Here is a 144,179-nt window from a genome sequence, read left to right as displayed (position 1 = left end):
ACTAAGGTTAAATTAAGAACTTATTAAAAATCAGTTTTTCTTGACTCTGAACCTTAACTGTGAAAAAAAGTATAAAAATTGGGATATGCTTTCCAGGGTGGTTTTAATAGAGGTCGGAGCGCGCCGTCTTCAGAGGCCTGACTTGGACAGGATGGACAGGACCGTCAAGAGTGAGGGGACTGATGGAGAAGGTCCTATCGGCGATTTCTACGGGCCACCCAGCGGCCAACTCACGAATACGTGTCTCTTTATATCCCCTCCCGCTCGTTCCCCACCATCCCCCTTGCCTCCTTGCCCCTCCACTCGACAGAGGGGGAGGTGCGCGCGCAGCTCCAATAGCTACCCCCTCCTCCTCCCGCCCCCCCTCTCCCGAGATGCCCCAATAGCCAGCCGGCGATTCAGTAACGCGCGGGTAACCGTCGGCTACTGAAGAGATTTCGGTCCATCCCGACGTTCCCTCCTCTCGCTAGCTGTTATCCTTCTTCTACGGCGGACTTCCTTCCCACCGTTCACCTCTCCTCCTGCTTTCCCCCTCCCCCTCCTCGCTGAACCCCCACCCACCTCCCAGATGTGACCCTGCAAGGACAAGAGGCCTCGAGGTGTGTTTTTGTGCTGGACCAAGGCGCACTACCTTGTGGCACGCGAGTCTTGCATTTTCTCCCCAGCAAGGATATTCCCCAGTGCTTGCTTTTAGAGTGTGGGTACCGCAAGGGTCATGACTGGGCCCGGCAATTTTCCTCCGCGCCACGGGTCGCCCTACCTTCACGACTGATTGTCCCGACGGGCGAGGAAAGACAGCGGGACGCCCGGTGACCTCAGCGGACGGTCGCCGAAGGGTCCCTCTTGGTGTGCTCAGGTGTTTCATGTCTGTATTCTTGGTGTTGTGTGCGTCGTGTTGTGGAAACCTTTTTCGTGAGTTCATCAAATGGGCACGTCAGTTATCTTTTGATCCCCAAAGGGACTAGACTGCGGCCCTTTGAATGTGATACCCGCGCTTTTTCTGGAGAAATACTCAGTTGTGTGTGCCAAACATATCTGTCGCCTTTAGGGAGTTTTGTTGTGGTTCGTGACTTGGATTTCAGATTGCGTTTTTCGTGGACCTGCCGGGAGCGAGTGGATAAAATAGCTCCAATAGCTCCCCCATTCGACCCCGGCGACGCGCTTATTTCGCTCGCCGGTGCAAGGGCCGTCCACGTGAGGCCTCATCGCCCTCCCGAGCGGCGCTGCCGCCCGTGACTCGTGCTTCCGTGACGACCTCCAACCCCACTAGTCCCCTGCCCCTATTGCGTGTCGCACTCTTGACCCAGCAGTATATACGCGTGTATGGTGTTTTTGTGAACGTGTGCGTGTCACTTGATCTATGTTGTCTCTGTATCTATCTGCTGTTTGAAGTCCTGATGTTCTAGTTGCGACCTTCGTGTCTCCCCCAGCTAGTGATCTTCCAGCATGGCGCCACCCGTGCAGAGGCGCCACCCCCGGCCTTGGCGCCCCCCCGCCTGCACCACGGACTTCGCTCTGCCGCTCCTCATGCTGCTGCTTTTTCTGCACGCTGGATGTGGCCAAGGTAAGAGCACTTCTCTTAGCGCACGATCTCCCCGTAAAAGCATTTGACAATGGTGAATGGCAGGGGATGTCAACCGATGACCACGGTGAAGGAATGTGTTATGAAAATATACGAAATGATAGCTTAGTGTTTTGATTAGGTCCTCTCAAAAATCTCTTGTTTTCCACCGCTACTTTCTACCGAACATGGTTCTCTCCTTGCGAACTCAAAGTTGTTTACCTGGGGGTATATCTCCGAAAATACGCTAAGCTAATCGTAAGTGAGATAATTATATTTTCATAGCACATTCCTTTGCCTATAACCTCGGTAAAGGATTACGTTGTGACAATAGAAGGTACGACAAAGGAGGGTTTTGATTATATCTTCTTCAAAATCTATGACGCCCAGCCACTACATGTACGTGATTATCTGCGTGCGGCCTCAAAGGTGTTCAGCTGTGGATATTTCTTGGAACACCCGCGAAGCTAATCGTAGGTGCTACCACATTGGCCCGTGCACATATATGTCAGGGGTCAACTTCGACCAAGTTTGCATCTTTCATTCCGCAAACTTATATATTAATCCAAGATATACATGCATCGCACACTGAGGGCTGGCAGGAAAATCTACGAGCACATCAACTTGGCAGTAGAGGTGTGAACGAAATTTGGGAATATCGAATGACAAATACACCAAGTAACTAATCTGTTAAACGAAGCACTAGTTGTCAAGTCCTGGTATTCTCTTGTGGTATTTTGTTGTTTTTGGGAAGAATGAGTTGTCATACCTCTCCGTTCTCGAATATATTTCCTGACTTTGTGTTCATTCTAAAATTTTCTATAGTGCAAAGCGTCTACGAAAAGCATTTGGCTTCGTATTCTAATATATCTCCCCACAAATCATTTTTGATATCATTTATATGAACAAATCGACCTTCAAACAGTGGTGACCGTTCTAACTTATCCACTCGACTAGTAACGCTAATCGAGTGAAAAAGTTAAACGTATCTTTTCTATAGGCACTCTATTTCCCTATCATTGGGATTAAGCTTAAGCCATGATGATCCCATATGCTTGCAGGCTTGTTCCTTATTATGCATGGGGTAAAAATGTCCTCGCCTATCCCTTATTCAAAGTGAATTTCAAAGTTAATTGTTTATTATCGCACTTGAAAATATTTTGGGATTATGAAGTGGTATCTTCTATGTCTCGCTAGAAGACCTCTTTTTCTCAATCCAAACCTAGCGCGGAGACTTCGAACCTCTAACGGTTCCCAAGTAAATGCTGCAGGTGCACTTTTTTCGGTACAAATATTTTCCGGTTACAAGGGCGGAAAATGTTCATAATTTCTTAATTTAATTGTAATAGTTGGTGCAATGTTAATTGTATTGTAATTGTAATATGGTTACACTGCTATATTGCAGAAATCGTTAAAATTCCCGCAATTTGCGCAGCAAGTTGGCTAGCTTATATTGCTTGGAATCACACTTAGGTATAACATATTGTCCATTTGAAAATCTATCAAAATACTTGCTAAATATCTGTTTCCTCCTCTGTTCGCCAGAAGCAGTTTTTAGAGATTAGATCTATTTTTCATTTTATTCCCTTTAGTCCAATGATTAAATCTTTCCGCTCCGGATCCCAACTGATTGCCGCGTATTCGAGTCGCGGCCGATGCGGAGTTTCACCTCCCGATCGCTATATCCTCTTTCATCCTCATCACACCGTGCAAGCTTCCTCTTCAGTATTTAGCTGAGCGCGTACTTTTACCCAGCATGGATTGCGCTACATCGTTACACCGTTTTAGTGTGCATCACGATTATGAATGCATATGCAGATGTGGTAGTGATGGCTCCCACCAAGCACGTAAAATCCGGATCTTCGTGTATCTAACAAGTTTTGGGATGCTGTAACGTTTAACTTCTATTCATCTCGATTTTAACATAAAGGTAACGTCGTTATGATGGCGATATAGTTTACCTTCCTGAGTGATCTTCAAGAAAGGTCAGTAACGTAGGGAGCGTTTGGATAAGGATGTATAGTGTCTAAAGATCCGGTTTTTTTTCTGCTAAATTGCATTGTATAGTGTTAGCAGTGTGGTGTACTGATAGTTTGGCTACATATTGCTCCAGTCCGTGGTTTGCGTATGTAACAGTTACGATTTATATTCAAGAATTTACTTTCATTTGTCCATTGTTCTGAATTTGCACGAGGAGCACTTAATTTTCTATATGCAATATGATTTTGCATTGAAATATTATGCATTTCGATATTAACCAAGGTTTCAAATGATTATAAAGCTAGTTAATTTTCCATTGCATTGTCGCGTATGGTTTTTTTAGCATATGTTTTATTAAGATGAACTCCGAAAAAATCAGGAAGCCGTCGCACCAATTATAGGGATCTCCTGAATACAGTGCTCAAAAGTTTTGCGCCTTGATTTTTTGTAATCGTCATCTATAGTACCTTCAGAAAGACGATTGACGTTATGCGGTGGGTTTTCACGCATTCGACGTAGCGCCAATGTTTCTGAAGATGTTTTCCAAGTTGTGTGCCTTATGATAGTCCTGTGAAGAGAAATAACCAACGGCATTATACAGGAATATTGACTGCTCCGTCCATTATCGTCATCAACTTACAGTTGTCCGCAAAACCCTTGGTCTGGAAAGAGGGTTTCGAATCTGCGACCATAAGGGTGAAATATTATCATAATTTAACTGATAACTTTAGGTTAACGTACTTGTAACTTTTACACCACGGTAAAATAAAAGAATAAATCTTTATTAGGTTCACTTGTTCATTTAAATAAGCACGACCCGGGTTTCATCATGTAGTTACATCTTAAGGTTTCATAACATAGTCATGTCATCTGACGATGTGACTGTATTATGAAACTAGGGTTGTGCCTATTAGAATAGACAAATGAACCTGACAAAATTTTTATTCGTTTATTTTCTATATTATCATAACAACCGCGTCGGGTCTGGATTGGGAATTATGGAAATAGCCTCAAGTTTTCCTCAAAACGGTAATCATCGTTTTGCACTTATTATTTTTTAACCATTCAATCACTCCACACGCGCTTATATATATATCCCCAATTACATGATCAGCGTCCACTCTGCTGTAGTACTTAAGTGGATTTCTCGAAACATCTTTGTCGTTCTATAGTATTGTTTCATCATGACACATGATTACGCCGCCTCTATTGCCGACTTGAAAAGCTGGGCCTGTATTTTTTAACCGAAAAATACTCCACACAGACGAATATATATCCCCTATTTCGTTTACAACGGTGATTTTACAATAGTAATTAGGGTCTGTCAAAATATTTTTGACTTCTAATGTAGTTCCATCATGAAACTTTGTTTCTTAGATTGATACTAAGGCAGGGGTCTTCAACCTTTTATAAAACAAGGGCCAAAAATTGATTTTGCACCGTCCAGGTGGGGCACAGTTCTCCACGTCACTTAACCACCACATCAAGAAAATAAAAAAAAACGTATGATTTCAAAGTGCAATAATCTTCATAGCTTAAAATTCTCAATCAATTAATGTGATTTTTGACATTGTTTATTATTGAGTGTGTCGATATTTATTTCGTGATAAAATATTTTCTTTAACCGAAAAAGACTATTCGGGCTTCTAGCCGGGTGGTCTCCCTCCATTCTGCCAGAATGGAGGGAGACCACCCGGCTGCAAGCCCGAATAGCCTTTTTCGAATATATTCACCGGGAAAGCATCAGATTTTATTTTCTTTAACCTCTAGGAGCCACAAGAAATTAGCCGGTGGGCTGCGGATTGAAGACCCTTGTACTAAGGTTTAAACTAGAGTCATAAGAGTGATGTCCATCCTGCCTAATGCAAGTAAACGGTCGATGAGTCGGAAAAAAAGGACCGGGAAGCTGGGAGAAAAATGGTCATAAGAGAGAGTGGGTTTCCCATCTGCGGGCAAGTTGGACGTGGCGATTGCGGTGGTCGTTCGTTAGCTGCTGCTGCTGGGGCCGATTTGCGGTTCGGCGATTGCTATGCTGCGGCAAAGGACGCTCTTCGCAATCCGATAGCCCAGAGCCTCGCCTCCCCATGGAGGCCCATCTGCGATTACGTCGATGACTCGAACTCTTCTTGTTCTTATTGTTCGCAGCAACAACAGTGACCGTGCATTTTTCATCGACCGTTTACTTGCAGTACCTAGGCTGGACGCCGCAACGTGACAGCCGTTTAAACCTTATTGTAACTGTAGGAAATAAGTTCCATAATGAAACAATGTAATAAGACGTGAAAGATGTTTTGAGATACCCTGATCACTTCGAGTAATTACCTTGATTATTACTAGGTTGAAAGCCAGATTACGACCGCTGTTCAAACCTCAGTAACATTGTAAGAAATGGTTTTCACGATGCAACAATATAAGAACGTCAATGACTTGAACCCATCTTGTTCTTACTGTTCGCGCCAACAATAGTGACCGTTCATTCATTGACTGTGTACTTGCAGTAACTAGGCTTAATGCTACAATGTGACCGCTTTTTGAACCTTAATATGAACCTGTTTGAATAAGAAATAAGAGTCACGATGAAACAATATTATAAGACGTCATAGACATTTTTCCCCATTTAATATTCATTTATTCATTCCCATGCCTCCAAAAAAGGTATTTTTTGCCTTTTAAATCGGGTTTTTCAAGGTGACAAAAATTTTGACGTACACGAAAAACACGCCCTGGATTGGAACTACCTACCCAGGCAGGACTCGAACCTACGACCCCTTCTTTGGCAGGCGAGGACTTTATCCCGCCGCCCCCTAGGCCGGCACTATTGTAGATTAGACGGTGTCAACGAAATTAGGGATAAATATTCGTGCGTGCGAATTACTTGGTTGGTTAAAAAATACCGAATTAGCTATACAAGCTAGCACTTGTAGTGACGGGGTTATAACATTCCGCTCTTTTAAGGTCACAGATTCGAATCTCTCCTGCCAGAACATTCGTTTTTGTGAAAAAAGGGCGAAACGGAATGAAATGACCTAAGTTCGCGCAATATATTCGTTGCTTTATTACTAATCAGGGGGTAACCCTGGGATGTTAAACTTCGAAAAAAGTTTTAAAAACATTTGCACTATATCCACTTGGTAATTGACCACCACACGTGGCCTATTTCCTTTTTGGACGTTATCTTAGCCGGAGTGTGCTATAGCCACATTTGCAACATTTCAAAACCAATGGCATTGTATGTTTAGACATTTTCCGGCTTTTTTATCATAAATAGAGAAATGTATTTTATTCACATTGTATTTGCAAAAATTCTTTTAGGAGCTAGAAATTTTAATCTTGTCTTCGGATTCCTCTCAGCACTATTGGCGTTGATTATCACCTCTGACCCTACGACAGCAGCAATTAAGGTAGGGTCCGAGAAAATATTCAAATTTGCCATCATCCAGGGGTTGGAGGTGGGCACGGAGATTCTTTTTCGGAAGGTCATAGGACAATTCATCTAAATTTTGAAATAATTCTTCTCTCAATGGCACGTAGAAACTGTAGCGGTGAGCCAATCTCACCTCAACCAGTCAGATAGCAGAAGTACAAAGAAAGATGAGTTGCGCATATTCTGTTGTAGTCTGTAGTGTTGTTTGCGTAAAAATGAAACTTAAAAACCAAATAGTTTACGGAATATTTTGATATAAACAAGAGGACACATTATTAATAATTTTTTAAATCAAAATTTTTTATTATTTTTTTACAATTTTGAATTTTGTGATTTTTTCTTTTAACAATCGAATATTTTTTTTCTATTTCTCTCTACTTTTTTTTATAAGCTCACTTTGACTTAGTGAGGGCTGAAACCCTAGAACCGGCATCAACTGCTGCTTTTGTTTCCTCCGGTTTATCCCGCGTAAATCTTTCTTTATTCCTTAATTACTGGGCATAGTGCCTCCTGTCTCAGAGGTCATGACCCCAGTGACCTCACTCACCCAACTCTCTTATGCCCCGGCCTGGCTGATCTCGAAGGCGTATCCTAATGTAAGAAATTCGTGTGCGTTTATTCTGTGTCGCAGAAAATTTCTCTACTGATATAATGCAATTAAGTAATAAATTCCATGTATATTAAAATTGCTAATCATAGAATCTAAAACTAAAAATAATTCCAATCTGTCCGTTTAGCTAATTTCATTTCATTCGGGAAAATCTCATATCTGGGCCACATTGTGAGCGGTGGTGTCATGTCATGGTGTCTGGTTAAGAAAATACACAGTAGCCAAATAAGACTTTTATCAACTTGGTGCCTCAATATCTCTAAAATATACATTCGTAACCATAGCAAACATTTATTTTAAAAATGTAGACATAACTTGTAATAAAAAAACACAGTAATATTTGTCTTGTAAAAAAAAGTGAAGGAAAGTGCGTTCCGGCACTGCTGATTTAGTCTGACATCACTGATTGTGAGAGGGTAAAAGTATGATATCCTCAGTCTGATCTTTGAAGGGAGTGTTGAAGGAAAGCAGAGAAAGATTGGACAGCAATTATAGATACTGGGGACCTAATTCAACGAGCAAGAGAGCGATGCCGGAGCAACCAGCGCAGTGAATAGTGTGCGGTATCAAGAAGAAAATTCCATGACTTTTTAAATGTCACGCGAAGTGTTGATATAAAAATTCGTAAATTTATATTTTCGAATACAAAGTGTTTCTGAAAAAAATCAGATATTTTTGTTACTTTTCAGCTTATGCGTGAATAGTAAGACAGTAAAACTTGCTTATAACGATCTCGGATATAATGAAATTCCTCCTATAACGAGTTGAGTTCACGGTTCTCTGGACTTTCCTATGATCGCATTATGTTAATTTCCCCGCCTTGAGTGAGTACGGATGGTACGAAATCCCCTCTCTTACGGACTATTCTTTGGTCTCTTGGGGAATTATTTCCTCTTTTTTATTAAGAATTTAATGCCATCGTCACAACTTAACCGTCCTTTACCTTATCATCAGGTGTTCTCACGTGTGACCATCAACACATTATTCTACGATACTTCCTTCCTGTATAATCCTTCCCTTTACAGCCGTTTGGGGGGGGGGGGAAGGTGGGACGATGGTTAATTGATACGAATCTGTTGCTTAAATGAAGACGAAATACGGAATATTAGCCGACATTTCTGTGATGCATGTGGCAAAATCCTTTACCTCTATATTTATGTATAAGATGATGTATGTTTGTTTGTCCGCTATGCATTTCGATACGGCTGCTCTGAATGTGACCGAAGGTAGGACATTGGTGTATCTTATACTAGCAAACACCGTAGTGCTACTTTTGGTTGTTTCCGACGCGTCCTTTGCTTTGTGTTATCGTTGACGTTTGCTACGGCATGTCATACCTTTCTGCTGCCGAACATCCTGCTAGGTAGGCACACCTATTGACACGATCAAAGAGCAAACATAAAGATCCTTCTTAGTGACCATGAATGCCAAGTTTCCCAATTATCTAGATACCAATCTTCCCGAGCAACGCGGATTTATAGATATAACGAAATCCCGTATATAACGAATAAAAATAAGGAAATACGTTTATAACAAATTTAACATGGTCCCCTGAAATTCATTATGAGCGAGTTTGTTATATTCAATATATTCTTCAGTATGTTATTATCTATAATAATGTAACCTGTCGTGAGAATGTATAATGCTCGGGGGGTAAAATCCCTCTCCGCAATCCCTAACTTCCGAGGCGTATCCCGGCCAACTGGCAGCCCGCTGTCCGACACCCTAGCTCCCTTTTCGCCCCTGCACGCGGCATTTCGTCAGGGCCGGGCGCCGCGCCCTTCCCTTGCCGCGCCGCCTCCCTCGCCGCTCCCGCCAACAGGCTGCATCCGCCTCGCGTGCGCTGGCATCCGACGAGGTCCGAAACGAAGGGAATGCTTCTTTAATGGAAATGGGCTCGTTCGCCAAATTCTTTTTATTTTTCGATTGTGACAGAGTTTGAGAAATGGTGAGACCAGTATTTTCCCATCATTTGAGCCGCCACGTACCTTTTGACCTTTTCGCGGTGAAAAATCGACTGCCCAAACAGTTTATTTCATGGATGAGTTGATGACGTCATTGACTTCTGCTGAGCTTGTCTCCGAATCTCATCTATACGCGTGCTCTTGACACGATCCTCATGTGATTCATTATTGTTAAGACTATTGTGAGCGATTCCTTTCCTCTGTGAAAGGTTACTCCTGATCCAGTAAGTGAACCAAAATTATGATTGCGTCACCAACTGGGGAATGTGGGCGGAAAATTTTCGTTTTCTTCTTTAAACTTACAAGAGAACACCTGAATGGGTGAGTTATATTTATCGCTATGACTTTTGCAGATGAGTTGATGACATCACTGATTTATCCCGAGCTCGTCTCCAATTCTCAGCCACTCCTCTGACTTTTACATGAACTTTGTGTGATTCGCTACTGTTAATTTTCTCGTGAGCGATTCTTCCCCTTAGTGAAAGCTTCTTCTTGCTCCTGTAGATTAACCAAAATTTTGATTACGTCACCAACTTTTGAAATGTGGGTGGGAAATTTCTCATTTTCTTGTTACATTCTTGTTTCGTTTACTTACTAGAGAATGGCTGAATGCGTGAGGTAGATTTTTCGTCGTAACACATCGTTCCCTTCCATCCACGGACTTAACGAAATATTTCGAATGGAAGTGAGCGATACCATTGCTATCTGCATACTACCCCGAAAGCCGCCTCAATAGGCTTGTAGGGAGGTGTTAGAACACCAGCCGTCAGTAAAAATAGAGGAAAAATTAATGAAATGCACTTACTGATTTCCATCTAGCATTCATTCTGCAATTCACAGAACTTATAAAGCATATACGACAGGTTCAGTACCCAGGCCTACATTATCAATTTAACTACAGAAAAACCCTTTAAGGTATACGGAGTTGTCAAGTCTTAATAGAAGAGAACGATATGAAGTGGAGTGTGGCAGGCAATAGCTGAAATTTGCGCTTTTTAAAATTCAACTATTTCCTCATAATATTCTGCAAGCCACCTCTCGTCTGTTTGTCATATAATGGAACAAAATCAAATGTCCAGCTTTTGGAAGCGCATTGCTCTCGACATCAGGGGAATTACAGCAAAGCCTTTGTTTTGTAAAGAGTTGTCAAGTTTTAAAATACAGGTATGGGTTTGAAGTAGAGGGTGCAGGCAAAGTTTGAAAATTGCTTTTTTTATATTTCACCTATAACTATATAATATCACACTTCGCAAGCCACCTTTACGCTGTTTGTCATAGAGAGAAATCTCCGCTGTAGGGCTACATAAAATGTATAGCTGACTAGCTAATGGAAGGGCACAATGGAACCATCAAAGGTTTTAAGTATTCGTTCGTAGTTGGAAAATTGCCTTGGGAAATTCGACAAACTATTGTGTTATTTCCATAACCTTAGAGGAAACTTTCGTCTGCGTCGGACATTTTTATGCCCGTAAATTTATTCGTGGCCATATTGACCCGATGTATTGATCACGCGCGCAAATAATCGTATTAATTTTTATGCCATCACCGATTCGTTGATTTATCCCTAATGGTATTTATTCAATTTTTTTTTCAATTTTTTTTCTTCAGAAAACGTGTACGCTGTGTAGGGTGTTAATGTCACCATCTGTTGAGATTAGCGGTAATTGAACCTTGAATAATGCGATGTTCGGTGTCACTTCCCCGCGTATAATGCTTTTCCGATCAGGCGAATCAATCTCAAATTCAAATCCCGTGCCTTCCCTCGTTTATTATTGTTGCGGAACACATTATTATGCTTGGAAAAAAGCTTAAAAAAAGCAGAATATAAACGATCTGTATCTGATGTTCCTCAGAACTTGTTGCGGGACGGAAATACATAATTCATCAAAGTTTACTTAAATACGTTAAGCCGTATTCAGCGTGACTCCGTGCAAGTATCTTATATTCATGACGTCATTTGGTACCTGTCCCCAAAATTTGGTCGTAAAGTAAAAGTATTTATACGTTAAACCGTTTAGGCGTGAATTGTGCAAGTATATTGTATTCATGGAGTAATTTTGTACTTATCCCAAAAATTTTGTCGAAGGGTACTAGTACTTTTACTTCGACTCGTATTCGGCGTGACTCCGTGCAAGTATAATATATTCATGAAGTCATTTTGTACTCGTCTCCAAAATTTTGTACATAAGTACTGGGATCCATGAATGTAATTATTAATGTATGTTCGCCCAATGCCTAGTCTTGATAACGTGTTGATTCAACAGTTCGGGCTGTATAGATTCTACAGCTCGAGTATTTTCTGTTCCCTCACCTCAATCCGTAATTTAGTCATAAAACCGCCGCTTGTGGGTCTTTTGAGTTTATTTTTGTTTGTTAATTACAAGTCAATGTTCCTTTTGTTGAATTCTTCTCTGTACGTCGTTTATTTATCGTATCTAACGTATTCCCTTTTCACCTCGCATATTGAGACGGCGTCAATTGACTATCTACCGTGATCGTGACGATTTTGCTCTGCCCTGTGAGGATTGTTCCCTATCATTTTCATATGCTTGCAGTAACTATTGCATTGAGGTTAACAATTATTTTCTCACTTCAAACTTTCAAATAAATATCTTTATTGAAGTTATTTATGTGTGCAGACTTCGGGATGTATTTCCAAAAAGCCTTAAGGTGCATTGGAATCGGGGGCGGATCCAGGATTTCTTTCTCAGGGGTGGGGGGCACAAGGATATCTCGTAATACAAAACGAGCGCAATGATAATGGGATCATATTAAAAATCTCGCATATTTTTGAGGGTCTGGGGGAGGGCACGTGCCCCGTGCCCCCCCTGGATCCGCCTATGATTGGAATCACATTTACTTCTTTGATAGATGGGCAGAATGAGATGCAGTTGCAATGCGTGATTGTTTGTTCAAGATCTTTTAGTTCTAGATCTTCCTTTCAAATTATAACGTAATCGTGGCATTCGATTTTCACTAATAATGTCACTATCACAAGCGAGGAATATTGGTATGCTATGGATTCGATTTATTTCGTATTCTTCAAGTTCTAGACCATTTTTCCAGTTATATCATGTTCATGGCATTCAAATTAACATATCATCGTTACTATCACTCGTGAGTAATATTTTCTTCTTTGCCTAGCATTTTGTTCTCGAAATAGTTGCATGTGTCCTACGCGAAATTTTCATCATTTTGCATCGAGAGTCAGTGTTTTTCTTTTTCGGTACTATGATTATTATAGTATTGGAAAAGAAAAAGGCGGACATATTTTCCGAATGCTTGTTTGAATCGTTCTTGCTTTCATCTCAGGGTTATATTTCCCTGGATTGTTCTTGTGAGAAAGTATCGTATGTACACTTAAAAATGTATTCACTCCAAATAAATCTAGAAAATGTAACTAGCAATGCTAGAAGACGTGACTAGAAAATTTAAATAACTATGACAATGCAATATAAAATAATCAGACATTTAAATTTTGTTTCGTTGCTCTCTAATTCTGTCTAGATATTAATATTGCGTGCCAATATTCTCTGTTCTATAAGGCTCTTCTGTTCTGATTACTATTAAGTCTACTCAGCACCCAAACTTAACTGTCCGAAAGATGGAAAGCATATTCTTTTACTTTTTAGTGGATTTTGTGCTATTTTTAGAAAGAGTTTCCTTGCCATATTTCGTATTTTATTTTTATATTCCTTTTACTTTTCATCTCCGCAAACTTCTCCGCCAGGAATTTGTCCTTTCCTCAGCAGATCTGCAGTCGCCCCAAGCCGTGTCTGTCCCGTCGTACCTTCTTCCTTGCCTATATGTGCATCGCCCCCGTTCGGACCGACCGCTTCGCTAATGGAGCTTTTGGGAGAAGGGGGATGCAGTTCACTCCCCCTGGGGCCTTGGCGCTCGCTTGAATTCGACGGAAACCAGCGGGGGAGACGGGGGTAAGAGGGGGTTGCTACGTGTGTGACCCCCCCCCACCCCCGTTCACCCCCTGCTAACTGTCTGCTTGCATTATCTCCGTCCGGTCGGAAACTATTCACGCCCTCCCCCTTCTCTGTACGTTTCTCTCTGTGTTTCCCCGCTGCCAATGCCTTTATTACGCTTTAATGATATTGGCGCAATAAATGTTGTGCGGGCGATATTCCAGATAAGCCTTTAAGCGTTCGCAAGCCGCCACGGCAGTGTGCAGTTTGGGTGTTTTCGGGGAAACAGGCCTTCAGGGTGCAGCGGCGGGCAAGTTTTCCGTGGGAAGGGATATTGCGGGGGAGACCCTTCAGTTTTCTTCTTTGTTTAAGAAAAAAACAATAGTTTGGTCATCCGTTGGTCTGTAAAAATCTTCACATGTGAACTCGATACTTTAAAAAAACACTAAATAAAAATAAAATTTCTAAATAAACTTTCCTATAACGAACCAAAAAATAATACGAGTAAATTTTTTTTCAATCAATTTTTCATTGAACTTTGACGTATGCAAATTTGTTGTTATGACACTGTATGATTCTCGTTCCTTTGAATGATCGCAGCGCCGCCATCGAATTTGGTGGCCGTAATTTAAAAATAATGTCCAAATTTAATTTTAAATTCTGAATAACAATCGAAATAATGTTAAAATAATGACGAAAGTGTTAGAAAATTGCATTGTTATCTGTTCCATAGTTATCCTGAAAATTGCAGCATGGAATCTAATTGGAAAGTTGATTAAAACTGAGTTGCTAGATTTGAGCTGGAAAAGGTGAAAAATAACTAAGCAAGTTTACGAAAACATTATAATCATATGATGGGAAAATAAAACCATATTTTAGGAAATGGGGACGTTGGTGTCTGTATAGCCGCTCGAAGGATGTGTAGTTTTGTTCGTGTCCATTCGATGGATTGCGTTGGCAGAGATAGCTAACTTAGAAGGAACTGGGAAGATATTTTGAGTATATACTGAGCAGTAAAGGAAGAAATATTTAAAAAATAATTTTTAGAGATTCATTCGTTAGCGTGTCCACGGTGTCGGTGAAAAAATTTGAAATATTCGCCCTTAAATTCCAAATAACTATGTTAGCAAAACCAATACGCTTTACCTTGCCTTTGTTTATTTATTTATCTTAGAATAGACGTAAAAACATTAACTGTAAGAACTGTAACTTTTATGAACGAGTACTCAAAATTTGAGCAAATCGAATGTTATATTTTCAGCTCACTTTTAAAATTTTATGATCGCCTAATCCTATCATTATCACTGGTTTTCAAGGAATTTTTTTTCTGAAAAATAACAAGCGTAAAAGATGATCGATTGAAATAATTAGAAATTTCCATTATTCAGCCATCCAATGAAGGAATCCTAGTCCCCTATTTTAAGTGAAAGTACTTTTTAAAAGCCAAATATGTTACCACGTTATCGAAACCAATACTAGGAATTGACCGTTTTGAAGGGGTTTGGCCTATTTGAGTTCGAATTCTAGCTTGGGTAGGTAATATAACGCTTATTTAAAAAATTCATATATGAGCCAAGTTTCGTGATGATCGGTGGGGCGCAGTCATATTCTATTGATCTCGAATGTACAAATATGCATTTTTTTATCTATACACTGTATATATGTAGTAAAGCATGCTTAGTACTCCATCTCTGACATTCAAATAATGCAGGTCTGTACTTCACTCTTTCTTTAGGTAGTACCTGAAGTTCACCGATGTCCTTTTTGTATTTCCCATATTAATATGTCCTTAGTACTTGTATCTAGGTCTTTCTCGGAGGACTTTCCTTCAATTTTCCCCATCTAGATTTTTCAAATTTCCAAAATTGTTATGCCTTTCGGTATCACTTATGCACCGGTTCCATCTCTGGCGTAAGTAGCCCCACAATGCGCTTTCCGTTCCTTTCTTCAGTACTCCTTATCCTTTCTCACCTTTTCCGTCCAATTTGATCCTTGACGTTCGACGCCAGCACAAAGTCTGAAAAGCGTCATGTCTTTTCTGGTCAGCTTTTCCGATATTTCAAGTCTCTGATCTGTAGAATGCCTTTTATGTAATCTATATGGATGTGTGGTGATTTGTGTGGAATGCACCCTAAGTTCCCTAGTTTAAAACGCCCTTGCTTATCGCGCTGTCAACCTTTTGCCATAATATGCATGAATACAAAGTTTCAAGCATAACGTGCACTTGTTTGTAGCGCACTGGAAACCCGTAGAACCTTCGTTACTGAGCATACCCTCGGAACAATTGCAATTACCTTTTTTCTATTAGGCTGAAGAAAAAACAAATTAATTAGGCGAGGGAATACTTAAAGATTTCTCTTTTTGATAGATCTCATTATGCATAATGCGCATTATATTAATATGTTTTTACAATTTGAAATTGTAAAAAAACATCAATTACGCGTTTGTTATCCTTGATAACTTAGAATTGAATATATATTAATTATGCCCTGGGCATTACCCTTGGAGCAAAACACAATTTACAAAAATTTGCTCACAAAAAAACTCCTTAGTTTCATGGAGATTAAAACGGAAAAAGCTGTTGATACAAAAATAGATAAGCAGTATTACATAAAAATAATTGCAGGATGACAAAGGAACAAGGATTAAAATTTTCAACATTGGTAATGTGTAGGCTGTAAATCCTTTAGCACAGTACTTAAATTTAATTTTGCTTGGCATTGGGTGGAGCCTTCCATAATTCATTTTTGAATGCATGAATTGGGCCCTATTGTTGTAATTTAGGGTATGTATTTATGAATATCGATGGCTAAGTTCTTACAACAAATACCTCAAAATTTGGCATGTCTGAGTTAATACTACTAATACTGCTAATGCACAGTAAAAATTAAGCAAAAAACAACTCTTTGGTTGCAAATGTATATTTTTTCAGTTTTATGTATTTTTGGTTTTTAATTTCAATTAAAATTATGTACAATTAAAAAAAATAAATCGTTCTTTTGCTCTCCTGAAAAGTTGCTATTTTTGAGATACGTGTTGTTAGAACTTAGCCATCGATATGGTTTTACTTTCTGTTTCCTTGAAAAAAATATTGGACTAATTGCTGTAGCACCTACTTTTCTAACCGTGTCCACGTCTTAGCATTGGGCTCCATCTACCCTCCTCTCCCTTTTGATGGCCTCTGACCTCGGCCGAGTGATTTCCTCATCGTGCCCGACCGATCGTGTGAATGTCATCCTCCACGTTCTGTGTTTACGCATGTGTATCGTTGCGCTCACACCCCCGTCATGCACTCCAGGGCCTCGGTTTTGAGATTTGCGACGTTCCCGCTCCGCCGGCTGCGGTCGGCCGGTGGCCGTAGGTACCACGCACGCACCCGGCCTCTCCTGCCGCTTTCGACGCATCGATTGCCGCACCCGGGGAGCAGACGGGACTAAGGTAGCGTTTCGGAGCAAGATCACGCACGCTTGCGAATCCTGTGGCCGGCGCGAAACAGCTTTACCGAAGTCTCTTGCTCTTCGCGGTTTGCTTGAAGCGTAGCCTGGAAACTAACGAAAATACTTTTTCAAAATGGACGCAGGAGGCGAGATGGGAAGGAAATGTCATTTTCATGGATCCTCTTATGGCACGCAATCCACTTGAGTCGGAAATGAAAGCAAAATGCAATTAAAAATGTGTATTTATGATAGATTGCGTTGAAAGAATGGCAACTTAGTGTTTTCACTGAAAACAAACTCTACCATCAATGAGCAGTACGGTCCTGCTTCGACTCCCGGAAAAATTGAGTGTTTTTCTCCACGTAATTCAATGTTGATGTAGTGAACTCCTTTCTTCTTCATAAACAATGATAGAAGAACTTTTTATTAACTATAGTCACCAGAAGGATATTTTCGTAAGGTATGAAAATAATTTTTTCCTTGAGTTCGGTTTCATTTATGATTTTTTTTTGAGAGCAAAGAAATAAGTACGGGGTCCACTAGCCCCTTGTGTACACTTTCTACCTGCCTGTTGGTATACGCTGGCGTCCGTCCGCTACTACTTTTCATTTTGGTTCTCCTTATGATTCATTTGTCGTCAACCAATCATGGTTACTCCTTACAACGTTCGCTTCTCGAACATAGCATATTTATATCTGAAAACTCTGTATTTAAGGGACTCTGTGCTTTTATTTTTTTATGAGTAATCTTGTTTAACTCAATGTTTGCATTCTATTCTAAAATATAAGTTGACTCAAAAGTTAAAATTCGCCATAGAAAAATCATTTGGCTTTGTCGGGGATCTAACTTGAATTTCCTGATTACTGATTCGGTATGCTACCAGATATCTCACCAAGACATCTTCCAAGGCAGAAATGGAGGACAAGAAGACCATAAAGAACCTATTCGTGATCCTAGGTTTTATCCTGGAAATCATCTACCCGCCAGCATCCTAGGACTTGAGCTAGGTCAAGTCTAGTTTTATTCAAGCATTTGTTATTTTAATGGCATTTTTTTCTGGGCGGACATCATCCTTACTATACATAACAGGGCGCTATGAGCCGCGCCTTCGTTCCCCAACATTTGAGCAGGGGACTAATTCACTAACATTCTCTCCTTCACGCCCTTCGAAACTGCCGATGACTGTAAATTTGACTGAAGGGCTTTGGAAACTCGGAAACTTTTGAGATTATGGAGATGAAGATGAAGTGGGACTGGACCTTCTTGCATTTACTTTAAAATATTTTGAGTGAGTAATTTGGTCGGTTATTATACATAATTCATTTTTAACTTTTTATTTCTGAATATTTATATCAGCGGTTAGCATATTTCTAGCATTTACTTATTTAGTTTCCAAGAAATTAGGTGCTATAAGATCTGCAAGAGCATTTTTATTTGAAAAGCGCGATAAATTTTGAAAACTGTTAGTGTGGGCACCTGAAATTTTGATCAGTTGCAATTCACTTTGAGTATGTTTTTTGAACGTTGATAAACAAAACACCGCTCTCAGATATATGCATTTTAATCATACCTGTCATTGTTGTTGTATCTCGGAAAGAGTTATGATATATAGTACATGGGTATCCAAGCATTGGCCCGCGGGCAGCATCCGGCCCTACACATTATTTCATTCGGCCCACCAAACAAATACCTGTGTGTTTACTTACAACTGGCTCATCTAAACTGCAATCTCATTTTAATGAAACTTTGAAGTCAAAACGACAGTGTCATTCGTCACGTTAATTTGGATGCGTAAAACTAAAAGCAGAAATCTATTTAATTTACCCTAATTTTTTCCAGTATATCATTTTTTAATTTTACCATGTTAATACTCTAATTATTGAGGAAATTAAATTACTGGCACTGATTTGTTTTTTTTTCATTTCTTCGGCCCGCATAAATGTGGCAAATGTATAATTTGGCCATTTCATTGAAAAGTTTGTAGATCTTTTATCTGGTAGGAAGGAGTATTGGCATTCGCCTTGCTACTAGACTATAGTGCATTGCCTCTGTGCGTCCACTGGTCATCGTTCATCCCTTCTCCTTGCTCCGGTCTGCGAGAATGGCGTCATCTGTTGGGTTCGCCTGCAATTACGTCCTTCCTCCCCACTCCATGAATTATTCCGGTGCTCTGGTTGCTTGATGGCGGCTATATTTTCACGGCATACTTAATGGTTTTGCGTGGCCGTCACTCTGCTTCAGACCAGCAATAAGGTGTGAATTCCTTGTGCTGTGAAACATTGAAACGAAACTGATGGCAAAGCCTTTCACTCAAAGAATTAACCGCGGATTAGCCAGCAGCGTGCCTTTACGTAATCTCGCACAAATTCGAGTGCGAAAGTTATTGAGGGGAGAATCATTTGCCTAGTCCAGGATTCGAATACGTTTTTCCAGAATGCGTAGACTGCGGAATGGAAATAGATACCTGCGAGCTCTAAAAGTGGTTGAACACCTGCCGCTATTATGGGGGGTCTGGGTTCGAATCCTGGTAAAGGTAATCCTGGTAATTTTTCCCCTGTGTAATTATCGCTGTTATAAATCTTTATTTTACCTTTGGCTAATTGCGGAGGTGATCTCGACGCTTGACTGATTCGCAAATTTTAAAATTAAAACATGACCCAGGCTTCTTCAACTAGGTGGCCACCGGAAGAACAACTGGAAAACCATTGAAAGCTAGGGAAAGTAAGGGATTGACGTTGTCTCTAGTACGTCATAGAATGTTAGGGAAATGACGGAAACGACTGGAAAAATAATATTTGCAGTGAAAAATCGTGGTGGTTTTCGTTTTCCTTGGATTTCAGATTTAATTAAATACCAACACTCTTCGCGATCAGCATTTAGCGTATGCTTCTGTGGTGGAAAAAAATGAATACTGAAGATTAGTAACACAGCAGTAGTTGCCCCGGATAGTTCAACGAGTTCTTATATTTACTCTGAGTTCGGTAATTGCCGAGGCATTTCCGAGTATCTTCTCGTAAACGCTTATTATCTCCGCTCAAATATGTATCAAGCATGGCCCAAACGCGTGCTGAAGCAATCTTGAATTCTAAGATCCCACTTGACTTAAAGGCTATAATGAAAATGACGTACGAGGTTAGATTTTCCGTTGTATCAGTTGCAGGAATAATTCTCAGGTTCTCCACGGGGTAATTGGATGAATGTAATTGATTTAATTGATATAATTGGCTGTATATTATCAATTGGTTGTAAGAACTTGCTTTCCGTCATCTCAAAAATGTCTTAGAGAATATCACTAAGTTTTGGATAACATCATATGGAGACGTTTCAAAAGACAATGTGGAATCATATAGGCCAACTAAGTAGGGTGGAGGGCAACCTCTGGTAGAAGATCCCAAAAATGTACAAAATTCCTGTGAGTGAGGGAAATTTTTTAAAGGAAAACTTCATAATCCCTTTTGAATGTAGCATAAGAAGGACCCAAATGGAAGAACCCCAAAAAATAGGAAGGCCCCCTGCATATTATCTCAGAGACTGGTTTTTCGACTGACTTATCAATCATCCACAGGGAGTAAAGTTTCCAACCCTTTTTCTTGAGGAAGAAACTAAGCTTATCCCGGTGAATAGCATGGATGAAATCTTCTCGGGTTTCCAACCGGGTCAGGGTCTACATTGAGTTGGCCGACCTTTCGTTGGGAGACTTTCTCAACACCCTGAGGATGTTTTACCCTTTTTCTTGAGTTGGTGACGTCATTAGACACCAAGTTTATTTTTTCGATCTGAAACTACATTTTTACTGAGGGAAGGAATCGTTCATTACGAGGTGGAGAACCCGAGAATCCTTTCTGCATAATGAAAATGACTATCATCAGCCGAAAACATGGTTGGTCAATCAATAATGCAAGGGGAACAATGCAATTTTTAATTTCCATTTGTGTCAAAGTAATGGACTTTCACTAAGTGAACCGGGAAGTTTTTATTTTTATTCATTCATGAATTTTTACCACCGTGAATTTCGCTGAAAATATTCGGAGCACGTGTTCAAAATATGGTTGACAAATATACCTTGATATTAACCTTTTCCATTAATTATGGGAATTGGTAGCGAGTGATAATGTCATCAAACAGAAAATCCATGTGCCTATTATAGTTGGGGAGGATAATTATCTCAGTGAGCGGTTTTCCAGTTGACTGAACAGTCAAGAATTAAGTGTTAAGCCGGCGAGGTTTAGTGAGTCCTAGATTTCCGTGGGTTCTGAGAACATAAGATTGCTTCCGTAGGCTTTGCTAGGTTCATGCCTGAGCGCAGATGATAAGCGTTGATGAAAACTCTCAAAATAGTACCGCAATTCCCAAAACACACGGACGTCTTAGAATTCACTTGGAAGCAAATGTAACGAGTGTTTTGGAGTGGAAGGGTTCGCCCGAAGGAGGAAATATACTTGCCATAAAGCTTAGGCACTGAGGTCGTTCAATTTGACTTTAAATCCCAATTGTTTGATTGCATTTGGTTGATTGACGGGAAAGATAAATTACTACAAAAAAACTTCCTCTCACGGCCATTTTCTCATGAGTTGAAAAAGTGAAAAAAAAACAAAATTTCCATTAATTATGGGATTTTGTTTCTAGGGTAAATATTCTGAGAAAAAAGCAATTCCGTATGCCGATTATAGTTGGAGTTCCAGATTATCTCAGACACCGATTTTTCGATTGGCTTATCAATTACCTACGGGGATGAAAGTTGACGACCCTTTTACTTGAGTTGATGACGTAGTTAGAGATCAGGTTCATTTAATCCATCAGGAAAAATATTTTACTGTGGGAAGGAATCGTTTGGGAGTGGGTAAAAAGCAGTGAACCAACTGGCGGCCCATTCACAAATCCGAGGACTAACCTAGACGCGTTGAAACGGTAGGCATGAGTCTCTGATGTCATCAAATTATTTGCGACGGGGTAAAAACCTTCGTTGTTTTGACGTGAATAGCTCCAGAGCATCGGATCGAAAAACAAAAACTCGGCATAAGATTTTATTCTTTCCCGCCGTACGTAAATGGTGAAATTTACTCGGGTTGTCACCGGGTGATTAGATTTTAGGCCAACGTTTCGATATATAGATACATCTGCCATCGGTATTGCCCTGAGGACGATGAAAGAGATATCTATCAAAACATCGGCCTATAAGAAATTCACCCGGTGGAAAACCCGAGAAGAATGTACCATAAAAATACGGGTCTTTTCATTGTTTAAACTCTATCACAATCAACAATTTAGAAAAAATGCTGAACGGCCCCATCGCGGTACAATTGCAGGATTCTTCCGAAGGCTTTCGGTCCCAGCTTGAAACGTGGTTATGCGGTTTCGGCTGGGATTGGATGTAGATCGTGTTTTTTACTCGGCTGGTTTCTCGGAATGAGCATTCCTAGTCTCGTACATTGATGTCGGATGGTTCGCTCCGTGCGTGGTGGGTCAAATGCGGCCGGGCCCTCGGGCGCCAGTTAACCTCTTTCCCTTCCATCGATCCTTGGAGCGACGCTGCTGTCCCGCTGGCCGGCCCTGGTGAACGCTCTCCCGGCCGCTTCCAGGGTCTCTCCCGTGGTCGAGCGTCCTTGCGCTCGCCACGACGAGCGGAACTCACGCTCAGCCGATGCTATCAGCACGGGCGTTGCTTGATGGGAAGGTTTTTATCATCAAACGGCGAAAATATAACTGTGAATAATAATTTAATAGAAGTGCTTCTTTTCTTAAAATAATAAACACTGTCAATGGAAAAGAATAAAATATTTAGATATTGAAGCGATCTTCAGGTATACTAAAAGGAGGATATACATTTAGGTTACCTAATAGCAATAATAATAACTAACCATGCATTGTAGAAAAGGCAATAAGTACCATATAAATTAGAATATTTTTTTTGAAATCGTGTTAATAAATTATGTAGCTGTTGTAACAATCTTCAAGTAGCCAAAATGGTGGATCTACATTTAGCTTACCAACTACCAATATGGATAACTAACCATAAATTGTAGGATAGGAAAATATGTACGATTAAATGAGAATATTTTTTTATGAAAACGTACTCAATCAAGATGTAACTACACAAAAAGGTATGGTGTGTTTGTGGTTTTGAGATGCAAGTTATTCGGTCTCGGTGGCGGTGGGGTAGAGCCTTTGACTGGCACACAAGAGGTCGCGTGTGAGAGTCCCGCCTACGTAGGTTGCCCCTATCCAGGCCATGTATGTTTGTGAACGTGTGATTTTTAAGTCTATAACTCCGATGGAAAAGGCCAATGGTGCTGTTTTCGGTGTCGCAGAATTAAATAAAATATATTAATATTTGGCAGGTATTACATTTTAGTTATCCCAAGATGAATTATGAAGATGATAAAAATACTTAATTGGTTAGCTTTAGCCATAAAAATATCACTTATGCTATTGGAGACCAAAATTTCTGGTGATACGGGGTTGCATTTTTTAACTTACCTCAAATTATTTAGATATCTTGTATGCTATTAGGTTTTTACCGTGGTTATGCCTAATAAGGTTATTAGATAAATCTAACCGGCGGATTCTCAATAGAAATGGTGGACTATTTGCCGTACATAAGGCGTACACAACTTTAGCTAATTTTGTCCCCAGGTTATCAATTAAGCATTTCATAGTGATTCATACTCAGATTCTAATATAAGTTGCACGAAGACTACGAAACTAATGGAGTGTAAGCGATTGCACCACGTTAATATCTTACCTTTGCAACTGGGCATCGTAGGATCCGAGTTGGAATCTCAACTCATTTCCGTGTTTTGCAGGCTAGCCATTTGCTTTGACTGAGACGGATAAGCGCTCAGATTATCACGGTGCCGCGTTTATTTAACGAATGCTTTCTTTCAGAGGAGGAAGGGAAAGAATAAAGTGTGTGTCCCATCCCTTGAATCGTGAATGGCGTTGATTTTATGCTTTGTGACATTCCTAATGTTCTTAATGCCAGTTAGAATAAGTTTGCGTCATCACAACTCATTGAATTCATTCAGTATTGGCTAGGCTTTGTAGAGTTCTACGTGGACTGAACCTCAAGCTTTTCAGTTTCATACATCCTCTTTTAATTCTATTTTGTCTTTTCGGTTGTTACCGGTAATCTTCAATGCTCTATCGCCATTCTCAATAGATTTAATTTGTGTGTCCCGTTCTCTTATTTTATCAACGGCTCAAGGATTTGAAATGTGTTCTTCTTCGACCGAGTTAGTGATGAGGAGGTAGTACTAAGGAGAGTAGGAGAGAGGAGATAGCTCATGAAACGCTCAGTAAGAAGACGGAGCAATCTCATTGGCCATTTCATGAAGCATGATGGCCTGATGACGACCATCGTCGAGGGACAAGTAGATGGCAAGAACGGAAAAGGCAGACCTCGATCAAAATTTATGGAGCAGGTAAAGAAGGATGTTAAAGAGAAGAAATACCTAAGTGTGAAAAGATTAGTTGTAAGAAGAATTGAGTTGAGAGATTCTACAAACCAATCTTAAGGCCGCTATGCACGGTGAATTACCATGCTGAGTGATTATGCTTAGTGATCATGCAGAATGATTATTTGAATGAAATCATTCGCACTGCGACCATTCACAGGATCTTGCGAACAGAAATAGAACATGCTCTTATTTTTATAGAATGCTTATGTGCATGACGGCTCATTTGCGAATTTTTCCGTAATACACAGCGAATGATTTCCGTGGCATAGTCATTCTGCTGAATCATCCGCATGATCATTCACCGTGTATAGCGTCCCTTAAGATCATTAACCAGTCATTATGATGATGAAACCCATGGAGGAAGGCTTATTTCCTGAGCTACCTCGCTCTTTGTGTATTTTTGATACGCGGGTTGCTCGATGGTCGCACCCGGGATTGGAAGGGGGAACCCTTCGGTCATTTGAAATACACTCTAACCACTAGGCTAACACGCTCCTCCTTCAAAACGTTAATGTTTCATTAGGTTAGAAAAAATTGCCGTGTTGAATAGGGCTATATTGATTGGAGCCATATTTTCCATTTCGTTTCAACTAGTGTTGTCCAGTTCTCCAAAGCATGTAAAACTGCTCTTCTATGAAAAGAAGCATCATTAACTGAAACAATGTAAGCGCCGCAAAAGCCATCGTGCCGTTTGGATTTTGGAAAGGAATTTGTTTTTTGGAGTCTTCCTGTTGCGAAGGAATAACTTCTCGTATTGATCGAATCTTTGCTTTCCTTTTCTTGCGTGACTTTTCCCCTTATATTAACGGAAACACTTTGTCTAGATTAATTACATCTACCGACGAATTTTAACTTTATGTTCATTAGATATTAGGTTCAGTTACTATTTTTTTTAATTCATGAAGCATGCAAATCCAAATCTGAAGTTGGTTAACCTTCATCATATCAATCTGCTTATCCAAATCATAATTTTTGATGTGACACTTTCACACACAGGAGGTTAATGCACTGAATAAAATATTGTAGACTGGATTGTGATTGTTATTCATTCATACATTGAGCATTGTAAGTAATACTTTAAATTCAAGATGCCACGCTGAGTTTATTTTACTTGAAAAATAAAATGATTTTTTAAATGCATTTGAAAATTTTGTTAATCATAAAATATTTTAGTGAAAACACTTTTAGCGCTCCTTTTGCTCATGCAGGGCAATTTTATTGTGTGTTAGAATTCTTCAGGGTTTTTCCACCGTGCCAGTTATGCATTGCCGAAGTTCGATGCTCGACTTGTGGATCGTCATCTGCCCTAATGACGGTGCGTGAGTTTAGCATTGAAACGTCGGCTATGGAAAATCTGAACCGGCAGAGAATTTCGTAAGAATTTCTGCCGATAGTTCTCAGGGAAATCCTAGAATCCTACTTTAATTCTATTGTAAAAAGCTTCGATCTTGGAGCGCGTTGATTTCATCCTTTTTGACATTTCCAATGTTCTCGTTGCCAATTAGAGTAATTGTGCGTTATCTTACCTCAGTGTTTTAATCCGAGCAATAGTTGGGGTCTGTGGACGGGCATTTCAATCTGGACTGAACGACAGTCTTTTAGTTTCATGCATCCTATTTTAATTCTATTTTGCCTTTCCGGTTGTCACCAGTTATCTGCAATACTTTATCATCTTCCTCAATAGATTTAATCTGTGTGTCCTTAATCCATTTTCTTGCATAAATTGTCGACATCTGAGAGTCGATTACCCTATGTCCGTTATTGTGAGAGAATGTACTCATGATTTATGTTGCTCATCGCATTCTGATTTGAGGGTGCAAATATGTTAGTGACTTGGGTGCGGGGGAAGCGCGAGAGCCGCTCCCCGGGTGCCGCATCCTCCGACCGCCACCTCGACTCCCGCGCGCAGCGCCAACACTCGCTTGAGTTCCTCACTCACATTCCCTACGTTTCATTCATTCATCAGAACTATCATTAGAAAGCTGGAAGACTGGCTGGAGGCAGCCACAGGCTATGATGTCTCATGATTCGGCATATTTACCTTATCCCGTCTTTTTCTTAGGATTTTCCTCGGAGAACTCTTTCTTCTATCTCTTTTGAATAACTCAACATTACTCAATCTATTTTCCCAGCAGTTTACATTTCCAAATTAATTTGTGTCTTTCGTGTTTATTGTTTTACGTAGTTAAACTCCTGTACCATGTGTGGCCTCAACTCTCTTATCAGAAAATCTTTTCTTATTGTCCTTTTTCTTTTCAGTAACTCAGCATTACTCGCTCGATTCTCTTAGCACTTAACCTTTTCAGATTAACGTGTATTTCTTATATTTTGCGTAATTCATTTCCTGTTTCATGGGCCGATGTACCCATTCAGTAAGAAATACACGCATCGCCCTATCTACGTCACCAATATTAGAACATAGAGGAAATTTGAAATGGGGATAGTTGGGAAGGCAAGGATAAGGGAGTGACCATAGAATGGAAGGGATACCAATAGGATTACAATTTTTTCAATACAGGTGTCAGTATAGTCGAAAGTACGATTCGATTTTTATAGCAAACACGCAAATAGGCATAACTTGATAAGTGTATACGTTGGACCAATGAAATTTGGTGAATGGGTACATCGACCCACTATTGGTTTATGCAATGCGTATTTCTTATATTTTGCGTAATTCATTTCCTGTTTCATGTAACTCATTTCATACCTTCGTTTGTTGAACTATTTTATCAGCAAATCTTCTCATACGTAATTATTCTGATTAACATGGTTCATCACCTTCGCTATACATCCCATCCATGGCCTTCCTCTGCCAACCTCATATTCCATTTATTGGTCACTAATTGCCTTTCTTTATCCTTCAAAGGTTATCTGATCTCATGCTGCATGATCTGTCGGATTTATTTTCCCCGCCGCATTTCTTCATGATTGCAATTCAGCTATTTATATTCTTATACTCTTCTTAAAACTTGTGAATTACTGATCCACTTAATCTACAACCTTAATCTTTAGTATTGCACTTCGATATTCTCCCATTTCTATCGAAAGTAAAGAAAAAATATATTCGTTTAAGAATGCTCTTAAATCAACTCTCCGATCCAAAAAAATCTTTTCATAATTGTTTCATCACCTGTTCTATTCATCTCATTTCAAGCCTTTATTCAAAGTTCATCATTTAAACGTTCCTCTTCTATCAGTCTTCATTATGTGCTCGATTTAAGATATCTAATCTCTTTCTTCAGGTTTTCGTCAAAGTTCGCTTACCACTCGGTCGATATATTTCATCTTTTTCATTCTTCTGTAGTACCACATTTTGAATGATTTACCACAGTGCTGCAGTACCACATATGGAGCCTGAATTCTTTGCCGCTTTTATGGTCCAAACTCCACTGCAGGAATAAATAGGTACCCCTCTGGCATATGTTCTGGTGTTTTGTTTGTCTTACTCCGACGCTTGTTTACACATCCGGAAGGTGATCATTATTTTTTAAACATCTTTCCTTGAGACAATTTCATGTATTTATATCTCATCTCCGTCATTAATTGCATATTATTGAGGGAACCATATCAAAGGAATGTTTTATTTTTTTTACTTCCATTTGCTTTTCTTGATTTGATTTTGCGGAATAAAGTAATAGATGCATTGAATTCAGAACAAATGCCAGCTGCTAAATGAAGAAAAAATGCCAAATATCCATTCGCAATAGATTTTATGGAGTGTAAGCGTCTCTATTATTTATTAAATTTGCAAAATTAGTGCCTTGTAGTCTTTTCATGCATTTTTCAAGTTGAATAATAACAGACATCCATGCCTAGGGTGACGAATACTCATCCGGGTGGTATTCGAGCTAGCGACCTCAGAATTTTCAAGCGAGGAGGTTGACCCGCCGCTACCGAGGTCGTCAATCAGTATTTATAGCACTCGAAGGAGATAAAATCGAGGTATACCCGTGGAAAAGTCGTCGCGAGTGCTTTTAATAGTGAAAATAGTTTCACTAGCGTTTCATGTGACATCTTTCAATCGTACTGAATATGCTTTAGGCAATACTGATGAAACCGTTACATAGCCACCTAGACCTAGTTTAAAAACAATACTTCCAGCCATATTTGACCCCGCTTTAGCGTTTTGCAATCATATATAGGATACTGCTATTTTCAAAGGTTAGCCAGTTTCATAAGGCTATTCATCTTCATATATCATAATTTTATTTGAAATTTTTGATAGTAACATCCAGCATTGGGTGGTTTCGCAAAATAATTCTGACGTATGTAGGTAATTTTAGTAGGTAAAATATCTAATTTAAATGATTAAATTTTGCAATATCCTCTGAGACTTTCAACTGAATATATCGCGTTTAAACACTATTGCGTCATCACCAGATACATACACTGGTTTCATTTTATTTCGAGGCGTAAACACACCACTGAGGCCATAAAATTACATTCCATTATCGGTCTTCGAACTAGTTTCTTTAGTTGATCCGGTGCTTGGTGCTCTAACAACTTACGCTATCAAGACTTCCGTGCATTGGGGGTGACAATTCATTAGTCCAAGGTTAATAATACTGTACCGAGTTTACCTTAGGAGTATTATTCCTTGAACGGTATTCGAACCCGGTGCCCGGTGATAGGTGCTCCAACCACTCGCTACCAAAGTTTTCGTGCCTTTGTGGGTGACCACGTAAAAGTGGGCCTTTTGCTAGTCTTTCGTTAGTAACAGTGTTCCACAGTTACTTTGAATTATATAGTGTTGCAATTTCCAATAATTATTTTTGCTTATAAGGCTAATTCTACACAAGCATTGTGTTCAAATAAAGTATGATAAGTTAAATTGATCCTGTCGCTAAAGAACGCCCACGTTACGTGAGCGGTGGAAATAACAGAATACCTAATAAATCAAGATTTCCTTCCCGTGGGGCCCCTGTTCTGTCTTCCCCGCGTCAGCAAATACAGAGATAATTAGATGCTTATCCGTTACTGTCGCCCTCGGGGCATTTTCCGTCGAGAATAATTGAAACCTCTCCGGAATTTAGATTGGAGAGCTCAGGGCGAGAGGAAGAAGGAGAAGATGAAGAAGACTCATCCGTCGCCCATGTCTCTCGCCTATGTTACCCCTGGCACGGCGCTCCCACCCCTTACGGAGGTGCGCAGTGCCCCTAATTGCCTACGGGGGCCCTGATAACTCCTGGTCGCCGGTTCGCATCCCTTCTCATGGGTGAAGTCCCCAGGTGACCTCGATGATCAATCAAGATGTCTACCACTCTGGGCTGCTTCTTTTATAAAATGTATGCATACTCGTTTCCGTATTTTATTTTTTTACTAGCAGTCCACCCGGTGATGCTCGGGAAGGATAGTGCTCAGAGAAGTGGGAAACTTGGGACTTGGAATTCATGGTCACATGGCAGAATTTTTGTTTTATCCCTTTGAGCGTGTCTAGAGGTGTGCCTAACTGGCAGGATGTAAACCGCGGAAGTTGTATGTCGTGACGTCACAAATGGTACTGGAAAAACGACACAAATAATGCGATGGACGCAGCCAAAAGTAGCATTTAAGAGTTTGGGAGCATTATATGCACCTACTTATTAACTTTGGTTGCAATCTGTGTAGCCATATTGAAACGAATAGCGGACAAACAAACAGACATCCCCTTTTATTTATATAGGTTATAAAGTTTTTATAAACTCACTATTTTGATAAAATCTACTCGAGTAAGGCTGTTTAAGACCAACATTTCGACGAGAATTTCCCTTATCGTCATCAGGGATAAGACTTGCTTTATTAGGCAGTCAGTCTTAGCCCTGATGACGATGAGCAAGTTTCTCACCAAAACGTTGGCCTTAATCATTAGGCCCGTTTCACATGGAAGCGGACGGTCCGCGCTACGCGAGCGGATAAGTTTCCATTGACGTTAATGGAAGCTAACACGTGATTGCGGACCGTCCGCACGTTGAGAAGCCATCCGCGTGGCCCCCCCGCCCCGCGGATCATCCGCGCGCGTGCGGGCCACCGAGACAGGTTTGTGCTTATGCATGAAAGCGGACGGCTGATGCGGACGAAGCAGGTTTGTCAGTGGAAATAGGGCGAGCTTGGTGATAACAACGCGAATGCGTCTTTTCACCATGTACATATAGTGAAAGGGAGTGGGCATGCGAAAATAATTGAAAAACTTATATTCATCAGCACGAATCTCTATAAATTTGGTCTCGAAAGCTGCTATTAATTTTCTTTCTGCCGCAATAGGGTGCCCAGTTGGCCTCCTATTACGAGCACTTTTCTTCCGTTTTTTTTCTAGCCTGGTATACAACAATGGCTTGACTTACACTTTGCAGGATGACGTTCCTCTACCTTTTGCAAGCTGCACGAACTGATATTACGCCGAACGCGGACGGATTTCGTCCGCTCGTACGTGAACTGCGGCGACCGCTATACGCGCCCCGCGCGGACCGACCGCGTCCATGTAAAACGGGCCTTGAGTGCCGGAGAGAGCAATCGCACTCCTCCTATCTCTTGCGGACAGTGCCAGGAGCACTACGCTCCTCCTGCAATGCCACTCTTAGATGCTGATAGTTCACTAATAGTTCAATAGTCAATATTCATTTCATTTTAATATTAACTATTTTCTTTAAAGTATAAAAATGAACTCATAATACCAAAAATTCGTCAAACAATACATTAAGAAGATGAAAGCGTGTATAAAAAAGATTTCCTAAAGTTTTTGAATATATACCTTCAATAGTTTTTTAGACCAATTTTTTAAAGGAACGAGAATGACAGAGAGACATAACATATATGTTTACATCAAAGTTCATTGAAATATTGATTGAACTAAATTTTACTAGAACAAGAATACGAAGATGGAGCTAAAACAAAAGAAGGAGACAGGTAAGGTAGGAAATTTGTATTGTAAACCTTAAAAACATTGTTTTTTTTTTAAACATTTAGTTTTATTTTGTATTACTTTTATTTCATCTACTCAAATTATCTCCAAAACCAACACCATATGGGCCTTTTACATTGGGGTTTTTCAATGAGTTAACAACTAAAGTATGCAAATATCCATAAGCCTGAATATAGTCAACATACCCGGACTCAAATCCGCGGCATCCTCGTGGAAGATCATTCAGGATTTCCACCGGGTCAGGTTCTATTACAGCCGACGTTTCGATGAACGAGAGGTACTCATTATCAGGGCACGATGGTCGACACGTTCATGGAAAAGCAGGCCGTGATGGAGAACCTGACCCGAAGCATATACCAAATTAACTTCCACGATACAATATTACGGGAAAGCCTTGATCGTTCTGCGACCACGAGTTTGGAAGGCGAGGTATAAATCCATAAGGCATTGAGACCAGCTCTTTGTTTTTGGTTACCTCAAGATGGAAGTGAAAAAAATCCAACGACTCTTATCATTAAATTTTAATGCTTTGTTGCAAGTTTTAGTGCAACAGAGCGTGAGATTAGCTACTTACCTTAGAATCTCATTGTCAAGGAAAAAATATACCTCTAAGCAAGTGCAGATATTAACTTAAGCCGTCGGGATTGTCTCGCTAGCGATGGAAAAATGTCGGTCAAAATCAATTTTTCGAGTAGTCGATTTTTAATCGAAATAAGGAGCTCAAATTATCAACAGAATTTGAAACTTGAACCAAAAGATTGATCAATCGAAAAATTCGACTGTTCTGTTTTTGAATAAAGTCTGCTTTTGCAAAAAAATGTTTATTTTTCATTCGAGAAACACTTGTGTAGTCGAAAAAAAAATCTCGAAAAATGTATCCAGAATACATGATTGAATTATTAGCAGTAAAAATTGACAAATGCACAAATATTAAAGTATTGGGATCACCGCTTGGGACCATTCGGGTTTACTAAAATTTTTAAGAAAGATAAACTCATTTCTCGGGCCTTACACTGGGTAAGGTACACTTATCTCTTTCTGACGTTTCAGAGTTAAACTCGCCTATAGTCCTCAAGTATACAGGAACCCGATTTCGGATATGAGTTAGATTCCTGAATCCCTAAAGAAGATGGGTTGGTTGCACATTGAAGCGTTGAAATGGGATATGGAAGACCTTACCCGGTGTGAAACCCGTGAAATCTTCACCGCCATTATTCGCCGCGAAAAAAACACATTTCTGAAGATTTTGTCCTGATATCAACGTTGAACGGTTTGAAGGTCCGATACATGCCGGTAGACTCTCCAAAATTTCAAAAAAAGTTATTTAATTTTCTTCTATTGATTTATTGTCTGGGTGAATCATGTTTCGACGCAATGCTGTCATCGTCCTGTTCCAAATTAAATAAAAAAATTCTCCGCTGCCGTTGAGGGACTCGGGGGTTGTTGATGCAAGGGAATAGATTGTCAGAGGAGTTGTCGAGGTTGGCGTGAAAATCCAGCAAAAACTCGTCAGAGTAGGTGCAATATTGGACGTGTTGTGATCATCGCGTTAAATGCCGCCGGGAAGACAGCATGCCATTGAATGAATAGCAAAATAATAATTACTGCTCTTTACTATTCCACGGTGTAAAGAAGAATTTTACAGGGCCCTTCAATGAAACAGGCTGATGTGTTTTTGTTTCGGTTACGAATATATGTATTCGAAATTTTGAGAGAACAAAATTGATAAATGCGTTGCAACGTATCAAAGCGATTTAACACAAGTAAAATATCACTTGACACACTGTATTTTAATCTTTCCTTAATATACATTCACTTCAAGATGGCTTTTGCTCTAACAATCACTTATTTATATCTCATCACCATAGCCACCACCACTATCAAATCAGCAAAAGGAAATCAAAATAAATACAAACATGCTCACAGGCAAATAAAACAAACAACAAATGAACTCAAGAAAAGAGATTTCAGTCATAAATACACATACATCAGCTGTTTGACTATTATGTCTTTTGTTAAAGAATGCCGGAACGGAATTCCGGCACGTTCCGGCACCATGACACAACTGCATCTCGGCTACCAAATCAGTCTGTAATGTGAAGCCTGAAGTGGTAATGAACGCTCCTCTACAATAGCTTCATAAGAATTTCATTCAGCGTAGCAATCGCTACAAACCTTTCCTCCACTACTTCAACTCCATCTTATGACCTCCCGCAATCATTTTTTTCAATGGCAGGACCTGTACATAAAATCTGTATCGAGAATCGAAAATTACGGGAGTTTTAAGGAGTTGAAGATTTTAATAGGCTGGACATGCGGTTAACATGAGTGGGGATGATTTCCAAACCTGACTATGGATACCACAATAGCAGGAATGCGATCAGTGGGGAGACCTCGAAAGAGATGGATAGATGGAGTAATAGAGATAGATGGAGATGGACTTCCAACAACTAGAGATCTGGCCGAACTAGCGGAACATTCCATCCCCATTCAAAACAAAAGAAGACACATGCTGACTGACACAAGTGTTCTGATCCATGACAACGCCCGTCATCTCAGCGCTGTTGCAGCTTTGTGCAACTTCAATGGGACATTTTCGATTACCCGCCGTGCATTGTCGGCATAGTGCCGTGTGACTTCCATCTTTACGCTGAAATGAAGATTTGGCTAACATTGAAGCATTGTCAAACGGACGATGAGCTTCAGAGCTAAGGAAAAATTCGTAGGAAGTCATTGGCGGCAACAACCTACGAAGAAGGTATAGTAAAGCTTGTCCATAGGCACGACCAATTCCTCAATCGTCGAGGCGGTAATGTCGAAAGAATACCACAAGTGTGCTCAAAACTTAGCGATGAAATAATTTTTAATCAATCACTTGGTCTTCTGTTAATGACCCATCGGAGGTTAAAACAAATGTGCCTCGTGAATTTTTGGGAAAAACTCCATCAATTCTGTTGCGTACGTCGCCAGAAAGAACGCAAGTCAGCGACCCGTCCCGCGCCGCCATTTTGTCTGCAGGCGTTGTTCATGCCACGACGCCGCGCTCGGCCGAATTTTGCAAACGTAGTTGCGGACGGAATGCTGTCTTGTAGTCTGGGGAGGAGGGAGTTCTATTCAGCATGGCTCCGAAATACTCAAGGCACGAAAATGACGGTCGGACCTCGAAAGTTTCAACCATATAACTCGCAGTGGAAGTACTTGTTCATACTTCAATGAATCTTTTGAAAAGAGTTACGGTGAATTCATCGTGGTTTAGGCGTAACATGCGTATATTATGCTGTTACTCTAAGTTAAGTCCTCATCGAATTCATCCCTTTAACATTCTTCCGTAGCACCTCATTTTGAGTGCAGTATTGTCAATTTTTTTCGAGTTTTAAAAAAATCATGAATGTACACACATCGAAGCTGGGTTAAAAGCATTGTTCAGAACCAAGATGGAGATCTTCGTTTTTATGCTGAGTTTTTTATTCGGGTTATTGTTGTGTACTCTGTAAATTCTTTTTGGGCAAAGCATGGGTATCTTTTCGGTGTTTTTGCAGAATGGTCTGAGTAAAAATATATTTCCTCTATCCCGTATTTCGGTTTGAACGACTCGCGTATTCCTAAAAACTTTCAATCTGCTGATTGAACTGGTGGTTATCGACCTTTTTTAATATAGATAGCAAATCATAATTAGCTGAGAAAATATTCCAACTCCCGTTAAAAATTTTGTTACTTACATTAAACGGAAGCAGTATAGTTGGGTGATGTGTGAACCTGTATTAGCGCCCAAGTTTTACACATCGTAAATATCCATTTTGGAAGCTCCCCTTACGATAGCACTATGTGCTCAAGCCCTCGTCTTCGAGGAAGTGAAGTAATGGGGAAAGTAACTAAGGAGAGCGCTATTTCAATGTTGTTAATAACGTGCGTTGCTGAAAACGTCGTCGGCACGGTTAGCGTCCCTTAATTTATTCAGGAATGCATGCAAATTCCTCTTTCCTACTGCTAGCTTAGATCGGGCCACCGATGTGATTTTTTAAAATAAATAATAAAACAGGCAACATCAACACAAATTGAATGTGGTTGCACTTTTAATACGCCCACTGCATTTTCTCACTAATTTGTAAATCGTAGCTCTTTACTCAGAATAATGTGTGCGATATACCATTAAGTATATTTTTCTGACGTCACGTTATATTCGGTTTCTCGAATAATTTTTAAACAAGGCAATAATATAGTATGATATATTTTGTATACTTCATCTCTGCGGTGTTTGCGAATTCGAAATTTAAATTACCCATCCATATATGCGTGCCACGGACATAATGTATCTTTGCCGTAGTTTTAAACATGGCCACTTGGTGACCATCAATAAGATTAGAATGTACAGGATTCGCTGTTTCCGAGTCTATGGCGTGGTCAAAGTTTCGCCATCTTATTTTGATAATTTTTGGACTTAGTATCCGACTGGTATTTTGAGGTGGCTAAGTTTTGTTGTGAAAATGCACTGCAATAAGTGAAAAAATGCTACCATAGTCATTAATATATCGCTGGTGATTGTCAACACATTGTCATTTGCCGGCCTCGGTGGCGGCGGGTTAAAGTCCTCGCCTGCGAAATCAAAGGTCGCGGGTTCGAGTCCCGCCTGGGTAAGATACCCTTATCCAGGGCATGGATGTTTGTGTACGTTTGATTGTTTCATGTTATCAACCCCGAGGTAAAGGCCGAACAGTGCTGTTTTCGGTGGTGTGTGAAATAAATAAACAAATCAGTTTTTTCCCATCATTCGCGATATTTCTGTCAATGTATAGACTCTGTGTCCTGTTAGCTACTTCACTGGTGGGGATATCTTTGAAAATATACTTTTTACCTTTAATTGTTGGATTGCCATTACCTATAATAATAAAATGCCAATATGAGTTCAGGGAAATGACTGGTTTACACTCGTAAAATTTATTTTCTGCTCAGCTGGTTGTAGAACGTAACCGTGGGTGAGATATAGCTTCGCGAAGCCTACGAAGCGGTGGAGAACCCGAAAATCTTTTATACACCTAATACGCCGGTAAAATCTTAGTACTAACATCGCATGATACACAGGTTTGGGTAGCACCATGAGCGCATATGAATCGGCACAGTGCATAAAATTTACCCCTCACCAAGTATGCTTCAACCCATTCCGATCTTGCTAATAACGTGCGTTGCGTGAAGACGTCGTCGGAGCCGGTGGCGTTCCTTCATTTAGACGGCAATGTATGCAAATTCCTCTTTCCTTCTACTACTACTAACTAAGGTTGAGCCACCGATGTGAATTTTTTTAAATAAATAAATAAGGCAGGCCACATCTACACAAATTCAAAGTGGTGGCTTAAAAAAAATAATAACGTGAAATCAGCGACAAATGCGAGGAAACGTCGTCGGTAATTGGATTGACGTAATATCGCCGCGCGTCTGGAACGGGGAAAGGAACTCTTTTGATTAATTTTAATGAAGCTGAAATGAACTTTCCTTGAAGGTGTTGCTTGCGTGTTGGCGAAAGAGAGGGTTGACGGGAATATGGAAGGAGACTTTTGATTACAACCTCGGCCTGAAGGCCGGGACTAGCTGTGCGCCTAGGTGGCACGACAGTTCGGTGCCTACTCATAGATAATTGCATAGCTATAGTTTTATATTTATTAACTCTTTACCCATTATAATCCAATGGTGCTTCATAGTAACATCAAAGTGAATTACATTTTCGGCTCTATTGCAGAAAGATGTAAACTATGTGTTATTTTGAGCAGTTATAGTAGATATAGTTATGTATTGTATCGTAGATATATTTATATAATATAAAGTAGATATATTTATATATTATAAAGTAGATATATTTATATATTATATAATAGATATAGTTATATATTATATAGTAGATATATTTATATATTATAAAGTAGATATATTTTTATATTATATAATAGATATAGTTTAATATTAATTACTCTTAACCCATTATAACCCACTGACGCTTCAAAGTAACATCAAAACTGGGGAATTGGGTTGGTGTGGTGGCGAGGGTGTTGGCTTTCAACCCCGTGGGCTCGAGGTGATACGGAGGACGTCAAAAACACGACGTCTTCCATGTTGGCAATCTCTGCATGGGGTACCCAAAATTCTAAACGACAAATTCAACTGAAAACTAGTGATTCTCGCTATTGTACTAGCCTGCGTCATTCCTGAGACATAGGTAGGTCTCTTGGGTGCATCATATGTTGACGCAGAACTCCAACTCGATAGTTATTTTTCGTGGCATTATTTTGGAGCGGTGACAACATACAAATAAAAACAAAATTAGTATAGGGTGTTGATTTTTTAAGTATAAGTTAGGCGAAACTGCCAAGTTGACAACTACATAAAAGTATGATCTTAGGTTTTCCCAGCGTACTATCAGTTGCAGAAACGTTTCTCGGGTTTTCCACCGGTTGGTTTCGTCCATGTCTCCTGAAACTTCGGTATATATATAGTTTCGTCCATGTCTCCCGAAGTTTCAGGAGACATGGACGAAATCGGAAGATCTCCTGAGGATGATCAGCAAGTCGCTGATCGAAACGTCGGGAGACACGGACGAAATAAACCGGTGGAAAACCCGAGAAACCTTTCTGCTACATAAAAGTATTTTTACAAATGCTTTCTTAGAATAAAACATCAGCCGAAAAATTGTCCTAGAAATATCTTTTAAGAGCTTAATAAAAATTTAAATGTTCATTGCACAAGGTACGAATATGACATTTTTGGTTGTAGACATGTAAGGAGTTTTATTCCAATCAGGTAGGTAATTTTCAGGGCCTTTGCAAGATAATTGAGATTATCGTATATGTGCATTGGTGCGATGATTCGGGGTAATTATTCCTTTTATGTATGTCGTGTTTATCGTGATTGGCTGAGTATGTTAATTTCTCGAGAAAGATCAAAGGTAGGAAAGGTCTCTTTACGGTGCTTCGTTTACCACTTTTTTCCCGGAATGAATTTTAATAAAGTTCCCACCCTACAGAATATAACCTCTACCGAAGTTGAAAACCAAGTGTTGTATTCAATCAAAGTATTTGCCAAAAATAATCAAATTTCAGTTGAAATCGCCGAGTTAGGCGGTTAGGAGTCGTGGTTATTGATTTTAAAATATATACGCCTGTGAAAGCCGTTTGCCTTCCTTTGCCGGATTCAGTCCTTTGAAAGTAGCTACTCAAGATTTTTTTCCATCAGGAAAGCTACTTATGTTTCGTTCCTTTATTTTATTTGTTCTGGAAACGACCCTTTTCAGGCACTATAAACAGTGTACTCAGTGGAACTTATGCAGGTCGTTTGCCTTTCTTTGCCGGATTCATTCCTTCGAGAGTAATCACTCAAGATTTTTTTTTCATCTGGATAGCTACTAATGTTTCGTTCCATTATTTTATTTCTACTGGAAATGACCCTTTTCAGGCACTATTTACAGTATACTCTGTGGAATAAATGTCAGATAAACGATTTTAATTTTTCCTGGTGAATAGGTACTTCTGACGAACATTTCTCGGGTTCTCAGCCAGGTTAATGCTTTTATATAAGCCGACGTTTCGGGAGACCAAAGGTAGTGAAAGATGTCTTCATTCTATCTTTTCATCTGCAGTGGAAATGAAGAAAAACCCTGGCATACTTAATAAATGTTTATTTACTACTATGGAATCGAAATTCTTTGTGAGAATGTAATCTCTGCCTTTTTCGCTTGGACAACTTTTTGATCATCAGCTTTATTCTGCAAAAAAAATGTAGTCCTTTCTGAATTGGTTATAATTATATGCACATGATACAATTGACTTATTTTCAGCTTCTTCTCTCCAAGATTATTTGATAATTATGCATATTGAACTGTAGATCACCTTTGGTGAGATCCTATGTCTTCAATTTTAATTTCCATCTGGCTTTTATGACGAAGTAGAAAATTGGAGGACATTCACTCCTGAACCTCAGCAGCAGGTCCAAGTAATTACACTTATGTCAAGAAGAGAAACTGTTAGTGAGGCCAACCATTGCATGAGCTGTGTTCTAGCGTATATTTCCATCGTATGTTTCTCAGAACTCCTCCGTTCCACGGAACATATATCTTAGCTTCATGAGCCAGAAGTTAATTCCATTGATGAACTTAAGCAGTTCTCTGCGTTGTATCGATAACCACCGCAGTTGTATTTTATTACGACCATCTCTTCGGTATCGTGTGACGCGTCAGACAATGCAACATGAATGTTCGTGATATTAGTTTTGATTTTCATTATTTAATTCATGCTGCATTACGACTGATATTGTGGAATAAACAAGCTTTCCCATTAATATTTCGGGATTAACGATGTGTTCACATTGGGAAAAGCCTGGGCAGCCCCTCCCGCGATAAAGAATAATGAAAATAAATGAGATTTAGTTTGTAGCGAATTAATATCGCACAGTTGCATCAAACGACGTGCTATTATGGATTGAATTAGTGCCTACCTTTAGGATCGTATATATATGGCTTCGCATTTGCGAGGATGTTTGATGAATTTGTATTATTTTTATTTATTTAGTGCCGCGGTGCGTTCGAATGTTTTTGCAGGATTTGTTTTGATGGATATCGTGTGTATATGTATGTATGTCTGTGTGTGTTTTTCCTGCCGTTCATTTGATATCCATCGGACGTTGTGAGGTATTTCATTTCCTCCCTCTAGGCATAACCTCCCCTACCCTTTCCTCTCATACCGTTAATAATAATATTTAATGATAATAAATCGACCTTATTGGGCGAAATTGGGATTAGAAAGTCCCATCGTCCTACTAACCCCTCGTCATACATTAAATTTTTGCAGTTTAATACATTATCAAGTTGCTCTTGATGTTGCACGCAGTCAGTAGCGGATCCAGGATAGGGACAAGGGTTTAACTATGGGTTAAACTCCCAGAAGTATTGCGGGTACGAACAAAAATTACCATTCTATCTAGTGTAAATTGGATGTCCAAGGGGGGACTATAGCCCCCTTAGCACCCCCCATAGATCCGCCACTGCATGCAATCAACTATGGCAAAAGAGATATAGAGGTACGCTTTTAAATGAGCAAACAAAATAATAAGTTTGCAAAGTTCCCATTTACCAAGTGTAAAAAGATGTGAAAAAACGTGGGAAAAAGCTATTTACATTGACTTTCGTCCTTATTGGAATAAAAACCTCACGGTAGGAAAACGCCCACACAAGTCTGGGGGAGTGGAAAACCTGCGAAAGCCTACTGGTGTGAGAAAGAGATAATGCAAAAATGTATGCATACAAATACAAGTAATTACAAGAAAATGTCACACACTACCTGCAAAGAAAAATGAAAATTAGATGATGCGGGAGGGGATAAGTGTCGAATCATTCCTACCGTTCCCATAATGTTACATGTCTCGTTGTTGTTCTCGGAGAAGTGTTACGTGTAGTCCCCTTTTGAAGGAGGAGAGTGATGATGATTTACGTAGCGGTAAGTTAATGTTGTTTCACTCACGGCATGCAGTCGTAATGAATGATTTATTGAATCTAAATCTTACAATTGGGCGTCCATGTAGTAATGTACGCTTCTATGTAATGAAAAAACCTCATATCTATGAGTCACCGCGAGTGATACATGTTCATAGGTATAGACTGTGAAAGACGTCTCCATGTCATCTTGACTTCTAATGCGGAAACGGAGCAAAATCCGGTCATTCTATATGCTGCGTGTATCTCATACGCTGAAGTTGATTTATAGATTATATTGATTCATCAGCTTCATTCAGCAAGATTAAATGAAGTAGCCCTTTCTATGTGGGTAATAATTGTATAAAAATGGTAAAAATTTACTTATTCTCATCTATGTTGTATTTTGCACGTAACATTACATTAGTTTTCAATCAGTTGGCTTTCGCAGGTTTTTCACGCCTCCTTATTGTGTGGGCATTTTCCTGCAGTGGTTTTCTTCGCTGAAGGATACTGTTTCCTTATCCTCATGTTTTTCCTACCAACAGAAATCTTTTTTTACGTAAAATATCCGCATAGAATACCTGTTTATCTTGTTTGACGTTTCACTAATTGTGTGCATTGTATATTTTGTGTTTTAAAAGTTTTCTTACCGTTTTAAATATGTTTAAATTGACGCTAATGAGGTGTTAGGTGAAAAAGGGGACGTATTAGTCTCAACCTAGCCCGAATAAAGATATTTATTATTGTTATTAACTTCATATAGTTAAACTCATAAAATATTGTAGTCTTTATTTACTTTATGTTTATGTCAGGACACGTTTTATTTTTTGATCACATTTATAATTATTTTGTAAGCATTTCCTATAAAATGAAAAATTAATTATCATTATTATTATATTATTATCATATTTCTTTTAATTTTCTTCAGTTTTACCTGTTGTTTTAGTGTAAAGAGCATGGGTTCTCAACAAGGTAACTCTTTACTGTTTTATTGCGTTGATAAAATTTCTCGTGATATGACAGGTTGAAATTATTACAGCCTTTTCCATTTTATTTATGTATTTGGATGAAGGTTGAGTATTTTGAAACTCTTTTGTAAATGTTTTGGGATGATACGTTTTATTTTTTTATCACAGTTATGATGTAACCATTATATAATACAAAAAATAAATTATTATTATTATTTATCTCTAAGTTTTTTGATGCGTAAAAAAATTGATGAGTAGGCGATTGGACATAAATATATAAAAAATGTAAAGGTAAATTCACCAAATATGAAAGATAGAAAAGTTTTAATAACTATCATCATTAAAACATTTAATTTATGTGTGAGGTGTTTATTCCCCTCCCCTTAGACATTTCTTCCCCTATCTTTCCCTCCCTCCCTGCAGTGTCGCCGTCTTCTTCTTCTTCTCCCTGTTGGCCGCTAATCCCTGTTTCGTCCAGGGCACGCGTTTTTTGCCCTCCCAATCTGATAGCCCAGTGCTTAAAATATGCGGCCCGCCCGGGGCAGATTGCCCTCTCCAAAAACCGCCGCCCCCAACACCACCTCATCCTTGGGGGCAAAAAACGGAATGAACCCGATCCTCTGCATCCCCCTCCAAACACCCCCACAAAAATCCCCTTCAACCCCTCTGGCCGGGTCGAGCACATACGTACATATATATCGCTGCCCCAAGGGCACCTGGCATTGAGGTCAGGCGGAGGACGTCAAAAACACGAGGTCTTCCATGTTGGCAATCCCTTCACGGGGTTCCCGAAATTCTAAACGACAAATTCAACTGCAAAACAGGTGATTCTCGGTATTGTACTTTTCAGCGTTATTTCTGAGACCAAAGGTATTACAGATGCACTTGACGCACCGCTCCTGGTTGATAATCATTTTTTTAAGTTGTCGTTCTAAGATTTAAGATTTTAATCTTTGAAAAAAAATTAATGTTGGAATTTTCATTTACCGGTGTTAAAAAATTGTCAATTCTATATTTGGTAGATCGTATGATCGTATTAAATAGTATGATCGTTGTTAAAATTTATCTTAATTTCATATTTGGTTAGTTTACCTTTCCATTTTTTATTTAGCTTTTATTTTTTTAAGTATATAATACACAGGCAAATGTTGAACAGGGTTTACTCTCCTGACGCTGAAAATTTCAAGATAGTAGCATGAATTTTTTCTCTTAAGATGGTGCATCACACCACCTTAACACATATGTATAGCTGCCCCAAGGGCGCCTGGCATTGAGGTCTAGCGGAGGACGTCAAAAACACGAGGTTTACCATTATGGCAATCCCTGAACGGGGTCCCCGAAATTCTAAACGACAAATTTAACTTCAAAACAGGTGATTCTCGGAATTGTCCTTGTCTGTGTTATTTCTGAGAACAAAAGTATCACAGATGTATCTTACGTTGACGCACCACTATCGCTCGATAATAATATTTTTACGTGTTGTTCTAAGATTTAATCTTTTTATCTTAGAAATTTAAAAAAAATGTTGAAATTTCCATCGATCGTTGTTAAAATTTATCTTAATTTCATATTTGGTTAGTTTGTCTTTCCATTTTTTACTTAGGTGTTATTTTTTTAAGTATATAATATACAGCCAAATTTTGAACAGGGTTTACTCTCCTGACGCTGAAAATTTCAAGATAGTAGTATAAATTTTCCTGTTAAGATGGTGCATCACTTCAGCTCGTTTACATACGCACACATACATATTGCTGCCTCGAGGTCACCTGGCATTGAGGTCAAACGGAAGACGTCATAAACAAGAGGTCTCCATGGTGGCAATCCCTGCTCGGGGTCCCTGAAATCCTAGCAGCTGAGTCTTCTAAACGATGCGACTGCATAGTGGAGGCCCATTTACATCCTATAGCAGGCTGATTTCTGTTGCCACTTCCGTTGCATTTTAACCCGTCAACCCCTACGGGTGCCATATTGCACCGTAGTGCAGCGCTGAACCTAAACTTCCGCAATGTATATAATATGTGCTTCTTATCGTAAGTTTCGTTTCGCGTACTTAATGGAAGGTTTCCTCTCTAATTCAGTCAATGTGAATAGTGTTGTTCACCTCATCGGATTGTCCTATCTTCTACACAGCAAAATGTCTTTTTCTGGACCCATGAGTTATGGGTACTCGACGTAGAGAAGTGCTTTTGGTGTCTGTAGTTATGAGTTAAATCATTATATCGTAATTTTTTCGTAATCTTTTAAGTACAAACTTATATTTATTTAAAAAAAGTAGCAGTATAGGGCGATTGAAAGTTGAGATATGTGAAGATCAGTGGCGCAGCGAGGGGGGGGGGTTTAGGGGGATAAACACCCCCCACCCCCAGAGCTCAGAAAAAGTTTAATTTTAATCCATTTTACTTAATTGGATTGATATTACTGATAGAATAGTGTAAGGATTAATAAAATATCCTTCAGAAAGCCTTAAAACTCACCAATTTCAACCATTTATCTTAAAATTTCGCCATTTATTAATCTCGCACCTACCACTCTTCCTGGTGGGTATTCCATACCCCCATGCACCCCGGTATTAGTTTCACCTAACCCCCCCCCCCCCCCACCAGCCTTAGTTCCTAGCTGCGCCCCTGGTGAAGATAAGATGCTTACCTTCACGCTGCGTGTTTCCTGTTTAAATTCACCCGGTAGTTCTATTTCGATTACGGTTGCGATTTTTAGCTCTATATGTCATTATTTCTCAAACATCTCGACGCGATAATGAGTGCAATGCGATCCACTTTTTTCCAATAGTTTGCATTGCAGTACTTGTAATTGCGGGAAGTAGCATTGAACTTTCATGAATTTGAAAGATCACATCATCATGATCCGATCACGCATCATCATCCGTCAGCGACGCGAGTGGTCACTTTTGTAAACCTATTTAAATTCGTGGTGAGTGATAACACATTCATAAGCCGACTTGAGCATCCTATTTTGTAATATTCTTGCTTCTGGAGTATATATTCAACAGCAAAACAGGTGATTCTCGAAATGGCACTAGTCTGCGTCATCTTTGAGACCAGAGGTCTATCAAGTGCACCTTAAGACAACGCTTCACTCACACTCTATAGGTATTTTTTGTGGCGTAATACTTTCAGATAAGGTTTTAATCTTTGAATATTTTATTTCATTTTTTCAAATTTAATCTTGAAATTTTCCGAAGACTGCCGTTGACATTTGCTTGTACCTCTTATTTGGCAATTTTTCCTACTAATATGATTCTCAGATAAAATTTTCGGGAGAAATATTGGCTAGGATATTCTCTGATAGCCGTGAAAATGCCAAGATAGTAGCTTAAAGTTCAAGTTGAAATTTCAAATTTTGTTCGAGAAATCCGTCTCAACAAAATACCGGTCGAGAGGGAGGTATAGGTCCTTTAAGATGGCGCAACACTCCAGCTGGAGCACATTCGTACGAACACATGCATATCGCTGCCCCGAGGAGACTTGGCGTAGAGGTCAAGCGGAGGACGCCAAAAACACGAATCCTTTACGTTGGCGATTCCTGCTCGGAGTCCCCAAACTCTGTCATCTCCATCAGGTCATAATATCAAGATGTGTCCTGTAAAGTTGTTTCGTCTTCATATTAAGGTTTTCATGAGGCTTCTCTTCTCTCCTACTCTTGTTCGGACTTCCTCATTACTTACACTGACGATCCATTTGATCTTCACCATTCTTCTGTAGCACCACATTTCGAAGGCATCTACTCTTGATTTTTCAGCTGCCATTGTCCATGCCTTACTTCCGTTCAGAAGCATACTCCAAATATAAGTTCTGATAAAAGTTTTTCTTACTTCCAAGTTTAAATTTCCCGCTGTAATTATATTTTTCTTTCTGTGGAATGCTCTCTTCAATTGGGATATTCTGCTGATAATTTCTTTCTTGCTTCTCTCGTCCCTAGTGATACTGCTTTCCAAGCAACAGAGTTCATTCACCTTTGCCAGTTTTTGTTTCACTATTTTAATGCTAGTCTTGAATTCTTCTATTTTGCTGCATAATAATATCTCGGTTTTCATTATGTCAATTTTCAGTTGATATTTACCCATTATTAATTTTGTTCTGTCCACATATTATACTTTATTCTTGCTTATTGTAAGTTATTGTATCACATATATGTTTCACAGTGATAATGTTTCAAAAAAATTATATATACTTCTTGGCGGTGAATTCTTCTCGGGTTTCCATCCGGGTGAGCTCCATCTCCATCGCTGCCGACGTTTCGATAGAATCCTTTTCTATCGTCATCAGGGCCTTTTCATCGGCTCTGATGACGATAGAAAAGGATTCTATCGAAACGTCGGCAGCGATGGAGATGGAGCTCACCCGGATGGAAACCCGAGAAGAATTCACCGCCATCATACGCCGGGAAAAAGTGAAATCTTACATATATAAACTTCTTTTTGTTTCTGGTCTGCCGTTAAATTAATTTATTAAGATGGTAGCTCCCATGCTGGTTTTTTAACCATTGGAGCTACCTAAAGCTCCGTTTGTGTTGTCCTGTTATAAAAAAGTGTATATTCAAGCTTGGAGTATTAAATTAAATTCAATTCAATTACCTGACCCATATTAATCAGAATACTTTTCAAATCCTTCTCCATTTCTGCTATGACGGCTATGTCATCGGTAAATCTTAGCATGCTAACTATTCTCAATGAATATTCACTCCCGAGGACTAGTTTTTGATTTCATCAATGGCATTCTCGATGTAAAAGTTGAAAATTACGGGTGGCAAAGAGCAGCCTTGTGTCACTCCTTTCCTAATTCTTGCATCTTCACATCTGCCTAATGAAAACACCTATTGTGGATGGGCCTAAGTAAAGCGTGTTTCAAAATAAACAGTGGGATTTTAACGCGTTCTAATATTTATTACACTACACTTAGAGCTATAAATAAATAATGCATCAAATGAAAGAGCAACTTAAACAGTTTTACATATAAACGTAAAAATACTCAATGCGTGCTCCATTTATTACACAGCACACTTAATGATTATGTGCGAGTTCTTTCCAAACGTTGATTTGTGTCCCTCGAAAATTGTTGCAATAGCTGTTTAATCTTGTTTCTTAATGCATAAAAATCAGCTGGTAGTGTTGGAAAGGTTCTTATTATCGCCTCTGATCACAAAGAAATTTAATACATAACGCATGCCGCACAGTAACTACAGAATCCGTCTTTACAAACAGTGAAACAAGTATAGTTTTCTGTTCACAAGTCGCCATATTTGCTATTAGCGCTATCTAATGGAAGGGAACGAAAACATTTAGTTCACATGCGCATTTATCGTTGTTAGTAAGGTATAATAAGGGTTATAAAGCGTTAAAACCTCGATATTCATTTTTAAAACACCCGGTATAACGATCTGTACGTATCGCCGCCCTGTGGACATTTTTGAAAACGGAATAAAAAGCGACCGAAGTGCCAATGTAAACCAAGCTCTTACAGAATGGAATGGAGCTTCCTTTACGCAGTTCTTTTGATGCATATATCTTTACTCTTTGCTCTGATGCGTGTATTTATTTGAGGACATTGTTCATTGGAATACTTGAGCGGAAAGTGGAGGATCAAACGCAGCTCGGAGGACGATGCGGACGGTCGACCATTGTCGTCCAGGGACTCATATTCACGAGTGTTTTTGTGTGGCCATAGGTGCATTGGATGGATGAGTGTGGATTTAGTACGTCCCATTGAACTTCGGAAGTATGTATTTACGTATTCAAGTGCGAGTTGAATCCGTGTTCATCCATCAGAAAGAAGAAGTCTTTGGCGCGAGGGTGGATAGAATTTTCGGTCATGGGGGAGTGCGAGACAATTTAACATCGGGGGGGGTTGCCCTCCCTTCTAGCTTGACGGCTTACCCACCCCCTAGAAACTGACGGCTAAACCTCCCCGAAAAAAAAACCAGATGACTCACGTCTTCACACCCCCAAATTATATCATGCCTACTTCACTCGGGTGCTATAGAAAGGGGGATGCCAATCATAGTATGTTTTCCACCACGCGCCTGTTTTTGAGGGATGTGCTCTGATGGCAGTGTGACACATAGGACGACTTCGCGGTTGGTTTCTTGGATTTTATCTAATACGGTGCCGAGGTTTGTGCTAGCAGTTACTTTAATCATGTAGGTTTGCTCTTTGGAACGATGTATTCGTTTACATCTGCATGTTACCTTGCGTGCGAATCTAGGTGTATGGCAGTGGGTGAATATTTCTCTCATACATGCACTCAACTACATGTAGGAGTATTGTAATATTATTACACGAGTAACGGGGTCTCTATTCTGACTCGAAATCGGTATTCATTAAGGTAATTCCTTAGATGAGTGGGTAAGGGAAATTGTAACAGAAATTAGTCTTCCTCATTCAGCCATTTCCTCATTAATTGAAAATGAAAAAAATGAAAAATTTACAGCCCACATTTCATGAGTTAGTGTCGTCATTACACTTCAGGTTCATTAAATCGTTCAGATAGATCCAATCTTTGCCGAAAAGCAGAAAACTTGATTTCTTTGCTGCTGCCATTTTTCATGTCTCACTACCATGCTCCAAATATAAGACCTAAGAAATTTCTTCTTGATTTCAACGCTTGTTTTCAGTTGTAAGAAGATTCCTCTTTTCAAGGAATATCCTCTTTGCCATCCAGTTATCTCTAACTGGACTCACAAGGGGAGACCACGAAAGTTGCACCGCCTTTTTCAATGCCGTATTTTTTATGGCCTTCGGAATGGTGAACACATCCCTGAACTAGTAGTGGTTCCGTTGAATGGGCCTTAGTTTGGCTGTAATTAATTAATTTTCATGCGGTACTTTTCACAAGCCGAGTATAGTTTCATGATATCGCACCTCCCAGCAGGGGGTGGTGGTTAGCGTTTACGGCTACCACCCAGGGGAACAGGGTTCAAAGCTCCGTAATGGCTTTATATTTTCTTGTCTCCATCGTGATCATACGGCGTCATATCTGTGAACAGCCCTGCCTAACCCTCGAACTCATGTGTGAATGATGGTGGGTGTAAGTACCAAAGCCTTTCATCTAAAACAGAGTAGCTGCTGCTTCAAATTTGGCTGTGACTTTCTATTTATTCGGATGTAGCCCAATTTTTACCAATAATGTTTATTTTTATTAGGGAAATAATTCCTGAAAATATTGACTGTGAATATAACTTATTTTATCTTTCCAAAGGGATTGTGAGTTTCCGCTTGTGCCGGGTTTCCCAATTAGCGGCGGAGAGTAATAAACTGTAATGAAGAACGCGAAATTGCTTGCTGACACTCTGTTGAATAATGTCATTATATAAAGAAAGAGAAGTAATTTGAGAACGCATGGCGTAGCCCAAATTAAACCTGCCTACAGGTCGAAACTTTGTGCGAGAGATAACGTAGTGAGGATTTTTAAAATGTATTAATCACATTACGGATTGGCGGTCTATCTTCTCGAGAAATTTGATCAGGTAAAAGATTTCAAAGAGTATAAACCACTGTAAGACTCCTCCGGGAACCATACACCAATTCCGTGTGGCAGATATATAGCGAACCTTTTTTTATCACTTTATTAAGGCAATAATAAATTACCTTTCCCAGTGTAATTCCCTTTTCGTCGCAAACCCTTTGAATTCCCTCCCCGGCTCTTTAAGGCCCTCTCAATGGGCCCGAATGTTTGCATATTATCAGCCATTCCTTAATTGTATTATACTCCAGTAGCAGCTCGGCCTTTATCCCTTCTCCCGCGCGCTCGCGAGCGCAGCGCGATTGAAATCGACTCTGCCTTTGCACGCTATATCCCCTCCACCTTCTCTTACCCCACACTCCTACACTTAGACCCCTGAACACCCCCCCCCCTGCCGCCCCTACGTCACGTCACGCTCTCTGTCGTTCGTGCGTTCGTTCTCCCTTGGAGAGAGTTGAGTGCTGGAGTGCCAAGGAGCAGTGGCGTAGCCAGGAGGGAGGGTCCGGGGGGTCCGGACCCCCCCCCCCCCCGAAATATAAAAATACAATTATTGTCCTTCATTAAAGAAAACAAAATATTGAAAAATCAGGAATTTACTAAATGTTTCTTTAAAAAAATAAGTTTTCTCGATTATGAAAAGTGTTAAAATTAGTTTACAACCCATTACTTAGTGCCCGGTTTTTCAAAAACCCCCCTGGTTTAGGGACCCGCCCGAACGAAATTCCTGGCTACGCCACTGCCAAGGAGGTTTTAGTATCTGGAGTCGCTGTTTCAGAGTTTTTAGCTATGGGACTACATAGCAATGGCAATAAAAATTAGACTAAAGTCAAAACAAGTAAAATTTCCATTGTTTCGTTCCCGGGAGCGAAATGCAGATACGAAACGGTATGGAGTTAAACCTGGGGAGCTAAACTCAGGCTCGAAACAGAATCGAAGTCAAAACTTCTTCTGGTCGAAATTAAACTGAAACTCTGGGACGAAACGAAACGCAGATATTATTTCGCAGCGGAGGGACCACGTGCTTACCCTTCGAATGATTTAGTTTAGACCCACACACAGAGTACGAAATATGGTTGAATGAAGTAGAGGCTCGGCCACCGCCATTAGATGCATGGGACACTCGTATTTTTACCACTAACAGATTAACGGTGAACGAAAGCTGGCCATTCCATTTTTAAGCTCAATATTTTAACCTCTTCACACGTATGTCGAGAAAGTCTTCATATGTATGGAGAGCGCTGTTAAACCAATCTTAGGATTGTTGAACTATGATGAAAATAGTTATAATCCAGTTATGATCTGTATTTCGAGCGAAATTTTATCACATCATTCACTATGTTATTACCATAGCAGTAGCAATATGGTAACTAACCACAGCAAAGCACTATGGTAATTAACCATAGCAATAGCAATATTATAACTAACAACAGCAGTAGTACTGCGGTAACTAACCATGGCATTTGCACTATGGTATTTAACTATAGAAGTAGCACCATGGTAACTAACCATAGAAATAGAACCATTGCAATTAAAATTAGCAATAGATATATGGTAACTAACCTCATATGATGGTAATTTACCATAGTAATAATACTATAATCACTAAACTCAGCAATAACACTATGGAAACTAACCATACCAATAGCACAATGGTAACTAACCATAGCATTAGCACTATAATAACTAAACTCAGCCATAGCACGATCACAATGAAAACAGCAATATCACTATGTAATTAAAAGTAGCAATAGAACAATGGTAGCTAACCGCAGCAATAGCACTATGGTAGCTAACCATAGCAAAAGCCCTGCGGTAACTAGCTTTTAGAGCTGTCCATTTCCCCAATCTCGGAATCCCATTAGAAAAATGTAGGCCCTTTTTGATCTGACAGAGAAAACTCCGCCGAGTGTTTTCGGTAGCCGAGAGGAAAGTGTGTTACACATCACGCTAACGAAACAAGTCGTGTGTTTGCGATCGACCTGCGGACGCTGAATCGATGAAACGAAAGGCGGCGTGTGCTGGAAATTGTGACGGCGAACAATGTTCGTGGCTGTCGCGAGGACGATTTTCGAATTTGCTGCTGACATGAAAAGTCCTATAATTTGGTTTAAGCTAATGCTGCGGTATTTCGGAGCGGTCGCGGGGGAATATCATTCAGCTAACTGGGGATATTTGTTTGCGGCCCTTCAAAATCTTGTAGAATATGGTTTTAGATGGATTATGGTTGTTTTATTGCCTTGTTAAATATTTGGCTGAATTTAGTAAGCCGGTTCAGTGAATTTGTTTTACGCTTTTCTTAACTTCAATCACAGTTTTTCTGTCCGTCTGTTCGGTCAAAAATTTTCAATATATTTTCTGACCACTTTTCGTTTAGCTGGAGTGATAAAATTTTCTGGTTAGCAGAGAATTGGATGACAATGCAAAGTTATTAGATTTTCATCATCATCATCGGGACAGTATTTATAATGAGTTTTTGTAACGAAAATTGAATACCTCAATAGTAATAAAGATGGTGAATGACATTTTATGCTTCTAAAATTGCTGATATGAAAGAAGTGCAAACATTTTTGTTAGCTTATTACTAATAATGCAGCAGAAATCAATGTATTCATCTCGTTTTTCGCGATAATTTCCTTCAGTCTAAGTCATCCTTTGGTGAATTATGTTAATGTGACTGTTGCATTTGACTTAATAATGCTATTGATTCAATTATTACCTCATGGTAGGAAAATGATATTTCTCCCTTTTAATGGATGGATGTTAATTAAACCGGAAGAAGAAATTAAACTACTCTCTGGAATGAGGTAGTAGTGGATGTGACCGTGTTGCTTGTCAAAAGGCAATATAAGGAATATGACCTATCACTTTTAATTATGGTTGAGCATAGTCGACTGATCAATAAATAAGCTCTGGGAAGTTATTACTTACTAGCATTTAGTTTTTAGGGTAGTAAAATATTCACTGGATTTTGTTTGTGTCTGTAATACGTAGATGCACTTTAATTTTGTCGACAGATCGGTGTCAAGTTTGGAATTCAGGCCTAAGGTTATGGTCTAAGCATGAGAATTGGAATTAATGGAGATTTTAAATACATCATGATGTAAGTGGTAATTACGTCTATTTCTCTCCAATAGAAGTTGTGTTTCTTGTATAACTTGAAGAAAATAATTCATGATTTATGTCGACAAATGAAAAAGTAAATCATCATTTAGCAACGGCTTTTGTAAAACTTCTGTTGTGTAGCTGCCAGAGAAATATTTTTGATGGCTGTTTGTCACGGGTCCGAGTCGTCAGCTTAAACCGTATTCAAGAATTCCCAAATCTAGTCTGGAGTGCTGATTGCGCAAAATACTGAATTGTTAAACAATTTGACTATTCTTTGCATTGATACCTGAATGAGAAAACTCTTTAAGTCTTTCTAGTATAGCATCCTCAAGACGAAGGTCTTAAACATTTTCGACTCTTGTTTGTCAAAGATGTTTTCCGTAATTGGGATGCTGGAATTGATTGATCCTTAGTCTCTGATGTAAATTTGGAGGTGTGTGCGACCTTGTGCGACGTCATTACTGGTGCGATAAGAGGCTTTTGAAATCACTGGAACTCAATCCTTTCCCAATGCTATGGTTATTTTTAGTTCTTTCATCCTCCTCAAAATGAATGAAATTGGCCTTTAATGAGCGGGTTAGTGTTCGGTTAAACTGAAAGATGTTGGAAATCGTAGTTAATCTAGTGATAAGTGTCGAGTTTTCCAATATTTGAATTTCATAGCAGGCGAATTCATTTTGTGGAGCATATGCATGCTAAAAATAAAATCATGATAATGATTAGAATAAGTCGAAACTAGTTACCGAGCAATTGAACCAGTTTGGAAATTACAGAGTGCCTTTCATTATTACTTTCCGATATTTCATTCCATTTTCTACGTGATCTCAATTGATTCATTGAAATTTATGCAGCTCACAGTCAGAATATTTGGAGATAATCTTAGTTTCTAGGAATTGATTATTGGTAAAGTCAACACATTTCGTTGGGTTTGAGGTTGTGGGATTAAGTTTCATTTAATGGTGCGTGTAATATAGGTAAATAGCGTTTGAAAGTGCTCTCATTGACAAATGATATTTTTATGCCAATAGACTATATTCAACTTACTCATATTCTGGAAAAGTAAGGTCTCACCGCGTCCCTTCTTGCATCTAATTCTTTCTTAAGCTGTAAATCAGAAATGCCTACATTTTATTCTAAAAATGGATATTGTCAAAGGATATGAGGTCTCAACAAACATCATCAATATTTTGGTACCTATATCAAAAGATTAATTTTTATAAAGCACTGCAGGAACAAGTGACTTTGTACGCAGTCACGCGCACGGGTGCAAAGTTAAATTGTTCGGTACAACCCATCCCGAAGTTCACTCTGAGAAAATGGCTTGGTGGTGTAATTGGCTAGCACACCTGACCGGCAATCGGGAGATTCGGGTTCCAATCCCGGCTAAGTCAAATATTTTTTCATGGCGAACTTCATCCTTTGGTGTATTTAATTTTTATAAGCTGATAGTGGTACCATATTTCAAGTCACAATTAGATAGTCACAATAACCCATATTATGAGCTCTCAGCAGAGGATCTATACTTTAGTTTTAGAAAGAAACTTCCGGTAAGTAGGGCCATATGAAATGCACAATTAGGCTTAAATGATGAGTTTTAGATTCTTTCGGTAAATGCATATTTTTTTATTTTTCTTTTGTTTGCTAGAAATGATTCTCTACCGGAGAAATAGCTCGGCGCTACACTTGGAGAAGGTTTGGTTTCAAAGTACTATAATTAACAGCTAAAGAAATCTTTGATTAAGGGGATTACCCAATCGCTGTCATAAAGCTTTAATTTTAGGTGAGGAACACTCCTGCTCGACTGGGGATGGGAACTCTCGGTTTGGCCTAAAAAGTAAGTGCCACTCAAGACTTAATCACATCTGTGTGACCGGCAACAGAACGTGTCTGATCTAAAAAGTAGACGTGCGAAGGATTTAAGGGATTTTTGCAATGCTTTTGTACTAGATTTGATCATCTATGTGGGAATAAGCTGGTTGTGACTCTTTGAGAAAGTAGCACTTTGAAAGATACAGTAATTACAACTATGAAAGGTAAAAGAAATATTTGATTTAGGAGATTTCCCCACCACTTTGGTAAAGCTTTAGGTTTAGGTTTTAAGCAATCCCGCTTGACTGAGAATTGGAAGTCTCGGTTAAGATAAGTGCCACTCAAAACTTCGGCACAAGTGTGCGACTGGCAACAGAACGTGTCTGCTCTGGAAACTAGACGTGTGAAGGATTGAAGGGATCATTTAGGAAATAGGAGCCGAAGCTATTAGGGCCCGCGGCAATCGGTTTCAGCGGGTGATTAATCGAATATCGGTGAGTGCGGGAGACAGAGCCGTAAATTATTTCTGAAGTCTCTGCTGTCACCACGGACAGGAATGTCGCCGCCGAAATGGCGGGACTCCTGTTGCGCGGGGCAACTGGTGTCGGATGGGTCATTGTGTCGTCGTCGTCGTCAAATGGGACTCACTTATTGCTGAATGGGACCAATAGAACGCACGTTGCGTGACAAGTGGACTGGTGCCATTTGACGGGTGCCGGTCTCGAGTGTCTAGTGCACTCGGACGGAGTGAGTGAGTGAATCGTGAATATCAATCAACGGGGCGGGGCCGGTTGTGAATTTGCGTGAAGGTGGGCACGCATAAGAGAGCTCGTGGCGTTGGAAACGGGCAGTTGGTTCAAGGGTCCCGTACTGCCGATCAGAAATCGAAGTTCACTTCCGTAAATGGATGCGTTGACGAATGTTCGGTGTGCTGATTCATCTCAGGTGCTCGCTGTTTGAGATCTGCCGATATGAATGCTGGATATTCATTGAAAGGGGTCAGTGGCATATATATAGGTACTTATTTTGAGGGACCTCTTACCATATGCGTCCCCTGAGGGGACTACCATGTAAGCGCTGCTTTGGCCCCAATTCGTTGCGTAACTTAGGCAATGAGAGGCATTCGCAATATCAAGACCCTACTGGAGTTCAACCCAAAATCGGTAAGGCGATTTTGGTCCCGTATGGTTTTTACTTATCTCTCGTACTTACGCTGCTCATCAGCATCTTAAGACGATGAATCGGTAACTTTCGCTATGGAACTTTAAATGAGCAAAAATTAAGTTTCTTAGTCTATCCTACGTTTTATACGACCTCTATAGGGCCCTTAAGTCCTATCTACTAGTTTTCTCCGTCACTCTGATAGTTAAGTAATAATTTATTTATTAAAAGTACATCAAATCAATGATTTGAACATGTATGTAACATTTAATTAAATTTATATGTAGAGCGGCATGTGTAAATAATGTGGCGTCTTCAAACCCTCAATATTTCATTTATTTAACATAATGGTCCTGCTAAGCCGTTCTTGGCCTGTCAGCAGATGCCTTTTATAATTTATTACTAAAGTTAATACTTATATATAGCAATATTATTCATGTAAATAGCAGCCCTTCCTTGTCCTTCTCTTAGCTTCCCTCAAATGTTCCATATTTTTTAAATCGCCATACATCTTATGGAATGAGTAGCTAGGGAACTAAAAACTTAATTTCCGTTAGCTTTGGAATGTGTAATATATTGTAACTTCTCATTTATTAACCTTCCCAAGTTCAGTCATAAAAATTTGTTTATTTAATATTGTCATTATTTTTATCATTTTTAATTTTTATTGTTAAACGGTAGGCGATTGCTGGGAGAAACTAAATTTGGTAGCATGCGGAATATGTAAAATATCAAAAAATGTAAGTATCCCTCATGCCATTTATGCACTTGTTAAAAATTTTGACATTCATAGATAAGTCATGGTCTAGATAAATGAAGAGCGATAAAAGTTTAAGAAGTCAGACGTAGATGTATTTCCTCCGGCTCGGTTGTTGAATTTCACTCTGATATGTTCCGGCAGGAAATTCAAGTCAATATTTTCGTGGGTTTGGCCTTGGCGAATCACTATTGATGTTTCGAACATATTTCGCCGTTCCCTCTGTCAGTTAAATGTCACTTTTTCGAACGGGAACACGTCGACAGCTGCACGATTCGCGATGTGGAAATAGCACGCTTGCGTATTTGCATGCTTTCTGAGTCTGTGGGAATTAATTTTCTTCGTCTCGCCTTGAGACCTGCGGTTGGCACCTTTCTCGCGAACACACACGCCCTCCACTTTCCACGGTGGCAACGTGGCGGGAAGTTTGTCCGGATGTTTAAGTAAAAGAGGCGGGATAGTGGATATTATCACCCCATTCAGAGGGTGACGAATTCGATGACGTGCAGGCTCTTCCTGCAGCTCGCGGCGCCACCTATGGAGAAACATTTCGTAACTTCGCCGTGGACTTACTGCTCGCATATACCACCCAATGATTTTATCGATGGATTTTTCTGAATTATTGGAAATTTTATTTTCTTATCCTCCAAAATTGTTGGTACATTAATGGCTAATGCCGGGTTTCGCTATATAGTGGGCCCTGCTCGCCGCTATAGCGGCGTGGGTTTTCCCTGTCCCTCCCTTCCTTCCCTATCCCTATCCCAGAGGCGTCGTCGGGCTCCTATCGCGGGGGCGCCTCTTTCCTTGTTCCTTCCCATCCAAACTCCTCCCCGGGAGCGCGGGCGTATAAGTCTCTGACTTGGTTCTCGGCCCCGGTGCGTTGTAACCCTGAAAAGACCCCCCCTTGGTTTCTCATTGGTGCTCGCATATGCCGCGAATTTTCAACAGAATGAGGTGGTTCACAGTAACCAAAGTAGCTTTGCAGCACCTCAAACTTGGTTGGAAGCCCGAGAGGGATCTCACCTGTTGTGAGAATATTCACCCTTTCCCATGAATTAACCGATCGGAAATTTTACGGTGCACCACATCAAACTTGGTTGAAAACTTGAGAAGGATCTCTCCTGCTGTGAGAATATTCTTGGAATTTTCGGTCATAAACCGACTGTTCGCTTGTTGTGAGGATACTCGGGTTGTCATCCAAGAGATGTGGTTCACAGCTGCTAGAGTAGTCTTGCATCACGACAACAGTGGTTAGAGGAAGAAATTGTGTTGCTCGTGACAAGAAAACTATTGAAGATTTCGTGCTTTTCCGGCGAATAGACTTAGTGAAGTGTTCTCGGGATCGCCACCGGGTCAGGAGCTGTAACTGGCAGTTATGCATCCGAGAACTCTTCACTGAGAAAACTATCCTTTGCGTGTCTCATTCAATTTTTAACGCTATTTTGTATCCAATTTTTTTCACTAACTCGTCTAAACATTCTTATTAATTACCGCTGTTAGCTTTTTTTCACTCTTTGGCTGACATATTAGTTTACGTCAATGGCGGCGGTATCTCGCCAGCCACTGTAAAGGACCATGATATTTTCGGTTAAGATAAATTAAATAAATTGAAAAAAAAAAGAGAAATCCGGTGGAGACGTTTCCTGAGTTTCTTATAATATGGCGCTCAAACAAGGTAATGTAAACTCCCCGTCTGTAAATCCGTCGGTTTTCGATACAGACTTCACCATTAATTCCCCTTTCGAATTCTCCACCATCGTATTATAATCCACCTTCCAGTCCATGTACGAACTGCGTGTCGCGTGCTAGTGACCATTTTCTCTTTCCGGTTCGGGCTGCGACTACAGCCCTTGACATCGTAAGCTGGTGGTGGAGTTGTTAGGGACCACGTTACTGCACTCGTAATACGTGCATTCACTTGATGTTTCGTGGGCGCGAAGTTACGTGGAATTGGGGCTTAAAATGTTCCCTGGTGAGATTATGCTCTATCTTTTTCTTTCACGACCCCAAGGTCGGAGCCAACCAAAATGTCCTCGTTTAGTCATCCAGTCAACAGACTTCTAATGTGTTGCTTTTTTGTAATTAGCCTTCAATGCACCGATCAAGGGTGCTACATAAGAGAGTCTCCTTTTCATTTCATTATCGCCATCGTTAGTCAAGAGTCCTGAGATATTTTTTACGCAACACTCCATTCCTTTTTCCTATCCGCTAGTCTTTTCATAGCGATGTATTTCGTATTATTACATCCTAAGTAATATGCCCTATGTGACTCATACGGGACCGTACCTTGCCCTACTTCCCATCCACTTGTCCTTCAATGACTGTTTTTATCAGACCACCATGCCTCACAATATGGCCAACTAAGTTGTCCCATCTCTTCTTAAGGTTTTTAGAAGTCTTCTCTTTTCTCCCACTCTTCTTAGCACTTCCTAATTATTAACTCGGTCAATCTGTTTTATCTACTCATTTTTAGGTATCACCACATTTCGAATCCTTCCACTCTTGACTTCTCAACACCTGTCAACGTCCTTGCCTCGCTCCTATAGAAAATCATGTTCCATATGTAGCATCTGATAAATTGTTTCCTCACTTTCGTGCCTGTATTTTCAGCTTTTAGTAGGTTCTGCCATTAGTAGAGAGCCGTCTTAGCCTGCTTTTTATTTCTTGCTCCGTCCTTCGTTGGTAATTCGGCTTCTTCTAATTTTAATCTGATTTCGTCGTCATCATTCTTCGGTTCATCCCATGTGAGGTTGAATTCTGTTGCCTCTTCGGTCGCTTTTTAATGGATTTTCAAAAATGTCCGCAGGGCGACGATGAGTGCAATGCGATCCATTTTTTCCAATATTTTGCGGTATATTATATAAATTGCGAGGAGTGACATGGAAAAATTATGACTTTTATATTTCTCATCTTCAGGAATGTAAATTTTGGTTGACAGCCGTAATTATAGCTTATTTCTCCGTGAAATTGCTTTGCCAGGGAGTAACGCGAGTGACGAGTTTTGTAATCCCATCTAAATGCGCGGTGGGTGACAACACTTTGGAGGTTCCTCTATTGTAGTATTCGTGGCGACAATTCTACAATGGAGGATATTACACTCAGCTTCTAGATGCGTTGCCACTGACTGCGCATAAATGGGTTACAAAATTCGCTACTCACGTCGCTGACGGGCATAACGATCCGAATTTCAATTTTGGAGAAATAAGCCATAATTAGTTGATTGAAGCTTTCGCGGCTCATGACGATTAAAAGTAAGTCACATACGGGTGTATTCCTCGTGTCGTACTGGAGATTGCCCCGACGTTTCGCGACCGACTGCTGGTCACTTTTTCAAGGGAATAATCTTGGGATTGGTTTTTGCTGCCTTTTTATATATTTCAGGTGGGAGGGGTGGGCGGGGGGTGTGAGGAGTTAGGACTGGAGGGGGAAGATAACGAAATGCTGCGGATGAATGGGTTCCAAGTATTGCTGATTCTTAATCCGGTATCTCTATTGTAGTTGTTGAAGCCACCGGACATGCGATCGACTTCGAGAAATCAAGAGTCATCGCGAGGATAAAACATTTTAAAACCCGACTTATCCGCGAGGCCATAGAAATAAAGAAAAATAAGAACAACTACATTAGAGATACCGGATTAAGAATCAGCAATACTTGGAACCCAGTCATCCGCAGCATTTCGTTATCTTCCCCCTCCAGTCCTAACTCCTCACACCCCCCGCCCACCCCTCCCACCTGAAATATATAAAAAGGCAGCAAAAACCAATCCCAAGATTATTCCCTTGAAAAAGTGACCAGCAGTCGGTCGCGAAACGTCGGGGCAATCTCCAGGACGACACGCGGCATACGCGGCAGTATGTGAGTTATTTTTAAAAGCCATAATTAGGGCTGTTAGATGAAATCTATATTCGTGATGGTATACCATCATTATAATTAGTTAACAATCCTAAGATTGGTTCGGTCCAGCTCTCCATTCCTCTCTTCTATCCGCTCGCTTTCTCATAACGAATTATTTCTTCTCTTTCATATCCTTTATTACCTGTCCAATATAACTCAATCGTGGCCGACCCTGCCCTTTTCCCCTTCCACCTGTCCTTCTACGGTTGTTTTCATCAGGCCATCATGTCTCATTATGTGTACAAGTTGTAAGATGATGTGTATCAAATATATAATTTTCATTCCAACTCCTCTGTATTTGAAACAATATGTAGTAAGTATTGGATAAAATGTGGAGGGTTCTCTCCTCAGCGCCGTGTTGCATACATTTTCGAAAACCGATTAAAATGCACTCAAAGTGGCAACGAAAATCAGGCTTCAACGGAACGGACTGGTATCTCCCTCTGTAGTCCCCTTGCCTTCCCATCATTTTTGAAGTCAGAGAAAATGTTCATTCCGAAAATCAAAAATACTATTGCAAATTTCAGTATACAGGGTGGAGAAAAATCGTGTCACGAAAGTTTAACCTTGGATAGCATATGCCAGTAGGAACCAAAATAACTATTGAATGAACAATTTTTAAACCACAGAAACTTTTAGCCAAATGCACTGATTGGCCGCAAGCTTGCTCCGTTGCCGGATGCTCTGGACAAAGGCAAGGCAAATGTAGACATTGTAAGGAAACTGATGATTTTTAATTCTTTCGCTAAATTTTTTTCCATATCGTAATAACCTAGTTTAATATTTGTTTTTATCTTGGCATTGACATTTTGTTTCTGCTTGTACACCTTTTTTTTGAGGTTATTGTAATTATTCTTCGAGCATTCACTGAACCTTTTTTTGCAGATTGTCGGAGCTAAGGACGACTTCTTCCATAAGGTTAGGGATTCAGTTTCCAAGGTATAATTCCTGGGATCGCATTGATAGACCTAAACGAAATGTTGTAGATAGTCGTCGAAGTGTTGAAAAAAAACTCTACATACTTGGCTAGGAATGGCTAGATTGCGTAAAAGTGGTATTTCAGATGATATTTTCACTGGATTTCGTGATAAAAATATTGAGGCACATTTTTCTCCGCTTTTATTAATTTGATTCGTATTGATGTGATGATCAGATTTCAGTTTGCTTGTTCGGAGGTGATGACGTCTCGGCGAAATAAACACTCTCGCGTGTTTGTGAAAACGCCACCTCGTTACAACAGAGCTCCCATTCGGACATTATAATAATTACTCTTTGCAATGGTCATTTAGATAAATTTATTGGCCGCGATTTAGGTTTTGTTAACAGTTAATCATTATCATCAGGTGTGCAACATAAACTTGGCCGTGAGCAATATCGTTAACGAATCTGCCCCAAATGATTTTTTTATGATACTGACAGCTTCCTTAACGTGGAGCCTCAGGTGGTTACAGCAAGGCATGGCCATATTTTGCGGAACATAATGGTGACGTTTATGAATTTTTAATTTAATTTAAAATGAAGGAGCTTAGTCAAATCCTGTTGATATAAATTTTATGTAGTTTGAGGTTAAAAGGCAAGCTTCTCAAGTAGTATGTATACCGATCCGAATTTTTCTTTTCAAATACATTTCCGGGTTTAGGTGTCTGTTATCTGGTAATATATTTTTTTCTTAAAAAACATGGACATTTACAAGGTGCAGTACAGCTTCAAAACTGTGCGAAGCGGTCCCATTATTTCTGAAAAACTTTACTGCGGAAATATTTCATTCTATGATTTTCAAAGTGAACATATTTAGGTCCGTAGCCAATATTGATTATTTCCCAATAACTGATTATAGTCGATTATGTTGATGTTCATGATAAATAATACTACGTATGTTATTTATTAGAAAAAATCTATACAAAGAGTCTCTTAAGTTTTATCTCCTGCCACGGACCGGAATCCGTGGTCCCGTTTTCAGTCTCTACACAAAACGTTAAGTTTCTGGGAAATAATTTTTGAACTCCAGTTTTTTAACGGATTAAAAAAATTTCTGTCGATGGATGTTTTAACTACATTCAGTCATTTTTCTGAAGGTATGTAAGCTTTAAAACTGGAGATGTTTTAATTTTTGAAATGGAAGTTCCTTGGCCAATATTTGATTATAGTCGATGTTGACATTGATTTATCCATCGTGTGAAGTATTTATAAATGATCTTTTGCAACTGTTCTTTTGAATTAAATAAGTAAGACCCCCTCCTTCAGCATTGTTCATCGCGGCTTTCCTAGAAAGCGTTACCTATATTCCAAGACACCCTCGGCTTCGTAATATTTCTACGTATACTTTTCCGTGGGCCTATTGCTCGGCACGCGAACGAATTCATGGAAATAATAATAAAAAATTCTGGGCCATAAACGACTAGGTGGACGTTTTTTTCGATAACGCTCGTGACATGTCGTGCAAGCTTTTTAGACACCTCTTCCTCGAACATCGTATAATCAGTCATAATTTAATGGTTGCAGTGTAGCATTATTGACTCTTAATTATCTGTGGAGCAGGTTAATTCTTTCATGTTTCCCATTCGTCACCGCGTTGTTGGTATTCATCAATCTATCTATGTATACATAATATATAAGAGGATGTCTGTTTGTCTGTGCGCTATGCATTTCCATACGGCTGCACGGATTGCTAGTAAATTTAGTTGCTAGGTGCATCTTATGCTCCCAAACTCTGTAGTGATACTTTCATTGAGTCCATCGCGTCCTTTGCATCTTTTTTAGTTATGTTTCCGTTAACATATGTTAGGCATACCTCTTGAAACGCTCAATTGGAAAATATATCTCAAAGAATTCTGAACTTAACTAAAATCCTCTTAGTTCAAAATATTTTACTAGGATATGGGTTCACCTTGGGAGTAACTCTGGGTTAGTAAGGGCTACTCGCGGCTGAGCTTTAAGCCACCGAGTGCGTCTACAGGGTTGCGGGTGGTGGGTCAACCTCTAGATATAAAGGTTAGCTGCGATATAAGCGAGTTTACTTGTCGAATAAGCAGTCGCGGAAAAAAAGCGGCGGCATTCCGAAGTGGTATGGGTCTATCCCTGGGTAAGATAGGCCATCTAAATGACACATTAAACCTGGGAAGAAGCCGTGACTTGGCGGTGGGAGGCCGCCAACAATTATGCCTCACATCACCCGGGGGAGAGGGCAGCAGCTCTTCTTCATATGAGTGAAGGTGGAGACCATGGTGGTCAGCACAGCGACACTCATTTCACTTCAGACGTTGTAGATTTTACTTTAACGGCTACAGTACTGCAATAAGGAAGGCAAGGGGAAACCACCACATTATTATCCCGAGGAGTCGCAGTTACTCCAACTTATACGTCGCTATTAAAAGGTTAGCGGATAGGAGAGAGAAATGGAGAACTTCGTCAAACCAACCTTAGTATCGTTGACTAATGATGGTGATGATGCTTTTACATTTGTTCAGTTGTCTAAAAATCCTGCCATGTGGCCATTAATTTCAAGTTCTGAGTTGACCACCTCTCTGGGTACTATCCTTCCCGAGTAATGCCGCGGGGTCTGCTAGTTGAGATACCTATATACTTTCTCTGGAGAGCTACCCTAAAGGTGAGATCACTATTCATGGTGAAACAAAAAAACAATTACTGTTCCACAAACTTTTTTTTATTATTTGCTGTCAACTAGTTTCGACGTCTATACCGTAATTATCAAAACAAACAGCTGTGCTTAGTTTGTGAAAAAAGTTTTTGGAACAGTGCTTGGTTTTTGTTTCACCATGACAATTTCATCGTTCCACCAAGTAACGCCCAAATCAGTTGATTTCATTCAGTGGCATCATTATTTTTTCAATGATTTCAGGAATTACGAAGGGCCCGTCCCCGCTTAATGCCCCTTTGATTGTGCTTTCCTTCTCGGACCTCGGAGTTCCTTAAACGCCTCCCGCCGAAATTGGTGCGTTTCCCGCCCACGCCTTCCCTCGTCCCAACCGCCACTTGCTATGCGCGCGCGAAACCGTTCGTCCACCCGTCACTCAAGCCACACTGTCCCTATATCTCTGTGTGTTTGTGTTTGCGCGTGGGGTTTGAAGGAAAAAGAAAGAAAAAGGGTTTGGCGCTTGGGACTGCTTGATTAAGAGGGCCCACATTCATCTCAGCTGCCCCGATATCCCCCCCCCCCCCCCCGACCAATTCCCCTACCCCGTTTCGTCATTCCCCCACTTCCTCCCTCTCCCCTGAGGACAGGAAAGGGCACGCGGTGGTGTGTGTGAATACTTTTGCATGCATTACAGCGCCCCCCCTGGCGTTAGGAGAAGACGACGAACGCCGCTGCCCTATGGGTCGAGGACGAGTTAGTGTATCGTTCTGCCTGTTCCGCTTCGCCCCGCCATAAATTGCGCAATTCCGACCCCGGGCGCTTGCGCAGACTCGCCAGCCCCAAAAGTGCGTGAACACACGCGCGGGAAAGAGAGAGAGAGGGCAGCACATTCGCTCGTGTGCCGCCTCCCGTCCTTCGTTTGTTTTTCCCGTCTGTGTGTGCGTGTGATTTATTATTTTTCCGGCCCCGTGCGTGAGTTTGCGTGTTTGTGCCTCTTCGGGACTACACGCAGGCTGCAAGTGTTTCGGATGCTCTCGTTAGAATGTGGGACACTCTTGTCATGAAAATTGAGCATATTGGACAAAAGTGTCGGACGAGGAGTAATTTATTTCTAAATATGAAAGGTAAATCATTAAAATTCGACGTTAATGGCCAGAATATTTCTCCATGCTCATATAAATGCCAAAAAAAGTGATCATAAATAATTAAATCATCTTAAAGCACGATCAATATTGGTCGTTCTTTGGCATGTTTCTGGTTCACCGGAAAATGTAAATACTATTATGAAAGTCATTCGGTGAACTCAAATATATATCCACATGCTCAGTTATTAAATTCGATGGTTGATTAGGATAGGTGTGGTTTAAGCTCACCCCAAACTAAGCTATAGGGGATTGAATTACAAACTTGTAGGATAAAATTCCTTTTTTAAAAATGGCGTCAGCGCCACCTGGGTGTATGAGTAGATTTGATCAGAGGCGTCCAAATGCTTCACTCGAGATAAGAACCTGTGACCCTTCGCGCGGCAGTCCAACACACAACTCTTTTGGCCACCCGCTCCTACACGATATTGAGGGTTTCAAAATTTTACATAGTCTAAATTCATGTCAAAATTGTCAATTTCAAATTAAAATATTGTTTCCAATATATTTCATATGTGTGGACATTTCGGACGTCTAAATTCCCAGGTATTTACTTTCGGGATACAAATTTGAATATGCATTTACATAGTGTATGTATTTTTTTAGTTTTTCCTTCCTTTTATTTACATTTATTGAGCCTTATTATTATTATTTTTTAGATCCCTACTACTTAATTTTCCTGTGGTGTAATATTGCACTAGGTTGAGATTGCTTGAACAATTGAGAATGGATATCTTTAAGAGCAACACGGAGAACATAATATTAGAGCCACACTATATTTCCAGGTCCGACAGAAGTGATAAATTAACAGAGATGTTTTGCCGAACGGATAGATATGGGAAATCGTTTTTCCCCCGAACCATAAGGAACTTTAATAAATGTAATTCCCAAATTCGTAGAGCACTTCATTTTTTATGCATAGACGGCTGGTGTCCTAACACCCCCTGCCACTCGCCTTTTAGGCGGTTAGCGGGGTATTATATAGATGTGGATGTAGATTATTGTAAAATATCTCATGGGACAAGGAGGCCCACGATAATGAACGATTTGAATCAGATTTCTTTATAATGAGGTCATTTATCATACCCTCGGACGCTTTGAGGTATAAGCTCGAATTGTTTGCCATACCCGGTTTTATGGTAGGTATATTTGGAAGTGGTGACCGACAGCTTAGGCCATCCATGGTATAGCGAAGGGAAGAGAAGAAGTTGTGGATAGAAACCGGGCGTAGGAATTAGTATTAAGAGGATCCATTCCTATCTTCTACCAGATTCCTCTTCAAGTGCAGTACACGGTACGTCGGATGGGACGTTAAGCGTGGTACCCATGGCGCTTTTCGTTTACCCCTTCCCCCTCAATTTATTTAATGAATATCGTGCTCCTACCCCCTATTTATTTTGTCTGCGGTTATATTTAAACGGTTTAGTAGGAAATGAAATGATATTTTGTAGTTTGCATTCAACTTAGAACAGTGAAATAAAAAGTAATTATTATTTAATATTGTAAAGTTTCACATCGAGAACAAAGCTATCACTACTTTTATGAAATGATTTTATTACTTTTAAGCGCTATATTGCACAAAATATGGGGTTGTTTAATATACATTATGGATGTTTTAACATTTTTAAACTTTCAAAATATTAATATTTCTCTCCTACAATTATAAAAATCTGATGACGATGTACACTCGTGCTGTAAAATAGTTAATGGTTTAATCAGTCATCAGAAGTTCACGGCGATCTTGACTCGTTATTGCGCGATTTAGCATTGGAAATTCACGACGAGGTAGACTCGTCATTTCAACGCAAGGGGTTAAGAGCGTGCTAATGCCGATGCCAGGTCTCTCCTCCACCAAAACTCGCGTACCCAGAATAATTAAATTATACATGGATTTACTCAATGGAGAGCGAAAATAAACTCCTACGAAAAATGCAGCCTACATATTCCGTGTGTTGTCAAGTTTCAATCCTTGTTTACGTGTTATTTTTTTGTTATATGTGTATCAAACAACTTTATTGTTATTACTTGATATTTTCATGAATTTTGTGCTTTGATGAGCCAATTATTGTAAATTGTGTTTTTGCTCCAAGGGTTTACCCAGAGCATGAATAAATATCCATTCTATTCTACCCTTCCCTCATGGCGCAAATGACCTTAGCTGTCGGTCCCCTACTCCAAATGCCATGCAGCACCTATTTTATCATCTTGAAATTGTCAGGACCATTACCTATTCCTCGATGAAGAAAGTACTACTTCAGTATTGCCTTTGAATAATTAAAACGAACAAGCTTTGTATTAATCCACCAATTTATTTTCGTGGTACGACTAGTCTCGACGGAGCGGCGTCATCCTCAGGTACAAAGGTTACAAGCAATAAAATATCCTTATATATCATGTGATATCCGTGGGGGAGGAAGAAGGTAGGTGGAAGGGGTGGCTGGGAAATCTCAAGTATGTGATGTGGCGTTGTGGGCGTGAGAGTTGGTTAATACAGTTTTTTCGTTTTAATTATTGAAATGAACGTCCACAAAGTTGAGCCCAGGGCTATAAAGAATATTGCCTCAGAAGTTATTTATTGATATTTGGGGTACAGACAAAATAGGCATGTGTAAATAAAAGTCTAGCGTCTATATCCATGTAATTTCGAAATAGCAATTCAAGTTTTTAGAAGAGTCAAACGTCACGTAAAGTGACATAACACGACCGGTCAAGAGGCAGTGCTTCGTCCTATTAAGGACCTAGTGTGTGGATAGCCTCTTTCATTTTCATTGAAAAACAAAACAGCCACGCATCCGCTACCTTTGGAATACGAAAACTGTTGTGCACCACCCACGCAACTTCCATGAGATTGGACGAGTTTTCTCGACCACCGGAATTTCATAATTTTCCTCCTACCCCTCTCTCTGTGTTTGCTCTCGGAACTTACACACGATATGGATTACGAAAGCAGCAACTATTCACGCCCGTACCTTTTTATTACGATAGAAAGGCAACACATTAATGCGAGGGACAGAGAGGCGATGTGGGACTGGTGCTCTTCCAACCCTACACACAGCTGAGCACCGCTTTTAACGATTTTCGCGTTTCATTTTTTTTTCCTCCTCCTCGCGCTGAATACATTTAACTAGCCACACAGCGCGACACTCTCCCGAAAACCGTTTCCATCCGAACACACACAAGCACACGCATTCACAGGGTGTGTGACTCGCCCTGTTTCAGGAGTTGCCCGCTCGCGACGCATTTATGAATAACTTTTCGAGCGAATTTGTTCGTTTTCGCAGAAATGCGTCGGTAGGACGACACGCTGGGAATGAGAGAGGGGGAGGAATAGGGTCCTCAGAGTCCTCTTCGTGCCTTTCACTCAACGCGAGCACATCTGCCGTGACGACGCGAGAAAAGGGCGAGGAAGGGAACAAATAGGACGGAAAGGAAAGGAAAGTTGCGACTCGAACAAATGTGAGGGTTCTCGGTATGGCCACCGGAGAGGGTGCGTGCGCGTGAGAACTCTTTTCAATACGCACGAATATTGCAACCAAGGGCAGTGGATAGAAGATGCCCAATTCCATCCCATTGTAGGCTGATTTCTGTTGCCACTTCGGTCGCATTTTAATCGACTTTCAAAAATGTCCTTAGCGCGGCGATGAACTGTGCAACACGATCCACTTTTTTCCAATATTATGAATGGTAATGTTTGTAATTCCGAGTGATAGCATCGAAAAATAATGATTTTGACAGATCACATCGTCATGAATATAAATTTCGGTTGACCCCTCAATTATACCTTATTTCCCCGTGAAACTCGGATCAATTTGTCCGTCAGCGACGCGAGTGGCGACTTTTGTAAATCCATTTAAATGCGCGGTGAGCGACAACATATTTAGAGGCCGAATTGAGGATCCTCTTTTGTAATATTCGTGATAGCAGCATAGATGATTCTGCAGTTGGTCAGTAAATATACTGTCACCCTCCGCACATTTGAATGAGAGAATAATTATCATCACTGGTCAACAACCCTAAGAAACAGAATTGTGGTGAAATCTTCTCTGGTTTTCCACCGGTTGAATTTCTTGTTGGCCGACGTTTCGAAAGCTACCTCTGGCATCGTCCTCAGAGCATGGAAATCCATAAGTGCTGCCTTATATAGCATCCTTTTTCTCGCCAAAACAGGGTGTGACTTTTAAATGTTACCGAACTTAGAGAAAGGTCTTTCAAACGGCACGGATGGCTTTGCTGTAGGCCGGTACTGATGATGCTAACATCAAACACAATGCTCAATATCGAAGTTGGAAAATCGAATTTGGGGCGAAACTTGATGATGATGGTTCGCTCTTCGAGCGAAAAAGAAATTTCAAGACACCGAATTCATTTAAGTGATATTCCATACTGTGATTACTCGTTTTCTTATAGATAGTTATGTACATTATTCCATTTTAAATGTATATATTTCCTTCTGAGTAGGACATGGTACATTTAGTATGATTGTAAAGCCTCCCATGAAATGTCAACGTAGTGTACCGATCTGAAATATTGAAAAAATCATCTAAGAATAATATTTTTTCAGATATTGAGATTTAAGTAAATTAATATCTAAGGATGAAATTAATGATTACATCATATGTGTACTTTTAAAATGGAGTCCTATTCCTGAGTCCATTCCTGCGAGATTTGTGAGCAGAGACTTGAAACCATCTGCCCTCATGAGTAATATGGACCGAGGATTTAATGAAAGTAGGCTAATGGATACTATTAATTCCCACTACTACCACCTTTCATGCGTTGCGATTGCATTTTCAGCAATAGACGATTCAATCACCATATTTAGAGGATGCGTCACTCTCGCATAACTTGTTCTATTTCAAAATTATTTCGTGGCTTATGTAATGCCATAAACTTAAATATAATTGGAGATGTACCCTTGACAATGACACAGTAAGTATCGAAACCGGTTTGGAGAGACTTTTAGTGACAAATTACTTTGTACGAGGCGAGTTTTATTTTTTAAATTAAATACTGCTTTGAAATTAAAAAAGAAGCAGTTATACTTTTGTAAGAATTTTATTTTTACGTATTAGCCCACATTTTAAAATACTTTTCCACATAATTTCCGTTGATATTTAGGTACTTGTCGTGTTGAACAACAAGCTTTTGTGTACCGTCGTCATAGAAAATTTCGGCCAAAGTTGAAAGCCGCTTCAAATTTGTTTTTTTTTACGCTTTCATCATCGTCATGGCGCAGACTTCCTAGGTGTTTCTTCAGATGAAAATAATACGCAGTAGCCACTTGGCGTTAGGTCGGGACTATATGGTTGATGGTCAAATTGTCCCCAACTAAAAGAATCAATGAGTTCTTGAGTGCGATAGGCTGCATGGGGACAGACATTGTTATGGTATTATGTATTTTGGAGGAGCATAAAGCCTTCTCTGATATTAAGAATTTATCACAGAATAACCGTTTGATGTAATAATTTTAATTTGATGCTGTCACATTGGGCAGTGTTACTAGTTTTTTTTTAAACCACTTAAGTTAGTAAACTTCAACGTGTGACCTCTTGGTAGCTCGGAGAATGTTGAAGCGGTATTCCAGTTCCCGCTAGGTGTTTTGTAACGTGTTCTGGCGGAAACTAAAATACCACTTCGACATTCTCCGAGATACCAAGGAGGCACACGTTAAAGTTTACTAACGTAAGTGGTCTTTAAAAAACTAGTAAAATTCGCCTAAGTAATAGCATCAAATTTAAATTACTATGTCAAACGGTTATTATTATGGTATTCTACCGATTAAGATAAGTTTCCATGGAGTAGGAAAGAAGTGATCTGGGAGTCTCCCTTTCCTTCCAGCACTGCCTTCTTCATTTCACTGTAAGGCCAACTTCCTCTCAATCTATCTGAAAATCCTATTCATTTCCTTCCCCTCCCTTGTTTCCCTAACATTCTAGCCTCTAACACCATTTTCAACATCCACTCCTCGCTAAGTACTCCTTCCATCCACACCTTCTGTCTACTCCGTATCTCATCTAAAAGCTGCCCCTCCTCGCCAACCATATCCAGCACTTCGTCTTTCCTTTTCCTCTCCATCCTTTTCACCTTCTCCATTCATCTCCATACGCACATCTCGAATGTCTCCTATCTTCTCTCGTCTTCTTTCCTTAGTGTCCACGTTTCCGCACCGTAGAGGACTACACTCCTGATCAAAATCTTTACCATCTTTTCTTTGACAAACGGTTATTCTGTAATAAATTTATATTGCCAGCGCGAGACTTTGTGCTCACCATGTATTGTGATTGCGGTGTATTCTGTCGTTACAAATGTCGTTCGCGGATAAAATGAACATTTTCCCCATACATTATCGTTGTATTGCTTTAATGTTGTGTCCGATCCAAGTGCCGGCGTGTGAGAGTGGATCCACGATTGATCGCCAGGTGGCGCACAAGCAAGGGGGGGCGGCAGGGAAGCGAAGTGCCCTGAAACCGGAGAGTGGAGTGGAAGGGGTGAATATTGGTCCAGCACCCTCCCCCCCTCTGCAGCCCCTTTAAAACTGCACCTTCCCACCCCTCCCTCCGAAACAGGCAGCCACGAATAGGATTAGGGCTCTGATCGCATTACAGGCCACACATAAACACTTAATCCGCGGCCAGTTATTTATCTGCCTTGTCTGGGTACCATTGACCCCCCACCCTTCCGCTGTGTACTTTTCGCGTTTGGAGTCGGAAAGGATTGAGGGTGTGCTGGGCGGAAATGACGTCATGCCACGGCCCCACAGGGGGCGCTGGCCTCTCTCTCTCGCGAACCGAGCGCCAATGAGGGCTCGCGCACTGAACCGAGGAGTACACCCCCGGAAATCTCTAGTGTTTTTTTTGTAGGACGCAGCTGTGAGCCGAAGAGGCCGTCAGGTGGTCCGTCATTTGCTATCCCCGAGGCGTAGATTCAGAGGGGGGATACTTCAATGTTTGGTGAAGGGGTTGGGCCAGGAGTCTGTCCGCGTCCCTTGCCTGTTTACACGCTTTTAACGCCTTTCTCTTACGGTTACACCCTGTTCCAAATATTATTGTACAGGTTGGGGCGACGTAACTTCCTTTTTTAAAATGGGCGCCATTCAGTCAGTTGATGTCGTAGCGGAGGGCCTGAGGTCTCGTTCGAGAGGCGTGAGTATGAAGTTTTGTTTTTTCGCCATTATGCGTCGTTAATTCGGCTCACTCTTTAAGAGGGGAGATGGCTGTTTTGAAGGAACACTTCCGTGAGCGCTTCATCTCAACTAGGGGCGATTTTGAGTGCCCGGCCCTCTTTCCCGATTTGGCCCCTTGAGATTTTTTCAATGTATTTCTTTGATATCTCATGTTTATGTGCAGGGATCCCGACTTACAGAAATATTGGGGGGACCCAAACCGGGGATCTTGCCCCGGGAAATTTTATAATTAGTGAGTTTTAAGTTTTTTAAGCATTTAAGAAGAATCATATGATCAACATTAGAACCCTGATAACTCAAATCTCAATATCTGGACACTCCGGGGAAAATCGACAAGCCTGACAACTTTTTTCCTCACTCCATGGGGCCTGAGGGGGCTCGGGCCCCCTCGGGCCCCATGGAGTCGGCGCCACTGTTTATATGCACAGTCCAAAGACCCTGAAAGCTTTGAATACCCTCCTATATTCACGATGAATTTGCCAGCATACCCCCTGATATGCTGGTAACAGACACGACAAACGCCAGAAATGGTTTACTCATCGTCTGGCGAATGGGGGACGTCACCTACTTGGCTTGGTCTTAAAAAATGTTTGAAACAGGACTACAGATAAATGCCTACATTATAAAAAACAAGTATAAAGTTTCTGATTGATTCAATGGGATTTAATAAGTTTTGAAAAAAGGAAATTATGTTGCCGGACCCTGTACTTACAATCCTCCTTACGATCGTTTGCGGAAGCCATCGTAGTGTACATAGATATCTGGACGGTGGTGTAGCCACGGGGTGTTTTCCGTGTTATAAATCCCCCTTGAGCCTTTAATAGAGGCACCCAATCCAATTTATTCACTTTATTTTAATAAATACTCGTGTAAAATTACTGTTATTGAGTCCTAAAAATCAAGTTTTCAACATCAAAAATCCAAAAATTTCAATCCTAAATCCCAAAATTTTCGGGGGAGGACCCCTGGACCCTCTTTGCCCTGGGGTCTTTACCATAAACCCCGGAAGGGCCCCAAAATCTCCGATAAACCCCCACCCCCCCATTTCAAAATCCTGGCTACGCTAATGTGCCCGGACAACGGTGAGGCATTGTTCGAAACGAACCCACTTTATGCTGTTTCGCAAGAGGTAGAAGTAGTGAAAGATACACGCAAAGGTGCCGAAACACTAATTAGAGATAAATAGCCTATACAGAGCTATTTTTCCAATTAATTTCATGAATAAAATCACATTTTCATTTGGGATGCCATTTTGAAATTCGCTGCTTTCGATATTCTACTTGATCACCGTAGGGTTCAGCCGTTGTGGTCTCGGGGGCGGCAACATTTTTATTACCATAGTGTGTATTCATGCATGATTTAGACGATCGTACAAACAATGATAATGGGAATGCTGTAATAAATACTGGAACGTCGTGAGACTACCATCTTGATTTAATTGTAGTGGACCGGAAAAATTGTCATTATAGCATGTGCTGGTAAATAACCCAACTAGGTAGAGCAATTCAACTATTTAGATAGCACGGTTGAGAAAAACGGATGCAGTATTAAGAACATCAGGAAGAGAATTGCATTAGCAAAGGCGTTCATGAACAGGATGGAGCTTATGAAAGGATCATTATGTAAAACTTTAATGAAAAGGTTAGTGAAGAGTATGATCTGTAGTGTAGCGCTTTACGGTGCTGAAACGTGGACTTAAAGGAAGGAGGACAAGAGAAGATTGGAGAATTTCGTGACGTGGGTGTGGCGAAGAATGGAGAAGGTGAAGTGGATGGAGAGGAGGAGGAACGACGAAGTGCTGGACATGGTGGGTGAGGAGAGGTAGCTTATAGATTGGATACGGAGGAGACAAAAGGTATGGATGGAGCGAGTACATAGCGGGGAGGGGATGTTATAAACAGTGCCATAGAGTAAGATATTAGGCAAACGAGGGAGAGTAAAGAAAAGAACAGGATTTTTATATAGAATGAAAGGGAGTATGCCTTATTGTAAATTAAAGAGGGAGATGCTTGAAAAGGGGAGGCTCCCAGAATGATTCTTAAGTACTTCACGGAAACCTGCCTAAATCGGTAGAATAGTACAATAATAATATTTCATTTTCACCTTTGAAATTAACTTTGGATTACATGTGAGCATTGAGGAGCATTATAAACAAAAAAAAGGATGGCCCATCCTCCCATATATATGTACGTGTTAATGAGGTCGTCTATATAAATGGAATTTGGTGTTGCCTTTAATGAGCCTGAGGCATTTTCACTCGAATAATTCATATGAATTTGGCCAATGCGACATCGGTAAAAAAATTCTTCGTTAATTGGTTAAAATTCCCACTTATATTTGTATAATGTGCAATTATTATCCTATGGCGTACAGAAAACAAAGGGTCACTTAATTTTTTAAAGCGATCGCGAAAAGCGAAAATATTGAAAAAAAAAAAAGAAAATTTCGTAAGGAATGTGGAGTGAATAAAAATAACGGCCAAATAAATATATAAAAAATATACGGGAGGGTAGGTTACACTGTTGCGCGCCAGACAGCTGACCCTATGAGAGCCAAATAAATTGCGGGCTGTATTTTTATCCTCTTTTGAAGCAAAAAAAATATATGTCGCCTTATGCCGGCTTGGGGTGGCGCTATTCTGAGTGCAGTTTACGATTGGGAGCGTAGTGATTGGTCGCCTGGGCAACAGAGGTCTCCCTCTCTCCCCTACTCCGCGGAGGGGTTTGGGGTGTAGGGAAGGGGTTCGCGTATTCCTCATCTCCGGACCGGGCCAAAGGTCAGGAAGTGGTGGAGGAATGCTCCAAGGTGGTCATAAATTCCATGTGGCCTCCGCCGCCGTCCTCCATTAGAGCCGGAGATCGGGTTGGACGGTGCTGCGCTCACACGGGCGTTTCCCGAAGGAGGAGCCTACTCCCCGGAGACCTCTTGTATTCACATTATGTGCATTAATAATTAGCAATGTTGAGGCAATTAGGTCTAGTGATTTTTTTAAAATAAACAGTCCGTCAAATAAATGCATAAGTGTTCTGTTGCGATGCGTTCATGGGACTGATTAGCTTTCTCTGAAATGAAACCTCTGTTTCTTAATTAAATAAAATTCCTAATGACTGATTTATCGATGTCAATGTAGCGAACTCTTAAAAAAAGGAAAGTAAATAAAAATAATTTCTGTACAATTAAAGTAAATGCAGCAATATGACCAATTGAGAGTTATTGCAATTTCCTACGTACCTATTGACTGAAATTCCGATTTAAAAGGTCCCTACGGTTTTACGAGTGGGATTAATATGGGGAAACAAATAGTAATTTCTTGTTCAATCTTTTAGCCTAATTTTTTGGCTTCAGTACGTCATTTTCGTCTTTTGATGTTGAAACTTGATATTCGAGATGAAAAATCTCGAATATGATCCTGCAGCCTCGGAAACAACCAGGGTGCAACGATCTTTAGTTAATAAAATTCGGAATTCGGGGAATTCGTTTTTCCCCCGAACCATAAAGCACTTCAGTAAATGCTACTCGTAATTTCTTTAGAGCACTTCCTTTTTATGTGTGAACGGCTGGTGTTCTAAAACTACCACATGCCTTTTAGGCGGCTTGCAGCGTATTATCGAGATGTAGATGAAAGTAATAATTTGTAATACGTATATTCTTATTGAAACATCCTATAGTTACGTTTGCTTGACGCAGCTCTCCACTCATTAGCCCTGTCGGCTAAACTTTTTACTTCAACTCATATTTTCTCGCACCCCGTGGGCTCGGGTTCAAATCCCGGCGGTGGCAGAGAATTTTCAGAGACTGCCCAATCCCTGCTTGAATGTTGTGTGGAGGATCCGTCCGTCGGATGGGACGATAAGCTGTGGTCCCCTTGGCGCCTTTCGTTTAGAGCAGGCTAATGCCGACGCCGGGTTTCTCTCCACCCTTCCTTCCATACCCTTCCCTCATGGCGCAAATGACCTCAGCTGTCGGTCACCTTCTTCAAAATACCATACCATACGCATATTTTCTATTGCACATCCTTCTTTATCTGCTCCATATATTTAATTCAAGGTCTTCCCTTTCCGTTCTTGCCATCTACTTGTCCCTCATCGTGTGCCTTCATCATGCCATCATGCCTCAAGATGTGGCCGACTAGGTTGTTCCGTCTTCTTGTTAACGTGTTTTTGAGTATTTCCTTCTCCCGTACTTGTCGTAGGACTTCCTCATTACTAACTAGGTCGATCCATTTTATCCTCATTACTCTTCGAAAGAACCTCATTACGAAAGCATCCACCCTCGATGTTTTACTGCTTTCATTGTCCATGCCTCACCAGAAGTTGGAGGACGATTTTAAGTGCTTACTTTTTTAGTTTCCTTACTTATACCAAAGTTCGTGGTTTCAATTTTGGCCCCATATTTTTACATACCGGGCATTCACCTTGAGGTCGTGGTCCTTGCACCGTGGTCGTCGATTGCGATTTCTAAAGAATTCCATCTCGTCCTCCAAAGCAAAAGCAACACCGCAGAGGAAGAAGATGGCGTGGCAGTTCAAGTGGTATTACCACGAATATTACAATAGAGGATCCTCAAGTCGGCCTCATAATGTGTTGTTAATCCATTATAACCCAATGTTGCTTCTAAGCAACATCGAATATGTATAAAGTTTCTGCTCTATTTGGGAAATATCTAAACTAATCATAATTTTTAGTGTAAATTGTAATGACGAAATATTTAGCTCCCACGGCAATTATGATTGAGTGGACGATTTTCAAGTTTTCAAAATGAAAATTCTTGAAATTTGATTTCTCTCAGAAGCAGCTCTGGGTTAGAAAGTGTTAACTAACGTGGATTTAAATGAGTTTACATAAGTCACCACTCACGTCGCTTACGGACAAACTGATCCAAAATTCAATATTGTATGGAATTGGAATTTTTGTATGAATTTTTTTCAATATGAATTCAAAAATTCCAAAAAAAAATCACGGAATTGTGGACTAGGAAATAATACGACCGATACTATTCTCCACTCTGACTTTGGCAGTCGCCCCAGGGAGGGAAAATCAGGCAATCAACTACAAACAGAATTAGAGGGTACAGAGTCGCCGATTAAAAAAAGGCGCCAACAAGCCACGCTCCTCATCTTAATTCCAGCTCTCGTGGGGGGAAAACCACATTTTCAGCGCGGCCGGCTCAAAATCCGGTGTCAAAGATTTCATTTCCCACTTCGCCTTGCTTTTGGATTATTCCTTTCCCAGGAAATGTTCACAACGAAGACGTGGAGGCTTAAACCGGACATAATTAAAACGGAAACATGATATTACTCAGGGGTGGACGCCCCGAGGTGATGAAGAGATCATAAAGGGTGCTATTGCCATAAGGGGTGACTTAGACGAGGGCAACGCCTCCACGCGGAGAGAATTTGAACGAGTTTTGCGAGGCAGATATTTGTGAAGAACCATGTGGACAGCGTCGCTTGCTCCTCGACTTACTCGCTGGGAACACACCTACTTCACTGCGACGGGCATTGTTGCACGCAAAAATAATTGCTCTTTTCCCACGAAAACAAAATCGCAGCACCAACGACAACCAAGCGGTATTATATGCGTAGCTCAATCCTCAAATTTAGCTGTGGGAATGATTATAATCAGCCCATTAAATAGGTACCGCAGCAACTTTTGGGACTCCAAACAATTACTTCATCTCAGCTTCTTGAAAAAATAATTTTAAAAACATTGCATGCTCTCTTTTTCTTCTACGGTAATAAGCTACGCTGCATGGAACAAACAATGCAAGTCGAATAGCCAAAACCTCAGCTATAGTGGTAGGACGGCAGTTGCCATAATAATGCTTCTTTTTCGGGTTAACCGCACTGAGAATAAAAATGCCAACGTTTTTGTCGCGGATACAGAAAACTTCAGACTATGAATCTAGAGCAAAAACGTTGGCTTTTCAAATATTGACGCGGCAGCTCAAAAATATGGTTGAGTGACCATGGACCGCATTGATAGGCAAGAAACTACCAGGCCACTTGTTAAAATGTACTCTAAAATGTTCGACCTAAAACAATCAACCACCCAGTTATTTAATATACCTACTATACGGTGGGTTGGCTCGGTGATGGTAGAGCTCATCACGGAGTTGGCAACCGGTGGGCGAAAGTCAATCATTCAAGGTATGGGGAAGCGTGGTTTCTTTCCCTCTGCCACCTTGAACTTCAATGAATGTTGAGTGGTGCATCGGTGGGCTCCAGCTGGGATTTGAACCATGGACGCTTGAGTCAGCAACCAAGTCCTCAACCCACTAGGCTACCATAATCCTCTTCGAATAAATATCAAAATTGTATTTTTCCCATAAAACATATAAGTAAGGAAAAATTTATCAGAAGTATGAAGAAGAATTTACAAGAAGTCTGAATCACACGATTATTTTTTTCTGTCTCCCAGAAATATAGATCCAGCGATAGATTTTCAGGGACCAAAAAAGGGATCGCTCGTCCCATCATTTTCTGAATCACACTGTCTTTCCCTCCGTTAGTTTTTCCATCGCTTATTCGGTCATTTTCCGTTTTAACAACAGTCATTGCCCAAGCGAAGAGACATTCCACCAAAAGGGAGACCTGCTTACAGCGGGAAAATCAAATATGGAAGTAAAGAAACAGTTACAAGAACCTACGTTAGGAGTATGCTCCTATATGGAAGTGAGACATGGACAATGAGAGCAGCGGAGAAAGCAAGGATAGAGTTCTTCGATATGTGGTGCTACAGAAGAATGATTAGGATCAAATGGATCGACCGAGCTAGTAATAAGGAAGTCCTGAGGAGAGTAGGAGAGAAGGGAAGCCTCATAATAACCTGAATAAGAAGACATAACTACCTTATAGGCCATATTTTGAGAAATGATGGCCTAGTGAAGACAATCGTCGATGGATAAGTAGATCTCAAGGACGGAAAAGAAATACTTCGAAGAAAATATATGGAACAGGTAAATAATTATGTGAAAGAGAAGAAGCTCGCTGGCATGAAAAGATTAGCTGATATGATAATAATGGAGAGCTGTATCAAATCAATATTTGAATTGTTGACCAGTAGTGATGAGTATTTTTCTCATGCCATCCACTCAAATTCCCAAGCACTACATTTCGCTCTAATGGCAATGGACGATCCAACCTTCAAAATGGGACCAGAGGAGAACTCAAATAGCGCTCGCTGATATTGACGGAGAAAACATTAGTTCTTATCAATAAGTCATCTTAAGTATCAGTAAAAACATTGTGCAAGAGGCCTTTCGGCATCTCGCAAAATGTTGAAGCCAATATCCGAGGAGAAATGAATATGCAAACGAGAGGTAGGCTCCGAGGCCAAAGTCATGCGATCGCATGACTCACGTATCTCATTCTATAAAATCTCCCCGAGCACGCATTAGAGCGAAAGTATCTATTTAGCAATAAGGAGTAGGACACCTTCTCCTTAACAGCCTCAAATCTCGACTAGTCTTTCGAATAAAAGTAATAATCTGCAGGTGGCGTTCACCGTCGACGCATTTAATCAACTAACGCACAACCAGAGGTTTCAACGCTCTGCGCTGATCTCGTGCAATTTCGGCTCGAAACTGAATCGATCCAGAGAAAGTGGTTTTCAAAGGACTGCGTTCGTGCCGTGATATCTGCCACTTAAGTAGAGCAGGCCATTAACTCGAGGGCTAACGCCGCACCGTGCGTCGGCCCAACATAATACGCTATAAAGAGCTCCAAAACACACCGCCACCACCGCCAATACACTCGACATGTCGAACATGCATGGCCTTATCGCAGGGCGATTGTCTACTGTTCGCGAAAACGAAAAAACTGCTACTTGCTTAAGGACACGATTCAAATTTCGAAGCCATTATAAAAAAAATAATAATCAAGAAAGCCAAGTTGGTCAAGTTCTCATGCGTGTCTTCTCACCTGCTGCGCTCTGAATTGAAACATGGAAAACTTGAGGTAGAAAAAGGCAAGAGCTGGCCTGGGTTCGAACCAGAATACTCCATAAATCGCGCTAAGACCAGTATTAAACTTTGACAGCGAGATAATTTCTTCCAGAGTACATGTTATAAGCTTTTAGAAGATAGAGTAGTCTGTTGCAGTCCCATGAAAGATGGTTCAAAATAGCTGTGACTATAGTTGTGAATAATCACGCCACTAATGCTTGCTTCCTTGGGATCTGGTTTATAATCAATGGAATCTGAGAACTAATGTTTTGATCTATGAATATGAAGTGGGAAGGAGATATGCTTGCCACGTCTAGCACTGTAATGTCGCAACCTTTTCCTCTGAGACAATAATAATCACTTATACTCTTGAGCGATTTGTTTCATCCCCTCCATCCAAAATGGCACTCTCTAACAATCCCCTGTTTACTCCTCATCATCATATCACCCCCAACTCCCAACACAAATACATATATGCATACAAATATGCATATTAATTACAAAAAACAATTGAAACATCACTGCATAATTAATTACGCCAAACATCATGGACACGACGTTACAGCCCATAAAGTAATACCTTTGAAATCTAATTCAAAATTAAACATATGTAATATCACGAGTAATATTTTTATTATTTTGAGGGTCTGTGACTATAAGATGCTATATTTATGGAAGCTTTAAAAATTGATTTGTTATCGTAAAGTAATTGAAGGATTGCTCCAGTAGACTGTGGCACATTGTGTGCGCTTGCAGATTGTTTCGCAAAGGTAAAACAATATCAAATCTGCTGTTTTTTCCATTGCATCCATTTACACTCCTATTTACTTTCTTTCTTTCTGGACATCTTACTATCCCCGTCTCTAGAGACGTCATTAAGCCAGTTGAAGCCCTTCATTGCAAAAAAATATTGATGAATCACAATGCCTCGTTGTGCATTCAAAAGAATATGAGTTAAAAACATGAACGAAACGCGAAGCAATCCCGGTTATTGATCCCCCCTGTAAAAAACCCTAGAGGTGGCTCACAAGGTATAATATAGATGTAGATTATATCTTCATCTAAATCTACGAGGTACCGTGAAATCCATCACCAGGGTGTGTTGCATGGGGTGATTCCACTCCAGGCATGCAGCACTCAACCTAGCCTTAATTAGAAACTCGCTCGCTTACCGGACGCAGGCCAAGCAAACATGACAACGACAAGCGGTCAGACAAGTGAATAGGAAAGTCCTAAGGACATGAACATGCCACCATTCACAAAAACTATTATCTAGGTATAGAAAACAAAATCTTAGCGTAAAAAGTGATTCATGCATGAGTTATAACATGCCAAGAAATGCATGCAAATTGGTGCATGCATTGTATGCATACAAAAATGCATGTAGTTAATCATTAAATAAACATTCAGTGCCTATTTTACCTTGTCCTACTCAAGGTAGACTGGTGCTGAATTATCATAGGTATTATGGACCCTCATTGTACGCGGAAAGAAGGACATCTTAAAACTAACGATTCCTCAGACTATTTCTCTAATCTTATTCTCGTGATCTTTACTATCATAGTAATCAACTCTCCTCTCTCTTAATAATCTCCTCTCCCTTAAAAGTAGTCAACTCTTCTCTTAGAAATCCTATCTCAACACACCTTGAGCATCAAGCAAAGAGTTGTCTATTTTAAATTCCCGCAAAAGATTTAATCTAAATAAACTTAAGTAACAAAGTACCGAGATGAGGGTTTTTTTAGAATGAATAATTTCAAACTTTATGTTTCCACGAATTTACCATTAAATCACGACCATGGTCCGACCAGTGGATGACGTTAGCGTTCGAAAACATGGCCGCGATATAATAAAAAATTTGCAGAAAAGCAAGGGTTTAAGTTATTCATTCAAAGTTTTTGCCAAATTCCTCTGTGTATCCCCAGAAACCACAGATTTTGATAGAAAGGCTGAGAAACGATTACTATTCTTTTCGTCGAATCTGATCCATCCCTTCTATCAACCGGCTACTTAACAGTGAATTATGATTTCTGGTATGAGGTAGCGATCTCATTCACAGAGCCAGATAAACGTGTGTTAGAGTGCGCGAGTAGGCCGCACGATAGGTGAGGCATCTGTGTGAGGAAGCACGCTTCATGGCATCAGCAAGCAGTCCACGGAAACGCCTCAAATAGACTGCGTGCTGAACACACACGCAGAACCTCACCAGTTTACGATCCTCTCTCGGCCGCCGAAAAAACATACTCCGTGAGCGAACAGGATGCGAATGATGACGACCCGGCCGGAGCTGAAACTCGCGAGTTGCAGCTCCATCTCCACCCCGATAATTTACAAGCAGGAAACGCATACTTCATAAATTCGGTGGAATTCCATCACTCGAGTATACGCTTTCACGGCCATAACTTACAGGAAAATAAACAGTAAAAATAAAAAAAAGAATAATCCACCCTAAAATGTGGGATAGAGTTGCAGTGGTAGCAAGAGTGTTGGCTCCCCTCCCAGTGGGAGAGGGTTCATATCCCGGCGGTGGCGGATATTCTTCAAAGAATTTTCCCGATGAAATTTAGACGGAAGATAAGGTCATATTCCCCACAGAAAAGTGCAGGAAAGGAAGGGTGGAGAGAAACCCGGTGTCGGAATTGGGCAGCTCTTAACGAAAGGCGCATAGGAGATGTCCTGTCTGACGTACGTAGAGTTGCAATGGGATAGTTTCTTTCATCAAAGAAAACGAAAGGCATCGATTGCAATTCGTTACCAACCATTAAAGTATTCATAATATAAAAATTATTTGGTTTTAGATATCCCAGTTTAGACGAACGTTAATGGTCAATTTTAACCTCATTTGAAAAAGGCCAGATTGGCGCCCATGCGATGCAACTCCACGTGACGTCACAGGGACCCAGTTTCTATACGATTAGATAGGAGTTTTACATCGTCTGAGATTACCAATGCATTCATGAGGCACGGATCTCGGGGAAACATCTCTTAATGGTCATCTATTAAAATTGCCTAAGGTTGGAAAGTTTTCTTCATTTGATTTGGTTTCAATAATCATTACTGAAGGCAAGCGCTATCTGCTAGCAGGGTACTCTGCTACCTGCTAGCAGCCTGCATCGTAGCGGCGCTCAAAGCGTCGCCCCAAGGTCATCTCATACGGCGGCATGGCTGCGAGAACCAGAAATACGTCGCACGGGCTTTTCCCAGCATTCATACTTAGCCGTCGCATTTTCTTGAGCTTGAATATTTTCACTTTTCTTTTAATCGCGAAAAATAGATATCGTCATTGAAAAACCTAGGAGCGTAAAATGTGTACTCCAGGAGTAATAATCTTTCAATTTAAGCAATAAAAAATAATAGGAAACCACCCTATGGAAGTGCGAATCAGAGAGCAATGAAGGAATAGCTGCAGGATACCGGGATTGAATCCCTGTACAGGAAAATAGACCTATACGGTTTTCTCGCACTTTGGCAAGAAGCAAGTTAGTCACTCTCGTATGAGGGTATAGTTTGAAGTGATTAAAAACTTTGATCTCTCTGCAGAGCAATTTTATCCCCGTTACTTTCGTATTCAATCATTATTATCACTAGAACTTAACCCTGGAGAGACGGTAGTTGCATTCTTTCAGGTGCTAGGGAAATTCAGGGACTACAGAATCTTCGTGTGGCAATTAGATTTCGTGACATGTTCACTTTGCACTTCGCGTGCTTTTTCCTTTTGTAGGCCTATTATGCAGCACCTTTTATACCTTGTAATTAATATTTGGCGAATGCCAAGCATTTGCCAGTTGTACTTCTTGATCATCTACCGATTCGATCGATAGATTTTTCTTCCTCATAGAAAAATCTACTAGAATTGGTAGAAGAAAAATTGCGTATGCTTGGTTTCGCTAGGTAGGGCCTCCTTCGCTTCTATAGCGCTGGAGTGTTTTATCCCTATTCCCCTCCCTTCCATTCCTTTCCTTTCCCTGGAGGCGTCGGCGGGCTCCGATCGCGACGGCGCTTCATTCCCTTTTCCTTCCTTTCCAGCCCCTCCCCGGGTGTCCTGGCGTATAAGCCTCAGGCTTGGTTCCGGGCCCCGGTGCGTTGTACCCTTAGCAGGGTTCGCCTTGAACCCTCAGAATTCTTGTACTTCTTGATCCTGCGTTCCATATTTTTCTGTAATTTTACGTTTTTGCTACGTAAAAACGAATTTCGTCGTGATCATTCACCATACTCGTAGGGTTTAAGTAACATCAGTTGCCTGATTAAAGTTAGAATGTGGACAGATGGTAGTTTATACCCGCTTTCCATCGATTATTTGTGTCTTTATTTTAGCTTGAAAATTTTTGGATACCGGGAGAGTTGAAAAATATGGGGGTAATTCAGTTTATTAGTGAACCGTAACCGTCATGACCTGGAATCAGATTTGTCACTTTTTTTTTCCTTCGTAATTAGCAAAAGTGCTTCATCAATTTTTCTGAGGCGAGTATCATTTTCACCGAAAACCCGCTTTGATGCGAGCCGCCATCGGAGTGTGGGAGGGTCATCGAATCAGGACTGTGGCGTAAATTCAATTCCGGCCTCGATTCAAATATTAACGAGAGGCGCACCCGACATTCATGAAATATTTTTAAATGTATGTTTTCATTAAAAAATGAAACGGGGTCATCTATGGTAAACGTGAAATAGTAATAAGGAAGAGGGTTTTTTTTTGGTGATCACGAGATATGCAGTTATTGTTGACGGTGACAGCAGACATTTTTACATACCTCAGACTAGAACATATTTACACAAGAAAAGATTGAAATTAGGAAAGCGTTGACAAGTGCATGAAAAATACGCTCATGTATGTTTTGTTTTGAATGTGATATTCGCATATATGCCGTGCTTTCGTTGAGTATCACTTTTTAAAATAAGTAACATGTTTTCGTGATATTGCGGTACTTTTTTTCAAGCTTGCATGACGTAAAGCTTATAGTGATCCTTTGTGATCGTTTCGAAGTATCGTTTGGACTTTATGTTTACGAAATATTTTAGTGCTCTTGTGGTAACGAAATGAAGTATTTAATTGAAGTAAAATTTCGTTAATTAATATTTGAACTTTGAATTGTAAATCATCATGATGGATAGTTACGCTAATAACACAAAAACCCTGGATTTAGGATAACCCTGGGTAGAACGGGTTATAAAGTACAAAATAAACGAGCACAGAACAGTTTAATAAAGTTATCTAGCATTTTTATTGGTCTTTTGAAATGTATTGAGCGCAAAAATACATTAATACAGCGGAAAAAATCATCTATATATATATAAGAAAGTCGAAAATCGTGTTAGTTAGAACACTTATAACTCGAGAACGGCCGCCCCGATTTCAATGAGATTTGGTTCTTTGGATTCGTCTCAGGCGGGGTTAACATATAGGCCAGTAAAAAAAGGATAATTTCACAAAAAAAATTCATCTCTTTCCTATGGACATGCATTTAGGAGTTATAGTAACACAACAATTGATGAGTCGGTCAAAACTACAAATTAAATAATTAGTTTTGTTTTTACCACTTTAATAACTGAATTTAGTAACAATATTACATTTTAATTACTAAATATATTCAAAATATTAATTAAATTGAAATTAAATTTTTTAAATTTAATTCGAGCTGATTGTAAGCCTAGCCGTGGCCCAGCTCGAGTTGACACTTCACTACCGTGTTTGTAAACAAATCTCCCAGCAATTGTTGACAAACGGTAATATCCGTGTTCCTGTCGAGGAATCGAGTAGTTTGCTCATCAACAAAGAGTTCCAGAATATGATTGATCACCAAAAGAATCAAAGATGGTTGATTTAGCGAGCAAGAACGAAGATGTGGATGACTAAAACGAGGTAAATTCAAATAGTTCGTACTCTGCATGGATTCGAATCTTTTAAATGTGTAACAAACGAAGACGAAATCACCAACTATCTATCTGAATATTTTAAGTCCTTGGACGTACCTGGCTTACCAAGGCACGATTTACAGAAAAATGTAGTTTCTGTGCTCATGATCTTTCGAAGCCTAAACCAACCATCACTATCCAACGGAACGTGTTTGATCATTAAAAAAATTGGTGATGAATGTGATTCACGCAACTTTACTCAAAGGAAAATTCAAAGGTTAGGAAGTCCTCATTCCGTAGATTCCATGATCTCAACTCATATGCCCTTTTGAGCTAAAACGTATTCAATTTACAATTCGTGTTGCATTCGTGATAACGATTAAAAAATCGCATGGTCATTCTTTCAGTTTTTGTGTTGTTTGTGCTCATGTGCTAATGAAAACCCATGATTTTCTCATGGTCAATTTAGCGTGCTATGTTCACGAGTCGATAAACCATCCTCTGTATTTCATCCTTCGCTTCAAGTGCGTAGCTAGGATAGGAGGTTTTGGGCGCAGCTAATACCACGGGTCTGTAGGGTATAGTGTGGGGGCACTTCCCTCAGACATTTTTTGAGATAAATGGTTCAAAATAGTGGGTTTTGTGGCTGTAAGAATAGTTAAATATGTTTTGTTTGTTAGTCATCCGTCCCCCTAATATTAATAACAAAATCTTTCATAAAAAAATTCTCTAAGCTCTTTGGAGGGGGGGGGGGGTTATCCCCCAAAACCTCCCCTCGCTGCGTCACTGCTTTGCTTCGCTATATTTATTTAGCTTCATCCGCTTCATCTTGCGCCTGATAACAAAACAAAAACTGTTGTTTCTCAGAAGGTGCTTGACGCAAGACATTAAACCCGAATGTGTAGGGCTCACCGTGGTGCGTTTACGCATGCAGTACGTTTACGCAGTGCATTTTTTCCAAACAGAGATACTAAAACTGGCGCGCCTTAAGTCATTTAATGCGAATGCTGCTTCATAGGGGCTTTTCTTACACGATTTTGAGCATCAGTCAAGCGTCGGTCTGGGGTCGTGTCAACCTGCCCCTGAATGGGCCAAGTGTATGCAACAGACTTGGACCTAAAAACATTTTTTTACAGCTAATAACGCAAATAGCCAACAACTGAATGCGTATAGTTTTTATTTCATGAACTGCTTTATTAAACCACAATGCCCAAAATTTCTTAAGCTGAAACGTAAGAAAATTTGTTGAAATAATCCGCGTAAACGTGCTCCGATTCACCCTATGTAGATTCAATAAAGAAAATGTCTTTCTGACAAGCAATTTTGGTACTCATTTACGTAGTTTTATTGAATTTGTACCCTTATTTTATTATAATAAATTAAACATGATTATAAACGATACAGCCGCTCCTGATTTATAAATGGTGTAAGTAAACTGTAAGTTCATTGATTGTTAGGCGGTACGAAGTTCGCCGGGTCAGCTAGTAATTATATATTTTTTTCTAAAATCAAAAAATTATGTCATATGCTCCATCCGCCCCATACCTGGGGCAGAACATGTTGGTGTGAAAATGAATGACGAAAACACTTCAAATATGTGGCACAAAAGAAAAAATCAACTTTTGTATCCTTTTCTTTTAATTTGGATGAATTTTTAGGTGCAATACACTTTTACTTAGTCTTTTTAGTAGCCTAATCACAACATTCATTCACAAGTACAGAATCATCTGCTTCTCTTTCCAATCCAACGCGAGTTGTGAGCCAATTTCTTACAAATGGAACAAGCGACCCAGCCTTCGATTGAATTTTGATAAAAATCGCTGCAGTATACATAGAGTTGTCTCTTCCCATGCAGTCACTCTTTTTCCATTTTTTTTACTTCCCTGTTCCACCCCACCCGTTCTGCCCCAAGAACACGTTTACGCTTATCTAGGAACTGACACCCGAAAATAACGCTTATTCAGACGTTCAATTATACGAAACAAACGATAATTGGACGTACTTAAAACACATTACAAGAGTTACTGGTATTCAAACGCTTGAATATGACTTTCCATCGATACAAAACCTTCCGAAGTTGGAAAACAACAGCTAAAATTCACACAACTCACATTTCACGTGTTAACACTCAATTAACTAAACCAACATGGCTGCAGAAGATGAACAATAACAGGTTAATCTACTCCGAATCGAATACTCTGTGATAGTTGACAGCACCTCCTAGAAGTTAAAAAACATGGCTTAAATTCATACAACTCGCAGTTCACATGTTTACACTCAATTAACTAAGCCAACACGGCTGCAGGAGATGAGCAATAACAGGTTAATCTATTTATAATATTCTCTGATCGTTGACAGTAGCCCCTTGACGCAAAAAACCCAAACATCATTCTGCCCCGTACCCCGTTCTACCCCGAGTTCCCGTATTTCCCCGTAAACAACACAAAGGCCGTTATAACAGGGAACTTATAACATTCAATAACGAAGGATATCCATGAACATTCAGCAAGAACACCATATTTTTTAGGAAACATTTTTTTATAATAATGGAAATGACCCTCTGAACTTCTTAAAATAATAAGAGATTCATTACCTTAATAATTGAAGCGTTGAGATGGGAAAGGTAATAAGTCAGAAGAAAATCGAAATTTCGTTTTTTCATAGAGAGGGTAATGCGTGGTCATACCAATTGCATGGAAAATGTAGAAAGTCAATTGGTACAATAAAGCAGTTGCTGGGATTGGCGAAGTTTGTTTACTAATATCAGCTTCACAATGTTAACAAACCTCTTTCTTTCGTCTTTTGTTAAATTCACATTTAGTGACATGCTAGTTTACCTACGTCAGCGCTTCGGTTAGGTTAATTTAACGTAATGAGAAACTGTGTGCCGCTAACTTTCAATGCATGAGATGAAGAAGCACGATTAAGTATTACCCTTTCCCAATCTGTATATGATTCGCCGTAATCAACACTCAACCTCTTCTATAAGGCACACTATGCAAAAAAAACTTTTTTAACGCCACGTCCGCCTTATCGGAATTATGTTCCGTTCTTGCGACGAGGTAAATTCGCGGTGCTGGAAGAAGAAATTTCATTTGAAGCCTCCGATGTAATCGCATTCAATCCCACGCGAAAAAAACTGGCGAAAGAACATGATGATGAAAACATGAAAAGATGGGGACACTCACGTTAATAACTCTCGGAGCTTTCGATTGCTCCTGCAATCATCGGGGAACACAGAAAAGGGTCAGGGGGGGGTTAGGGGAAGGGGCAGTCGTTAAATTTGAGCCCGTGTTTTCAGGAGCGGCCAGACGTGTGTGTATGTGTTTGCCATTCGGCGGATGCTGACTGACCTTTGCCCTTATGTCGATCTACTTGGGAAAGGAGGGGGTGGAAAAGAGGGGTGCGACGGATTTCTGGGGGGGGGGGGAGCAGAGAAAGGTATGCCATCTCCCCTCTGAAAAGGGTTCTACAAAATAAGGCCCGTGGCGTGAGATTGGCAACAATAGGTGTTATTCATGGACCGATATTAACATTTCGCATCCTAAAGCTTAATTATAAATGATTATTTCCAGCATTTTTCGCTAAAGCCTGAATCACACGATTATTTTTTTCTGCCTCTCAGAATGATAGATCCAGCGATAAATTTTCAGGGACCAAAAAAGGGATCGCTCGTCTCATCATTTTCTGAATCACATTGTCTTTCTCTCCGTTAGTTTTTCTGTAGCTTATTCCGTAATTTTCCGTTTTTACGACTGTCATTGTCCAAGCGAAGAGAGACCTGCTTACAGCGGGAAACTAAAATATGGAAGTAAAGAAACAGTTACAATTACCTACATTAGGAGCATGCTGAAAAGGTTAATAAAACAACTATTTTATAGAATTTATCATCCTGATTTTTCATTTGGTTTGACACCAACCGCGAATGAAATTCGTCAGCATTTACTATAAGTGACACCAGCGGCGTAACTGGGGATATGTTTTGGGGGGATGAGATGGCCTGAGGTGGCAACGGTTGGTCAGGGGAAATTTTGAAAAATGACATGCCTGCAAATATATTTCACATCATTTTGGCACTAAAAATTTAACTTTAAGCAGATGCAGTTATTGAATTTCAGAACTAGAAAATAGTTTTAAATAAATTTTTTGTTTTTCTGAGATTTTGGGGGGATCTATCCCCTCATCCCACCATAGTTATGCCACTGAGTAATACTACCAGATCGCATAGAAAATAATTGAAAGAAAGGTTCTAGCTCAAGGAGTGGGAGGTAGGGTTTTCGGTTATGAGGTAGGGTTTACAATGGTCCCTCTCAAGATAAAAAGTGTTTGAGCTTATAACATAAGAATTGAATCGCCAACCAGTTTTATTCCTCTGACGGATGTTATCGCGTTTGAAAACTTAAGTACCCATATTTTTTCGTTTCTACATACTTTACCTACATTTAGAGCTATTCGCGGCGGAAAAATTGATCAATCTAACCCATTTGCAGACTATTTGATGTCGTCACGAACATATTTGAAGCTGATTTCCGCTTCTTCGAGTTAAGTAACGGAAAGTTGACCTCAATTAAGGGTCCAACATGATTTACAGCGTTTTTCTCGGTGTAACATCCGTTTCAAAATGTGCCCCCTGTGCAGTCACGGATTTCTCCCTATATAGTACACGTAAAAAAATACCATAAGTTCCGTGCCAGAATTTGCAAAAATTGTAAATTAACGAATTTATTTCTGTTTAATTTTTTAATAATTTTTAATTTATTATAATTAACGTTATAAAGTATAATGATGCACAAAATATAAGAGATATGATGTTTAAAATCAGTTTTAAATTAGGTTTTTAAATGGATGCATCGTTGAAATTGAAACATCCCCATTGCTTTCAGTGTTAATTTACTTAGTTGCTTCCTTCAAACAACGCCTCCGTTGCTAGTATGTTGTGGACAACAGAATACCAGAACAGAGTGTAAGAGGCAATTCTCTCTTTCCAAACATAGAGTGGTGTTGGCTTCACTGATGGGTCGTTTCTCACACTCCTCCTCCCTGAGAGACTGTTAGCCCACGCTGATATAGTGCAGCGAATCGGCACGGCCGTGTGTTTTTTCCTCCCTTCCATTCACGGCCGTTGACTGTTACGCCCTCACTATACTTCACGATGCTAACCGACGACCCGAGTGCATGAAAATTCTTTGCCCCCCCCCCTTTCCCCCCTCCTACCCTCTGGCGATGTTTTCGCTCTCATGCGCTTCTCGACGCTTCTTTGTTTTCCTTCGTGTGTGTGTGTGTGCAATTGTGTGTTTTTCGTTATTCCCTCGAGGGATCGAAATTTCGCGATTCATATTTCACTGAGCATATTGACTCCGCGATTTATTCTGCCCTGTGTTGTCGTAGTTTTCTTTTTTTGTTGTTGTTATTTCGCTGCACCGTTAAATATCGTGAAGGGTTTTGGGGGAGGGGGGGCTTCGTGTGACTCCTGGCGCTGTTGTGATCAACGAGACTTCTCTTCCCTTTTCAAAACTTCCGCGCGCGCCCAAATGTATGTGTGTGTGTGAGTATTAGTGCAGCTTTCGTTGCCCGCCCCCTACCCCCCCGCGATGAATATTCGATTGGATTCCCGGCATTCTCCTCTCGTCGACTGCATGCACCCGACCCGCACCTGGGAACACGTCGATGTAAATGTCGCGCACCTACACAGTCGCAGGGTTTCGCTTTAAAAAAAAGGCGGGAAAAAAGCAAGAGGGCGGGAAAAAATGCAAAAAGGGCGGGAGGAAGAGTGGCGAAGAGAGGTCAAATTTAGCTTCGCCCCACACGGATCCCTCCTCCCACCCCTCCTCAACAGCCACAACGTATATGAACAAGAATGAATTCCTCGGTTGCGCAGGAACCGTAAAGCCGAGGTCAGTATTGGAACCACCCGTTGTTTTTGGACTTAAAATTTCTCTAATGCACTACTATTTGATAGATTTACCGTTTTTAACAGAGAAAAAATTCTATTTTTCCCTTGATATTTCCAGAGTTTTCTTCCCTCATCACATTCGCCTATTTTAGTTGTTATCGCCCTTCTAAACCATATTGTGGCCTACATAATCCTAAATAAGTTCAATTGCATCTTTAAAATGCACAATTTGTGAAAAGTTTTGTTAATTTACTAATACTTAAGACTCCAGCGACTTTTGGCCAGCTTTTTTTCGGTTCTAGCCCTCTGTGCGTCGGTGCCACGTGTCTTCGTAAAAATACGAACATTTTTGCAATATAAACTCGTTAATTATCGAAATAGAGACTTAAAATAAAGTCAATACTTATAAATTTAGTTCGGGAATCTATTTTTTTTACAAGTTCTTTGCCAACACTTCAAAAACAAGCTCTTTGCCAACACTTGAAAAAGTTCTAACGATAGATCAACCCAGCCTAGTTGTTCTCTTTTTCTAAGGGTAGAGCATTTTATTTTTGCAAACCATATTTAATTTTGTGATATAAACCGCCCGTTGCTACGTATATTCGAAGAAATTCGAACATTTTTGTTATTCATCTCGAAAATAGCTGAAATAAATCCGAAAAATAAGTGAAAGATTAGCAAAAGTTTTGTGCGGTAATAAAATATTTTATTCAAAGAAACAAGGTCACTGCCCACAATTCAAATAGTTCAAACAATAGAATCAACCAAGCAACGTTGTTCTCTTTAAAAAATTGTTGTTTGGCATTTTATTTTTGCATTTTTTTTAAATTCTGAATTAAAGCGTGAAATGAAGTCAACTGAAAAAAGTTTTGTGCTGGAATGACATTGTGTATTTATATATATATACTAGCTCACTGCCCTCAATTCAAACAGTTCTAACGGTGGAATCAACCAAGGCTAGCGTTGTTTTCTTTCACAAAGAGTTCAGCATTTTATTTTAGCAAAAATGATCAGCTCATTTGCGCGGAGCATGAGTCGACATTATGTTTTGAACCACGTGTCTCCAAATTAATATTCAAATATTACGACGTGAACGCGGAAAGTTCTGAAATCAAGCATAAAAATGCGGGATATCTTATTATTTTGTGCAGCTATCAAAGTATTCTCGAATTAAACAAGCTTACTGTCCTTAATTCCTTACGACGGATAAAGCCAATAAGCGTTGTTCTGTGTCACGAAAAGTTGTGCGCAGAGATATCGTATGCAATAATTAATCGTGTATATTATGCATACATTTCCACGAAAATCGTAAAACATAGGAGTGCATTACGCACGTGTTCCACGGCGAAGACCCATTAATTCAAAAGGTATGAAATTCACCTTGAAAAATCCATTTGGCTGAACCGGGATTCGAACTCGGATTTCCCGATCGCCGGTCAGGTATGCTACCAGATGTACCACCTTGTATTCTTTTTTTTAAAGACAAATCTCTGGCTGGGCTCTACAGTTAGTTACGTACGTAAACTGCGAACAAAGTGACCTGTATCATGCTGTGATTTTAAAAACGTTCGTCACGACGCGAAATAGCGCCAAAGTAGGTTTTATTTCTCTGACAGCGGCGTAGTAATCACGACCTCCGTTGCATGTGCCACAGTGTGGGTTTGAAACGTCAACACCTTGTTCAATTAGCCCGGAATGAGATTCGCCTAGAAAGATACGGTTTGGTTGTGTAACTGGTAGCATACCTGACCGCCAATCAGGAGATTCTGGTTTGAAGCCGGATGGTTTTTTTTTTCATTGGGAATATCATCCATTGTATACCTAACTTTGAACTCGTGTGAGTGATCGCATACAAAGTTACTTTTTTCGTAGGGTGCTTTGAATCTCATTAAGTTGCCCGATGCATTTTAAAAATGGATACTAACAAGGAGACATCGCCAACGTGATGTTATTAAATGAAACTATTTAGGTAAGGTAGAAAAAGCGTCACGGCTTTCTTCCACGTAGGCCCGGGTTTGAGAGATATTCGCTTGTAAAGATTTCGCGCAGCATGACATCCCTTGAGTAATCGCTACCTCTTACTTACGGTCGTGTTTTTCTCTCTTATAATTTTTGAAATCACTGTTACATTTTATCCCCATTCGTTTTATTTAGTGACTTCGCGATTTTTTAAATTTAATATAAATTTATGGATTTTAAACGAAACTCCGAATTGTGCCTTACCACGTCGATTACTCAAGGGATGTCATGTTGCGCGAAGTCTTTACAAGCGAATATCTCTCGAACCCGGGCCTATGTGGAAGAAAGCCGTGACACTTTTTCTACCTTACCTATACAGTTTCAGAAAATAACATCCGTATCCAGATCCTGAACATCACTTTGGCGACGTCTCCTTGTAAGCAAATCCTTCCATGGACACCAACTGATTGGCAGAATGGTAAGAAAATAAAGGACCAATGGATAAGAGAACGTTTCGGAGATACAATCGATTGGATTATTTGCTGTCTTTTACGCTAGTCAAGGGACCTTTCCTTCTTCGGCGATATTTTTCTGAGGCCTAAGCAGCCGACTACATACGCAAATGATATCCTGTATATCAATTACACAAAGCAAAACTATTATGGTAATGATCTCTGCATTTCTTTAGGGTTTTCTTCCGAGTCAGCTTGTTTATAGACAACAGTTTCGCTGGCTATCCTGCCAGCGTCATTAGGTCGGAGGTGACGGCTGTTGGTTTCTGCCTCGCTTATATACCGGATATAGGCTCTGTGATTGGCTGTCTTACCGGGCGCTTCTCTTTGATTGGCTCTCTTTTTGATGACTCTTTTCCAGGCGCTCTGAAGGAAGTATCCACCTTCTCTATTGAAATTCAACGGTGTTTTTTTAAATGCACGGAAGAAAACCCTTAAGAAATGCAGAGATCAAGCCATCGCCGCGGAAACCTACGTTCTAATATTATGGTAATATTAAAAATTAGCTTATTTGAGCGCAAGTGGAGACCTGCGTCAAACCATTCTTCGAATTTACAATTGTTGATGACGATGAGAATTCTGACATCCCGCTCGTAAAAAGTGCAGTGTGTCTTGTACTGGGTGTGTATTACGCTCAGAAAATCACGGTAAGTTCGGAATTCCAATCTTGGCCGCGCAAGTAAAGGCCATAAATACTTGCTCTTTCCCTATACTCCACTCTAAGCTGTCATTGCTTTGTCCTGGGCTCTTGAGTCATGACACGCGAACGACCTTGGTGCAGCACACAAAAACTATCGCGTGCACGTGGTTAGCGAAAAAAGAATTATAAGAGGGGGTGGAATTATTGTGCCAGGAGGAGTTGCCAGGGTGGAATGGGGATGTAAAAAATGTGACTGCATTTGATGTGGAGTTTGGAGTTATTTGTTCGTTAGCAAAACTTGGAATCTTAGTTAACCGATAAATAGCTTTTAAAAAACTCTGATTTCGTGGATGTTTTGCTTTTGAATTTGTTAATATATATGAACGGATTTCAGTATAATTTTGCACGTACTCGTTAGAAATACTGTCTTTGCAGGCGTAAGATAATGAAAGGAAAATATTAAAAAATATCTGTTTCAAGAATCGGAGGTAAGGGCAAGTTTAAATAATTTACAGGCTTTCTGATGTCCTCTACGGCTGTAATGCCTTTTGAGGATGCTTGCGGTGGACTATGCTAATGATCTAATAATAGTAATAATATTCTCGTCTTTATTTAGCAATCGAATATAGGACTACACAGACATCTTTGACAATTTTGCTGACTTCAAAGCCCTGGATTGGGAAAAGCCACCCAGATGGGATTTGAAGTCGCGACTCAAGGATTAGCAGGCGAGGACCAAAAAAGGGCTTTTGAAAATACCTGGTGACGTAGATGATTGTATTGGGTTTTGAAATAGCACATATTAATGAACGGATAATCCTGATGCATAATATACTATACTTAATGCAAATTTTAACGAACCATGTTTAGTGTTTTTTTATAATATAGCTTGATGCATTGTAAAAAAATACGCATGTATTCTTCCTATGTTCGCAAACTGTCATGAATGAACTGGTCCTTATTCGTGTACTTATGAATTGTACAGTTATTATACAACAGCACGAGCAATGGCGTGTTTTTATTTACAGAAAGCTGTCTCGATATAGGTACTTTTACTTTTGAGGCTGCGAAAGCCTTTGTACTTAAATGATGTAAACAGTTATAGAGTAAATATAAATTAATATTATTACTAAATAAATAACCCCGCCGCCACCAGGAATTATAATGCTAGACGTGTTGTAGAATATTCAATAGCTATGAAAATAAGAATTTGGTTATTACCAATCCATAGGATTCAGGATACAGTCTTTCGCGTTCAGCTCTCAACCCTTAATAACCCAGAACAGACTCTGAGAGAAATCAAATTTCAAGATTTTTCATTTTGAAAACGAAAACTTTACACTCAATGATAAATATCGTGGCTGCTAACTATTTCATTATTAAAATTTACGCTATAAAATAATGGGTAGTTTAGATAATTCCTGAATAGAGCTGAAAGATTAAACATTTTTGATGTTGCTTAGAAGCAACATTGGTTTATAAAGGGTCAATTCGCGCACGAAGAAATTCGCAATTTCCAGAGCTGGGAAAAAGAGCCAACAGCTATCCAGCCAACTTTTTTACTCGACGGAATATCTCCTCACATGGTTTCGCAAATAAAAGGAACGGAGGAGGATTTGCGGTGAGGGGGGAGAGAGGGGGGGGTCAAAGGTCGCCCCTGGCGAAGACATGCACCATCGACCAGGCAGACCTCTTCCCCCATTCCCCCCCCCCCCCCCCCCCCCCCCCCCTTGAGACCGCAATTACTAATGAGTGAGTGACGGAACGGGGGAATCCGTCCGCTGGAAATAATAAAAAAAGAAGAAATAATAAAAAAAGAAACAAACACTCTACTTCATTTTCATTTCTCTCGGTGGCGTCATCTCGTCGTGGGATTTCATGAAAAAAAAGAAAGACGCACATTCGGAAAACACCGATTTTCACCCTTTCTCCGGATTGCTCTTACGTGTTATACTTGTAGTTGTTGGATTTCTTCCGGAGTCGTCAGCTTTCATCTACATCTACATAATACCCCGCAAGTTGCCTAAAAGGCGTGAGGCAGGGGGCGTTAGACACCAGCCGTTTACACATAAAAATTAAGTGCTCTAACGAAGTTGGGACTAGTGCTTATTGAAGTCCTTTATGGTTCGGAGGAAAACGAATTTCCATATCTATCCGTCCGGCAAGACATCTCTATTAATTTATCGCTTCTATCGGACCTGGAAATATAGTGTGGCTCTAATATTATGTTATCCGTGTCGCTCTTAAAGATATCCATTCTCAACTGTTCAAGTAATCTAAGCCTAGCGCGCAGCCTCCGTGGCTCCCAAACTAATTCGCTTAACATCTGGGTAACGCTGTCTGTACGACCGAAGCAGTTTTTGACGAAAGCTTTAATCCCTTGTCTGTATTATGTGAGTCATTTAATTCAAAACTAGCTTCGTTGCTCGGGAATGATAGTACTCAGAGAGGTGGGAAACTTGGATTCCATGATCATATGGGATTATTATGATTTTTCTTCTAAGATTGTGTCAATAGGTGTGCCTACCCGACAGGATGTCCTGTCGTAGAAGTTGTATGATGTGACGTAACTAACGTCATCATCATCATCATTAGCCAACAATACTAAGATTGGTTTGACGCAGCTCTCCATTTCTTTCTCCTAGATACGCTAAACTTTTCATAGCGACGTATTTATTCTCTTTTACATCCTTTATAACCTGTCCTATGTAAATCGGGATCGGGTTGGTGTGGTGGCTAGAGTTTTGGCTTCCCACCCGGCGGACTCGGGTTCAAATTCCAACAGTGGTAGAGAATTTTCAAAGATTGCCCAGATCCCTGCTTGAATGTTGTGTGGAGGACATTTCAGGTGAAACACTCCGTCCGTCCGATGGGACGTTAAGCCGTGGTCCCCTTGTCGTTAAGAGTAGGCAAATGCCGACGCCGGGTTTCTCTCCACCCTTCCTTCCATACCCTTTCCTCCTGGCGCGAATGACCTCAGCAGTCAGTCGCCTCCTCCAAACATCATACCATACCACCTATGTAACTCATTCGGGGCCGTCCCTTGCCCTTCTTCCCTTCAACTCGTCCTTCTACTATTGTCTTCGTCAGGCTATCGTGCCTCAAAATGTGGACAACAAAGTTGTCCTGTCTTCTGATAAAGGTTTTTTGGAGGCTTTTCTTTGCTCCCATTCTTCTTAGCACTCCCTCGTTAACTACACGGTCAACCCATTTTATATTCATTATTCTTCGGTAGCACCACATTACGAATGTTTCCACTCTTGACTTCTCTGCTGCTGTCAACGTCCAAGCCTCGCTTCCACAGAGATACATAGTATAACAAACGATAAAGGGAAAATGACGCAAAGGACTTCTCTGGCGCAACCTAAAATCGGAAATCTGTGCAGACATACGGAAATGCATAGCGGACAGACAAGTATACGTAATATTTTATATATTTTGATGCATGTACATATAGGGGAGGATAACGATCGCGGTAGCCCAATAGATGGAGCATGAGGCTGCTGAGTGAAGGTCCTGGGTTCAAATTCCGGGTGAACTCTTGGGGTATTCCAAAAAAATCCTCGAAGTGCGAGGTGGCACAAGGAGAGAAACTGGCCCGAGTACTCTGAATGTGGTAAATTCACTCGCCTTGACTTAGTTAGGGGTGAACTCTAACCTCACCTATTCTAATCAATCTTGGGGTTGCCTAACGGACTGAGTATTTAATATGATTGAAAATTTTCAATCAGCGTGTGATCTTATTCATGCGATCTTTGTAATTCCAATTGTATTTCCTTAAGTGGTTAGGAGCAAAACGTATTTCAAAACATACACTTTTCACGTCATCATAAGTCAACAATCCGCAGATTGGTTCAACGTATATCTCAACTTCGCAATGTTGTATGCAAACCTTTGAATACTTGTGCTTATTTTCTTTAATTCATTACGAATCCATTATGTTACTCATTCGGATCCTTCCTTTGTCTTTCTTTCCATCCACTTGTCCTCCAACGATTTTCTTCGTCAGGCTGTCATTATTCATCATGTGGGATGTGTTTCCGTCTTCTTCATATGGTTTTTAGTTTTTTTTTACCCACTTTTCTCCTCATTGCCAACTTGGTCGATTCATTTTATTTTCATTATTATTCCATAGAACCTCATTTGGAATGCTTCCAATCTTGACTTTTGTGGTTTCGTCAAAGTTCATACTTTGTAATTTATTGAATTTGTAGATACTCATGTTTGCATTAGCTCTCTCAGTAGGTTTTCGCAGTTTTTTCACGCCCCCCTTCTTGTGTGGGCGTTTTCCTGCCGTGAGTTTTTTCCAATAAGGACGGCAGTCAATATCCTTAGATTTTTTCCCGTTTGCTAACATCTTTTTACACTTGGTAAATGGTAACTTTGTTAGCTTATAATTTTATTTGTCGATTGAAAATGGAACTTCTATATCTCTTTATATAATTTCTCTGAGTGTAATTTCATGAGCAACTTTATTATGTATTTAACTGCATATATTTCATATTTGACGAGGGGTTAGATGGAAGATGGGACTTTCTAGTCCCAATCTCGCCCAATAAAGACGTATTATTAATATACTTTATCATTAGCACTGCAGTAATAGCTATTTTGGCAAATGAGTTTAGTTAAAGCAATTCATCAAATAATTGACGTTCGCTGGGACTCATTTTGCAAGCGTATTTTATGTAAATTCTTTTCTAATGTTCCCACTTCCGTTTTTCGGGGCCTCCCTTCGCCCTTTATCCCCCATCCACCCATTCTTCGATGATTCCCGTCATCATTTCACATGATGCGGCCGAATAAGTTATCCCATATCGTTATGGTTTTTAGAAGACTTTATTTCGTTAAGACTTCGTTTATTTGTCGGTCATTCTCATGCATTAAAAGGGTTTTGTGAACAATATTCTAGATTCATGATACGCATTATAAAGGTTTATGTCAAACAGTTAAGTTCTTCCGTGGAGGAATTTGATTATTATGGGCAAAATGCTGATCAGGTCGCTAAAAAATATGTCATTGATCTTGCCTCGGGTACCGCTCTTCCTACTCCGAGTAAAGAAGATGCAGTTACCGCAGCTCTTGTTGAGAAGGGTGCGAAAGCTGTGTTCACTAAATTCATTAGTAGAGATTATAATGCAGAGGATTATAAAGGAAATACTGTTCCTGCTGCTATACAAGTTGGTGACTATACTGATATAGACAATTCCAAGTATTCGAGACGTGTTAATACTCGATTGTTGCTGTATCCTGGTTGTAAAAAATATTTAAAGTGCAAAGACTATTTGTTGAAAAATGAGAACGATGCTTACAAAGACATTTGGGGTATGCTTAAAGACAGTGGCTCTTTTCTTCCACACTTCTATGGACTTCCATTGTAATGCCTCCGTCACCAGTGAAGATGCCGTTGATTAATGATGGGCGCCCTACAAAAATAATACTTCCTATCACATTGAGGAGAGGGTAGCAGTCCCTCTTCATATGAATGAAGATGGAGATCACAGCGGTCTGTACCGTGACCCTCATTTCACTGTTGGCGTGGTAACATTTACTTTGACGTTTGAAGTACTGCGAGATATAAGGCAAGGGAACACCACCACATCATTACCCCGAAGAGTCGTAGCTACTCATGTCATGTGTGTTTTATCAGACAGGACGATGGTACGTATAAGAGGATAAGCAAGTTCGTGTCGAAGACTCGTATATTACGGCTCACCTTCATTGAATCTAGACGTTAAAAGCAGTGTAAATTAAATTCATTGTCATACTTCAAGTATCGCGTGTTTTTTAATACTTTCCCTTCGTGCCCCCAGCGACCTTGATAACTCATCAAGGTCGGAAGTGGACTAGCTTTTGCTGTCCTTCTTCCCTAGATTATCAGTCCTATTTATCACAATAAGATCGATCGCCGGTCACTGCATCGATGAGTAACGCAAGGCGAAGCGTGAGATTTGACGCGGATTAATGTCTTCGCCGAATTCGAATTTGTGGTCTCGTTCTGGTAAGCCAATATGAATAATACGGCTGCTTGATTTATTTGTCCCAGAGCATTATATCCTCGTCAAACGGTAATGCTTAATTTAGTGAGAGACTGAAATTATAGCTAGCTGTTGAGGATACAAAATATCAGAATTTGACGGAAGCTAAAAGATTTGACTCCCTACAACTGAGCTTAAATATCCCTGAAGATGATATTGCTATTCATAATTGATATTAGAACTTTTATATAAATTTCCCCGAAAAATGTAAATGTGAAACTTAAAGTTTGAGAGTGAAAGCAAAACTTTTCTTATAAAGATAGCATTTTCTTTTATGATGGAATTATTGCTTAATTTAAAAAAATGCCTTTTTGGGATATTTTACCTTTCTCTTTTAGACGGAATCCTTACAGTTCTACGCGCTCGTCCACCGAATTAAATTCTTCCGGATATCTATCGCGGAAGATTGTTTGCCTGTCAGACCCTTGTGCCCCCCCTAGAAAAAAAATCTTGGATCCCCCCTACATAGTGTTGATGTTAGATATAAGGTCATATTATTTAGAATAAAGTAAAAAGTTATCTATAAATGATTTTCATGCCATTCGCAATGCCTCTCATTGTAGAATAACACCAAAACTGTAATCTTTCCTTATTAACCACTCTTGAGATCAGTGGCGCCGTCTCCATGGGGCTTGAGGGGGCCCGAGCCACCTTGAAAGTTCGTTATGGGGGTGAGGAAAAAATGTGTCAGGTTTGTCGATTTTCCCCGGAGTGTTCAGTTATCGAGAGTCGAGTTTTCAGGGTTCTAATGTTGATCATAAGACTTCTAAAATGATTAAAAAAAACTTTAAAACTCACTATTTATGAAATTTTCCGTGGCAAGATCCCCGGTTTGGGCCCCACAATATTTTTTATAACTCGACACCTATGCTTGAGATTCAAGAGAGCCATGGTAAACAGTCGAATACGTTCAAGCGCAATGTGTATGGAATACGTTACAAATGGCGCACACCACTTGGAGACTGTCTTAAATCAGGAAATGATAAAAAAACCATATGTATCATATATGGTAAACTGGCAGGACTCCCACTCGACCGTGAAAACCTTAAACCGTGAATAAGCCGTGAATTTCGACTGCCGTGAAAAAACATGGGAATAGCCGTGAATTTCGTCACATAGCCTTAAAAATCTCTCAAACTTGATTTTGCAGCTACGATTGAAAGAGCAAAAGAAACATTGATATGTCGATCATTTTTCAAGGCCAGTCATACGCAGACACTGTCCTCGCATTTATCTGCTCACGTATTTATTCTAAGCGCACTGACGCGCATTCACTATTCACGGCACACTGACCAATAATTATTGGTCAGTGTGCCGTGATGACACATTGACCTTAAGCCTTTACCAAAGCCGGAAGACTGGTAACCAAAGTGTTCATTAACACCGGAGAGAATTCTGACACTTCTTAATTTCCCTGGCACCATTGTCCCTCCATTTTCACGCACACAGCCTTTAGCGGGAGCTGAATTTTTCAAACGATATGTGACTTATGGAGAGAGAGAGAGCACTTTCATTGCTGCTTTTGTATTCACGGCGCCTGTCGCGTTCGTTAATTTTTTAGTTAACCTGCGGCCGGTGATCGTTACGCGATCAATATTTCTGCCTAAAATTGTTTACCTGAAAGCCGACATCTAGACTGTGAAAACCTGGAAAAAACCGCGAATTTTATATTTTAGTTGGAGTGGTAACCATGATTGGGACTCAAGAGGATATTCATTTCCCTGAATGTGGTACCCGAATCGGGAGCTGAAACGTTGGAGGCCATGGAGACCACAAGAATGAGGGCTCAAGGGGAGCCCTTCGAGGGTACAACACGCCGGGGCCGGGACCCAGCAATCTTGCCGATACGCCCGATCACCCCGGGAGGGGGAGGACAGGAAGGAAAAAGGAAAGAGGCGCCGTCGCGATAGGAGACCGACGACGCCTCTTGGGTAGGGCAAGGGTTGGAAGGGATGGGACGGGGAAAAACGGCTTAACGGTGTAGAAGCGGAAACGGCCCACTCACTAGCAAAACCAGGCATCAGTCATTAATGTGCCAGCGATTTTAGAGGATTATCCTATGAGGAAGAATAATCCAAGGATCAAATCGTTGGTAATTCACCACAGATGAACGGGTAGGAATGAAATTTTCACTGAAGATAACATTATCATTGGGCATAAGCATGGTAGCTATTGTGATGTCGCAACCTTTTTTTTTAATCTATAACAATAATAGACCTCTATACTCTCTGGAGCTTTATTCTCTCTCCAGCCTCCAATATGGCTCTCTTCATAACAATCAATTATTTACACTCCGATCACCATAGCGCCCTCAACCCCCAAAACAGCAATATAAACATAAACATGAATACAAACAAAAATACAATTAAAAAATAAATGCGTAAAACTCAAAAACAGTAGGATCATCATCCAACATCAAGGACGCGACGTTACACTATGTAATACGTAAGTAGTCCGGGCATAAGTGTGGTGCTATTAAATGTAGACTGGCACTGCTGGATACCCGAAAACAGTCCTTGAATAATTATATTGAAGCTGGGCTTGTCCCTCGGTTTCATTTACCGCGCAGCCACCTTGAACGCTCTTGAATATATTCACTCCGAGGCAGGGAGAGATGGCGTCAAGGGCAGACGCCATATCGGAGCCCCGGGACTCAATCGCGTATATACAGAGACAAGCGGAGACATCGCTTCCATCAGAGGCTATACGGGTGACTCAATCACGTGAGCGGATATACATAAACGCTGTGTAGCAGCGCGGCTCTGAGTGGGTCGGAGGGAAAGAGGTGGATTGCTCCCACTTCCACAAAGTTAATGAGATAAAAATAGTCGAGAATGGAAAGGGGAGAGAGGGAAGGCTTCATCAACTCGTCTTCGGACAACAGGGGCAAATGCAAAAGAAGCAGACTACGCAGGAGAGATGGAGGTTAGGTTCAGAGCGGCGAGGGATGGGAAGAGTTTTGCATGTAAATTGGAAACGGTGATTTAGCAAGTACAGCGGATCATCGAGAGGGTAGTTGGGCGGGAAGGGGTGGGAAGAGCGGGGGAGGACAGGGGGGTGGGGTGGGGTAGGGGCGCGTTTCATATCAGGGAAGAGAGCGTAGACAGGAGCCTCGATTCTCAATTCCAAGACGCACACAAAAGAGCCTCCCCCCCTACCCTCCCATGTCGACATAATTAGTCGCGATGCTCTAAAAACGAGAACGACCCCGGCGGCTGGATCTAAAAAAAAATATAACAAGGGAACATCGAAAGGGAGCGATCTCAATGGTTGCGCAGGTGCATTGTGGACTTGCGAATGCAACTCCCTCTGTGAAGAGAGCGGGGAGGATACGATGACGATGGGGAAGGCTATTAGCACAAAGTACCGGAGAGGCAATCGAGCGCCCAAATTGCAGAAAGTATCAATTAAAGGAAATGAGAATGCCGCTTTAAATAGAGAGCGATCGATTAGAAAAGCCTATCTGGGGACTTGTGGGTGATTCACCACGGATGAACGGGTAGGAATGAAAGTTGTACTGAAGATAATATTGTCAATGGACATAAACGTGATAGTTATGTAATAAGTAGGTAATATGGGCATAAGTGTGGTGCTTTTGGTGGATGCTAAAAATTAAGTGGACGAACAAAATATTGAATGAAGAAATACTGAATCAAATGAAGATATATTGAATTAATTGAAGAAATATTGAATCGAATGAAGAAATATTGAATCAAATGTAGTACCTTATATTGAATCAAATGAAGAAATATTGAATAAAATGAACAAATATAGAATCAAATGAAGATATATTGAATCAGTTGAAGAAATATTGAATCGAATGAAGGAATATTGAATCAAATTTAGTACCTTATATTGAATCAAATGAATAAATATTGATGCATTTGAAGAAATATGTAATCAATTGAAGTAACATTGAATAAAATGAAGAAATATTTAATGAAATGAAGATATATAGGATTCAATGAAAAAAATATTGAGTCAAATGAAAGGGAAATTAAGTATTACTACCACAATTTTAATTTTGCCGAAGGTTTCGTTTCATGGCGATAGACTCGCCGGTTCGGGAGACAAATTAGATTTGATATTTGTTGTAGTCAACGAAGTATCATAAATTTTATGCTGACACTTCTTTACTGCATGAACGACTTTAAAATCCTTAGTAGAACGGAAAGGGTTTGTAATATACAAGATAACTTAGCATTAAATCGTCCCCTAAGTTATATATTTCACCGCAGATTTTTGAAAAGCTATTTTTTGCATTTTAACGAAAAATCGTGAGAAAATTTTTAACTTGGATATCAGCAAATATTTTTGACTCCAACCATCTAGCGTAAAATAAAGCATACTTTATGTTGATGGATTTTTTTGTCTTCGAGAAATTACGTATTATAGAGATGTTGAGTTTCAATCCGGAGTCTTTTTAATAATGAAACGGGCAGGAAGCACAGACTGACTGCATGGCTGGTGGATAATTATTGCGTGGAAAAGGGACAATGAAGAGGGAAAGAATCGCAATGACGTCAGAAGTGATCTGCTTGATGACGATACTTCTCATGAATGTGCAGCTGCTCTATGGAACACATCGTATTCAACGTCTTTGTCCATTTTTATTTACATACTTCTCTTTTTTTCCGCTCCTCAAATTCATAGAATTGACGATATTCTAGGTACGTGTGTGCCTGTTTGACAGAATATGTTGTTGACCGCACGTAGATGTTCTATTAACCCATTATAACCTAATGTTGGTTGTAAGCAGGGATGGCATGTGGAGCTAAACTAAAATGTTTTGCTTCGACCCGGAGGGAAACGAAAACACGGTTCCTAGGTTTAGTTTCGTTCCCGCACGAAATTAAAATCACCGAGGAATTTAGTTTCCACCTGGGACGAACCTTTACTCCTGGGAACGAAACGAAATTAATGGAAACTCCGCTGCTCATAGTTAAGTTTCGATCCCAGAAGTTGAGTGGAGGGGGAAAAGAGGGAATAGTTTTGTACAATTTCATGACAGAATGTAGAAAGTTAATACATCGAGCTTAAAAATCGAATCGCCCGCTTGTGTTCTCCGTTCTCCTGTTAATGGTAAAAATATGAGTGCCCCATGCATCTTATGTCGGTAGGCCGAACCTCTACTTCATTCAAGTAAGCTTTGTACCCGGTGTGTGGGTCGAAACTAAACCGTTCGAAGTTGAAGTAAGTTGCCCCTCCGGTGCGAAACATTATCTACATTTCATTTCGTCCCAGAGTTTTAGTTTTGTTTCGACCCGAAGTAGTTTTGACTCCGATTTGGTTTCGACCCTGAGTTTAGCTCCCTGGGTTTAAATCCATTTCGTTTCTACATTTCGCTCCTGGGAACGAAACTATTGAAATTTTACTGGTCTTGACTTTAATTTTGTTTCTATTGCTATCCCTGGTTCTTGGTAACATAAAAAATGTGTACTTTTTCAGCTCTATTTAGGAAAGATTCATACTACGTGTTCTCTTTGTGCTGTAAAATTTAATAGCGAAGTATGTAGCTGGAAGAATAATTATGATTGAGTAGAAAATTTTCACATTTTTATAATGAGAAGTCTTGAAATTTAATTTATCCCAGTAGCAGTGGCGGATACATGCGGGGGGCGCGACCCCACTTGCGAGGGCACCCTCTTTGCGCAACATTGCAGAACCACAATTATAACTTTTTATATCATAATATACCATTGTCTTGTATATAACATCAGTTAAACTAAAGTATTGTTAAACTTTGAGCTCCGGGATAGGAAGAGTTAATAACAAAGTAGTAACAAGGTTTAACTAATTCCCGGCGAATGATGTGAATGACTACTTCTCAGGTTCTCCGCAGAGGAAAAGAATTTTAGCGGGCCGACGTTTCGGGCAACGTCTTATGAACCACTCTAAGGGTACTGAGAAGTATGTCTACAATTCTCAGTTGCCTTTAGAACGAGTGACGAGACTGAGCATTTTCAGGTTTTTGCTCTTGTGAGGTCCCGTCTATTGTTTCTCATGAGGGCCCTCATCTATAAAATTTCGTGTGTAATGTGGATATGAAACGTCCTGGCGAACGAAAAAATAGAAGTTATAGCTTTATACAATAATCTTGTTTTTTTTCAATTTCCATCCGTAGCCCATACTTGGACAGATTGTATGTTCTAACATAAAAATAAATACTGTATGAAATAATAGCAAACTATACTTTTTAATTAAAAGTGTGAATATCCCTTGCACTCTGAAAATATGGAACTTTTAACCCGCCATTATTTTTATTTTTTCTATGCTGTCCCAAGATGGAGATTCCTCCCCCTTTCTTTTGTTTTATAATGCCTGTGCCATCTTAAAACAAAGGTACTCTAATTGGTACGTTTTTTATTTACACTTAACAGTAACAGAACTTACCCGCACAAAAACACACGAACTTAGGAAAAATGTAATAAGTCAACTCATATCTTTGACGATAGTGTGATATTGCAGCAATAGATGTCACTCTGAGCACTCACACTGTTTACATTAAATAGCCAACCTGAAAAAACGAAAAGTCCCCTTTCTATCCCAAAGTTACATCCTTGTCCCAAGTATTGGATACTGACTGTTCTAACTCCAAAGTTTACCCTCGAAGTTTTGGATTTTTAGTCGTGCCTTTTTCATTATTTTATTCATGCTGTCATTCCTACCATACTCCTATAAAATCCTTCCACCATCATCTCCGTTCCCCTTCATCCGTTTGCTTTATGATAATAAGGATAACAAAGAGCAGGAGCTTAGGTGGTCTCCACGGACACAGGACCAGAATTGAACCACCATCAAATAACAAAAATGTATGGTAATAAAAGGAAATAATAATGCAGTAAATAATACATGAGTGTTTTAAAGAAATAACATCAAAATATAAGAAATAAAGAAATAAAACTTTGTAAGGTTCACTATTATTTTAATATGGGCACGACCCGGGTTTCGTAACGTGGTTACATCTTCAGGTGACCAAGTTACGAAACTCGGGTCGTGCCTATATTAAAATAATAGTGAACCTTACAAAGTTTTATTTCTTTATTTCCAATATGGAGAGGTTTTACAAAGTAAAGCCTGAATTTATCAGTTATATATCAAAATATAAGTTCAACCATTTGTTGTCAGAAAAGCCAGTCTTTGGAAAGTCTTAACATTTTATTTGAGGATCTAATTTTTAAATTTTAGCGGGCAGTAAAAGAAATATCTTCGGCCCCATGTAAAGAAAACAATGTTTATATAATGTTAACCTTGGTATGTTTGTTACTACAAACGACTCACTTTTTTTATAGACAACTCTCCTTTCCTCCTATTTCCCCATTGAAACGTAGATTATGCACGACTACAAAGTAGCGAACATGTCTTTCATCCCCCCCATTCTACTCTTTTGACTTTTATTATCTGCGTTGATTTCACCCAATCTACTCTCCTGGAAATAAAAAAAAAAGCAAGTGAACTCGTCCTGCTTTTATCTTAGATGGGCTCATGCCTATGAGAGCTCTCCTCACTCCTCCTTTTGTCCAAGTTGAACTCGACCCCGTGCTGAAAAACGTTTGATCTCGAAGCGTCCGCTTGCATGCAGTAGGTACTCACTCAGCATTTTAACCCTTAAAATACCCTTTCCACGACTACCAGTCAATCTCATTTCTCCGTCTTATTGACTCCGGAAATTATCGTCTTTTTTGGACATATTCGCCATGTTCCCGTTGTATGACAATTTCGTCTTCATCTCTTTCATTCATAATACCTCTATCTGCCGTCCATTCTTGAAGTCTCAGATGCATTTGGCTAGTCTTCGTCTAAAATTTGGTGTTTTATTCCATGCTCCGTCTTTTTCGGCTTCTATATGCCCTTGGCTACGTAATCCAAAGGTCTGCTTATCTGTATCTTCCGATTTTATTGTAAATTGTCATCTTTACTTTCTTAAATAAGATAATGAAATTTTTATGACGAATTATGTAGTTTTTTTACCTTCTTGTGTTCAAATTTTTCTATTTCCCCCTCTTTTCCTCCGTTATCATTCTCACCCAAGGGTATATCCACTAGCTGCCTCCGTTTATCCAGCCCTTCCTACCACTTTGATCTTTTACCTTTTTTGCATGTAAATAAATCTTACTTTTCTAGCACCATATTGGCTTTTTCTCGGGTTGTACCTTTAAATGTTTCTGTTTTTAACATAGATTCAATTATGCCTTTTTTATCATTTTTTCATATTCATTTCTTCATTCTCTTTTTTTCCCTGAAAATATTGTTTTTCACTCATTTATTTACCTATTTTTCCTTTCACGTTCTTGGCGCCCGATTCCTAATTTCCCTTCAGCTTATTATTATAGGTTTCATCATTCAGTTTTCAGTTTACTTTTTGTAGCTGGCGTGTAGTATAGAACCTCAATTTTTATCGAAAGATTAATATGCTTCATTCTAAATTCTCCTTAAGGAATGCTACTTTGGCCTTTTTAACCGGCTGTCTAACAAGCCATTATTTATATCATTCGATATATTCCCGTGATTCCTGGACTCTTCCAAGAAAATCTACGCTTTTATGGCCCTTTTTTTAAAGTATCTTTGCGTCTGGCCCATTCGTGCAAGCTCGGAATGTTTTGAGCGTCGCCGCGGCAGGAGGTGAGACCTGCGACACTAGGGATGTGGGATGGGAGTGAGAGATGCGGCGTTGCCATGTTTTCTCAAAAGACTTTGTCAGTGAATAGAGACGAAAGACTGCGTCAAAACCCTCTTCCCACTTGGCAACACAGCTAGCTTACGAAAAGTACACCTCTGAGGTCTGAAAGCGACTGAATTTTCCGGAGGCGAGGCTCCACCTATTGCATTTGCAATGGGGTATAAACTCTGTAATATCCATAGCTGTTGAGTTAGCTTGTTCCCTAGCATTGAGGAAAAATATTTTTTTACATTCTGCAGTTTAAATCGAAACTTGAAGCTTGTAGATGGTGGAAGGGCTCCATATTGAAAATGAAAAACACTTGGTTACTTTCACAATGGATATAAAAATTACTACAGGTTTCGGCTGTTATGCCGTGATCAAGTACATCAATATCACATGTGTTTATGTACTTGATAATGGCGTGACAGCTGAAGCCGGTAGTAATTTTTATATAAATTGTTGAAGCAACGAAGTGTTTTCATTGCTAACATTCTATAGGTGTAAAATTCAGGCGAGGTATTTTTGTCCTTCATCCCTAAGAACGATTCTTCCGTCCATTGTTTCCTGCATCGGGTTATCGTGACCACCCTCTCCATTCTTTCAAACACTGCTACCCCATCAACACTATCTTTTGTGGCCTATAATTCTTCTATTCACTCCTTACTCCTTTATGGCGTATCTTTTTCCTTTCTACGTATAGACCTTGACGCCCACAGTAGTATTAATTGGGTGTTCTCGTATTCCTTCGATGTAGGTTTTTTAATTCCATTGTCCTCCTCTGGCTCCTTGAATTTCACTTTAATTTTTTTCACGCTTTTTCTTAACTTGATTCTTCTTTTTGCCTGTTTCATCGATGGAGTATTTTAATTGATTTTTAACTAGTTCCCATAGTCGGATCGGCTTAACATTTTGCACACACACTAGCTTTTGATGACAGTACAATATACATGCATGAAATATTTGAAATTTTGGTCCATTTCGCTCTAATTAACTAAATTCCCATATGGAATAATATTTTTCATATAGAAATAATTTTCTCAATAGACAGCGTTAAGTAAAACATTTTTTGGCAGAAATTTCACTAACTTCTCTTTTTAGCTAATTACACTATTCATTAGTAAAATAATGGAAAATAAAAATAAAATGAAAAATATAAAAAACACATTTTTCCAAAACAAAACAGTTTTAAATGCCCTAAAAAGTAACTAATAAGTTTTCTTTGCATTTCTTATTCACCTACTAATTTCTGGTAAACCTTATCAGCACACATGCTGCATTCTCCGAGTGAGGATAAGCTTATTTTTATACATTTGTGCATTTTATAATATTTTTGGTAAATGTGTGTTATTTATCTTTTTCATTTTTTTAAATCCGATGTCTTATCCGCCACACGGTGATTATCGTCTCTCCGGCAACGCAATTGCCTTTGCTTCCCCCCCCCCCCCAACGCTCTATTATTCCTCGATTCTATTTCCATCTGGAGGACTCGGCAACCCTTTCACCACATGTCTCCTTCGCAACTGCCTCGCTTCATTTCCTAAATTATATTTTGTTGTTTTCCCTCCCTTATCATTGTCGTAACGTTCCATCTGATCATTTTTATCTTTGCTTCCATTTCGCTTTCTTATTCTTCTTCCCGTAATTTCCAGCTCCTCGCGCAGTTGCGGTAGTTTTTTTTTTGCTAGGGATCTCGCCTGATGACGGTCTCTAGAGCCTTTCCCTTACCCCGTCCGTGTCGTAGATTGGTTCAGTAATTGCCTGGATTCATATCTCCGCCTTCCAACTTCTGCGATTTTCAGCTTCCCGGGAAATTGATGGTTTGTAGTTTTCCAACATTCAATTATGAAATATATTTTTAACATTTCCCCGTTACTTGGACTGTTGTTCTCCTGGTACTCATCCTTTGATCCATAAATGCATCTAATGGGATCATTTATTATGGCTAATAGCAGTAAAATCGTGCCGGAAAACACGATTCCCTTGTAGATTTATCTAAAAATCGATGTAGTACTGTGATAAAAATGATTCTGGGTAAATTAAAAGCCAGAGATCAACTGATGTCATTAGGAAATAGTTTCCTTCCTATTTTTTTCATTTATTATTATTGAATAATATGCCTTTATCGTATATAGACATTCTTGTTCCTTCTAACTCACATGGTTTGTCAAATGAGCTTGTAAGTTTAACTACGCAAAGGCAAAGACTCCATCGCGCTGGCCGTGGTGAAGTCCTTGCCTGCCCACAAGGTGTCGCGGGTTTGAATCTCGGCTGTGTAGTTTGCTCGTATCGAGGGCATGGATTTTCATGCTCGTTTAGTTTAAAAAATGGCCAATGGTGCTGTTTCTCGGTGGTACAGTAAGAATGAATATTTAATTCAATAAGTTTAGGTACTTGGTGTAACAATGAGTTGGTGAGTTTGGTGGTATAATATTATTTTGGCAGTTTTTTTTAGCAGTTGTAAAAAGTTTTAGAAACATTTATATCCTTTTAAGATCATCATCATTAGTCAACAAACCTAATATTGGTTTGTCACAGCTCTTCAGTTCTCACTCCTATCCGCTAACATTTTCATAGCGACGTATTTCTTCTCTTTCACTTCCTTTATAGCCTGTCCTATGTAATTCATTCGAGGCAGTGCCTTGCCCTTCTTCCCTTCCACCTGTCCTTCAACGATTGCCTTGTCATGTCTCAAAACGTGGCCAAAAAAGTTGTTCCATCTTCTGCTTAAGGTTTTTAGGAGGCTTCTCTTGTCTTCCATTCTTCTTAGCACTTCCTCGTTACTTACACGGTCAATCTATTTTATCTTCATCATTCCTCGGTAGCACTGCATATCGAATGCTTCTACTCTTGATTTCTCTGCTGCTGTCAAAGTCCAAGCCTAGCTTCCATAGAGAAAGATACTCCATATGTAGCATCTAATGAATTGTTTCTTTCGCAGATCTCTTATTGCAGCGTCAATTTACGATATTAAGATACTCGCTCCAATGTCCTTTTAAGATATAAAACAAATTTATTGTAATTGTTGTGCAAACAAACATTATCTTTAAATAAAACTGATACATACAAATGCACCATCGTATTATTGAATGCGTATTCACTCTTGTAGCTAAGAGTTGCCTGTGGTATTACCATTACTAAGGAAATGCCTTTGAATCATTATGTTCCTGCTTCCAGTACGTCATTGAGGGGAGCAGATGTTGATGAGTAGTCAAACGATTAATTAATTTGGTGAGTGTAATAAAGCTGCTTAATTTACCTGTTCTTTTCTCAGTAGTTTTAATCCGTCAACGGAAATATTTTGTTCTTCCTTTCCCTTACCAAAAATGTGGCATTCCGTCGTTAATCTTGGAGATTGTTCACGTAAGCCCAGACATAGGGAAACTCCAATCGTCGGTCATAAGCTAATTCAGGGAAAGACTCCACAAACAAGAAATCAGCACACAAGGAAAAAATTGTCAAAAATATTTACGAGTTATTTTCAATCAATATCTATTTGAAGTAGAAGTATTCAAAATCAGAATTATTACATAAAACAACTATGATAATTAATGATCCCATAGGAAACATTACCAAACTAAATACCAGCAGTATAATTTTTCTAAAATCAGCCATGTCAGTCAAGCCATCCGTCCACCACCGGCGCCGGAAATATTTTGTTCTTCCTTTCTTTAACATGGGATACGGCAAGCTGTATGTGCTCTGAGTCCCAATTTGTCCTTCAACGATGGAAGAGTGTTTCATTGAAATGTCAGCCAAATACTTCCTTACTCGGTTAGAAACTCAATCATATTTTCCTGTAATTTGCTAAGAACAGTCGAAATCTTATATCACTATATTTATCACAGATGGCAGGTGAAACGAGACGAAATTGTTTCGTTTCAACTCGGAGGGAAACGAAAATAAGAGGTCTGGGTTTAGTTTCGTTGCCGCACGAAATTGATATCACCAAGGAGTTGGGCTTCGACCCGGGGCGAAACTTTACTACCGGGAATGAAACTAAATAAAACGAAACTCCGCTGCTCATAGTTAAGTTTCGAACCCGAATGCTGAGTGGAGGGGGATAAGAGAGAATAGTTGCGACCCATGGCATTCGACATACGTGTAATCAAAACTCCACTGCTCGAACAGTAAGTTTCGAACCCAAAAATGAGTGGAGGGGGATGAGAGGGTATAGTTTCGACTCATTACGTTTGACTCACGTGTAGAGAGCTTAAAACATTGAGCTTAAAAATCGAATGGCTAGTTTGCGTTCACCGTTCTCCTGTTAATGGTAAAAATATGAGAGTCCCATGCATATAATGGCGATAGGCCAAACCTCTACTTCATTCAACCACAATTCGTACTCGGTTTGTGGGTCGAAACGAAACTGTTCTCAAGGTGAAGCACGTGGTCCCTCCGGTGCGAAACATTATCCGTGTTTCGTTTCGTCCCAGAGTTTTAGTTAAGTTTCGACACGAAGTAGTTCTGACTCCGATTTCGTTTTGACCCTGAGTTTGGCTCCCCGGGTTTAAATCCATTTAGTCTCTTTTCCACATTTCGCTCTTTATAAAGAAACTTATGAAATTTTACTGGTTTTCACTGTCGTTTAGTTTTTGTTGCCATATTTAAATAAATAAAATATCGTAGCACTTTTCCACAAGATTATTATGTTAGAATCTTGTGGGAAAGTGAAACGATCTTTCATTTATTTAAATATGTCTAATTTACACCAATTGAAGCCTGAATCTGTTGAACTTATTCTTTTGCCATCCCTGCCTTTATTTAGTCCCCAAACTAAAAACTCTGAAACAGCGACTCGAGGTATTAAAACCTCATTGGCACTCCAGCAGTCAACTCTCTCCAAGGGAGAACGAACGCACGAACGACAGAAAGCCATAGTTGTAGTTAGTTTTCGACCCGAAGTAGTTTTCACTCCGATTTGGTTTAGACCCTGAGTTAAGTTCCCCGGGTGTAAATTTATTTAGTTTCTTTTCCTCATTTCGCTCCTTATAACGAAACTATTGAAATTTTGCTGGTTTTGACTTTCGTTTCACTAGCCATCCCTGATTTTAATTAGGTATGGTCGGATCGGATACCTCGGACACAAATATCCGCGGATATTGCCCTTCATCGGATACATCGGATCCAAAGTTGCGGAAGACATCGGATCTGGATCCGAAATTTTGAATAATAGCTTCAGTGAATTCCCTATAAGGGTGGAAAGAGTACCGATTCTATCTTTGTATGCGACGTCGCATGCGATTCTAGTCCTACTCATGAACCATTTTGTTTGAAAGCTCCTGCAGAGGTTACGTAGGAGAATTTCAGCCGTGGAAAATAAACATATCAAAATACGACTGGCACATAGTGTGACTCTTCCCAAGAGATTGAACAAACATCGGGGAAATCTCAGTGACAGGAATTTGATAATGCATTTGAATCCGAAAATATCCGATCCGAAAGATCCGGCTCCGAAAATTAAGGATCCGATCCGAATCCTGATCCGAAAAAAATCCTGGATCCGTCCATCTCAAATTTTAATCTTACCATTTTTCTATATTTGTTCATCTTGTGCCATCGGTGTCAAGGTCGTGCTCCTTCTCCTCTCCGTCGCTAGCCTATTCAAGCCGCGCTGTCCGTCCACCTGTAAGAGGAGGCGAGAACTGGCGTTGTTGGCGTTAGGAGGAGGGAGTCTCTTCGGGGCAGTTGTGGCCGAGAGGGAGCTGGCGAGTCCGCGGCGAATCCGTCACGCGAGGCAGCGATCGAAAAATTCGTCAGTCAGTTATTTGTTCCCCTCGCCGTCGGCGCAGAAAATTCATTCAGGGCCACTTCCGGCCATTACTTTTCCAAGCCGTCTCCCCCGCTCGCCGACCACGCCAGCCTGTGTTCTTGCCGCATTTCAGGTGGACGGAAAGTTTTATTTTTATAATGTACAAATTTGTGTGAAACTTCGCACTCGTGTTTATTTTGTGATACCCCAGGATAACGGTGAAAAAAATCATATTATATTGAGATGGTTCGGTAGAATTTCAATGCATTTTCAACATGCAGCATTTTGAGGCGTGATATAATCTAATCTATAAATAATATTCGAAGGCACAGTTCTTCTTATAAGGAAATAAGTCGTATGCACGAAGGTAAAGATATTGAATACACTGCTGACATTTAACGTGTATGATCTACGTACTTGCACTATTTACATTTTAGGGCACACAACAGTACCAATTAATTTTCAGTTGACCCATTGGTTTCGAAGTTAGTAGATATTTGCGTTGTTTACAACAAAACCGTCAATGTTCGTGGAATAAACAATTTGTCTTCTGCAAATTGTCAGTAATAGATCTAGCTTTCTCATATCAAAGATATTGGAACGAATACTACGGGAATACCAAGCGCTCAAAGTTGGGCAACTTGATTTTACGCACAAAAAACGGGTACTTTTTTTAGAAAAAAATTAGTACAGGAAATACTGGCGCGTAAAATGTTGTAAAGTAAATTATCCAGCATAGAAAACATCCTCTTTCGTATGGTCTTTGTTGCATAGACATTGATTAACTCCTTTAGACGGATGACTTGCTTTTTTTACTGACAGTAGGTTTTGGCAGACTTTGTCATTAAAAACATCACCTTGAGATTGACTTGGTTTTTTAAAAGCTGCGTCGGTAAATTGAGCCCAGAGTACCCCATACAGTCGTATTCTTATCATTTAAATATCAAATTGCCATTTAAATATGCTTTGATTTATTTAAGTTCATCATTTTCTGGAAAAAGAACGAATATTATAACTATCCGCTCCACAAAATATCTCTTGTTTAACCATTTCTGTCCGACCTGGGCATATAGTGTGGTTTTGATTATGATTGTCTATTTGACACTCTGAAAGATATCAGGTCACATTTACCGTAGTAGTATAAGCCTAGTTCGAAGTCTCCTGGTCTTAAATGCCTCTTAACCTAATCCATTCAAAAGATGCGTAATGCTCCCTGTTTACTCGTAGTAAGTTTTAGCCTTTCGTACTGATATCCTTTTTATTTTGTTTAGCTTACGGATTATCTCAGTCTTTGCCGGCACATATATACTTACGGCATCGTATAGGCAGGGAGGGCAAGTGAAAAGAAACGAAAATTTTTCGTTTCAACCCGGAGGGAAAGGAAAATACGAGTCCTAGGATTAGTTTCGTTCCCGCACGAAATTAAAATCACCAAGGAGCTTATTTTCTACCCGGGACGAGACTTTACTCCCGGGAACGAAACTAAAATAATCAAAACTCCACTGCTCATAGTAAGTTTCGAACCCAAAAATGAGTGGTGGGGGATTAGAGGGTATAGTTTCGACTCATTACGTTTGACGCACGTGTAGAGAGGTTGAAACATTAAGCTTAAAAATCGAATGGCCAGTTTGCGGTCACCGTTCTCCTGTTAGTGGTAAAAATATGAGTGCCCCATGCATCTAATGGCGGTAGGCCGAACCTCTACTTCATTCAACCAAGCTTCGTACTCGGTGTGTGGGTCGAAACTAAATCGTTCGAAGGTGAAGCAAGTGGTCCCTCCGGTGAGAAATATTGTTTGTATTTCTTTTCGTCCCAGGGGTTTAGTTTAGTTTCAACCCGAAGTAATTTTGACTCCGATTTGGTTTATCTCCCTGGGTTTAAATCCATTTCGTTTCTTTTCAACGTTTCACTCCCGGGAAGGAAAATATTGAAATTTTACTAGTTTTGACTTTAGTTTTGTTTCGATTGCCATCCCTGATTATAAGTACTATGACGTGATCAGCGTGGAAATTCTGCTTTGTTTTCACCTTTTCCTTCGAGATTATTCAATCAACGCGCTTGATGAATCTTAGCTTTCGTAAAGGCCGTTTTGTACGGTGCATAACGCAGGTTAGCACTGAAAATATATTGCCATTGCGAGAATACGAGCTTGGAATAAGAGCAGGGATTATTTTTCAGTCTCGTATCCTCGCATTCTCGCTCATATTCTAGGAATTCACCGCTTTGCATGACGCGATTTGATTGCGCCTTTGTACGAGTCTCAGATTGCGCAATGACGTGTCCCGTGTAAAATGGCCTAAAGACTACGCCGCAAGTATTTCTTAGGCTTGTTCTAGAGCATTGCATAGAGGGGGCCCAAAGCCCATAAAATGCTGATTTCTGATGCTTCATCATTCGCATTTTCATCGGTTTTCAAAAATGCCCACGGCGCGGTGATGAGTGCATTGCGATTTACTTTTTTCCTATGTTTTGGAGTACAAGGTTAGTCATTGCGAGGATTAGCACCGAAACGTAATGAATTTAATAGATCACATCGTCAAGTGTATACATTTCAAATCGAAACTTGATGCTTAGATGTGGTGGAAGGGCTTCATATTATCAATAGCACACACTTACTGTTACTTCCACAAAATATTTGTAAAAATTGCTTTGACCAGTTTCGGCTGTTATACCATTTTCAAATAAATAAAATATTATATATTAAATATTAAAATTTTTTAAATGTGTAATAGCCGAAACTGGTCATCGATGTTTTTATAAATATTTAGCGGAAGTAACAAAGTGTCTGTTCGTGGCAATACAAGTGTTTTTTTTAAGTAAGGGCAGTTTTTTTATTTAAAATAAACCAAAATTATTTTTTTTAATTCTTTTATTTTTAGACTTTTCATACTTTTCTTTATACTTCCACAAATTTACCTTGTTTGTTTAGGCACTTATCATACCTTAATACTAAGTTTTGAAACCACTCTTTAAAGAAGTTTGCCGCCTACGCTGGCAACCAGGAGTTCACGCGAGATGCCGCGTATTTTGCTCTGAATGGCGCGTCGGAGCCTGTCCAGGGTTGCACAGTAGGCTTCTAAGTTGATCGTCATTCCTCTTGTCATAAAGTCCACTAGCAAAACACCGCGCTTGTCCCAGAACACCGTTGCCTTGATTTTGCGGCGCGACAACGTTTGTGATCAAAGATGGCCGTCCTGAGCGATCATCATCGTCATCGAAAACATTTTCGCGGCCATCTTTGGATTCTCCGACCCATTTCCGCAATTTACCTTCGCTCATTGCATTGGCAGCATACACTTCACAAAGCTGAGGGTGAATGTCTGCAGCCGACATGTTTCTTGAAGTAAAAAAAAACCGTATCACTGACCGAATCTCACACGCGGCGGGCGATTCAATAATCTTAAACATTTTAAAGATCCACAGTAAAGCATAAAGGTTAGATACAGAACTGCAACTGACATGTGGTAGTTCGCAAGGAATGCCGGGAGGCAGCGCGCACACTCGTTGCGGACAGCGTGCGAACTGCTACAGTGTACGGCAAAACGGCCCCTACTTAAAAAAAAAGCCCTCATATGTATAAAATACCGTTACCTTACTTCCCCGTGAACGTTGGATCTATTTGTCCGTCAGCGACACTATTGGGGACTTTTGTAAACCCATTTAAATGCGCGGTGGTTGGCAGCGCATTTGAAGGCCGAATTGAGGATCCTCTTTTGTAATATTCGTGGGCATGTTACTCACTGTGGGGTTGAAGTTATCGCAACTCTCAGATATTTGGCTACATCTTTGATTGGTGGGGCTTTATGCTTCGAAGTCAGGTTCAGGGACGCATCCTTAATGCGAGGGATCCGCTGTTTTCCTCATCGTGCCAACTGAATGGAGTTTCGTCGCTTCACGGTTGGGTGAATCATTCAAATCTGAGCTGACGTCTCGATGTCCGACAGGCGCCCCCTCAACGGGGGCGTAATATCCCGTGGTTTCACCCTTACGCCTCTCGGTGTTGCATGACTGCCTTGGAATCAGCCTGTCTCATATCTCGCCGAATCTTGTGGGTGTGAAGTCTCGAGTTGGAATCGTCAACTCCCACATCTGAAGCTGCGACAATTAACATCGAATTTTTGGAGCCGTTTGGAATTTAAACGGCATATCAAAGCAATGATGTACTATTTATGTGTGGTAAATGGATATTTGTATACTCCCACGCGTCACAATTACTGTCTTTTCTCCTCGACTGCAAGCCGAACAAGTCAGCTCTATTTTCTTGGGAAAGTTTTCCAATATTCCTGTAATCCCTTCCCTACTTTCCAACCAACCCCTCCTCATAAAAAAATGTTTATATAAAGTAAGGGAAATTAAAACTAGGGGTTTGGATATCAGGATTAAGTCAGGTAAATTAAAAATAGAAAGTTAATGTGGACTGGGGGAGATTAGGACAATGGTGACGAGTCGACGTCGCCGTACCACCGCCGACGCAGTTGAAAATAAGATATATATCTCCCAGAATATACCCCATCCTATAATAAATACTTAATCTCATTTTTCTACTTCTTAATCCTCGGTACTCAATTTACTTGCTCCGTACTCCATTTACTCGGTAATACTCGGTTCGTCGACGCCGGCGCCAGCTGCGCCGCTCCTCATCGAATATTTACTGACTGCACCCATGAAGGTATTTATTTAATTAGCCCTATCGTAGTGCATGGCCCTCTGCGAATGTTTTTTCATTGGGAACGAAATTATTTGCGATCTAGTTCCCGCATTGGAAGGGTTGATGATAATGGCCGAAAGTTTGAATAGAGTATTTGCTTTGTACGTGACGGGACGTCCTTAAATGGGCCCAACCCTCCCTGCTTTGTTTTCACTTGAGGGGTTGGGTAGTTTAGAGAGGGAGGGAGTTTATTCAATTATTTTATATTTTTTTTGTGGCTTATTCGCGCGGTTGACACAATCAGCGTCGGTGCCGACACTCCCCGCACGCGGCTAAAAATTTTCCGATTTGTGAATTAGGAATATCAGAAAGGACTGATGATATAACTTTCTAGAATTTTGAACATCTTCATTCTCTCTCTCTAAAAAACGCCTTTATTCAATTTATTTTGGCACTTGCAACAGTTTGGCTTGCCATTGTCATAATCATTACCTTGATAATGATAATCTAAATTGTCGAAAACCAAGCGATCACCATCAAAGTTTCAATGACGGCAGCCATGTCTTTCATTAGCCCTATCGTAGTGTAAGGCTCTCCACGAATACTTTCCGCCGATAGCGGAATTATTTGCGATCTAGCTGCCGCATTGGAAGGGTGGACGATAATGGCCGAAAGTTTGGATTGAGTATTTGTTTTGAACGGCACGGGACGTCCTTAAATGGGCCCAACACTCCCTGCTTTATTTTCATTTGAGGAGTGGGGTAGTTCAAAGAGGGTCGGAGTTTACTCGATTATTTTATATTTTTCGTGGTCGATTCGCGCCGTTGAGACAATTAGCATCAACGCCGGCACTCGCCATATGCGACTAAAATTGCTCCGTTTTGGGAAATAGGAATATCAGAAAGGACTGATGGCATCGCATTATGGAATTTTTGAATAATTTTATTATCGCGAAAAAAACGCCACAGTTCAATTTAGTTTTGCATTTGCAATAGTTTAGCTTGCCATTGTCATAATCATTACCTTGATAATGATAATCTAAATTGTCGAAGCCAAAGCAATCACCATCGAAGTTTCACGGACGGCAGTCATGTCTTTCATTAGCCCTATCGTAGTGCACGGCTCTCCACGAATACTTTCCATCGACAGCGGAATTATTTGCGATCTAGCTGCCGCATTGGAAGGGTGGACGATAATGGCCGAAAGTTTGAATTGAGTATTTGTTTTGAACGGCACGGGACGTCCTTAAATGGGCCCAACCCTCCCTCCTTTGTTTTCACTAAGGGGGGGGGGCCTAGGGGGGTATAGAGAGGAAAGGGAGGAGGGTGGGGAAGATGTCCACGGGCGCACACAATGTCCTTGTTGTTTGTCGTCTTCGCGTGCTCCACTCTCCCTCTCCCCACGGGTTGTTTTGGTGCGGGCACCGGCTGCTCTCTTTCTCCCTTTATCTTTATCTCTCTCTTTTCACCCACAATCGATTTTGTGCGAGTGTGTGTCCCTCGACATACCTCGGATATCGATTGTTTATTTAATTCCTCGGGAGGAGAGAGATGGAGAGAGTGGGAGGAAGAGGGGGAAGAGGGTGGGGTGACGTATCCAGGGCGTCGCGGCAGCCCGTGTTTGTTTTGTTCGGGAGAGGGGTCGGGGGTGGGGCGGTCGGGGGTTGGGGGTGTGAGGGGGTGGGGAAAGTTACCTCCCCTCCCTTTTCTTCCCTCGTCCAAGAATCCATTCTCTCGTTCCGCAGTCGAAGATGAACGAGCACTGTTAGTCGTGTATCCACCCACAATCCGTTCCCTTGCCGTCTCTCTCTTGTGCTCTATGTCCACGCGTGCGTACGTTAATGAAACTCCGTCTGAGTCTGCAATACAAGCACTCATGCCTCCTATGTATGCGCGTGGCGTGTGGGTGTTAGCGAGAGAAAGATATAGTGTGAATAAGGAATATCGTTGGAACTAAGGCCATTTCAGCAATAACCATTTATGACTGTTAGGCGTTGATTAGCCAGTCAGCGAGGGGGTTTAGGCTCTATTGGATGAGTTAGGCGAGCGTTGCGAGGAGTATGGAATGAGGATTAGTCATAAGAAGACCATAGTTGAAATGCGGTTGTAAAGGCGGTTTTGTAAAGTATCTAGAGCCATGAATATCAGACCCAAAGGTAAAAGTGGGTGGGGAAAAAGTTGAGCAGCTATTTGTGAGGCACATTAGAGGAAAACGGAGAGAGCGGTAAGGACATCAGGAAGATAATTGCGTTAGCAAAGGAGGTGTTCATGAATACGAAGCTGCTTCGGAGAGGATAGCTATGTAAGAATTTACAGAAAATATTAGTGAAGAGTCTAATCTGGAGTGTATCGCTTTACGGTGCGGCCGCGTTGACACTAAGGAAGGAGGATGAGAGAAGACTGGAGGCGTTCGAGAAGTGGGTGTGGCGAAGAATGGAGAAGGTGTAGTGGACGGAGAGGAGGAAGAACGATTTAGTTCTGGGCATTGTGGGTGAGGAGAGGCAGCTTTTAGATGGGATAAGGAGAGAGAAGGTATGGATGGAGGGGGTACTTAGCGGGGAGGGGATGTTGAAAACAGTGTTAGAGGGTAAAATCTCAGGTAAACGATGGAGAGGAAGGAAAAGAATTGGATTTTTAGATAGAATGCAAGGGAGTAGGCCTCATTGTGAATTGAAGAGGGAAGTACACTAAGAAAGGAGAGGCTGTAATAATGCTCCTTACATTCTACATGGAAACCTAACGTAATCGGTAGAATACTTTCATTATAATAATGTTTTTGCAATTTGTGAGATTGATAACGAATTTCGTATTTAGACAACCCGCATAACACCCTATATCTAGCTGCGTGAGAAATATCTTCACACACAATAATTCTCATGGTACCTTATCATAAGGCTTTAAAAATGCTTCTGTTGATGTTTCTTTTGGCTTTGTCGAAAAACAGTATTTTAATCAGTTTCTTTTGACAGTACTCTTTTGAGAATATGGAAATTGTAGTCAAACTGTCAAAATGTATTCTGAAAAATGTTTAAAAGTTTACGTTTGCCCATTTTTCACTTCCCCGTGTATCGGGGTGGTTAAATATGAGGATGAGGAAAGTTGAGGGTGTTTAAATTCAGGGCTTTGGCAGACGATTATTACAATCATTGATTTTGCTAAATAATCTTACCTGAGATCCTGAAAGCAGCTAACAACTTTTCCCTTTGGAGCAAAGTTGGCGTCAAACGATAGTAGCTTTTCAAATGAAAGCCCTTTCTCTCGCGAACGTCAATTATGACGTGACTTTGGGTACAATCACACACACGGGTCCAAATGACCACACAGGGTGAAATATGCCAGAAAGAAAATTAATTTGGCTTATGTAACTATTAATAATATAATTAATGCATGAATATTTTGAACTAATAAGGCCATTTAATTAATGCATAAGTAACTAACCAAATAATTATTTCAGAGTGGCATGAAAAACTTCATCGTATCTGAATAACTTCACTACTTACTTGGAATTAAACAATAGAATGTGATGGAGATTTTGCTGAACGGATAGGCATGGGAACTTTTTTTCTGCATAACAGCAAAGGGATATAAGAAATTATCTGTCTAAACTAAAAATAAATTTGGAAATGGATGTCCCGCCCCAAATTTTGCCCATGGTCTCCGCTGATTCGTTGCGGGTTCGCCGTTGTGCGTAGCGCGGCGATTATCTTCCGTCCGCGAGTAATGAGCGCCAGATAAGAGTGTCGCCTGGCGGGATATTAGAATGCGAAGCGGAGAGAATGCATCATATCTGGGGACTTGCATTGATGCGAACCATGGCGAGGTTATTGGATTGTATAGCAGAGGTATTGATCTCGAGATGGCCCGGAATGTGTTGGAGGGATCGATATCAGAGGATGTGTTGAATCGAAGTGGCGCCGCGGTCGATCTAAAAAAAAGTGGTTGTGGCCTACTGACTTGCTCTGGGGCTAACGGAGCGATCGTGTGATTCATAAAGGTATTATTAATTTTCCCAGCCTTCAATTCTTTATTTGCTCCATATAAACTCGCGAACGAGCACCAATAAAATCCATGTTTTATTCGCGATTTATAATTTTTTGTGGTTTGATGTATATTTAGCCATAAATTCCTTCAAATGTGTATTTGCTTGACTTCGAAACTCATTTAATTTCGTATTTATTTGTTATTTTTCTACAATTATTCAGCGACTTTTATTTACGTCTATTTAAGCCATCTGGTTGGGTTGAGTCACTGAGTGAGTGAGTGAGTCAGGAATTCGCAATTGGTTTAAAAAGGTAATGAATGTGAAAACGCCGCAGAATTATCATCGTGTGGCAGTTAGATCACTCGATATTGAGCTGGAAGATGTTATCGTTAGATAATATTGTGTATTTTGTTGGTCAGAATACTGTTTTAATAGAATTATATGCTGACAGGACTTGGATAAACAAATAAGGCTGGGAGACACAGGAGACGCGGAGGTTAAGTGCTAGACATATTTTGCATGAGATACTAAGAACGTATGTATACCTAGAGCGAAACACAGGAAATCGGATCAGAACCTCATCATGTTTCTAGGTCCGACAAAATGATAAATTACGAGAGATAAATTAGCAAGTGGAGTGGAAGAGAATTGCCCCAAGCAATAAAGGAATTTAATAAATACTACGTGGGACTTTTTTATTTTTTAGTTATTTTTCTTTAGGTTTTCTTTTTATGAAAACGGCTTGTGTCCTGATACTCCTCGCCACAAGGCTATTACGGAAGCTTAAGGGTTTGGTAAGCTGATGCAAATGATACGAAATGCTTGCCCTATAAGTACATTGCATTGAGGGATTTCATAGCAACAATTTCGCTGTTTTAATCATTTCAAGTGTCACGCAGAGCGAGGCTAATGTGTGTGCCTGCGTAGCATGAAAAGCGGACGAGCCCTCATTTTGTACAATCTTAACATCTCAGCTACTTAGTCATTCTTCTTGTCTCTCATCTTCTCCGCTGTTTGTGAGTGCAGAGGTCGCCCAAATGCTGAGAGCGAGGGTCTCATGTTGGACTAATACTGTGCTTGATCATGCCTGCAGACTTAACGCGGCACATTAATAAATGATTCCGTCTTCCTTGCAACCAGCAAACTTCAAGTCTCACCGAGGCGGGCCTCTTTGAGCTGGTGCCTTTTGAAGGGCTTCATGTCTTCACTTCTTCAAATTGGGACCTGTTACACATTTTAAAAGCGTGAACTTTGCAAGTTTGATGGCAGCGAGCGCTTGAGCGCCTTGCATGCCTCATTGGTGCTCTTGGTGCTGGCTGATGGTACCTTCCTGTGCCTCAGCTCGTCGCTTAAAACTTCATCTGAAATAAATATGGTGCGCTCTCACATGAAAGGAATCAGTGGTGGCTTACATTGGCTCTGGGTCTCTCAGTTACCGTTTTTAGATAGTGTAAACCTATAAAGTGATTTTACTAGCAAAGGGATTAGTAATATGAAACTAGGCTGAGTTTTTATCATGGTATAAGGCTCGTAAAAAATTGGAGTTTAAGAATGATACATTCCGTTTTGTATAGATATAACTTAATAAAAATAATAAGGAAAACGCAGGTAAATGTAGAGTTAGTAAAAATAAACATCATTCGATAAAATAGGTAGTGAGGAACTCATTCAACGAGGTCAGTAAATTAATTACAAACAATTATAATGGAAGATCTGAGGTTTTCCCGGCGTATGATGCTGTTGAAGTTATTTCGGGTTTCCCACCGGATGAGGTTCTCCATCTCTGCCGACGTTTCGATGGTCGTGTCGTCCATCGTCATCGTCATCAAGCCCTGATGACGATGGACGACACGACCATCGAAACGTCGGCAGAGATGGAGAACCTCATCCGGTGGGAAACCCGTAATAACTTCAACAAAAAATTATAATGCTTATAAATATTTCAATTGGCTCTGTTTCTGATGTTGCGTTGAAGAGTTTTCTTTTAAGTTGGGTACCCTTGCTTGTTGGTTTAATGGCTGATTTGTTGGTTTGTGCGTGAACTTCAATATGACCTATGTTATTGGAAAATATTTTATGACACTTTTGACAAAAAGACTAGCTAACATAAAGTTTACACACGGCAGGGACATAATCAAAATGTGACCTAACAGTTTCCCAAAGGAATGGTCGAGGGCCTGCATGGCCAATGTCACTCATTATTCTTGAGTTTAACTGCAAATATATTTAGGTCGAAGGAGACGATCCCCAGAGAATTTTGCTGTCAGTAAAATGATGTACTTTAACAAATCCTCCTCAAATGGAATAAAATCGACGTAAGGAGTTCCCTGTTTAAATTTAAATAAGGCTAGAAGAGTAAGAATGGTTAGCCGGCTATTTGTGGTGACTACATATAATTTTGAACCAAGGCAATGCCTTTGCAAAGCGTTATCATTTTCCTTTGAAACATGCAGATACCTACAGTTATCGCCGCTTGTCTCTCTTGAAAACTAATTTACTGCATTCCATTCTTTTTATCTAGAACTAATGCTTCTGCTTCTAATAATTGCTTCTCTGTAATTCTCTTTCTGATAAATGATGTCATCCTACTTTCATGTTAATTGCTATAAGGGTGCTGTGAAAAGAAAGCGGCGAGCTTAATGGATTTGATGTTTGTCCAATAGAGTAGAAAACGTTTGACAGGAGAAAATTATTGATCCAATAAAGCGGTAGGAATCCTTTTCAGTGCAGCGGAATGAATTTTGAGATGGATATTCACCATGAATACCTGTGTCATGAGTAGAAATTTGTATAGATGGACTGATAAATTTTGTCATCATCTGAAGTCCATCAAATTTGCATGTGCTGGAAGCATCTCTTTTCATTTTTACGTATTTCTTAGTTGTATAATATGAGATGATTAATTTTAAACTTCTCGAAGCACTTTATCACTTACTTAGTTCGTATATAGTTAAAACTCTTCAATTCATAAACAACAATAGTCAACTCAGTCAAGTTTAGAGACAAACAAGTATTTCCGCAAACCTTCAGGGCTATCAAAGCCGTACCGCATTAGTAGAGGCAGTGTTGCATTACATATTGGTAGATTTTGTCAATTTTGGGCCGATGAAAAATGTGTGTATTTCTCTCAACCACTCCTTTTGCGCTTGTAAACTTAAGTAGCGGTATAATTGACGTTAAAAGAGAGTACAATCTCAGGTTTACTTCAATGGAGAGGGATAATGTACAAAATCGCTATCATTTTCTTTTAAAATAGACAATTTTCACCTCCTATAATTCCAAAATTGGTGTACTGTAAAATTTCATTCCTCCTTTTCCACACTAATTCGGAAACTCGCAAAATGTTTTTTCTATTCTTGTCCTTTCTGATTCGTCCCATACTTATCTGTTTGGCTTCCTTAATGAACTTTTCCTTCGATTATCAATTTATGGAGACATTATGTTTCCGGCTCATTTACTCTTTTTTATGACGTAGCCTATCGACCGGTTCCTTTTATAGCCTGTGGTACTCCGCAGTTATCATTTATACCTTTATTTTTCGGTATATCTCGTTTCAATACAGTTTTGTCCGCCTTGGTGTCGGCGGAGTAAAGGCCTTCTAATCCATGGACCGGAGGTTCGAATCCTGTCAAGGTTTGTTTCCTCCTATTTACTGCTTGGATAGATGTGCGAGTCTATCAACCTTATTGCAAGAAAGGAGTATGTAGTCCTAAATTCGGTGGATATATAATTGCGAAATTATTATTTTTAAGTTCAGCTCTTATAGATTGTGCATATGCTAGACCTCGTACGTCACCAAAGTTACTGTCGGGTCAATTTCTACCAATGTTAACATCGTTAAACTCATTTGTTCTTGCGGTGATGGTGTTTATCCTAGAAAGCACTCTCCTTATCCTGATGGAAGATCGGTTGCACGCGCGTTGTCGTAGGCATAGGTAGCTATTGTTGCCATGTCCAAAGTGCGTTATCCTGCGAGATCGGCAACGCCCCAGCACTTGTAGGACGCGCACGTTTGCGTGCTTGCACGGCGGCGCTTCCATGCACGCGTCGGCAACGACGACCACGACTGCTGTGGGCAAGCAAGCACTCTGCCAATTTCACGCATCGGCCGATCCGGCCGATAGTGCACTTCGCTCCGGACCCTCGGCTTCCCACGCCTCCCACATCACTCGTTCGCTGCATCCATCCAAGTCCCTGTTCCCACCTAGATAGCTAGGGGCGTGTGGCAGTGGGTGTTAGCACGTCAGTAGGTTACTTATAGTAGTAATAATTAGTGATACGTCAAAATCGCATTTGCGATAAATGCGATGCACGTGAATAAATGCGACATAGGCGCGATGACAAAGAGTTTGAGGGTCCAAGGCGGACCCTTCGAAGGATACAACACACCGGCGCGCCGGGAACCAAGCCAGTGGCTTATACGCCCGATCACCCGGGGAGGGGCTGGAGAGGAAGGAAAAAGGATAGAGGCGCCGCCGCGATGGGAGCCCGCTGACGCCTCTGGGAAAGGACAGGAACGGAAGGGACGGGACGAGGGAAACGCATCCTAACGCTATAGAAGCGAAGGGGGCCCTACTAACAGCGAAACCAAGCGAAACGCAATTAATATTCTACCAATCCTAGTGGATTTTCCTATGAGGAAGAAAAATCCATCGATCGAATCGGCAGATGGCAGGACATTTATGGCACTTATACCGCAAATTTGCCCTTCCGATGGCAAAATTCGTAAATCTCGTGACGAGTCCGCCCTTCGCTACGCCGCTGGACGTTGGCCCTTGCTGCTTCATATATGGTTTCATGTATTTTTACCGGCAGCTACTAGAGAGGTTGAGAGAGGACCCGAGTATCTCCTGCGATGTTAAGCAAATATTTCGTGCCATCTGCATAGAAAAAACTGAGTTTGGTAATGCTGCACCCCACGCAATCTGGACATCAGTGAGCATCATGGATGCAAAGAGGTTTTTCAGCCAGTACAATCTAGTTTTGACTGACATACGCAATGAGTTGAAGGAAGAAAGTGTTGAAACTTGCTCAATGTTGATGTTCATTTAGTATAAATGATATTCAGGATACCAATATAATTTTTAGTTATTTACTATATGTCTTATTCCTTAATTTATTATTGCTTTGCCCCATAACTATTTAAAATATTCCGTATTTTTTAAATAACTATGTTTCATCTCACTTTTGTCGTCAACTACTCGTGATACATCATGAAAATATAGAAAAAATAGATGCTAAAAAATGCTATAAACAGTAATTGAAAGTTCTATAAAATTAATATGAAAGTGTTATTTTCACGTTTCTCTAGTAATAATATGTTTAATGATCCTTAAGTAATTTAAAAATTTACATCCCAAGTAGGGATAAATACACCAACAACATTGTCGGATTGAACATATCACAACCGTGCAATATCCATGTAAATTCTTTTAACGTTGAATGGATATCTGTCAAATGTCCAAAGAACCCACCACACAACGTTGCAGCGATGTATAACAGTGGACATAGAGATCCATCTTTCTTAGATATATTCGTGTGTGTGAGCGCGATTGTCCTAGTTTCATAATTTTGTCTATTTCTTTGGTGTGACTGGGTCACTGGCGTAAGCTCAGGCTTCGCAAACCTCAGTGTGTGTGTGATTGAAACCTACTTGGAAATTTCAAATTTCCCACCTCCCTCCCACCTTTTTGCCCAGCAAAGAGTACGGCCTTGGGAAATTTATTTTCTTTCAACTGTTAAACGGCCGTAGATCGTTCAACTATCTATATCTTCACAACATCTAATGAGTAGGTAATCGGAGTGCCTATTATGGTTTTTGTTAATACGCTGATTTATATAAACACTATGAAGATACATGGACATTGTTAGGAATAATTTTTTTTAATATCACGGATATTACAAATTGAATTTTGACTTATTACAATAACGTTATATTTACAATTCGTCGTGGATGTTACAAATACGATATCTATGTAACATTTTCAAGATATCGAGCGTGTATTGTTAACGCGTCTTGGATATATCAGCCTTATTTAGATATCCAATTGATTTCGTCTGCTGCTTGGGATACAGTAAATAGAAAACTAATTTTGGAGCTTTAGCTGACCCAATAGGCGAGTTATTGCCTACGTATAAACTCGTTTTAGGCTTTATTTTGTGGAAGTTCGCTATATCCATGATGAAGAACACAAATGCTTATTTCCACTCTTTTTTAATTCAACACTCTACAATTGACCATAGTTTCAGCACATTGTGTCAATTTCAAGGTATCAATGTCAATTTAAATTTGACGCAATGTGTTGAAACCATAGTCGGTTTTTGAGTGTTGAATTAAAAAGTGTTGAGAAATTACCATTTGTGCTCTTCACCATGAGTTATTACCTGTTGGAGGGATCACCTTCAGAAATGCAATCGTAATATTGTGCACACTGTAGCATAACAAAAATGTTTTCCAGATGAACTTTTGATACTTAAGTCATTTAAAATAAAGATAAACACACTCAAGAAAGAGACTCGTTATATGAAATAAGGTCGTTTGCTTTCCAGCGAACTAGCTGAAGAAAGTCTTCTTGAGTGTGCCTCCGAATCAAATTATCAATTTATATTGATTACTATACCCGTTTATTTTCCATATTGCAGCACTAGTTTTAAACGGCTAATGGGTCGCGGGAGGGTGCCGTTGGAGTGATGCCACCTCTTAAGATTAGGCTACTGTCGGCCCGGGCGCTATCGTCCCCCTGCAATGGGCGATAGACTTCGGATTGCTTCCCATTCATTTTAATGTTTGGTGGCCTCGCTAGAACGGCAGGGAAACGGCCGCTTCCGAATAGTCGCTATTCGTCGGCGGAATCTCCTCCTTTTCGTCTCGGCTTCGACCGATCTAGTGCGGCGTTCACTTACTTGCATCTGTGGCTGGTCGCGGTTCGTGAGCATTTATCCCTTCGTGGCAGGAGTCGACTTCGAGGCATACTTGATGGTGCGGTGGAGAATTCGCCACCGCACCATCAAGTATGTAGGTGTTTACATTAGATAAGGCAAACAAAAATTGGACGGAAACGATTCGCAAGCCCGAGGTTTAATTCATGCATGGCCACACCAATATCATATTTGACATGCTGGGATATATTACTTGATGAACTTGCTCTGTGCCCATTTTCTTCAAGCCAGAGAAAATATGAGGTTTAGAGAGGTAGTAACATTGCAATGGTACATAACTTGTGAATTTTTAAATAAAGTCTTCAATAAAGATCAGAGTAAAAATATTACAGAAAGAGATATTCACGAAAAATAAACTTGATACGGGAATAGGAGATAACAGAGTGAACTGTGCGAAAAAAACACATGAAAATTGAATATGTATAAAGTAGACGGATTTGTTTTTTATGCTGGAAAAGCTTTCTCATGAATGTGTGTAATGATAGAAAATATTTAATATTCTCCTCTAATTAATCCATTCGTGAGAACCCCTTACTGTAATTGATTTTTCACATGATGTACTTATGTGAATGTGAAGCGAAATTTTGGTCCATAGAAATGTTCTGGATCAATTATAGTTACACCATTCAATAATATAACTTAGCAGGAATTATATTGTCTAAATTAGGGCGTAAAAATATGATTACTGTCACTTTACTTTATGCAGAGAACATCCATTTAACTATATTTAAATAAGTAAGAAAAATAATCGCGCGGTGGCATTAAGGTTTTTCTTCAGACCACGGTTGATTTTTCTATAATTCCCTTTTGTTATGTGGCCAATTCTTGCCAAGAAACCATTCCGTCCATTCCATACGGTGATTGTTGTTCTAATCGATATTATGTGGTGTATAAATTAGGCATTTACCACGTTTATTAATGAAGAGTTGCTACTCTTTATAAAATTTAGTGAGTAATGTAAAAAATCAATGGCAGTGCATTGTCTTTTCAGACTATGATTGACATTTTCAGAACTTTCTTTGTAATCTTGGCCATTGCTCGTTAATGACTGGCTCCCTCCATAGATTTAGTTCGGCTGTACTGTTTTCATTCCATTGGGGCGATTATCTTTCCCCCAAACCTTCCGTGTCCCTTTCAGCGTGTGAGATATTCTTTCACCTTCCCATAGACCTCGACTTTGAGAATAACTCATCTCTCTCTCCTGAGGGTTCGTCCTTACTCCTCTTCATGGACAGAAATACTTCACCAAATGCTCTTCGTGATACTGAATACGCGAACTCTTTTCCGGCCGCTGTCTTCTCTCGCGCGACTTCCCTCTTGCTTTCCTAAGCGTTGCTCCGATATCGCGTCCATCCACTTTGCTCTGTCTGCTGCTGCATTGATTGCCCTCGGCCGGCAGTGCCCTGACCACATATCGCTGCGTCCCATTCTAGCCGTACTGCAACCCTATCTGCCCTGTGCAACGATCTGTGCGCTTAACGCGTTTTCTCCCCGAGACAAACGGCATTATCTTCCGATTATGGAAGCAATCTATACACCACGCGTTCACCGTCAGAGCAAAAGTGCCTCGCACGGTGAGGTGGCCCCCGGGAAGGAACTAGCCCCCCCCTGCCCGAAATGTGTGACATGCACCCGCGTGAAGGGCGCCTGTGGCTTAGTTCGGATTATGCCTTGCACAAACTTAAACATGCAACCTAACCGTTTTGTTGAATCAATGAAATTGTGTGGGTGAGAATTTTTGCGCTCCGACTGAACTTTGGGTAATACCGCTGACTGCTGTGCCATTGGCTTTTTCTACGGTGAGCTCTATCATTACCTATTCATTTCAACCTCCGGGGTAAATCACTGAATGGAAGGTGTTCAGTATATTATATTTATTATCTGAGTTACATTTATTATTATTAGTGCGTAAAATAGAGTTTTCTGAAGACTTCCTGCCGCAAATCACCGTTAAGTTTGACAGCTGGCGGACCCACTTTTTGTTTTGTCTATGATGATCTCTACACTCACCCATTCATTCCTGCATCCTGAGTAAATAGTTGAATGAAAGACGTTTGATATATTCCAGTCAATATCTGAGTAACATTCATTCTTATCAGCGTTTAAAATAGAGCTTTTCAAGACTTTTTTCGCAAGTCAACGTTAAGGTGAGCAGCTGGCTAATCCACAATTTACTATGTCTATGGTGATATCTACCCTTACTATTTCATTTCAACCTCCGTGGTGAATCAAGGAATGAGTTGCGTTTGCTGTATTCTAGCCAATATCTGAGTTACATACATTCCTATCAGCGTTTACATATAGTTTATTAAGAATTCCTACCTCAAGTTCTCCTATTTAAATGCGTTATTCACTGCCAGCAACCGACTCAAATTTTTTTTCGACTCATTTCTATTTGCCTCCCGATGGTTCATTGCGTCCGTGGAAGGCTGCAAACTAAAAGAAATATTGAATTATTACAAAGATACAGAGCATGGCATGTCGACCGTAAAATCGAGGATTTATTTTTTATTTTTCGTGACGACAATTTGGTTGCTGACTAGCATTGAATTCGCAAAGATCAATTAAACTTTTTATCATCCAGCTATTTCCATTTTTATTCATTGATTACAATGTTGCCAAAAATTTAATTTTTATTATTTTGATGAATAGTAGAGGCCTTCACGTTGTAGAAATCCATCTTACTGATTTGTGAATGAAAAACTTTGCTCTTTCTACAATTTGGAACTTTATTTTCCTGACTAGTTTCGATACACTGTATCATATTCATAGGACTAGCAGTACAAGTAGCGTCGCTGTGGGTTATATACCAAAAAGGGGGGAAGAGTCGGAGAGAGGGACGCTACTTGTACTGCTAGTCCTATGAATATGATACAGTGTATCGAAGCTAGTCAGGAAAATAAAGTTCCAAATTATAGAAACAGCAAAGTTTTTCATTCACAAATCAGTTTTATTATTTTAAAATGTTTTCCCACTTCATTAAGTCGTCCAATTTTGTTTATTTAATACTGCATGCAATCTTTGTCTGTTGTAATGCTAATAATTTTCCATGTTCTATCGTTAAAATATTTCATAATATTCCACTACCTGTTCGCAATGAAACACACCACGCACAGCAAAATATCTACATGGATTTTATGTGAAACAAAGTCACTATTCCTCGGTTAATATGTCTGAAATGTTTATTTTTCATGCTCAAAAAACATTCCATTGTTTAGGTATCTGTATTATCTTGAAAATGGTTAGCGTTAGTGTATAGAATCTAGTCCGGATTGTGTGATTCGTGTAAAAATTGATGCCTTCTCTTCTTTAAGATCTCCAAATGAAAAATACCGTCCTTAGCATCAGTTAATGAGTGTGGCGAGTCTCCCTCCCTCTCTCTTGCGTATTATCTTTCATATTCTATATTAACTAAGTTTGCTGTATTAATAAGTATTTTTCACGTTTAGAGGGCAGAAAGGGAGGGAAGAATGTTTTTGTGCTTCGTAACTATATAATAATTATTTAATAACTATGAAAAACTCAATATGTAGCATTCAAGCATATTTTTATGATTAACCCTTAAATGAAGTAACCAGGGAAGTTTATGGGTCTATAATTTTTTTTATCGCTCACTCCCTGTGTACGTAGTCCAAGTAGTTTTGAAGGGTTTTTATTCAAATCTGGCTCCTGAGAGGGAGAAAAGTTAATTTTCAAATATCGGCCGGGAATCAATGACTCTATTCAAACATTAAACCTTTAAGATGTACAAATGAGAAAGTCGCTCCTTTCTTTGAACCGCTTTTTGAGTGTGGTGACTTTTCTGCTTTCTCCGTCGAGTGGATGAGGGCGCTGAGGCAAGGACCCTCCTCTCTCTACTTCTTTCTCCCTCTCTCCCTCTCTCCCTCGTGCTAATCTAATCTAATCTTGCGTCCCGTCGTCGTATTCTCAGAACGAGCACATTTTGCGGCTGCGGGCCTCTGCTCCCCATTCCCCCACAACCACTTCCTAATCCGCAATCCCAGGGCCGGCCACTCAATGTATGTACTTGCGAGACCCCCCCCTTACCCTTTGATGCCTTCGCCGCGAAAGGCTGAAAGCGCAAATTGATTGAGTGTGAATAGACTCGCCCAGTGATTCTGTTGCATATTCAAGGATTGCGTGCCGATGTAGCGAAATATTGCCTGTAAAAGTTAAACTTCCTTTTTATTAGCAGCTAAAAATCATGTACCTCGAGTTGAGCTGGAGTTTATTTGAAGAAGGATTGGGTGCTTTCCTGGCGAATGCGGTTGATGAAATCTTCACGGGAAATCAGCCGGGTAAGGATGGACATTGCTGTCTACGTTTCAATGGCCTTCTCTGCCATCGTCTTTCGCCCTGAAGATTTCTGATTTCCCGTGAAGATGGAGTTTATTTTCTTGTTTCCTTTTCCACTGTTTTGGACTCGGAATTTTTAGTACCAATTTAAAAATTTAGCTGTCTTTCTGTCCACGTTTTTCACATACATAAAAATATATCATATTATTTTTAACGACTCTCGCATTGGCTTCTGGTTATTATTTGTTGAGCAAGGATATGCAGAAATCAGAAACTGACTTTTTTCCTGGAAGCAATTGATATCTCTCTTATCACTGACTATTGATCGCTTGGCAAACCCAATCTCTATGATGTAATATTTAAATAATATAAATTAATTATGTATTTTAAGTGCTCTGTGTTTACTAAAAAGTTTATTGAAGTAGGAATATTAAATTATTAGTCATAAAAACTGACAAAATATGATAATCGATCGGTGAACTCAGTTCTGAAAATTCATTGACCTCTCATTCTTCCTTAAAGGTACCATTAAAACGGGCTTGTGTCTTTGAAGGAAACTATATCATTTGATTTTTAACGACCCCCGACTTTGCTTCTGGTTATCATTTGTTGAGTTATGATGTGCAGAAAGCAGAAACTGACTTTCTTTCCTGGAAGCAATTGATTTCTCTCTGATCACTGACAAGTGGTCGCTTGCTCTGCTTTTATCCCTATGGGTCTCTTTTTTTATAATGCCGTTCGATAAAAAAATCTCCTTTTAAAGGCAAAGAGAGAGAGAGAGAGCCTAGAGGCTTTTAAAGCAAAGTGGCCGGGTAATAAGGTTCCAACTCGCGACCCTGTTCCTCTTCCCTGTCTTACTTATTTCTTGAATAAATGCAACGGCTCGAGCATTTCATTTGATCGACTTCTTTCTGGTCCACCGATTCGCCTAACGGGCATCACTTCCCTCTGCTCCTTAGCGACGGCTTCCTGGATTCCCCAGTCATTGTTGATCTACCTCGAGAATGCGCGCTAGCGTCGCGGAGTGCTCGCTGCCTGGAGCAGTCAGCTATTTTCCTCCCTATTAAATCTCCCGCATGCAACTCCCTTGGGCCTCTTATTTCATTTCTCTGTCTCTCCCATCTTGAGGGAACGGGAGCGTGTTCTCAGCGACCTGTCTCATTGTTAGATAATCTTTCCATCTCCCGGCCTACAGGAGAGGGTTTTGTAAAATTGTGACTCTAACGGTGATGGTTCTTTCCGTCTTAGTTGTTTGTGCAGGAAATTCCGGATAAAGGGTGCTGCGGCGCGGACAGGTTCGGAAGATTGTCGCCAACGCCGCGGTGAATGGGTCGCCAATGTGGCAAAAAAGAGACTTCAATGACAAAAATTATAGCATGAAGTTCTCGTAAGTGGTGAATCGGGAAGGATGATAAAAAAACGAAGTTTCGAGGCTAATAATAGGCTCGCTCAACAATATTATTTTTCTATCGATTGCGATGTTTCGAAAAGTAAATAGACGCGTACTATTCTGAATTGAGATTCGTCATCTTCTCCATCTCCCTCATTCTCTAGCGCTTTTTCGGCACGGCTTCATGCTGCAGCAACCAATCCGAAACGACTACAATCAACAGAATACGGTATCATCTGCAAGATCACTGGCATATTCTGGTTCATAAGGAACAAGAACATCCGTGAAGATCCTATAATAACGCCTCTGCTTGACGTAAAAAACTTCCCTGAATACCTTTATATCTCTTTTTTCCTTTACTGAAAATGAGTAACTCTCACCAGTGGCGCAGCATGGGGGGATTTTAGGGGATAAAACCCCCCTCTAAGAGCTCAGTGAAATTTTTAAGTTTAATCCATTTTACTCAATGGATTAGTATTACTTATAGAATACTGTTAGGATTAATCAAATATCTCTCATAAAGCAGTAAAACTAGTAATTTCGAACCATTAATCTTAACATTTTCTGGAGGAGGGCCCCCGCAACTCCCACTTACCCTTGCGGGTATGCAATACCCCCACACTCCAAAGTAATAGTTACGCCTAAAACCTCCCCTAGCATTAATTCTTAAATGCGCCCATGAACCGGGCAATATTGGAACCATTACTCTACTCCTGAACTAAGCGTTTGCCCCATTTATCAGCAGAATTGCTATCGTAGGCATTCATGGACTTCAATATGAAACTATGATGACTCTTCGGGAAAGAAAATTTATTTTCTGCTACCTACATACTATTAGAATTCACCATTGATCCGCTGTGTATATAATTAGCTATGATTATGGAAATATTATAGAATTATGGTTAATATTTCTGTACGTCTGAGAGTGAATTTTAGATATTCCTCTCAGCCTTAGAAAGGCGTTTTTAGTACGCTTAAGCAATTGACGTTGAAAGGGGACAAAGTATTAGTAGTAAGTCTTATTTAATTTCTGTCTTTCACATCTTTAGAGAACGGATTCGTGGTTTAAGCGACCTGTGATAGCCCCATTTATCTGTAGGCATGCTTTAGTAAACATTCGTAGACTAGAAAGTACATATTTATCTGCCATCTATGTACTAAATTATGACTATGGTAAATATATTCTAAAATTATAAAAATTTTCTGTATTTATGAGAATGAATTCAATATTTTACTTATTTCTCTCAGCCACCATGCTCAAGAAAATACGTTTTAGTGATCTTAAGCAAAGGAGACGTTGATATGAGACAGGTTTTCAATATTAGTTCGTCGGAAACGGAGACTGTGCACAATCGGTTTCTGGTTTTAAAAAAAATGCATAGGTAGCTCACGTAGCTAAGTGAAACAACACCTATCAGTCTTGCAAGATATTTGTTTAAAGGGGACAAGTCTTCAAGACTAGTTATTGGGAAATGGAGAGTGTTCAAAATCTGTTTCTGGCTTAAAAGAAATGCATAGGTAGGTCAGGTAGTTCAGTGAAATAAAACCTATGCGTGCACCACTTAAAAAAATGTATATCTCAATTAATTGATAGAAAAACCGCGCGTTAATTCACAAATTGCATTTCATTTTTTGAAAATTTTCCATAAGTAGTTAGCAGCCCATGATATGCAGTGGTCCGAAAAACCGGTACCTGTGCAGTTAGCTGTTGGAAAATATGCTTCTGCTCTTCTTTAGAGCTTTTCTCCTCCGTGAGCACCATTATGTATCCAGACACCGTGTAGAGACATTTTTTCTATTTCTTGATTACGACGATAAAAAGATTCTCGAGCTAAAAAATCCTAAGCATACTTGTGGATCCGCTCGAAGCTACCTCATTCCACCACGGTTACGTCTATGATTCCGTTCTGTGTGCATTGTATCTCTCTAAGCTCTCGTGAATGCGAATTTTGTTTTCCCCCTCTCTCTCTCTTCGTCCAGTGAAACGTTAAACCTGCGCCGCAGTGAAAGTGCGTTGGATCGATTTGTGCGAACTCGGAATTCGGAATACACTCACCGCGTGGTGCCACTCGTTGAATTCGCAAGTTGCCGCTTTTTATTGTTTCGGCACTAAGTGGAAAACTTATGATTTATTGAAACGTGATACGTAAAATAATAACTAGCCAATAACGGACTAAAAAATTGTTTTTAGGTAGTGAGATTCACACAAATTGCCATGGAAAAAGATAGCACTTGTTTGTGGCTGTTGAACGGTTTGTATCCAAGCACATGGAAACCTTCTCTTACGTTCGAATAGAGGGCTATCGCAAAATAGCTTTCCAAATTTGTAGACTCAAATTCGGTCAAACCTTGATAAGTGGGACTTCAAGGGACCGGCATTTTTTTTTTGTTTTCAGAGGTTTCAGACTTACTCAGTTTCTTATTTACATAGGTTCGGGAATGACCTCTCTCACTCATAGAGGGGTACGAATAAGGAAATAAGGGGAGGAGAGAGAGAGTAGAGAATCTACAATTATATAATAATAATAATAAATATAGAAAAAATAGAATCCTGGGCACCGATGCATCATACTACGAATACCATCCACCTGGTGTTATGGAAAACAATGAGTGCAAGTTATACTGGGATGAAGAAATCAGAACTGACCGAGCAATTAATAACAATAGACCGGACATGGTTATAATAGACAAAATAAAGCGGCACAATACTCTTATAGACGTGACAATTCCCTTAAACCATAATGCACAGAAAGCACTTTACACCAAACTTAATAAATGTGCAGAACTTGCAGCAGAGATCAAGGCCTTGTGGAAGATGTAGCCAGTAGATATATTCCCGATAGTTATAACAACAACAGGAATCACACCGTGCGAAGTTTTACACCAGCTAAAGAAGCTAAACTTGGAGAAAAAACTACAAAAAGTACCAAAATCAGTCATCCTGGACACCTGTCATATTGTGGAGCGGTTCCTTTTAATAGAATAATAACTGAACTAATAATAAAACATAGTTGAACTTGACCTGATCCGTTCACTGTAAACAAATCTTGCAAGATAGCAAGAGGGAAAAAGAAAATAATAAAAATAACGTTTATTATCGTTGGCTACTCTTAGCCCCTGGGGTAATTAAGTACAATTCTTGCAATGAATACAATTTTGAAATTCAAAATTTAAAAAGTGGCTATCTTTCTATTCTATTTCCATTGAATAATTGTAATTAAATGACATAGCAGAGATGCGAAATGATATAAGACGTAATAAGATATAATGAAGGGTAAAAAAAAATTTATAAATCCACGTAAATTTAATGCTCTTCTAAAAACACATCGGGTGATGACGTGCCACGTCAACACCTAGGTCGTACAGTAATAAAATTATGTGTAATCAGAATTTTTTTACATTTAATTATGCCTTTTATCACATTAAAAAAATTGGTTTGCACAAAACGTTACTCCTGTAACACTCGCGAATTTTCATCTCCCTTGGTGGCTTTTCGCATGAAGTACAAACAAGGAATTTGTGGACTGCGTCAGTTTTCTTCGTTAACTCGCGGAATGCGTGGAGATTGCGTTGGGGAGCGGAGCTAACGCTGCGTGAATCTGCGAATGGAAGTGCGAGGCTGCGAAACCATTTTGCGGTCCTCGGCGACGGAATGCGACCAAAATCTTCAGAGGAACAGTCTCTGCGGCTGCGAAGGCAGCGCCTCGATTTCAGGAATTATATAAGTGCTTTGGGATTCATTGCATAATTAATTTTGGACGCCACACCTCACGTAGATACCTCCTCTCTCTCACTCTCGAATGAGAGGCAATCGCTTCCGTCGCGTGGAAAGGCATCCCACCGCATCAGTTGTCCCCTCTCCCGCGTGTGCTAATCCGAAATATGTTTGTCATTCCCCGGTCTTAATCCCTTCCCATGTTCAATTATACTCGCTGATATTTTCTCATATCGCATTCATTGGATATCAGGAGTCGTTTAAAAAGAAAACAAACTTGCGGCGCTCGTCAATTGTTCGGACGCATTCGTGCCGCCTGCCCTCTCTTCTCTTGTTTTTCCACTGAAATTTAATATTCTCCCGAAGGCCGGGGGAAAAAGTGGATGGGGGTGTTGTTATGGCAGCGAAGGGCAGGAGGTGGGGGCATGGGAGTGTATTCGTGTTTTTCGAAAACGAGAGAGAGAAAGAGAGAAAAAGAGGTCGTGCCTCGAAATTGCTTTATTTCGCCACACTGCGCATGCGGCGCCTTCGACACTAGCGCTCCAGCGGCCGTGGACGGCGGTAGCGGCGGCTCAAATGCGAGGCGTCAACACACACTCCTTCTTGCTGCATACACTGGAAAGACTCTCCCTCGTAAACGAATTTCTCTCTCTCTCTCTATAAATATACGTGTGCTTGTGTGTGCCGAAAAAAAACAAAAGCGTAGCAGCAAGCGACCTCTATAACGGAGAGGAATAACAGCGAGCGAAATAAAAAAAAAAGAAGTGCACGAGAAAATATATCTCGGTCGGATAAAAAAGCGTAATCATGAGTGGTTTCTTTATATTTGTGAGGAAGCCGTGCGTATTTACATGCACGATGTAACATTTAGGGCTCGGCTGGATTATTGAAGGGTGACACAGCTGAATTTTCTGTAATTTTGTTTTCGATTAATCCTTGGGGAGTAAATTCAGATTTTTATGAATGTATTTTGTTTGAATCGGATTTCCGAAACAAAGTAAAACAATGAACATCAAAATCTACATACTACCCTGCAGGCCGCATAAAGAGGCTAGTGGCGGGTTGTGTTACAGCAATTGCCACGAACAAAAAGATAAATTCCCGTACGAAGTTCCGAATGGATAGACTTATGAATTCGTTTTTGCCGCAAATAATAAGGGACTTTTTGAAATTCAAGGTGGGAAGTCTTTAGCCAAATTTTTAAAACGCGCATTTGTCTAAACTAATTTTACTTTTATTTATATTTTTTTAATAAACGTTTGGTGTCCGTTCAACATGCTCCGCCTCAATAGGCATTATGTGTGGTATTTCATACAGGTATACATCGTTACTAATCTACATCTGCATCTAGATGCTACCCCACAAGCAGCCTCAATCGGCGTGTGGCGGGGGGTGTTAGGACACTCTCCGTTTGCAAATAAATGGTAAATGCTCTTACGAAGTCCCGCCTTAGTTTTTATTGAAGCCCTTTATTTTTCGAGGAAAATAAACTTATTTCTGTACCTATGTATGTCCTACAAATATCTATGGTAATGTATCGTTTTCTGTGCGACCAGAAAATATTGTAAGGTTCCAATATGATTTCTTCGTGTCGCTGTGAAAGACTTCTATTGTTAATTGCTCAAGCAGTCTTAGCCTAGCGCGGAGCCTCCGAGTCTCTAGTAGCTTCTTGCCCGATTAAAAAAAAGCTTCGTAATTCTCTCTGTAGGTTCGTAGCATTCTTTTTTGCAAATCGTACAGACTTCCTTTGAATTTTATCAAATACACCAAAGTATAAGGTTCGCCATGAAAAAATATTTGAGTTAGCCGGGATTCGAACCCGGATCCCACAAGTCGACGCTGTGACACATGTAGCGAGGGTCGTGCTTACTGCGCCACTGTCGGTATAAAAACCTCCTAATTTGTCGCTGGTCGGCGACGACGATTTTCAAAGCACTCAGAAGCAAGTGACTTTGTACGCTGTCACGCGCACGGGTGCAAAGTTAAATACACCAAAGGATGAACTTCGCCATGAAAAAATATTTGACTTAGCCGGTATTCGAACCTGGATCACCCGATTGCCGGTCAGGTGTGTTAGCCAGTTACACAACCTGTCCATTTTCTTAGAGTGAACTTCGGGATGGGTAGGTAACGGATGAAGCATGGTGCAAAGTCTTCCGCGGTGTGCTGTTAATATAGGTTGCATTTTCTGGGTTTCACCGTGTCGTGGTTGTGTTGGAGACAACAGTTTCTCCTGCATTCCAGCAGGTGTCTTCATTTCTTTGCCCCATACCCCTGTGCTATTGGCCGCAAGGCGACCAATCAAGGAGAACGTACACCACTGGGTTGCCTACGTAACGGCGGCCAAAACACGGCATAAGCACTTCGACCTGAAGACGCCTGCTGGAATGCAGGAGAAACTGTAGTCTCCAACGCAACCACGCGCACTTTTCTAAACCAATTTTAATGTAATTATTTTAATAAATGGCTGGTGTCCTTACAATTTGCTCCACCTCCGGCCCGGAAAATGCAGCCTACATAACGAATGAAGCATCTCTACGCCGGATACCATATGCTCGCGTCATATTCAAAGTGTGGCCGGAGGAGAGCGAAATGGCATCTCTCATTTAATTTTTCAGTAGTAAATGTTCCCAGAATACGCTTGATCTATCGGAAAAAGGGATCAGGGATGAATAGTGGCCTTCTAGACCTTGTGCTGGAGCAGGATGCTGTAGATGAAATGGACGAATACGGTGAGAAATGTGGAGGTAAAAGGGAGAATAATTCTGTCGATTAGAAAGGAGGATTATTAGCGATGGGAGGAGCAAGAAAGAATTTATCGGCAGAGTAGCAAATAGGTGAATGGGGCATCCTATCAGCAGAAAAATATACTCAAAGTGGAAAATTTAAGCATAGAAGTGAGAAAACAGTTTATCAGAGCATGCATTTGGAGTTTGCTTCTCTACAGATGTGAGGAATGAGCAATGACAGCCGTAGAGAAATCTAGGTTAGAAGCTTTTGAAAGGTGGTGCTACAGAAGAATGATGAAGATCAAATGGATTGACGATTTAGTGATGAGGAAATCCAAAGAAGACTAGGAGAGAGGAGAAGTATAATGAAAACCGTGCTAAAATGACAGAACAATCTTTTAGGCTCTACTTTAAGACATGATAGTCTAATTAAGACAATCGTATAGAGATAAATAAATGGCCAGAACAGAAAAGGAAGATTGCGAGTGAAATATGGGGATCAAGTAAAGAAGTATGTGAAAGATAACCACTACGTAGGTTTAAAAATGTTGGCTAATAGGAGAATAGAATGGACAGCTGCGTCAAACCAGTCTTAGGATTGTTAGAACGTAGGTTTCCGCGGCGAAGGTCTGATATGTGCATTTCTTCACGGTTTTCTTCCGCGTCAGCTTGTTTATAGACAACAGTTTCGGTGGCTATCCTGCCAGCGAAACGTAGACAAATGAGGGAAGCAATAGAAATTTTAAAAAATACCGTTGAATTTCAATAGATAAGATGGATTCTTCCTTCACAGCGCCTGGAAAAGTGTCATCCAAGAGAGAGCCAATCACAGAGCAGCTCCCATCCAGTCTACCATATGCAAGCGAGGCAGAAACCAACAGCCGACACATTCGACCTGAAGAAGCTGGCAGTATAGCCAGCGAAACTGTTGTCTGACGCGGAAGAAAACCGTAAAGAAATGCAGAGATGAATCCTAGGATTGTTGACCAGAGATGATGATGACATAGAAGGATAGAAGAAGAAAGGACACTATGGATTACTGTACACTAAAAAAGAACACGGTGAATTTGTCACGTAATGAAATAAAGGAGTTACATTCGTAATAGAAGGTTAATTTATGAAAAAGTTTATAGAGGAAGTCCAAGTATACACGGCATATTAAGTAAGATACGAGAAAGAGGAGCCGCAGATGAAAGAGCTAGCTTAAAAAAGGGAGAAAAGGAGGGCTACTGTATGCCATTCTTGGGATTGCAATACTATTTGAGTATGTAACATGTTTGATGAAACCTAACTTCTTTAGGGCTCTGCCACAGATATTTTTGAACGTGGCAGCCCGGAGCGTACCGCTTTTCTGCTAGGTAAGCAGAGAGACGACGAGGGAAAGCCTTTTTTTTACTGTGTAATCCGCCGAGGTTTGGGAAAAAGAGCGAAAATGAATTTATGGCGTG

Source organism: Ischnura elegans, chromosome 11, assembly GCF_921293095.1.
Source record: "Ischnura elegans chromosome 11, ioIscEleg1.1, whole genome shotgun sequence".
NCBI classification, from domain to species: domain Eukaryota; kingdom Metazoa; phylum Arthropoda; class Insecta; order Odonata; family Coenagrionidae; genus Ischnura; species Ischnura elegans.
Note: the sequence above shows the minus strand (reverse complement) of the source record.